General features: G+C 40.9%; 2 protein-coding genes and 1 pseudogene across 2 annotated transcripts; 2 read left to right on the forward strand and 1 right to left on the reverse strand.

Annotated features, from left to right (window-relative positions):
• The first annotated feature begins 2,700 nt into the window (after positions 1–2,700).
• LOC142840058 (uncharacterized) lies at positions 2,701–70,025 on the forward strand. The gene is made up of 9 exons (XM_075956540.1): positions 2,701–2,877; positions 26,913–27,102; positions 27,293–27,353; positions 28,590–29,689; positions 58,596–58,673; positions 60,692–60,928; positions 65,485–65,746; positions 68,406–68,555; positions 69,779–70,025. The coding sequence occupies exons 1-9, from the start codon at positions 2,701–2,703 to the stop codon at positions 70,023–70,025; spliced, it is 2,502 nt and encodes an 833-aa protein (XP_075812655.1).
• A 15,413-nt stretch (positions 70,026–85,438) lies between these two features.
• Positions 85,439–89,924, reverse strand: LOC142840059 (polyadenylate-binding protein 2 pseudogene; annotated as a pseudogene).
• A 2,670-nt stretch (positions 89,925–92,594) lies between these two features.
• Positions 92,595–95,658, forward strand: LOC142839966 (uncharacterized). Its single transcript, XM_075956412.1, has 3 exons — positions 92,595–92,628; positions 92,816–92,876; positions 94,113–95,658. The coding sequence occupies exons 1-3, from the start codon at positions 92,595–92,597 to the stop codon at positions 95,656–95,658; spliced, it is 1,641 nt and encodes a 546-aa protein (XP_075812527.1).
• The last annotated feature ends 27,579 nt before the right edge of the window (positions 95,659–123,237 follow it).

Below are 123,237 nucleotides of genomic sequence, written 5' to 3' on the forward strand. Positions count from 1 at the left end.
TTTTAGAAAGACTATTGGAGGGGTACAGGGTGTAAACCCCTTTTGATTCCATGGCAGCAGATTGCCAAGCCAATGCAGTGATGTCTTTTATAGGCCAGTCAGCATCAGATATTCGTAGCAAGTTGCAGAGAATGGAGGGACTGCAGAGATGCTCCCTCCAGGACTTAGTAAAGAAAAAAATTAGACAGATAAGGAGGCAACAGAAGATGACACCTGCAGAGACTGCACACCTCAGACAGAGCAGCCCCTGAGTGGTCGAATGTGGACTTCAGTGAGGAAAAATGGCTCTACAGGACTTTGGGCTGGAGACACTTCCCAAAGCAGCTGCTGAGCAGAAATGGGTTGGAGAACGGCACCGAGTACAGCCGGCTACTGAAGCGATGCTCTGCCCACCTGAGAGGCCTATGCAGTATCCACAGTGACAGTACTGAAATTCCCCCCCCCCCCCGATTACACTGTACACCCTGGTGTCCAATTCTGGGGTGTATGGGGGAAAAGGGGGGAGGAGTTCCCCCTCGCTATGTCTAAAGCTTTTGACTATGGACAAAAGGATGGCTGATTATTCCTGAGTGTCCCACACTATTATTACAAAAAGACCTGTTGGAGACTTTGACTTCCCCTACTGTTCTCCAGGGCTATAAAGAATAGCAGGCTGCTCTCTGCCTTTGCCATGCCCACCTCGCTGAGGAAGGCTTTGCAGCCACTGCAGGCTGAATCCTCCTCCCAGCTGCCTTGGTCACATCCCAAGCCTGAGAACTCTGCTTACAGCCACCGGCCCGGCAGGTAGCAACTGACTGAAATGAGGAGGAGCTGGGAGATGCTGGAGCCCAATTCCAAATGGCCTTCCCAAGCTGCTTGCAAGTTTCACAGAGAACAACTGCTCCCAGCTCCCAGACCTCAGCTGTGGGAAGCTTGGGGTACTGCAATGCCCAAGCAGAGCCGGTTTTGGTGATGTATGCTGGTAGGATTTGCTGAATGAGACAGGGCAGCAATGGTGAATGAGCTGAGCAGCCTACTTAAAGGGACGTCGGCCGGAAGGCAGAGAAGCTTTTTCTTACCAGGACTAAGAAGATCAAAGAGGTAATCTTCTCGAGGTTTGGCCTGCTCAAGGTAATCGAGGTTGATGGTAAAGCTGCCTTGTTGCTCAGAAAAGTCAGGGCATAGGTAAGACTGGGGAAAATGACACTGTGCATACAGACCCCAGAGTTCAGGACAGGTAAAAAGGATAAGTAAAGACCCTTACCAAATTAGCCTTTGGAATCTGGCACTAGAGACTGGGTACAGCTCCTTCCCCTAGCCCTGTTCTGTGTACGAAACACCCCGTCTCAGCTTGGACTAACCCCCTATGAGATCCAATATTGGGGACCTCCCTCTTAGTTTCCTCAGGCCCCTCATGACCCATTTGCTCACAAACCCCATCCGCAGGCGCGGTTGAAGGCTCTCCAGATCTCCGAGCCCAGGCATAGAGACCCCTGGCCACCCTGACACCTGGAAATCTCGCATTCATTCCAGAATTGACACCTGAGGTATATTTGGAGGGACATGAGGAAAGCTACAGCACCCCACAGCCAGAACAGCAGCTGCCTGCTCATACCTACAATCTATGCCTCCTCAATCCCTTGCTTTGATACCCCTGCCCTTACCCCTAATTTCTGTCAACTAGTGGCAGAGCTAGCCTCCTGGGCTATCTGAGATTCATATCCCCCACAGCTGCCCCTGGAGGCTGGCAGACTTACCCCTGGAGAAAATATTTGGGCACGGGGGTCCAGAACATAGATACTTCCCCAAAACAATGCTCCATGTGGAGCACAGGGACCTGTGACATCTCCCCCACTTGTCTCCCAGGGGCGAGCAGCAGGACTGTCACCATGGGTGTCGGGAAGGACTTGGGGCATGAGATAGTATTTAAAACCAAGTACTATCTGACCAGAGCCTGCTGCTGCCGACCAGACTAGACCCTCCCTGAAGGGGCCCTAGCTATTCCTGCTGCTGTCCGCTGGACTAAGCTATTTTCCCTGCTTCTTTGCTGGCACCTCCCACCACCAGCCCGAGCACCCGGAAATCTCACACCCGTTCGAGGTTGGCGATTCTATGTACGTTCTAAGACACCGGTCTCAGAATCTTGGACTTCGCTGGAAGGGACCCTACACCTACTGCCCTCAAAGTGGACAGTATTACAGCCTGCCTGCCTCTCACATCAAGCCTACACCTCCACAGAACGACCCAGGACTACTTAACCTGGACCCTGATTAACTTTGAGACTGGGCCAGCCTTAAGGCTAGCCACTGCAGTTCATCCCCTGGATGCCTGGTTCCCCCAGCTAACTTTTGACCTGTGTGTTTTAGCAAATTACTCTTGGGAGGATACTAAGCAAACCCCAGAAACTTTTATCCTGCATACAAATATTCTGAATGATATATTTGTCTGGGGGGGGGGGAAGCAAACTCTGCAGTATGTGGGAGGGGGGCTAAAATATTTTATTATGCTGCCTGGGGATGTAAAACCAATGTCAACATCTCCTGGTTGAGGGTTAACAAAAAGGACTTAGTCTCTTTCACCCGTACCACACCAGAAAAAACAATCATTCACTGAGAAAAAAAAAGAGCTAACCAGTTAATAGGCAATACTTTATAGTTGTATGATTCAGAAAAAAAAGACATAGGGATTCTGTTCACCCTATGAGTTGTTGTAACACCTCCAATGACCATAGTACTAGGGCCCAACCCGGTATTGCCTGACCAGGGCCAGCTAGCCCCTGCCGAAGTAGCCCCCTTTGCCAGGGCCTTAGGCCCCACTCCTAATGCTAAGAACCCTTCTGCAACCCTTGCTCCACTGCTGGCAAGCTCTAATACAGGCCAGCGACTGTATAATCTGATAGTGAGAGCCTTTTCTTTGCTAAATAGTACTGACCCCAGCTTGACACAATCTTGCTGGCTATGCTTATAAGCAGGACCTCCCTATTATGAGGGAATAGCCTCATCTGGCAGTTTCAACAATATCACCTCTCATACGTCCTATAATTGGGAACAAACCTAACTCTCCCAAGTCCCAGGACAACAGACCTGGTGCCTTCTATTGATCTATGATGGGCCTACAACACTGGTTTGTTAATCTCTGTGTATAGATCCAATTGGTCCTCCAAATTTACTAATATCTCAAGATTGAGATATTTGACCAAATAAGAGGAGGGAATGTAAGACTTTAAGACAATCCTGAAGCCATTTTTGACAATTCTGAATCCTCTCAGCCGCTGTGCCACAGTGCTTCCCCTCCTCCCCTGGGAACCAAGGACCTATCAGCTACACACGCACGTACTCAGTTCCTGAACAATTACCCATATACGTATGTTTTGATTCGGTCCCCTGGGAAACGGGGTCAAAATGACCTGTTACCTCATCTGATCTGGCAACAGCTCTCCAGTCAATTATTGGTAATAGCCCTTTCAAATAAGCCAATCAGAATAGTCAAAGAACAACCCCCCTTGCTTCTGTGTCCCCTTTAAAAGTTGACTTTACCAGCTATTCGGGGTCCCTCGGCTTCCCGAATGTTGGGGGACCCTGTCATGACAGAATTAATAAAATCCTCATGCGTTTCCATCGGCTGTGGTGTGTGAGATGGTCTCTGTGGGCGACTCCTTCTCAGTGTTTGGACGCTAAAGTCTAACAATAGCAGCCTGTGCTTGCAAGTTTTTCTTAGGTCACAGGAGATTTGAAGGTTTGGGGGTGGAGTGGGACTTGTAGCTTACAGGCTGCAATAGAGAGGGTGGTGGATTTGGAGCACACTACCTGTAGGAATCTTACCAGCTGGCTGACTAGAGAAGCTGATGCAGGTGGGAGAGGGCCCAAGGTTTTGCGTGGAGCCAAGGGCCTGGAGAGTGGGTGCCTAGTGGGGTGTGTGCTCACACACCTCTTGTTCCACTGTTCCACTGTGTGTCCTCTCAGTCTGTGCTTTAGAGTTCTTCTGAGGTCTGCAAATGAGTTTTTAATCTGTTTAGCAGCGTGGCTAGGATTAAAGCTGCATCTTTGTTGGCTGGCTGCACTGCATTCCATAGATTGCTGAGAGTCTAGCTTCACTGAGGAGGTACTGAAGAGAGACACGTTTATTATCACAACTCTGGAGTTTCTAGGTCCATGAAGACACCAAGAAGCCTGCAGCTGACTGCTTATAAATACAATTTAAATATTTCATGGTAGATCTTCCTTAAAGAACTATAAGGTTTCTGCCTTTAATGCTGAGTCAGGAACCCTCTCTTAAAGGAAACCTTCCTCTGGCTCTAGCAAACCGAGCCCACGTGATACAATGCGCTACCACCAAGAAATTATCCCATTTCTGCTTAACTACATTTTACCTCTGAGATTTTTTCTTTTGCTTTTTATATATCTCTTTCCTTCTGACTCTGTAGCTGACCAGGTGGCTGGGTAGCCTGCTCATGGACTCTTACTCTTCTTCATTTCTCATATTTTTGCAATTTTAGATATCTCTTCCTCTTTATTGTCTCTGCCCACAAGCCCTACATATTTCTTTCTCTTGTCTAGCCATTGGCTATTAAGGTCTATATTTGATTAATCAGGTGTTTTAGACAGGCACATTAACACAGCTTTATAGAGTTAAACAAATGAAAAAAATGAATGCAATACATCTTTGCATCATTAAACAAATATTCCACAGCATAAATGCATTTGACACATCTTAAAATCATATTCCATTACATGAATTAATTCATCACATACTCTAAGCAAGATCTGTGATTTATGTAAAATTTATAGTAACTGGGCTCTACCTACTAAAGATACATATGTCTTATTGTGACTTGAAAATCAGATTCTCGCCAGGCGATGGTGGTGCACGCATTTAATCCCAGCACTCGGGAGGCAGAGGCAGGTGGATCTCTGTCAGTTCGAGACCAGCCTGTTATACAGAGGTAGTTCTAGGACAGGCTCCAAAGCCACAGAGAAACCCTGTCTCGAAACACCAAAAAAAGAAAAAAAAGAAAAAAAAAAAGAAAGAAAGAAAATCAGATTCTCCAGCTGGGCGGTAGTGGCACGTGTCTTTAATTCCAACACTTGGGGGCAGAGGCAGGCAGATCTCTGTGAGTTCAAGGCCAGCCTGGTCTACAAAATCTAGTTCCAGGAGAGGCAGCAAAGCAATACAGAGAAACTACGTCTTGAAAAAGGAAAAGGAAAAAAGAAAATCAGAGTCTCTTTCCCAGCCACCCCAAAAGAAACCCTAGGGCTGGATGAGTTCAGAGAGGAATTCTACCAGAACTTCAAAGAAGAGTTAACACCTATACTGCTCAAATTGACTGGGTAGAGTGAGGAATATATCGTGGGAGGGGACAGGAGCCCACAGCATTCAATCTGAGTCTTCATGGAGACACAATCTTGCCCACTTTGGTCTGAGGATTCAGTAGACATAAAAGATCTTTGACTCCTTACTTCTCTGATCTTTCAGAATTTATTCCAAAATCCCAGTGAATTGAATTAATAGTATGTGCTTGCACATTTGAGTATATTTATTTTTGCAAATGCTTTTATGGGCAGCAGTGGCAGATATTTGGAATGAGTTTAAGAGGTAATATTGTGCCGGGCGGTGGTGGCACACGCCTTTAATCCCAGCACTTGGGAGGCAGAGGCAGGCGGACCTCTGTGAGTTTGAGACCAGCCTGGTTAACAAGAGCTAGTTCCAGGACAGGCTCCAAAACCACAGAGAAACCCTGTCGCGAAAAAAAAAAAAAGAGGTAATATTGTTCCAATTCTCCACAGGTCCTTTTTTGGATGTTATTCAGGTTTCTTGTTTTCCTGGGTTGTGGGATTTTTTTTTTGTTTGTAGACTATGTAGCAGCTGTGGCCTTCTGTGTAGTCTGTTTGTACAGAGCAAAAGCAGCTTTCACTGAGATTAATAGAAATCATCATAACTGTTTCTCCAGAAGCACTGTATAGAGGGCTGTTAGATTACTTTTCCTTGACATTTTCTGGTTTTGTGTTCTCTATCTTTTGTGTTTGTGAAAATTATGGTGTTGGTAAAGTTAACTTTTAGAATTAGCATCAGGATTGATAGTCGACTTTCCACAGTGTCATCTACTTGAATTTCAACTAAAACCTTATGGTACAATATGAACATGCCAGAGGCATTTCTTTCCGTCATTTGTGTAATTTACTTTTGTTCCTGCATGATTTTGAGGTAAGAATGTCCCTAAATATCTCTGCGTTTACATTGTGATTGTGGTTAGATGTGGATTTGCTAACTGAGCAGGCTTAACAAAGGGAGAACATTGCATGAACATGTTCAGACTCCCTACATAAAATCTCCATGTTTTATTTGTTGAGGAAAAACACTGTTAGGTAAACAATTCCCATGCTCTTTGTGGCTCCTGCAGGCAAGATTTTTTTTTATCATTTCTTCTGTCTTGGCTGTTGAAATAGCTGTTTTGGGTTGTCAAAACTGACTACCTCTAGGATCATCTGATACACAAAGAATTGATTATACCTGAGAGAGATTTTACTTTAAGGTTTTTGAAATGAGAAAATCCTCAATTAATCTGTATAATTTGAGATGATAGGACCCACCTTAAGCTGATTGGTGTTTGTGCACACTTAACCAGTGAGCCATCTCTCCCACCCATGTCTGTGAACAGTTTTAACACCATCACTCATGAGCAGAGGTAGTGGGATTTTCTACATTTGAGACCAGTCTAGGCTATAGAATGAGTTCTACAAATACACAGAAAAATCCTGTCTTGAAGTCACAAAAAAAAACAACAAACAAAAAACCAAAAAACTGAATCAAACAAAGACTATGACCCAACTTCATTTATTTATTTATTTATTTATTTATTTATTTATTTATTTATTTATTTATTTTTGTTATATACACAGTATTCTGTCTGCATGTATGTCTGCAGGCCAGAAGAGGGCACCAGACCTCATTACAGATGGTTGTGAGCCACCATGTGGTTGCTGGGAATTGAACTCAATTGGAAGAGCAGGCAATGCTCTTAACCACTGAGCCATCTCTCCAGCCCAATGACCCAACTTTAATCAGCATCTTACATTCTGGCAGCAGCAGTCATGTATAAAGTATTTTGAAGAAGAAAAATCTTTTTGTTTTTTGCTTCTGTGCTCTGGCACTGGCTACCAAACTCATCCTTTTACTAGCATTAGTCATTGTAATTTTGGTGAATACTTAAAACCAGCTGAGTCACAGATCCTTGTGGGTAGAACAACTACTGGATTCTTCTCTTTATCTTAGACAAAAGGCTGAGAAGCAAGCTATTGGATTCTTCAATTGCCATTGGTATGCAGCTGTTCATAAATTACGTGGACCACAGCTTGTGAGACATTCTAATAAGCCTACTTTTTACATCCATGGTGAGAATCATTCTACCTGTCCTGGTCATGTAGAGAATCTTAAATACTGCAGCTGTATATTTTATTCACCTGACTATAGAGGAAGAAGTGCTGGCAAACAATAGTGCTCATGAAGACATTCTTTCTAGCTCCATTATTCTCTACATATTCAAATTTCCATGAACATTGCCCTTTTTATTATTATTCATTTGCCTGGAGTTTGCTTCGAATTTCAGGAATAAAGCCCATAAACAATGGAGTCATCATCCAGCTTTCTGATGGGGGAAAGAGCAATCATCTTGATTTAGATCTGGTTCCTGCTTTTCTCTTTCCTGTTGTGTAAAATCCCTGTGAAAGCCATGTAAAAAGTACATTCAGTTCATCTGACCTCAGCATGAAGCCACAGAACAAATATTTCATTTTGTAACTTTAAAACACTGTTTAGTTGTTAGTATTCTAGGCATCCTTATATCTGTGGGACAGGAAATTGCTCCACCCGCCTAGCACAGTGCACCCTACAAGTCACGCAGTGTGCTGGAAAAAAAAGGGAAGTTCCTAGGAGTGCAAGAAGATGACATTGATTGCTTTAGTAGCCAGGGGCCAGTGCTATTAAAATGCATATGTTCTCAGATCTGGAGAAGTTCTCTGTTGGGGTGAGTGGAATGGACAGGAGCCAGTATTCTGTCTCTTTAAGCACACTGTACCCCTATGGGTGGTGCTCTAGTGACTCAGGACTCACTAGCCAATCAGCACTCCAGATGACCTGCCAGTCAGAAGCAGTGCAGGTCTCTTCCGGGCAGCCACCTTCAGTCTTGGCTTTGAAGAGTAGCTGGCACCAGTGGATTCCTGTTCTCGGGTGCAGTTGCTGTTGCAAGGAGATGATGAGCTGAGAACTTTAGCAAAATGGAGAAGCACAACATGGTGAGTGAGGGAATGCCGTCTCCTGATGGGGAGGAGCAGAGGGCGAGGTGCGGAAAACACTATGTTGTTACCTCCATGGGTCTGGGTGGGAACCCGCCGCCATATTGCCTGTATTGTGAAGTCCCTCATGGTCCCTGCTAACTCCTGGACCTAGGGGCAGGCCTCTGAATAACTTTGCTCTGTGGCTTCATCTGCTTAGAGTATTGGGAGCAGGAAGCTGCGTGTACAAACACCTTCCTAGTGAACTTCAACAGGGTTCCTGCATTCATGGAAACAAGTTGCCAAACTCAGAGAAGCCTCATTTCTTCAGTATCTTTTCAATATCGAGCACTTTGCATTTAAGCTTTAAATATAATCTGAATTTATATTTAAATTTGTGGACGTTATCAAAGGCATCTCACATGTCGTGTAGCTCTCCACTACTGTGTCATAATGTAGAAGAGTAGAATTGGTGATACAATAGATTGACCAATGCTTAAAAAATAATTAAGTCTCACAAAGTAGAATTTATCAGAGAGAGAAATGCATCTAAACAGCCAAACTGTGAGTCTAGGCTAATGAGGGCTGGTAGAGATTAGAATGCCCAGGTATACATTGTTTATCAGGATTGTCCAGATATTTGATTCCAAACCATTTCAAAGAAGCCACCACTGAGTTAAAAATAAAAAGTCACTGCTGGGTGGTTGTGGTGCACACCTTTAATTCCAATACTCTTGAGGCAGAGGCCGGTCGATTTCTGTGAGTTCAAGGCCAGCCTGATCTATAAGAGCTAGTTCCAGAACAGGCTCCAAAGCCACAGATTAACCCTGTCTTGAAAAACCAAAAAAATAAATAAATAATAAAATATCACTAGACCCACCCAAATATCAAAGAATAGACCTGTTAACAAGCTGCTCAAGGAGACTTTACAGGTCACAACCAAACTTAAGACCTGGCATGCCATAAAGTTCCAGTTTTCTTTTTGAGAGAGGCATAGTTCTGTCAGAAGAGCAATATTACCGGTCAGAAGAGCAATATTACCGGTTACGTATATTTGAAATGAAAAACACTGTTGTGTGAATGACTCACCTGATCAATCAAGGCTTTCCTTTAGGACCTCAGGCAGGGAGGAGGGACATTCTTGCTGACCTAGTAACAGCGTGGGACATAAGCCTTTGAGTTTCCCTAAGGACCTGAAGTATTGATGCTAAAAGAGAGCTTTTTCTAAAACCAGCACTGTGCATTGGAGAGCCCATAATGGTCTGGTGCCCAGGCCTTTGTGGAGGGGTTGATTCAGTTCTTGACAACTCAACATTTCCCACCATATGGGGCTATGGTTCTCAGTACCAAGGCCATTCTGGACGTAGCAAGATTTCAAAATACCCTGTATACCCTTTGTGTAGAATTGTTGGACTAGCCTCTCCCTAAATTTGTCTCATTGCATCATTTTTCTGCTGACTTCATGTAATTATTTCATTTCCCCCTAGGAAGTAACAGACCAGGCTGGCTTTGAACTCACAGAGAGGCACAGGGTTCTTCTCCCTGTGTCTTGGGTTTAAAGGTATAAACCACCACCACCTGGCAAGATGCTATTTTTCTTTTTTCTTTTTTTTTTTTTTTGGTTTTTCAAATTTCCCTGTAGCTTTTAAGCCAGTCCTGGAACAAGCTTTTATAGGCTAGGCTGGCCTTGAACTCACAGAGATCTGCTGGCGGGGATTAAAGGCACGTCCCACCATTGCTCGGCTAAGACGCTATTTTTCTTAAGAAGCTTACTAGGATGCACATATCTTCCGCAACACCTCTCCACCCTATCTTTTTTATCTTTGACTTGTCCAGTCCAGTCTTTCTCTTCCCTTCTGATCTTCACCTTAGAACCCTGTCAGTGAAGAATGACCTGCTGTAAAAGGTCACGGGCATACTTAAGAAAATATCTTGAGAATATTTTTGCCTATATATTTAGACTGGCAAGTTGCCTGTTTCTATTTCAATTGTTCAGAGTATAATCCGGACCATTATCCTGAGGGATACTTATGACTAACAGCATATAATGAATGCAAAAATCTGTTTAACCTCGGTCCCTTGAGCATTGGATAGAGATCAATGCATAATATCATTGAACATACTTTTCTTTATTAATCTCCTAAGTGTGAGATGTGATTTCTCAGAGGGAAGGCATATTAATTCTAGAAGAGCTGCATTTCTGTCCTGATAGAAATATTGCTTCTGATACAACTTCTGTTATGTTGACTCAGGTGGCCTTGGTCCCTGTTTGTTGCTTTCCTAGGCATCCCTGAGTGTCCTCTATATTACACCCTCAAAGTTCTTAAGTGACTGAATCATTTCACAGTATTAAAATTATGTATTTGCTGGGCAGTGATGATGCATGACTTTAATCCAAGCACTCAGGAGGCAGATGCATGCAGATCTCTGTGAGTTTGAAGCCAGGCTGGTCTACAAGAGCCAGTTCCAGGACAGTCACCAAAGCTACAGAGATACCTTATCTCAAAAAAAAACCAATAAAATAAAATACAATAATACATTTGAGGCATGTAGTTGACTGCCCAATGCAGTCCCAGGAAAAGGATTTGCATATGGAGCATTTCTTCTGTCCTCAGACCACAATAGGAAGAATAGATTATTGTGTGCACTGCAGGGGGCACAGCATAGGCAATCAGCTGTTGCAGCCACCACTATGAAAAAGGGCCTGACTGTGGTAGCAGGAGTGGTTTGTAATTGCCCAGCATGTGTAAATTAATGTCATGTGAATAAACACAGACCAGATTGTGTGGGTGTCCAGATTAGAAAGGTTATCTTGAGTGAAGGAACATTGAATTTGCAATTAGACAACTATCCTCTGCAGATATGATCGATTTTTTTATTGGTATTTATTGAGCTCTACAATTTTCTTTTCTTCACTCCCTGCCTCTCCACTCCCCTATTCAACCCTCTTCCGTGGTCTGCATGCACCCAGATTACTCAGGATATCTTGTCTTTTTATACTTTATACCTCCCATGTAGATTAGAGCTCTGTAAGTCTCTCTTAGCATCCTCATTTTTGTCTAAGATCTGAGATTTGTGGTCTGTAGGCTGGCTTTCTTTGCTTTGTGCTTTAAAACCATTTATGAGTGAGTACATGAGATAATTATCTTTTTGGGTTGGGTTACCTCATGCAAAATAATGTTTGCAAGTTCTATCAATTTCCCTGCAAAATTCAAGATGTCATCATTTTTTCTGCTGTGTAGCACTCCATGGTGTAAATGTACCACATTTTTCTTATCCATTCTTCAGTTGAGCAGCATTTAGGTTGTTTCCAGGTTCTGGCTAGGACAAACAAAGCTGCTATGAACATAGTTGAGCACATGTCCTTGTGGCACGATTGAGCATCCTTTGGATATATACCCCAAAATGGTATTACTGGGTCTTGAGAAAGGTAGTTTCCTAATTTTCTGAGAAATTGCCACACTGACATGTAAAGGGGCTGTACCAGCTTGCATTCATACCAGCAATGCAGAAATGTTCCCTTTTCCCCACAACCTCTCCAGCATAAGTTGTCATCAGTATTTTTGATCTTGGCCATATATTCAGGTGTCAGTTATAATCTCAGAGTTGTTTTGATTTGCATTTATCTGATGACTAAGGATATTGAATATTTCCTTAAGTGTCTTTCAGCCATTTTAGATTCCTCTGTTGAGTTCTCTGTTTAGGTCTTTACTCCATTTTTATTGAATGATGTGTTCTTTTGATGTCCAATTTCTTGAGTTCCTTGTATATTTTAAAGATTAGACCTCTGTCTGATGTGGGGTTAGTGATGATCTTTTCCTATTCTCTAGGCTGTCATTTTGTCTTGTTGACCATGTCCTTTGCTTTACAGAAGCTTTTCAGTTTCAAGAGGTCCCATTTAATTGTTTCTCTCATTGTCTGTGCTGCTGGGGTTATATTTAGTAAGTGGTTGCCTGTGCCAATGCCTTCAAGTGTACTTCCCACTTTCTCTTCTATAAGTTTCAGTATGGCTGGCTTCATGTTGAGTTCTTTGATCCATTTGGACTTGAGTTTTGTGCATGGTAATAGATATGGGTCTATTTTCATTTTTCTACATGTTGATATCGAGTTATGCCAGCACCACTTGTTAAATATGCTTTCTTTTTTTTCCATTTGATATTTTTTTGTTCCCTGTCAAAAATCAGGTGTTCGAAGATGTGTGGATTGATATCCGTGTCTTCTGTTCAATTCCATAGTTCCTCCTGTTTGTTCTTACACCAATACCAGGCTGTTTTCAGTATTGTACCTCTATAGTAATGATTGAAGTCAGGGATTGTGATGCTTCCAGAAGTTCTTTTATTGTATAGGATTGTTTTGGCTTTCCTGTTTTTTTTTGTTTTTTTTTTCATATGAATTTGAATACCATTCTTTTGAAGTCTTTGAAGAATTTTTCTGGGATTTTGATGAGCATTGTATTCAATCTGTAATTTGGTAAGAAATTCAATTTGGTTAGAAATATGATCAATCTTGCTTGACAGAGTTATGTCGACTTGGAGATTTGAGAAACAGGACATTTCCTAACTCTATGTATCAGGGTACAGATCTCAGGAGTCAACATATGTATATTGGCACCATCAACCTATCTCTTGTTAATGACATCCCCTCTCCGCGGGAAGGGTGTACTCTTTTTTAAAGTCAATATAGAAAATTTTATTTAATCTTAAAAGTGCACCTTTTTTTGGTCTTTTGAGAAAGGTTTTCCTTGTAGTTTTGAAGCCTGTCCTAGATCTAGCTCTTGTAGACCAGGTTGGCCTCACACTAACAATGATCTGCCTGCTTCTGCCTCCTGAGTGCTGGGATTAGAGGCCTGAGTCACACTGCCCATTTAAAAGTGCATTATTATCATCACTTTAAAAATCACTTTTTTGTATCAGTTTCAAATACTTTCTTTTTTCTTTTTTTCTTTTTCTTTTTCTTTTTTTTTTTTTTTGGATTTTCGAGACAGGGTTTCTCCATTATTTTTTTTTATTGGTAAAAGGAGAATAAAAAAAAACAAATTTCCACCTCCTCCCAGCCTCCCATTTCCCTCCCCCTCCTCCCACTCTTCTCCCCCTCTTCCCACCCCTATCCCCTTCCCCCCACTTCTCTCCCCCTCCCTCTCCAGTCCAAAGAGCAGTCAGGGTTCCTGCCCTGTGGTAAGTCCTAGGTCCTCCCCCCCTCCGTCCATATCTAGGAAGGTGAACATCAAAACTGGCTAGGCTCCCACCAAGCCAGCACATTGCATAGGTTCAAAACCGTGTGCCATTGTCCTTGGTGTCTCATCAGCCCTCATTGTTTGCCATGTTCAGAGAGTCCAGTTTTATCCCATGCTTTTTCGGTCACAGTCCAGCTGGCCTTGGTGAGCTCCCAGTAGATCAGCTCCACTGTCTCAGTGGGTGGGTGCACCCCTCGTGGTCCCGACTTCTTTGCTCATGTTCTCCCTCGTTCTGCTCCTCATTGGGACCTTGGGAGCTCAGTCCAGTGCTCCAGTTTGGGTCCTTGTCTCTATCTCCATCCATCACCAGATGAAGGTTCTTCTTACTTAGCTTCATTAGGTTCACCTATTGTAGACTCCGTGACCCCTATTTATGGCTATAAACCATTTATGAGTGAGTACATCCCATGTTCATCTTTTTGGGTCTGGGATACCTCACTCAGGATAGTGTTTTCTATTTCCATCCATTTGCATGCAAAATTCGAGAAGTCATTGTTTTTTACCGCAGCGTAGTACTCTAGTGTGTATATATTCCATACTTTCTTCATCAGTCAGTGTTTCGGTTTCTCAGGAAATTCGGGATCTCCGTAACTTTTGGTTCCTGTCCTGGTACTAGCTCTTGTAGACCAGGCTAGCCTTAGACTCACAGACATCCGCCTGCCTCTGCCTCCTGAATGCTGGGATTAAATGCCACCACCGCTGGATCAAATACTTTCTTTAAGTGTATTGCTGCTCTTATCTCTATTGTTTTCTGTTATCCAATGTTTCTTTCTTTCTTTTTTAAATATTTATTTATTATGTATACAATATTCTGTCTGTGTATGTCTGCAGGCCTTATTACAGATGGTTGTGAGATACCATGTGGTTGCTGGGAATTGAACTCAGGAACTTTGGAAGAGAAGGCAATGCTCTTAACTACTGAGCCATCTTCCAACCCCTATGCAATGTTTCTAAGTAATTAATAGTTTCATTTCATTCCTTTCAAGTTAAGTTGATTTCTATGTAGATCAATGTCTCCTATATTTTAGGCCTGCCTCATGCTGTGTAATTGAGAATTATTTTGCCAGGCTGTGGTGGCGCAAACCTTTAATCCCAGCCCTCGGGAGGCAGAGGCAGGTGGATCTCTGGTACTTCAAGGCCAGCCTGGTCTACAAGAGCTAGTTCCAGGACAGTTACCAAATCTACAGAAAAATCCTGTCTCGAAAAAAAAAATTGAGAATTAGTTTGAACACCTAATTCTGCCTCTGCTGCCCAGTTCTGGGACGAGAGTCCTGTAACTCCTTCCAGGTTTGTCCTTCACTAGTCAGTTAGAAAGAAAAATAGAGCAGTTAATGAGTGTCTGTTGAAATTTCTGACTTTTACTGTGTACTTAGAAATGAAGAGGGATTGGTATAATAATTGAACTCATTGACCAACTTTGAAGCTGTTGGAGACACAGTACAGGAACTGAGAGGTTCCCCTGAGGGTAAGAGCTTTCCTCCTTCAACGGAGATTACTTATGTGGAATCAGTTAGTCAGTTGTGATGCTGTATTATTATCCTGATTGACCATTGTTTTCAGTCCACAGACAATGGCAATCTGGGTATGGACTGACCTTATCTTGAAACCTAATGTGTGATATTTCAGTAGTTTCTCCAAAATAGATGATCTGGGTAAAATGTTGTGTCCCTGCTTAACAGGACCATTACTTTTCTGGAATAAGATCTTCATCTTTAGGGAAAATACATGAGAAATATATTTTGTGCTCTAATACAAATCCCTAGTCTCTGGAGCACAGGGTCATAAAGCCTGTTTCAACTTTTCAAAATAATTTTTGAAATTAAAAGCACAACATATTCACATTGTCTTTGCTCCCTCCAAGCCATAACATGATCCTGATTGTTTTCTAATTCATGGTCTGTTTTTGTCTAACAACAGTTATAAAATAAACACAGTTACACAGGAACAGTGATTACTTTATGAATGTGACCTGTGTTTGTCTGCAGGATTTCCCATCTCTGAGGCAGTGGGATGGCTGGACTGGAAAGTGAGTGTGCAATGGAATGTGCACACAGAGGACCCTGTGCTTTGGATGAGAAACAGGATGTGGTGTAGGAGAGTAGAATAAGGTGTACTAAATACAGTCTTTCTAAACTAGGTCCCTGTCTGCTGGGCTGGGAGGGCAGAACTGGAAGGACTCTTCTGTCTGAGTCATTTGATCTCTGATAGAGGAGCTGCTCATATTATGAGGCCCAGCTGGGTGGCCCTAGCCTGTGAGGAATTCTGGTAAGGGTTAGAAATCAGGAGTACTAGTGGCAAACAGTTTGTGAGTTCTTTCCATGATTCTCTTCTGCCTCTGCTGTAAGGAGTAGTAAGGAAGATCACAAGCTATACCGTGGTGAGTGTTGGGTGTTCAGATCTGTTGAACTGTCATTTCTGCTATGACTTGGACTGATCATGACAAGACTGTAGTTATGTTGGTCCATTTGGTTCATGTTGGCAGTGGCCCTTATCCTCTGAGCCTCCCTGTATATGAATTTGTTGGGGCAGTGGAGACTCTGGAAATTCAGGATATGATGCTGATTGTCCAGAGTACACACATGGACACTGTTCTAGGTGTGCAGTGGGAAGAGAGATTAGAAAACTGAAGATCTAGATTCCAGAAGTTGTCAGTGTTGCATTCCAATTTCAGATTAGTGTTATAAAGATTACAAATAGTTTAGGAACTGGTAGGAAATGATGATATTGATCTTTTAGCGATGCATGATTAGAATGCTTTTAATGTAATTCTGCCGTTAGCTGCATACATGTGATCCAGTGAAGCTTAGATCCAGGGGACAAAGGAATTTCTGATCTGCAGACATTTCTCAGGATTGCATTGTGTTGGTCAGGTAGATAGAGCATAATTCACATCTTGGACCATAATCCATGTAGGAGAAAATAAATTTTAAATCATATTTCTTTCTTTTCATAAACAAGTTTATTCATGACACAGTTTTTTAAAAAAACCCCACCCCCCCTTTTTTTTTGGTTTTTCGAGACAGGGTTTCTCTGGTTTTGGAGCCTGTACTGGAACTAGCTCTTGTACACCAGGCTGGTCTAAACTCACAGAGATCCACCTGCCTCTGCCTCCCAAGTGCTGGGATTAAAGGCGTGTGCCACCACCACCCAGCCTAAACCCCATTCCTTTTTAATGAGTTTAAAAAAATAAACAAAATCCAGCTTCCTCCTCCTTGAACAACAACAACAACAACAAAAATACACTGCAAAACTTCCCAAAACAAAGTAGTGTATTTCTCCAAGGGAAAGTGTAATTCACACTGAATCCCCTGGAGTGAGTTCTTTCTGCTACAAAAACCTGCAAAGAAAGACACTCAAGACAGAAAAAGAAACAAAAAAGCAAACAATAGTTCACCAGAAAATCTTGAGGAGCAGGAGCCCCTAGGAAAGAAAGGCAGACTTTGCCTAGACCTGAAAGGACAGGAGAAGACAGGCAGGGTCTGCGAAAGGCAGGGAGAAAATGAGGGAAGGAAACAAGCTGAACAGATTGGTGCCCTTCCAGAGCTCTGGTTGAAAAAATGCCCTCCTACCACCCATGCCCACCTTCCCTTGAGCAGGCCCAAAGAGAATGAGGTGGATCAGGCAAACAGGCTGCACGTTGCACATTTAAGAAGTGTCTATATTGAATCTCCAGAGGGAACATGTCACCACTGCCCCAGTCCCTGGGCCTGGCCTACTACACAGAGTAGGTCCCTCCTCACTTAGTTATGGGATTTTCCCCCTTCCACACTATATCTTTTTTAAAAAATATTTTTTCATCTTCTGTCTTTCTTTTCTTTTAACTTTTTTTTTATCCCAGAATCAAGACTGGGAGCTGCTGTAATTGGCAGTTCATGCACGGTATTGGGCATATTGGAAACCCATCTGTTGTGCTGATGGGAATCACCTTAATCTGTCTCCCTCTAAATGGGGAATCATCTAAAGCTAGGGAATTCCTCGCTGACTCTTTGTCTAAGAATTCTACATAGGCAAACCCTTTGGCAAGACCACTGAATTTGGCACAGACTGTAGTAACATGTTTGGCTGAACCACATCCATGAAAGTGAGCTTCCAGCTCTTCTGCTGTTGCACCATAGACCACATTGCCAACATAGATGGAACTGGCATGAGCCTCCATCTTTTCCTCATGAGATGAGATCACTGAGCCATCATTGCCTGGGGTTGTACTCTTATTTTGGGGTTGTATTTTTATTCATCTTCTTCTCTACCTCATTTTGTAGCTTGTTTAACTTCTCATCCTCTTCCTCTATCTCCCTGACTCCCAGAACCTTTGATCACATCTACGTCTGGACCCTCAATTATGCTATCCCTGGGGTTCACCTTAAGTAGTACTGGCTCTTCTTCCTGCTTCTGGCTGCCAGGGACTCCCCAGGTGTGCCCAGAACCTGGAGAGGGGGCACAGGACCAGTGCTCTTTGGGAAGGTTGTTCCCATGGTCCCCTGCACCCCTGGCTCTCTCCCTCTCAGGCTCCCCAAAGTGCCCGGGCCCACTGCTCATGCAAGAATCTCCAACCACCTGCTTCCCCCACTGCTCCTTAAATCAATTTTCTAGGTTGTTTGGGATTGGGCATCAGTGGAGCAGCATTTATCTGAAACCAGAAGAAAACACAAGGGGCTGGGGAGCCATCACAATAGATCTCCTCTGTTTGCAAAGAGATCAACTATATCATGAGGTTTCTGTCTTTGGAAGACATATCACTAATTGGAGGTCAGAAACAACAGGTTTTTTTTTTTTTTTTTTTGTTGGTTTTTCGAGACAGGGTTTCTCTGTGGCTTTGGAGCCTGTTCTGGAACAAGCTCTTTAGACCATGCTGGCCTCAAACTCACAGAGATCCGCCTATCTCTGCCTCTAGATTGCTGGGATTAAAGGCATGTGCCACCACCGCCCAGCCAGAAACAACAGTTTAAGTGTTACTTTGATATAACTTTTTGAAAGTTGTGCAGTTTGTATTTATTTAATTTCTTTTTTTTAAAGATTTATTTATTTATTATGCATACAACATTCTGCCTCCATGTATGCCCACATGCCAGAGGAGGGCACCAGATCTCATTATGGATATTTGTGAGCCACCAAGTCGTTGCTGGGAATTGAACTCATGACCTCTGGAAGAGCAGCCAGTGCTCTTAACCTCTGAGCCATCTCTCCAGCCCAGTGTTTATTTAATTTCTGTACACATACAATCAAACGTAGCTGGGTAACATTGGTCAAGATCACACTTTTCCTTGCCTAAGTTTTCTTTGGTCTTTTGATTAAAAGTTGACTATAGATTTCTGCATCTCCTTTTGCCTTTTTATATCCTTCCCCTTAATGCTTTCATAAAAGTTGTGCACATTTTTTATTTATGTTTAATTGTGGAAAGTATAGAAGTCATACATGATTTTTTACACTACTTTTTCTGTAATCAGACTGTAATCTACATATATTATTAGTTATCTTTAAAATAATGGACCTTCATCAATTTTATTCAGAAAATTTCTAATTTTATCAGGTCATTATTGTTTTTTGGAAAGTTTATGTTGAAAGACTGCTTTCATTCATCTTTTATGCCTGCTTCTTTCCATTTCCTGGCATTTCTATGTTTTCCAGTTGTTGCTATCTTCATGTTTGAATCTTTGCTACTTAAGTGTTGGTATAATCAATACATAATCCCTTGAGCTTTCTGAGTGTTTCCACTGTAAATATTGGTTTATTATCAGTTGTCCAGTTATAAATTGTTGGGCAAAGCTATTTGTATTCATTTAATGGTAAAAACTTATCGTACACAAAATCATAATTTTTATAGATCGTCTTCATAAGAGTCATCTTTTTCTTTTTTATGTTTTGTTTTTCTTGTTTTTATTAATCTGAGAAAGACTTGACTTACTGGATAAAAGCTTTTATGTGTCTGGGCAGGTGGATCCGCACATATTCTTTATGTGGATGACCTGAATTCAAATACCTACATGCTAGTTGATAGGTTACTTGTTGAAGCCCATGTGGGTCCAACACAGATAATTATTTTCCCTAACTGGACTGGAATGGATTCACGAGGAAAGATCAGACGCAATTTACAGGGTCATCCTTGTAGGGCAAGATCTCTTGAAGATCTCTTTTTGTTTATTATTGAGTGGGAAAACAACATTAGGCTATCTCCTAGGCAACCAGGTGAATGGGCTTTTAGTCAGGTCCTCACCTAAGTGTACACTAGCTGTCTAGCAGGCCATGAATTAGCATCTCTATAAGACTTCCTCCAAATTACCAAGAAATAGGCACCAAACATTACGACCAGTTTCAGCCAATACGTCTCCTCAGGAAATCTACATTTGTAACAAAAGAAGAGAGGAACTATACATTCTTGCTATTGTTATGCAGAGACAACTTGTCTGCTGAGCTATGTGATCAGCTCATACCAGGCCTATGGCTTTTATGCTTGGCTGCTACACCATACAGAAATATGGGCCTACAGTTAACAAATCTCTAATATTTCCAATTCAGCAACCTTCCTTTCTGTATGTCACCTGTTTGTGTGTGTATGTATGTATGTGTCTGTGTGTGTGTATGATATTCTCTGTCATGCACAAACACACAAAAATATCAGTAACCTTATTTTCAAAAGTGCTTGGAACTTATAGAGCAGATGGAGTAAAGCAAGTTGCTTTACATGTACACTGATTCTTTAAAAAGTTGTTCTCTTGAAATTCCATTTAAAAAAATTTCATTTCCTCACTGTGGTGCAGACTTGGATTCAATCACCAATTGTAAGAAACAACATGGTAGTGATCCTAACATACATCATTTTATTATCATAAGAGGATGAGATGCTTTCAGTAATCTAAACTATTTTCTGTAAAGTAAAAACATCAGAAGACATCAAGAGAATATTGTAAATTTGGTGAAACAGTCAACCCATTTTCTATTATTGGTAAAGGAGAGAACAGGAGCTGGGCAGTGGTGGCACACACCTTTAATCCCAGCACTCGGGAGGCAGAGGCAGGCGGATCTCTGCTAGTTCGAGACCAGCCTGGTCTACAAGAGCTAGTTCCAGGACAGGCTCCAAACCCCAGAGAAACGCTGGCTCGAAAAACCACAAAAAAAGAAACATATATATGTATATGTATATATATTTGTCTTTGTCATTTGTTTTGTCAATAGTGTCATCTATATTGCTGATTTTGTGAACTATAATTTCATCATATCATTCATTGTCTTTGAAAATGATGGACCTTCACCATTTTGTACTCAGAATATTTCTTATACTCTTTGGTGATAAACAGTTCTACATTTCTCTTCTTGATCTCATATGCTTGCTTCTAATTATTTAATTTTATTTTTTCATTTATATTTTAATAATAAAGCTTGCCTGATGATCATAATGTAAAACAGATGCCATGGCCAGCCTTACACCACAGGCAAGGCTGACACACACCTTTAATCCCAGTAGTCACACTAGTTTGTTGTAGAGTCAATGCTGGTGTCTCATATGTTTAATCCTATCACTAAGGAGTTGCAGATAGGAAGTGACATGTCTGGACAGAGAGAGGAATATAAGGTGGTACGAGAGAGGAGCTGAAAGTTGAGTCTTTGTAGAAACAGCATTCAGTCTGAGGACTTACAGAGACAGGATACCCCATTTAATCAGTCTAGCAAAATTCACCTAGGGGTTCCCTTGGAGGGGATGCCGAGGCTTAGGAAAAGTTAGATTAAGAGAAATGAAGACAGGATCATAGGTTAGACCTAGAGGAGAAAGGTCAATAGAAAACAGCCTGAGTTTATTTCTCAGCCAGCATATATACTAAATATAGCCAAATGGCAGATCAAAAAGCAGTACACCCAGCTCCCCACCTCCCTGCACTGTGCTTGGAGGCAGCTCAAACCTGTGCATTATCTGATTCAGCTAAGCAGCTTCTAATCACTAAGAAGGAGTACCCTTGGTTGGCCTGCACGAGCCCAAATCTTAATAGAAAAAATGCACTCTTTCAGCTGTGCAAAATGCTTTTTCTCTTGGCTAACGCAGATGTTATTCACAGCCCTCAAGTTTACTGGAAGAAGTATAGCAGGCATGCTTGAACTCAAAGGGCTTCCTTAAGTCTGAAATGACTCAGGATGATCATTATGATTATTAATATTATGGCAAAAGAGATATTTGTTGTTAATCTCTCCCAAGAAATTACTGCAAGCACTTTGCCAGTGTTTACTTGCTGTCCATTATGATTCAATTTTAACATTAGTAAAACAGTCTATGATTTAACTTTGGTCAGTTCTTGCTAATAGATGAATTTTAAATTTTCTTTTTAATATCAACTCAGATTTTTTCCACATAAATTTATAGCTTTTTGTCTGTTTATGTGCGAAAAATATTGATTTTAAAATAATATCTTTCGGGGGCTGGAGAGATGGCTCAGCGGTTAAGAGCACCGACTGCTCTTCCAGAGGTCCCGAGTTCGATTCCTAGCACCCATATGGTAGCTCACAACTGTCTATAATTCTAGTTCCAGGGGACCCAACACCCATGGCAAATCACCAATGCACATAAATAAATAAATATAAAGAAAAAATAAAATAAAATAATATTTTTCCTCTGCAGTAAAATTCCTATAGGGGAATGCGTAGAGGTTAAAATGCCTAAAATGAAGACCATGAGGTGGTGGCTCATGCCTTTAATCCCAGCACTTGGATGGCAGAGGCAGGTGGAGTTTGAGGCCAGCCTGGTCTACAAGAGCTACTTCCAGTACATGTTCCAAGGCTACAGAGAAACCCTGTATCAAGAAAAATGTCTTGAATGTAACCAAACTTCAGATCCAAACCATCCATATGTGCGTCCTATAATTTTATTTCCACTAATCCAATTTTTTTCCCTGCTTTAGATGATAATTCTCTTTGACTATTTAAATCTTTGTCACCCTTTATAGTTTGGTTCTAATTACTGTTTTGAAATTTTTACCCAAATAGTGGACTATAGATGGTAAATGCCTTGCAGCAATTTCAGAAAATTATTAAGATTCCACAAATAATCTCTCCTAATTTTTAAATTTAGGGCTCAAATTTTTGTAAAAGCATTTTACATGCTAAATAATTAATAGAATCTCCTTTTTGTATATTTTCAGAATATTTTGTAAATTTTTAATCCCCAAGGAGACAAAGTTTGCGTTACTTCAGCAAACATTTTCTCTAAAGTATGTTCAGTTGAATCATCTAATAAAATTCTGTATAATGTTGAAAACAAAGCTAACTTGAGTATAATTTCAATTATATTAAGTAAGAAACTACTAACCTGCAGTACTTTATATCCTAATTTGTTTATGATAAAACTTTTGAGGACTAGAAATTTTCATTGCATGTTTAAGTGAATGGTATTAGGTAAAATATCTTGAGTAAGAATATAACATCATAGACAGTATGTTGTAACAAAAATAATGTCAAGTTTGTATCAAAAGGAAGCATCCATATCTATATCAATGTAAAATGTATAAATAAGTAGTTACTTTTAAAATCAGGAAAAATTTTCACTTCTCTTAATATCTATTTTTGTGTCTATTGTACATGTCATTGAATATGTATGTCTGTATATGTCTATATAAGTAATGTTTAAGTTTTCCACGATGAACAACGTATTTTCCTGCAGTAATTTTTAAATTTCCAGGAAGAAGATGGGGCCCAACAACAAGTCAAATTGCTTGATATCATTACATCAGGATGATAATAGCACTACCATAAGATCTGTTTTGAGTACCAGATGCTCAAGATGGTTCCATCTTAGTTAGCTGAAATGGTACCCTTTTTACAATGTTCTGGATTGACCTTCTTATAGGAAGCTCAGAAAAACCTTACCAAATAGTCAGACTATTTGCAATTATACCAGACAGTAATCTTGGAACTTAACCATCATTTTACTTTCACAGGATCCTAAAGAAAGAACATCGCCCCCATGACAGCTAGAAGTAATTCTAAAAGACTTCTTCTCTTCTCCCAACAACGTTTGTCCTCAGGGTTAGGGACATCATTTAGGGGTTGGTTATAATTGGTATAGGATTTTGGGTTGGAGGGGAAATTTTATTTTTTTGGTTTTTCAAGACAGGGTTTCTCTGTGATTTTGGAGCCTATCCTGGAACTAGCTCTTGTAGACCAGGCTGGTCTCAAACTCACAGAGATCCACCTGCCTCTGCCTCCCAAGTGCTGGGAATAAAGGCGTGTGCCACCACTGCCCGACTAGAAGGGGCATTTTAAAGGCTCGGGGATCTCTTTAAAAAAAATGGGAAAATTGGATGAAATAATAGAGTAGTCTGAGCTTACACACACTAATAATAGGGAGTAATAGAGTGAATGCTTGTGAGGTATAATTTATAGGCAATTGCATTTGTATAGATTTTTTTTTTGACTTTTCAAGACAGGGTTTCTCCGTGGCTTTTGGTTCCTGTCCTGGAACTAGCTCTTCTAGAGCAGGCTGGCCTCGAACTCACAGAGATCCTCCTGACTGTGCCTCCCTAGTGCTGGGATTAAAGGAGTGCAACACCACCGCCCAGCCATTTGTATAGATCCTTATATTGATATAATGTTAAGTCATATTGAATATTATATGCATTCATGCTTCTACCTCTCCTTAAAATATTTTATACATTGATACATATTTATCATATTGCAATGCACACTTCTACCACTGATCCAGATAACTATACATTGTTTACATTTTGTGGTCATTGTTTTCATTTGTTGCAATATTGTATAATATTCTCCTATGAAATCTTAGTCTTTAATTATAGGTATTAAAAATAGCAGAACAATAGTCATCTAGGCGGGCGGTGGTGGCACACACCTTTAATCCCAGCACTCGGGAGGCAGAGGCAGGCGGATCTCTGTGAGTTCTAGACCAGCCTTGTCTACAGAGCTAGTTCCAGGACAGGCTCCAAAACCACAGAGAAACCCTGTCTCGAAAAACCAAAAAAAAAAAATAGTCATGTATGTTTGTCATACTTATAGTTAGAATAATCAGGTTCTTTAGATAAGTAGAGATTATATTCTGCATAGATAGGCAATCTTCAACCACTTGAAAGAACTGTAGAATATGGCATTTAACTAACTTAGAGTTCTTTTGAAGTGAGGCACTATTGCTCCTGGTAGCACGGATCTATTCCCCCAGAGAAATTTGAGCACCGAAAGCACTCCACTTGGAGCTTGTTTTTTTCTTGGCAAAACTGTCTTTTGGGCAAAAACATGCTCATGCCTCAACTACTGAAAAGATAGATGATGTCTGAATATGGATAAACAGGTCTGTTAAATCTTGACAAGACAGGGTAAGATGGTTTTGAAAAATTTCCTCCCTCTGAAAATGATCTTTCAGTTATTCTAGGTCTTTGCAAAAGTTGGTCCCTTCAACTTTGCAAATGAGACTTTGCATGATTGCCCAGGTAGCCAGTTATCTCTGTAATTTGTTGCACATTTTGTTTTTTTTAAAGATTTATTTATTTATTATGTATACAACATTCCTTCCGTGTATGCTTGCCAGAAGAGGGAATCAGATCTCACCATAGATGACTCTGAGCCACCATGTGGTTGCTGGCAATTGAACTCAGGACCTCTGGAAGAGCTGTCAGTGCTGTTAACCTCTGAGCCATCTCTCCAGCCCTGTTGCACATTTTGAAAAGTTGCTTGATTGCACTTCCTACTTACTCAAGTAATATTTCCCTTCTCAGATTCAATGGGGTTGAAAACTAGATAGTTGTAGTTACTTTCCTCTCATGACTTGTCCAAATTATTTATTAAACAAGAATTAAACTAGTTAGGATGGGAAAATTGTTGAATATATTGTTCTTATTGTATATAATTTTGTATTGGGCTTAGAACTCTCTTATTTATACAAAAAAGGGAGATGCTGTAGAAAGAATTACAGGCAGTGGTTTCCTGCCCATTGGGGCGTGGCATCTTATACTATACTTGCCAATGTAGAGCATGAGTTTGGCCTCTTTTCTGGCTGTGTGATTCAGATTCTGATCTCTGTTCAAACATAAGTTTCTGATTTGAGTCCATCCCTAAATAAGTATACATTTATTTCTCAATTCTGAGCTGGTGTTGTATTTCTTTAAAGCATCCTTCTTCAAGCAACCTTAAATGGGAATCATTGAAATGACTAAATGCATTTTTTTCCATTGTTGACCATGAACTAATAGTAACCGGGTTCACAATGTACCTGACTGAATGAACAACTTCCCAGAAAAGATCATGTATTTGAACAAGTTTCTCTCCATAGTGGTTTTCTTTCAATTATCTGTGGATCCTTAGTAGGAGAAGAAGCCCTTCTATATGAAATTTCTCATTGTATCCAATGAATCTCAATACCCTCAAGTAATTTCCTGACATCTAAATCTATTGTGTTAACTGGGCGATGGTGGCACACACCTTTAATCCCAGGACTCGGGAGGCAGAGGCAGGCAGATCTCTGTGAGTTTGAGACCAGCCTGGTCTACCGAGCTAGCTCCAGGACAGGCTCCAAAGCCACAGAGGAACCCTGTCTGGAAAAACCAAAAAAATAAATAAAATAAAATAAATCTACTGTGTTGTGCTTGACATTAATCAGCCAGCTTCCTACATATACTGAAATGCTTTTAACATCATTATAGGCTCGATCTCTAAATCACATACAATATAGCAGAAACAGTTGTTATTCAGTCCTCAGGTAACCTGCTGTTTTAATTGTTTCGTTTGTTTATCTGAGTAACTGTGTGGCTCTCAATTCCTGTAACTAAAGGGAGGCATCATTCCTGGCTCTATTTGTTTTTATGTTATTGGATGATGGTGCTAGAATGTAGGTATTTTTTATGTCAAGTATATACTGCTGTGCTGAGCTTCATAATTTCTTGAATTTTAAAAATTGACAGAGGGCATCACTCTGATTGCCAAGATGCCATGTATTCATAACATTAATACTGCCTGAGTATTCTGAGTCATTAACTGGAGTGAAAACAATTCTTTGTGGAAAGTTCAATAAAAGTCTTGCAGTTCTTGTATCCCATTGTTTGTTTCATTCCGGTTTTCAATGGAAACAGGGTCTCAATGTGTATTTCCACCTCTCCTGGACCTGATTGCTTAGACTTGACTGGCATTCAACTCAGAGACAAATATTCCCACCTCTGTTTTCTGAGTGTTGTGGTTAAAGGCACAATACTTCAATACACCCAGTTTGTCCATCTATTCTTCCTTTCTGTAGCCAGTAGTTTTTTTTGTACAATATTCTCATGCATACAATGTACTGTTGATCTTTTCTGTTTTTCTCTCCCTATGCATAGATATTTCTCTTATAAGGTGGTACAAAGGGTACAGAAATAAAAGAATTGACTCTCCTTTTAAATTTCATTCTAAAGTGACTGTCTATGTCATGGAATAAGAGTGGGTAACACCAGCATCATACAACTGTACTTTCAAAGAAGTATGCATTCCAATGTTGCCACTGTCATGCTTACATTGTACACACGTGTGGTATATTTTTGAAGGCAGTGACCTATGATGATGTGCATATCAACTTCAGTAAGGAAGAGTGGGATTTGCTGGATGCTTCCCAGAAGAATCTCTACAAAGATGTGATGCTCGAGACCTACAGGAACCTCACTACTATCGGTAAAAATAAATTTCTTTCATGTTTCAAAATATGGAGACAACTCTTCCTTGGTTTATGTTGTTGTTCTGTAATTTGATTTAGAAAGAAGGAGAATGAGGTGAACAACACAGTCATAGTTCTTAGGATAATAAGCTAATTATTTCACAATGTTAAATACTATAACATACATATTCTGGTACTATATTTTAGGATACATTTGGGAAGACCATAACACTGAAAAACATCGTCAATGGTGTAGAAGGCATGTAAGGTAATTTTCTTATGCAAGTTTATAACAATGTGCCTCTGATGAGTTTGTAATGTGTTATGACACTTTTAAACAAAACAACAGTGTAAATAAGCACAGCTTCAAATGAATTGATGGTTAATAAATTCTCACAAATCCATATAACTCAATTTCCTGTATATGAATTGCATTTGCAAGGCATTCATTTAAGAAAAATTCTGGGAAGCAATGACTAAACAGATTTTAGCATTAATCATGAGAGCTAGATTATACATCTGCCAGTCCATTTGTTTCTTGTTACTCATGACAGAAAATGTATACACATTTCAGTGATGATGAATATAGCTGCAAACCTTTCTACTAAATCAATAGCCCATGGTAAGTAAGTCTTGTATTACTCATATAGTTTTTGTGACTGTGTTAAGTTTAATGAAAGCAGCTGTTGGAGTCAAGGATCAAGGGGCAGGTGTTGTGGAGAAACCTTAATACCTATACCACAAGCCTCTGAGGAACAGAAAGTCAAACCGTGAGGATTCAATGTGGAAATCTTTTATTGACTATTCTTCCTTTCCTATATATATCATATGTTACTCTTGACACAAGAGTATGAGCATAGGGATATGCAAATATTTAGCATACCTCTCCTTAAGAACAATTAAGAAGATAAAATGTAGTTCCTATGTAGAGTATACTTGTTGAATTTGATACAAGAATACAAAGTTAATTCATTTTCTACCATCATTGTTAATACTTAAACATACATTATGAAAAAACCACCATGAGTTCTAGGTCTGTGCAAATACTTTTAGGTGTCTTAGTTCACTTAGCAAATGTATAATGATTCACGATATAGTAAAATTTATAAATGTAGTAAAGTTGGTAAAGCACTCAGTGTATGCAGTTCTCTTCAAAAATGTAAAAAATTTAATAGAAAAATATAGGTATAGATGAAAAGGTAAACCATGGCACAAAGGAAATTATCATCACAAATATTTTTTGAGATGCAAAATGACCCCTAATGGGTGAACAAAACATGATTTAAAACAAAGATATAGAACCATAATGTTTGATTCCTTTTTACAATTGGAAAAAATATGAAGTTAATTCCTATAGATATGAGGTTTCACAGTCCATTGAATGTGGTGAAACTTTAACATGTGTAAATTATCCTTGCAGGATTGAAAGAAATCAAACTGGAGCGGCGTTTTCCGTATATTCTCACTGTGCTAAAGCCTTGTGTTATAACACTCATCTTCTAAGGAATGAAAAAACACTTACCGGAGAAAAAGGCTCGAAAATTAAGCAATGTGATAAAACCTTTCTTCATCACAATCATCTTCAAAGGCATAAAAGAACACATACTGGAGAGAAACCCTATGAATATAATCAGTGTGGTAAAGACTTTACTCAATACAGTGTTCTTCAAAAACATAAAGGAACACATACTGGAGAGAAACCCTATGAATGTAATCAGTGTGGTAAGGCCTTTGCACATCATAGTCATCTTCAATTGCATAAGAGAAAACATACTGGAGAGAAACCCCATGAATGTAATCAGTGTGGTAAGGCCTTTGCACGTCATAGTTCCCTTCAATTGCATAAAAGAACACATACTGGAGAGAAACCCCATGAATGTAATCAGTGCGGTAAGGCATTTACACATCATAGTTCCCTTCAATTGCATAAAAGAACACATACTGGAGAGAAACCCTATGAATGTAATCAGTGTGGTAAGGCCTTTGCAAGTCATAGTCATCTTCAAGTGCATAAAAGAACACATACTGGAGAGAAACCCTATGAATGTAATCAGTGTGGTAAGGCCTTTGCAAGTCATAGTCATCTTCAAGTGCATAAAAGAACACATACTGGAGAGAAACCCTATGAATGTAATCAGTGTGGTAAGGCCTTTGCAATTCATAGTCATCTTCAAGTGCATAAAAGAACACATACTGGAGAGAAACCCCATGAATGTAATCAGTGTGGTAAGGCCTTTGCACAACGTAGTCATCTTCAAGTGCATAAAAGAACACATACTGGAGAGAAACCCTATGAATGTAATCAGTGTTCTAAGGCCTTTGCTTACAACAGTGCTTTTCAAAGACATAAAAGAACACATACTGGAGAGAAACCCTATGAATGTAATCAGTGTGGTAAGGCCTTTGCACATCATAGTTCCCTTAAATTGCATAAAAGAACACATACTGGAGAGAAACCCCATAAATGTAATCAGTGTGGTAAGGCATTTACACGTCATAGTTCTCTTCAATTGCATAAAAGAACACATACTGGAGAGAAACCCTATTGTTGCGGGAGGTCCTCCCACTCCTCCAGCCTATCACCGCTGAGATACCAGCCCCTTGGTGCGTGGTTTCTCTCCCTTTAAAAAAGCGGCCACTTCCCTCTCCTCTCTCTCTTCACTTCCTGCTCCGCCGGCGACTAGACTCCTGGTCGCGTAGAGGGCTGTTGCCTGGGACAGTGATCTGTAAGTTTTTCCCCTTTAAATAAATATCACCCTATTAATCATAATCCCAAATTGGTGTGGCATTGTTTGTGACTTACACCTTCATTTTGGCACCCAACGTTTGGTTTTAGAACCTCTCACGGCTCGCAGCCGCGAGTTCTGCTTGGCGGCCGCAAGTTCGGCTTGGCGGCCGCAAGTTTGGCTTGGCGGGAGCCCTTGCTTCCTCAGCCGCTACCTGTGCCTTGCAGTGGCGGCCTTGGCCTCCCATGGTTTGCTCTTTTCTGAGTTGTTTTTAAATCTCCCTTGCAAGCACAGCTCTTAAAGTGGCACGAACCAGAGCACGCGGTTGCTGAAAGCTGCAACCCCTCAGGGTGACTCTGTCACGTGGAGGCATAAGCAGCTTCCAGATTGCTCTTCTCTACCCCTGGATTCTGGGTTTCTGGTTCCATCTCTGGAATTGATTTAATTACATTTACTTTGTTGAGAAACTTGCGTTTTCCAGTTTTTAACATCTACTAAGGCACTGAAACAGGACCATGTTTTCATCGCGATTCTGCAACAGCACCACCTGCTGGACAATAGGTAATATGGCAATTTTCGTTTCTAACGCAAATTTTACTGCTTTGTTTTCACTAATACAATGGATTAGTAATTTTGTATTTACTAATACAATGAATTACATCATACAAGGTCTATATGATTATGGGAATACGTTAATTTGCTTGTTACTAGGCTTCAGTTTTCTTTTCCATATTCTATCATTAAGGATGAATATGGCACTCCTAAGAATGATAGAATCTTTACGAACTAATAATGAACAACTAATTGACAGGATTAAAATTATTGAAAATCAGAGGTTATCTGAACAAGTGGATACTATGACAGACAAAATTGATTCCATATCCAAGGGTATTAGAAAGTTACCTGAAAGGGTTCAGGCTATTGAATTTGACCTTCAGAGTTTATCACAAAGTTTTGATAAGGTAACAGACAGAATGTACCTCCAAGATGGGAATCTACATGATATACAAGAAAAGTCTAAGGAGGACATGTTATCTTTGAAGGAAAAAATTAAAGCTTTGGAATCACAGGTGCAGAATGGGGACCAATAAATTGATACCTCAGTGAAATCACTGGAAATATATACAGGTCAAGAGATTCAGGATTTAAGAGAGACAATGATAAAAAGATTTGAAAAGATTGGAGAAATTATTGCAGCTGGTGAACAGAGTAAGGAGGCACAAGGACAGGATACAATGCCTCCACCAGCTATTAGAACTGGCTTACCCAGGGTTCTAGCGACATACCCTATACTTGATTCTGACAAAGCGTCAACTTCTAAAGGCTCAAAGGGAGTCAGAGAAGCTAGATGGACACCAATAGCAATGAATGATCTGAAAGAAATTAAGCAAGCTGTTGTTAATTTTGGCTTGCACAATGCATATGTAAAGGAAATGATAAAGACTTGGGCTTCTAATGCTAGAGCTATCCCCCATGATTTCCATCAGTTAGTGTCTGCAGTTTTAGATAAGGGACCTTCCTTGATGTTTGGAATTTATTTCAGAGAAGAATCCAAACATATGGAACAGCAAGGAAGAGCAAAAGGTATTGAGGTGTCCCAAGATCAAATTCTTGGTGCAGGAGAATATGCTGATCCACAGGTCCAAGCTCTTTATGATGATGAAGTACTGTGTCTATGTCACCAAGCAGCTTTAAATGCTTTGAATAGGATACAAGATCCAGCAAAAAGGGTTGAATCATATACCAGAATTAGGCAGGGACAGAGAGAACCCTTTATTGACTTTTTGCAAAGATTGATTAAGGCTCTGGACATAGGGGTAACAGACCCAGAATCTAGACGAATACTTCTTGAATCTCTAGCTTTTGAGAATGCAAACATAGAATGCAAAAAGATAATTGGGCCTTTAAAGTCTAGATCAGCACCTATGGATGAATGGATTCAGCATACGATGAATGTTGAGACGTTTAGCTATAATGATGAATCTTGGGTAGGAGAAGTGATTTCCAAAGCAATGAGGAGACATCAAACTGCCAGGTGTTTTAATTGTGGTAAATTAGGACATTTACAAAGGGATTGCAGGCAAAGAATTTCTAGGAATAATATCTCTTCTGGGAATGACAAAAATAGGAGACCTCGGCCTTCAGGTATATGTAGGAGATGTGGTAAAGGCAGGCATTGGTCCAACGAATGTAGGTCAACAACAGATAGACGGGGCAATCCGATATCATCGGGAAACTCCATGGGGGGCCTCTCGCAGGCCCCCAAGCCAACAGTGGCCCAGTCATTCCCAGTCACAGTGGAGAACGTGCCTCACCAAGAAAATTAAAAGCTCCAATTTCTGCTGTAAAAAGTAATACTGGTCTAAATGATGAATTACGTGTGGAGGATGAGTCAAAAAACCCAGTAGGACAGAGTAAACGTATATTTTGGCAGACTTCTATTAATGATCAAAGACCAAAGCTAAGAGTCTGTATAAATAGCACTTTTATTGAAGGCTTATTAGACACAGGTGCGGATGTAAGTATCATTACCCCAGAATCTTGGCATCCGAATTGGCCTCTTCAAGAGGTAGATGTTCAGTTCCTAGGAATTGGAACCCTATCTCGTGTAAAACAAAGCACAAGATGGGTTGAATGCATAGGGCCCGAAGGGCAAATAGGAAGACTAAGGCCATATATAGCCAATATTGCCATAAATTTATGGGGCCGTGACCTGCTACAGCAATGGAATACCCAGATTAACATTCCTGTATTTCCAGGAATTCATAATTCGGTGAAGGATATGATGAGGTACTATGGAAAAAGGTCACCAGCCATTCAGGCTGTACAAGAACATACAGCAAATACCAAACCTTTAGAGGTACCAACAGCCCTACCTTTAAAATGGCTAACTGAGAAGCCAATATGGATCAAACAGTGGCCTCTAGCTGAAGATAAACTACAGGCATTGGAACAGCTGGTGCAAGAGCAACTAGATGCTCACCATATTGAAGAATCAACCAGCCCTTGGAATTCTCCTGTGTTTGTTGTAAAAAAGAAATCTGGTAAATGGAGAATGGTGACAGATCTAAGAGCTGTCAACAAAGTAATTCAACCTATGGGCCCACTACAGTCTGGAATTCCTTTGCCTTCTCTGTTACCAAAAGGATGGCCTCTTATAGTTATTGATTTGAAAGATTGTTTTTTCACTATACCGTTATAAGAAAAGGATAGAGAAAAATTTGCCTTCACTGTGCCTACTTATAATAATTCTCAGCCTAATAAGAGATATCAGTGGACTGTCCTCCCACAGGGTATGCTCAATAGTCCTACACTGTGCCAATATTTTGTAAGTAAGCCATTGGAAATAATTCGTAAACAATTCCCCAAGTCCATCATTTATCATTACATGGATGACATTTTGTTATCTGATTCAAATAAAGATACTTTAGAAAGGATGTTTGAAGAAGTAAAGAAAGTCTTGCCTAGGTGGGGATTACAAATTGCCCCTGAAAAGATTCAAAGAGGAAATTCTATTAATTACCTAGGTTACAGAATAGGGTTAGAGAAAATTAAAACGCAAAAGGCACAAATTAGGAGAGACCGCGTAAAGACTCTTAATGACTTCCAAAGATTGCTAGGAGACATTTCCAGTCTACGACCAGCTGTTGGGATAACACCTGATCTAATAGTTCATTTAAACAAAACCTTAGATGGTAATAAAGATTTGAATAGTCCAAGAGAACTGACAGCTGAAGCAGAAAAGGAACTGACAATGATTGAGGAAAAATTACAGGAGGCACATGTGGACAGGGTGAACCCAAATCTTAGCTGCATCCTAGTCATATTGCCTTCCAGAATTTCTCCTACAGGGATTCTAATGCAGAGGGAAGATATTATTTTAGAGTGGATATTTATACCTAATAAACCAAGTAAAAAATTAAAAACTTATGTGGAAAAAGTCTCTGAATTAATTATAAAAGGTAAGCTGAGACTTCGTCAACTAGCAGGTATAGACCCAGCAGAAATTATAGTGCCTTTTACTACTGAAGAAATAAAAAAGTTATGGGAAGACAATGAACCGTGGCAAAGAGCTTGTGCTAATTTTTTGGGAGAAATTAATAGCAACTATCCCAAAAGTGGTAGACTTAACCTCATAAAAAGAACTTCTTGGATTCTTCCTAGAATTGTACGTGATGCTCCAATAACTGGAGCCCGTACTTTCTATACTGATGCAAATAAATCAGGGAAAGCAGGTTACAAGTCAGATGAATTGGGTAAGGTGGAACAAAGCCCTTATAATTCTGTCCAGAAGGCAGAATTATATGCCATTCTTATGGTGCTAAGGGATTTTAAAGAACCTCTTAATATAGTTACAGATTCACAATATGCAGAAAGAGTTATCTTGCATATTGAGACAGCTGAATTTATACCAGATGACACAGAGTTGACTTCATTGTTTATCCAGGTACAAGACATAATCAGGAACAGACTTTGTCCGATGTACATAACACACATCCGGTCCCATACAGGTCTGCCTGGTCCTCTAGCCCAAGGCAATGCTGAGATTGATCAATTATTGATTGGAAGTGTGTTGCAGGCCTCAGAATTTCATAAGAAGCATCATGTCAATAGTAAAGGCCTAAAGAAAGAATTTTCCATTACTTGGCAACAAGCTAAGGACATTATAAAGAGATGTCCTACTTGTTCTTTCTATAATCAAACACCGTTGCCTGCAGGGAGTAACCCAAAGGGTACTAAGAGAAATGAAATCTGGCAGATGGATGTGTTCCACTTTGTGGAATTTGGTAAATTAAAATATGTACACCACACCATAGACACGTATTCAGGTTTTCAATGGGCTACTGCCCTGAGCTCAGAAAAGGCTGATTCAGTAATCACACATTTATTGGAAGTTATGGCCATCATGGGTATACCTGCACAAATAAAGACAGATAATGGTCCAGCATATGTATCTAAGAAAATGAAATGCTTTTTTGATTATTATAATATAAAACACATTACAGGTATACCAAACAATCCTACAGGTCAGGCAGTTATAGAAAGATCAAATCGTACTATAAAGGATATGCTGAACAAACAGAAAGGGACTGAAAATACCCCCAGAAATAGATTACATAATGCTTTATTAACCTTGAATTTTCTCAACGCTAATGAGAAAGGAACGACAGCAGCAGAAAGACATTGGATAATGGAAAAGTCTGCTGAACTAAATCAACCGATTTATTTCAAAGATGTGCTGACCTCTCAGTGGAAGCCAGGAGATGTGCTACGTTGGGGAAGGGGTTTTGCTCTTGTTTCCACAGGAGAAGAAAAATTGTGGATACCATCAAAATTAATAAAGTTTCGATTTGAAGAGGAGAAACCTCTTGGAAAGGAGAAATGACAACTTATCTACAATGATGATATTCATACAGATGGTAAGAAAAACATATAGAATGGGGGCAGGGTTCTGTTCTTATCTCCACAGGAAAACACTCATCTTTGAAAAATTCAAGGGACCCTGGATATTTGGATACTGACAGATGGAAAAATACCTGCCCAATAGGAAATATCAAGAAAACCGAAAGGGTTGTGTAAGTAATATTAAACCATATTTCTAAATTTATAAAGCTGGTTTTGAAGTTGGACTCTGGCTCAGTCCTTCTCCAATTCCAAGCCTGTTAGTAAGAGAAAAACCCAGAGTTTCTGGAGTTTCTGTCTCATGTCAAGAGCCATGATATGGGACAGAAAGAAATATGAGTTTAGAAAACATCTTTGCGGGGCCGGAGAGATGGCTCAGTGGTTAAGAGCATTGCCTGCTCTTCCAAAGGTCCTGAGTTCAATTCCCAGCAACCACATGGTGGCTCACAACCATCTGTAAAGAGGTCTGGCGCCCTCTTCTGGCCTTCAGGCATACACACAGACAGAATATTGTATACATAATAAATAAATATTTGAAAAAAAAAAAGAAAACATCTTTGCTTTTCTTCATATCTATCATACTTTTCATTGAATATATCTATCATGTCTTTCATTGAATATATATATATATATATGTCTATATGATTAATGCTTAAGTTTTTCATAATGAACAATGAGTTTTTCCTGAAGTGACATTTGAAGTTTCCAGGAAGAAGATGGGGCCCCATAACAACAACTCCACCTGGTTGATATGACGTCATGATACTGATAGCGCTACTACAAGACCTGCTTTGGATACCAGCTGCACAAGACAGTTCCAACTTGGTTAGCTGAAATGGTGCACATCTTATACAACATTTTGGCCAGACCTGCACAAAATACTCAGAGTCTATTGGCAATTTTAAAAGACATTGATCTTGAAATTTAACCATCATTTTACTTTCACAGGATCCCCCAGAAAGAACGTCGCCCCTATGACAGCTGGAAGTAATTTTAGAGGACGACGTCCCCTCTCCCAGTAAAGTTTGCCCTTGGGTTTAGGGGCATCATTTAGGGGTTGATTATAATTAGTATACGATTGAGGGTTGGGGGAGGAATTTTATAAGCTCAGGGATCATTTTGAAAAAAAAAAAAGAGGGATGATGGGATAATAGATTTGTAATTGTGAGTTACTGTTGTTAGACAAATATATTGATATAGATTCTTGTATATTGATACAAAGTTAAATTGTATTGACTATTGTATGCATTCATGTTTCTACCTCTGTTTAAAACATTTTTTATGTATTGACATATATTGTATTGTATATATTTACCATATTGCAGTGTACATTTCTACCTCTGATTAAGATACTTATATAATGTTTGTGTATTGATATACATTTACCTACTGCAATGTATATTTGTACATTGTTTATATTTGGAGGTCATTGTCCTCATTTGTTTCACAGTCGTTTATTGTCTTAGTCTTTTTTTTTTTTAAAAGGGAGAGCTCATTTCTTTTTTTTAATATTTATTTATTTATTATGTATACAATATTCTGTCCGTGTGTATGTCTGCAGGCCAGAAGAGGGCACCAGACCTCATTACAGATGGTTGTGAGCCACCATGTGGTTGCTGGGAATTGAACTCAAGACCTTTGGAAGACCAGGCAATGCTCTTAGCCACTGAGCCATCTCTCCAGCCCTATTGTCTTAGCCTTTAAGTTAGATAGATATTGAGAATTATATAGACTAATAGTCATCTAAGTTTGTCATTTATAATTAGACTAATCAGGTTCTTTAGATATATAGAGATTATACTCAGTATAGATAGATAATCTTCAACTTCTTCAAAGAGCTGTAGAAAATGGCCATTAATCTAACTCAGAGTTTTGTGGTAGTGAGACACAATTGCTCCTGGCAACACCACTCTATTCCCGAGAGAATGTTGAGCACCAAAGTCACTCCACCTGGAGCATTTCTTTTTGGCAGAACTGGCCTTGGGGCAAAGAAATGCCCATACCTCAACCACTGACAAAGATACAGAGCATGCATCAATGGATAAAACAGGGCTGTCTTATCCTGCCAAGACAGGGTAAGATAGTTTTGAAAGTTGCTTGCCTTTGAAAATGGTGTGTCAGTTATGTTAGGCCTTAGCCAAAGTTGGTTGCTTCAACGCTGCTAATGTGACTTTGGGTGATTGCCTAGGTAGCTAGTTGTCTCTGTGATTTGTTGCATGTTTTGGAAGTTGTTTTACTGAACTTCCTAATTACCCAGGTAACATTATTTCCCTTCTCAGATCTTTGATGGGGTTGAAGACTATATAAATGTAGTTACTTTCTCTCATGACTTGGCCAAGTTATTTATTATACAAGACCTAAGCTAGTTAGAATAGGATATTTGTACTTATTGTATATAATTTCATAGTAGGTTTAGAACTCTCTTATTTAAACAGAAGGGGGAGGTGTTGCGGGAGGTCCTCCCACTCCTCCAGCCTATCGCCGCTGAGATACCAGCCCCTTGGGGCGTGGTCTCTCTCCCTTTACAAAAGCGGCCACTTCCCTCTCCTCTCTCTCTTCACTTCCTGCTCCGCCGGCGACTAGACTCCTGGTCGCGTAGAGGGCTGTTGCATGGGACAGTGATCTGTAAGTTTTTCCCCTTTAAATAAATATCACCCTATTAATCATAATCCCAAATTGGTGTGGCATTGTTTGTGACTTACACCTTCACCCTATGAATGTAATCAGTGTGGTAAGGCCTTTGCACATCATAGTCATCTTCAATTGCATAAGAGAACACATACTGGAGAGAAACCCTATAAATGTAATCACTGTGGTAAGGCCTTTGCAAGTCATAGTTCTCTTACATTGCATAAAAGAACACATACTGGAGAGAAACCCCATGAATGTAATCAGTGCAGTAAGGCATTTACACGTCATAGTTCCCTTCAATTGCATAAAAGAACACATACTGGAGAGAAACCCTATGAATGTAATCAGTGTGGCAAGGCCTTTGCAAGTCATAGTCATCTTCAATTGCATAAAAGAACACATAACTGGAGAGAAACCCTATGAATGTAATCAGGTTGGTAAGGCATTTACCCAACTTCGTGGTCTTCAAATACATAAAACAATACACACTGAAGAGAAACCCTATGAATGCAATCAGTGTGGCAAGGCCTTTGCATATTATAGTCAACTTCAAAGGCATAAAAGATCACATACTGGATAGAAACCCTATGAATCCAATCAGTGTGTTAAGACCTTTGAATATGAAAACAGTGTTCACATTCATAAAAGAATGCATGCTAGAAAGAAACCTTAGGAGTGAAATCAGTGTGGTAAGGCCTTTACAGAACAGAACTCCTGTACTCTTGAAAGGCATAATATAGCACCTACTGTAAAGATATTAATGAATGGAATTTGTGGTAGGTGGAGGAAGGTCATTGGTTAATCAAGAAACTGCCTTGCCCAGTTGATAGGCCAGCCCTTAGGTGGCTGAAGTAGACAGAACAGAATGCCGTGAGGGAGAGGGAAGTGAAGCCGACGTCTTTTCCTCTCCTGTCCGGGGAAAATGCGATGCAGCCTGCCACCAGGGCAGACATGCTGAATCTTTCCCGGTAAGCGCACCTCTTGCTGCTACACAGATTAGAAATGGGCTAAATTAATATGTGAGATTTAGCCTAGAAGAGGCTAGATATAATGGGCCACGCAGTGTTTTCATTTATACAATTTGTGTGTTGTTATTTTGGGGCATAAGCTAGCTAGGCACCCGGGAGCTGGGTTTCAGGAAGCGGCCCGAAGGTCCTTCAACAGAATGGTGCCGATGTGGACAACTGCTTCCACAAAAAGCGTGGGAAAGAATAGAGTAAAGCATGTTTCCTTGGTAGCAGCAATTTCTCATTCTGCTCTGCTTGCTAGAGGCAAGCAAGCACTCTCATCTAAGAGAGGCTTCCTGACTGAGCTTTAGCTGCAAAACCCTGCATCTCTTAAGAGATCCTGCCAAGAAACACTTAAATGGTGTTGATAAAAGCCAACTGAATGCTTGTTTGTTTTCAGCAGTAGCAGGAATAAAGTGCCATTTTAAAATGCCCTGTTCTGAGCTGTCCTGCCAGGGCAGACTCTGACTCTTAAAGCAGGCAGTTGACTGAGTGTGGTCTGGGAGCAGAATGGTCCAGCTTGCTTGCTGGCAGGGACCTTGAAACACCTTAGACTTGTGGCAATAAACATGGCTAAAGCTGGTACCTTCACCGTGAAGCTGAAAGCTAAGGCTGGATCTAGCCGCCAATGCCGCGGCTTTAATCCTGCCCATATTGCTCAGTAGTTTAAAAGCTTGTGTGGTCAGAAAAAAAGAGGGAGATATATAGTAAAGAGAGATTCAAAAACAAAGAAAACCTTTAAATGATTTACAGTGTGTTAAGAATATATGCAGGCTAAAAGTTAAAGTTCTTAAAGTAAAAAACAAAAAGGAAAGAGAGTGTTTGGTTGTGGTAGTACACACCTTTAATCCCAACACTTGGGAGGCCTAGGGAGATTGACTTCTGTGACTTCAAGGTGTGGTAGCACACACCTTTAATCCCAATGCCTGGGAGGCAGAGACAGGCAGATCTCTGAGAGTTCAAGGACAGCCTTCTCTACAGAGTTATTCCAGGACAAAGATATACAGAGAATATAAAATAAAAGTAAAAATAAATGAAATAGAGGTTAAAGTAAAACCGCTCAAAGATGGAAAATACACAGAGAATCTTGATACTCTATGCTATTGTGCTCTTTGAATTGTTTTAATGGTGAGGAAAGACCAACATCTGCTAAAAGGTATTTGTTTATAAATGCTGCTGAACTCATCCAAGATAGATATTTTGAAAATACCTTGACTTCAGAATTTGGATCTAAGGATATGATACTTTGGAAAAGAGATTCTTCTTTTCTTTTCACAGGATTAGACCATATGGATTGCTTCTATTCTAATATGGTATAATAGACTGCGCCCTTCTGAAAGGTTGCTGTGAACACCTTCAGAAAATTACTTATCTGCAAACTGAGACAAATCTAGCACACAGGTTATACCCTCAAAGACCTGACTAACAGCACCCCTTTACAGCAGGAATCAGTTTGGAGAGAAATAACTACGTCCATATTCCCAAATATTGTTTATAAATATTCTTTTACATATAAAGGGTGATATAATATAGATATAAATAATTTGGATTGAAATGAATCTTGCTTTACTGATACTAATTTAAGGTCAATTTTGTTATGTGTGTATATATTTCTGATATTGATTAAGGTATTGTGATTGTGTAGTTTATTTAAAAATGTAATGTATATAGGTTATTAATAGATATTCATCTATAATAGTCAAGTTTGTAGTCATGTTAGATTTTTTAGATGTGCATAGATATATTTTAGATAGGCATTCTTCATATCTTTCAAAGACTGCAGCATATGGCATTTAAAATATTTTAATAACTTAGGGTTTTGCATGGCAATGAGACACATCTGCTCCTGGCAACATCAGCTGCTTCAAGAGGAAGATGGGCATCGAAGAGGTTCCTTATGGAGTTTGATAGCCATTTGGGCAAGAAACTGCTCTTGCCTGGACTACTGCATAAACTGGACACAGAAAATCCTCAGAGAGAGGACTGCTGAACTTGCCTAAAGGTGAGATGATCATTCGGAGTTCCTGATTCATGAAAGAGTCTGTGAGACATTCTGCAGGACACAGCAGATAGTGACTGAACTGCCTTTGAAATTTCCTGCTTCATTGAAATGTCTGCTGGAAACTATGGCACTGTAGGCCGAAGATGGATGCCCCAACTTTACAGAGGAACTTTGGGTGACTGTCCAGAAAGTGAGATGTCTCTGTGATTTCTAGAGTTTTCTAAGTTGCTTATTTCTCACCGTCCAGCTAATATTGTATCTTTCTGGAGTCTTTGATGGAATTGAAGAATAGTTTTAGTATTCCTTAGTTATGATAAAGATAAAATAGATGTAAATATTGTAATTCTAAATTGTAACTGTTTTGTTATATGTAATTTTACCATGTTAAAGTGAAAGCTTTTCCTACTTGTTTAAACAGATAAAGGGGAAATGATGGAGGAAGGTCATTGATTAATAGAGGATCTTCCTTGGCCCCATTTGAGGCCAGCTGTGGCCGGCAGCTCCTTGAATCATCTCCAAATACATAATATGAGCCTACCTGTGGAGAAAGTCTGAAGTTAATGTCTTTATTCTTCAAAAACATGAGAAAACATCATACTGTAGTGAAACTCTATAAACTAATTCAGTGTCATATTGTTTTGTGCTTCTTATGAGGGTAAGACTTTGTGTGTAATCAATCTGATAAAGCTTGTGCATATTATCATAATCTTTTGGACCTGAGGAAAAAGCTAGGGGCTCATTTTAAATTATTCTTTAAGATCTTAAGCCACTTACAGTCAGTTAACTAAAAGCAGCTATTGTGTAGAGAAAAATTTGATACTGTCCACAATCTGTTTAAGCATCATGATACCTCTATTTATTCTATTTTAAACCAGGATTGTATTTCATAAAACCTTTTATGAAGTATTATGGGTTACAGCAAGGGTATTCTAACATTGGGCCTGAAACCAGAGCCAAAGAAAAGCACTTTATCTCTGAATCTAGAACTAGGTAAAAAAAAAAATGTCCCTGAAGACAGCCAAAACATTAAAAAACGGCCTGTGAAAGAAACCCAATTTGGCTCTCAAACCAGAACCATAAAATCATAAAATTCAATGATGTTTTTAAGCCCAAAGGATACCATTAACTGAAATACGAGAGGCTTGAAGAGTCAAATCTCTCATACGTTTACTTGTATGTTTTGTTTAAAAGCTACCTTAGAAATTGGGGTATAATTATGTTTATCAGAAGATTGGGAATGGTCATCAGGAAGGTAGATAGAAGGTGGTTACAAGGAATATTTTTTTAAAAAGTTGGCTAGAATTAATATATTATGGAATTATCACCGTTAACCATAGGCAGAAATAATATAAAATATTATGGAATCACTTACTAAAAAAGTGAAAGTACTGTAGGAAATGAACATTAAAACTTTGAAGAAAACAACTGAAGAAGACACCAGAGAATGGGAAGATGTCCCTTGCCCCTGTTAGGTAGAAATCAAGATAGTAAAAATGAAAACCTTTCCAAAAACAATCTACAGGTTCAATGCCATTCCCATGTAAACATCAGAAAAATTCTTCACAGACCTCAAAATAAAAATACTCAACTTCATATAGTAAAGCAAAAAAAATGCAGGATATGCAAAACAACTGTATGCAAAAAATAATTTCTGGAGTCATAACATTCCCTGACTTAAATCTACTACAGAGCTACAGTACTGAAAAGAGCCTGGTATTGGCACAAAAACAGACAGGAGGACCAATGGAACTGATTCTAAGAATCGGATATCAATCCACTCACCTACAACACCTGAATTTTGTCAAAGAACAAAAAAATATATGATGGAAAAAGAAAGCATATTTAACATGATGCTGGCACAAGTGAATATCAATGTGGGGAAGAATGAAAGTAGATCCACATCTATCATCATGAATAAAACTCAAGTCCAAAAGGATCAAAGACCATAACATAAAGCCAAACAGCCTAAACCACATAAAAGACATAGGAAGTATACTTGAACACACTGGCAAAAGAGACCACTTTCAAATTATAACCCCAGCAGCACAGACACTGAGAGAAATAATTAATAAATGAGACCTTTTGAAACAAAAGTTTCTGTGAACCAAAGACATGATCAGAAATACAAAAAAGGCAGCCTATAGTATGGGAAAAGATCTTCACCTACCCCACATTGGACAGAGGACTGATCTTTAAAACATAAAGAAATAAAAGAAATAGTCATCAAAAGAATAAATAATCCAATATTAAATGGAGTACAGACATAAACAACTTTCAACTTATAAATCTAAAATTACTGAGAGATTAGTGATATTTCCAAACTCCTTAGCGATTAGAGAAATGAAAATCAGAACAACTCTAAAATTCCCTCATATCTGTAATAATAGCCAAAATCAAAAACATTGGTGACAACTTAATGTGGAGAGGATGTGGGGTTAAGGGAACACTCCTCCATTGCTGATGGGGGTGCAAACTGAGTCAGCCACTTTGATATGGTGTTTTCTCAGAAAATTAGAAAGCCAACTGCCTGGTTGTGAGGCATGCCTTTAATCCCTGCACTTGGGAGGCAGAGACAGGCCCCTCTGACTTCAAGGCCAGCCTGGTCTACAAGAGCTAGTTCCAGGACAGGCTCCAAATCTACAGAGAAACCGTGTCTTGGAAAACCAAAAATTATAAAGTAAGAAAATTAGGAAACAACCTATCTTAAAACCCAGCAATACCATTTTTGATAGGTACCTAGTGGATACTCAGGCATACTACAAGGACTAGTGGTCAACTATGTTCACAGCAATATTATTTGTTCACAGCCAGAACCTAAAAACATCCCTTCCACTGAAGAATGGACAAAGAAATTAACATGGATAAAGACAATTACATCTTCAAATTTATGGGCAAATTTTTGGATCTAGAAAAGATAAGAGTGAGTTAACCCAGACCCAGAAAGAAAAATATAAATGTACTCACTCCTAAGTGGCATTTAAATATAAAACAGAGGACAACCAGTCTACAATTCTCAAAGGACATAGACAACAAAATGGAAACAAAGAGATATACATAAATCTATTCTATATAGACTTAGACAAAGACAAGATCTTAGTAAATTGGGAACGTGTGGATCATGGGAAAGGGAAAGGGGACTGGAAGGGAGAGTAGTTGAATAAAAGATAGTTAAAAAATCCTTGGTAAACAGCAATTCATGGGTGAATTATACAAAGTACAAAATGAATAGCTGAAATATGCTTAATTTTGTAGCTGAATAAAATAATTCCTCTTTCCAAGGCAAACTGATTTGTGACATTTAAGTAAAAGCAATCCACACATATTTTCCAAAAGAAAATTGAAGGTGTATGCCATATCTCCCCATGTTTCCAAACCTATGATCACACACACATGAGAGAGAGAAGTGTTTGATTTTACTTAATATAGCTGCATTCATTCTAAATTCACCATTAAACACTGAGTTCATGTTTTTATTATGAATTTTGAAGGTTGTACAAGTCAGAGTGACAGACCCTGAACTATGTGAGTACTAATTGAATCGTTAACTTTTGAAAATACCAAGTTAGAGTATAAGAATATCTTGGGCTTTTATAGGTCAGATGAGCACCTACAGGGCAATGGATTTTTTTTTTTAAAAAAAATATTTTTATGGTTTATTTAACTTTATTTTTATGTGTGAAGGTGTCAGATCCCCTGCAACTGGATCTTCAGACAGTTGTGAGCTACCATGTGGGTGCTGGGAATTGAACCCAGGTCCTCTGGAAGAGCAGTCAGTGCTCTTAACCACTGAGCCATATCTCCAGTCCCAGGGCAACGGATGTTGTATCCAATGAATCTAGCAGCCAGAATCAAGAGCTGAATTGAAGAAAGTGACCACACAGTTTACAGATTGATTTATAATGTATGAGACCATGCCCAAGTGGAGTGGTATCTTACAGGCTATTGACTGAAGAAGCTCTCCCAGCACCTAACCCTTTTGCTTAAATAAGAAATTCCAAACTTGGCAGGGTGGTGGTGGCGCACGCCTTTAATCCCAGCACTTGGGAGGCAGAGGCAGGGGGATCTCTGTGAGTTCGAGGTCAGCCTGGTCTACAAGAGCTATTTCCAGGACAGGCTCCAAAGCTACAGAGAAACCCTGTCTCGAAAAACCAAAAAAAAAAAGAAAGAAAAAAAAAAGAAATTCCAAACTCAATACAAAACTATGTATACAAGCCGCGCGGTGTTGGCGCACGCCTTTAATCCCAGCACTCGGGAGGCAGAGGCAGAGGCAGTCGGATCTAAGTGAGTTTGAGACCAGCCTGGTCTACAGAGCTAGTTCCAGGACAGGCTCCAAAGCCACAGAGAAACCCTGTCTCAAAAAAACCAAAAAAAAAAAAAAACTATGTATACAAGAAACATATGTCAAATATAAAGTTAGAGTTATAAGCATAATCAATAGTAAGGAAGGAATATATACTAATGTTTTGATAAGCATTTTATCCTAAGGAATTCATGTCTTGTAGGAATGGCTGGGCTAGATCACAAGAGGATGATTAGTAAGTATGATTATCTTATCTTCAGCCCCATCAAAGGCCTGAGAAGAGCATTAATATTACTTGAGTAGGCAGGTAGTTAAGTCCAGCAGCCCGCAAAAAGTGTAGTAGATGACAGAGACGACTGACTGCCTGAGCAATCAACTAAAGTCTCATTACAATGTTGAAGATTAAGACTTCCTATCAGAATATAAAAAATCTTTAACCAGCTATGCAGTAAAGCAGGAAAATGATATCAAAATATAAACCATGTATAAGTATCTTGATCAGAGGTAGAATTATATAATGCAATATGATAAATATCTCATAAAATTGTGTCAATAAACAAAATGTTTTAAACAGGTAGAATCATGCATAGATACAATCTGACAAAATAACTTTGCATAGGTGTTACAAACATTCTAAACAAAAATAGAAATATTCTATATGATAAGTATAATTTGAATTTGTATCAAAGAAAAGTCTATACCAATGTAAATTATCCAAAAATAATAGTTCACAACTATTCCTTCTATTACAAACTATTATTAGTAGTGTGAGTAAGTAATCTACCTATTATCCCATTCAATTTTCCATCTTTTTTTGAGATCTCTGGGTATACATAATTTCACCCAACCCTATATGAGTAATAATCAACTCTTAAATGTTGTCCCTGACAATGAAAACAACCTTTGTTGGGAGAGGGGATGGCATCTTCTAGAATTGCTTCCAGATGTTCTTTCTATGTGATATTATAAAAGTAAAATGATTTCTAAGTATTTGATAGGGTTGTTCTGAAGTTCTAATTTGGAATTGTGGCCAGAACATTGTAAGAAGGTGCACCATATCTGCAGCTTGTACCCATAAGTCGGTCTCATAGTGCTATTAGCATCATGCTTTCATATCAATCAGGTAGAGACATTGTGGAGCGCCAATGTCTTCTTCTTGGAAGCTGTTCATTGTTGAAAATGTAAATATTATTCATGTAGACATATTTTTAGTGAAATATAAGATATAGACAAAATGGGCATGAAGGAAAGTAAAATGTTCCTTTAAAATCTATCTTCTTTCTGTCCCATAGCAGAAGGCTATTGATATGAGACAGAAGTTTAGAGTTATTCTTTTAACGTTCTGCTTGGATTTAGAGAAGGATTGACACTGTCTAATTCTAAAACCATTTCTGATTCTGAAGTAGAGATGTAAACACAAAGGAGACATCTAAACCTGTAGCCCATACAAAGAACCTAACAGATTATCTCTCTGGGGGTGGGCTCATTCACAGGCTTATAGGTCAGTAGCTGCCCCCTTCCTGAGACAGAAAGCATGTGGTGTGTGCAAACAGAACCAGAAGAGACAGATCAACTACAAGTGTAGGAAAAATGAAAATATTCCAGATAGTGAGAACAGTGCAAGCCATGGCTTAGAGGCTGCAGCAAATCCCTTCCCACTCCCCAATCTACCTCCTCCCTCCCTCTCCCTGCTTGAGAGAGGGCAGGGAACCCTGTCTTGTGGGAAGTCCAAGGCCCCCCCCCCCCGACATCCAGGCCTAGGGAGCTGTGCATCCAAATAGACTAGGGTCCCAAAAAGCCAGAATATGCCATAAAACAAGTCCCAGTGCCTTTAACAATGGCTTCTCAGTCAGCCCCCATTGTCAGCCACATTCAGAGGGTCCGGTTTGATCACGTGCTCATTCATACCCCGTCCACATGGATTTGGTGAGCTCCCATTAGAACAGGCACACTGTCTCAGTGGGTGGACCAAACCCACGAGGTCCTGACTTCTTTGCTCATGTTCTCCCTCCTTCTGCCCTTCAACTGGACCTTGGGAGCTCAGTCCGTTGTTCTGATGAGGGTCTCTGTCTCTATCTCCATCCATCGTGGCCAAAGGAAGATTCTATGGTGATATTCGAGATCAATGTGATAGTCTGATCTCACATCAGTGTGATAGTGGGGCAAGGACAGTTCAGGCACCTTTGCCTCTGCTGTCCAAGGACCTAGCTGGGGACATCCCCATGAACACCTGGGATCTCCTCTAGAGGCAAGTCTCTTGCCAACCCTAAAATGCATTCCTTAATGTAGTTATCTTCTTCCCTGCTCCTATATGGGCCCTTCCTCCATCTCCATCCTCCCCCTCCCCCAAGCTCTTGCCAGTCCTTCCCTTCTCCCTTCTCTCTTCCCCTTTCCCCTTCTGCCAACTTCACCCCCACCCCTACACCCAGCCCCATGCTCACAACTATTGCCTGGAAATCTTTTTTGCTTCCAATTTCCAGGAGGACTTATATGTGTTTTTCTTTGGGTTCACCTTGTTATTTGGCTTCTCTAGGCTTGTGAATTATAGGCTTAGTATCCTTTGTTTATGGCTAGAGTCCACAAATGAGAGAGTACGTACCAAATTCATGTTTTTGGGTCTGGGTTATCTCACTCAGGATAGTGTTTTCTATTTCCATCCATTTGCATGCAAAATTCAAGATGTCATTTTTTTCCCACTAAGTAGTACTCATATATATATATATTTCACATATTATCCATTCTTCCATTGAGGGGCATCAAGGTTATTTCCAGGTTCTAGTTATTACAAACTGTGCTGCTATAAACATAGTCGAACAAATGCTTTTGTAGCATGATTGGGCATCTCTTGGATATATTCCCAAGAGTGGTATTGCTGGATCCTGAGGTAGGTTGATTCTGAATTTCCTGAGAAACCACCACACTGATTTCCAAAATGGTGTCACACGTTTGCATTCCCACCAGCAGTGGATGAGTGAGCATTCCCCTTACTCCACATCCTTTCAAGCAAAGGCTATCATTGATGTTTTTGATTTTAGCCATTCTGACAGGTGTAAGATAGTATCTCAAAGTTTTTTGATTTGCATTTCCATGATCACTAAGGAAGTTGAACATGACCTTAAGTGTCTTTTGGCCATTTGAACTTCTTCTGTTGAGAATTCTCTGTTCAATTCAGCTCCCCATTTTTAAATTGGGTTAATTAGAATTTTAGTGTCTAGGTTTTTTTTTTTGTTGTTTTTTGGTTTTTCGAGACAGGATTTCTCTGTGGATTTGGAGCCTGTCCTGGAACTAGCTCTGTAGACCAGGCTGGTCTTGAACTCACAGAGATCTGGCTGCCTCTGCCTCCCGAGTGCTGGGATTAAAGGCATGCGCCACCATCGCCCGGCTAGTGTCTAGTATTTTGCGTTCATTATATATTTTGGAGATCAGTCCTTTGTCTAATATGGGGTTGGTGAAATCTTCTCCCATTCAGTAGGATGCCTTTTTGTCTTAATGAGAGTATCATTTGCTTTACAGAAGCTTCTCAGTTTCTGGAGGTGCCATTTATTCATTGTTGCTCTCATTGTCTGTGCTAATGGGTTTTCTAATATTTTTATGACCAAATGACATTTTTAGGAATGTATTTTTTTATTGAATTTTTTGAGTTCTACATTGCTCGTTACTCTCCTTTCTGTCTTTTCCGTACCCCCTTTAACACTCCCCCATTGTCCCTATGCTGCCAATTTAGTCAGGAGATCCTGTCTTTCTCTATTTCCCATGTACATTATATCTATGTAAGTCCCTCCTAATGTCCTCATTGTTGTCTAAGTTCTCTGGGATTGTGGTTTGTAGGCTAGTTTTCTTTGCTTTATTTTTAAAAACCACCTAGAAGTGAGTATATGTGTCAGTTTTCTTTCTGTGTCTTGGTTACCTCACTCAAAATAATATTTTCTAGCTATATCCATTTTCCTGCAATATTCAAGCTGTCATTTTTTTTGCTGTGTAGTACTCCATTGTGTAAATGTACCACATTTTCCTTATCCATTCTTTGGTCAAAGAACATTTAGGTTGTTTCCAGGTTCTGGCTATGACAAACAAAGCTGCTATGAACATAGTTGGGCACATGTCCTTGTGCATTTTTGAGCATCCTTTGGTTATATACCCAAAAGTGGTATTATTGGGTCTTGAGAAAAGTTGTTTCCTACTTTTCTGTGAAATCGCAACACTGATATCCAAAGAGGTTGTACCCCTTGAATTCCCACCAGCAATGCAGAAGTGTTCCCTTTTCCCCACAATCTCTCCAGCATAAGTTGTGATCAGTGTTTCTGATCTTGGCCATTCTTACTGGTATAAGACAGAATCTCAGAGTTGTTTTGCAATTCTCTGATGACTAAAGATGTTGAACATTTCCTTAAGTGTCTTTCAGCCCTTTTAGATTCCTCTGTTGTGAGTTCTCTGTTTAGGTATGTGCTCCATTTTTTAAAATTAGATTATTTGTTCTTTTGACGACCCATTTCTTGAGTTCTTTGTCTACTTTGGAGATCAGACCTCTGATGTGGGGTTAGTGACGATCTTTTCCCATTCTGTAGGCTGTTGTTTTGTCCTGTTGACCATCTCCTTTGCTTTACAGAAGATTTTCAGTTTCAGGAGGTCTAATTTATTAATTGTTTCTTTCAGTGTCTGTGATGCTGGGGTTATATTTAGGAAGTGGTCTCCTGTGCCCTTGTGTTCATGTGTACTTCCCACTTTCTCTTCTATAAATTTCAATGAGGCTGGCTCCATGTTGAGGTCTTTGATCCATTTGGAGTTGAGTTTTGTGCATGGTGATAGGTATGGGTCTATTTTTATTCTTCTACATGTTGATATCTAGTCATTCCAGAATCATTTGTTAAATATGCTTTCTTTTTTCCATTTGATATTTTTTGCTTTGTCAGAAATCAGGTGTTCAAAGGTGTATGGATTAATATCTGGTTCTTTGATTTGGTTCATTCATCTTCTGTCTGTTCTTTTGCCAATATCAGGCTGTTTTCAGTATTGTAGCTCTGTAGTAAAGTTTGAAGTCAGGAATTGTGATGCCTCCCCAAGTTCTTTTATTGCACAGGATTGTTTTGGCTATCCTGGGATATTTTCTTTTCCATGTGAAATAGAGTACCGTTCTTTCGAGGTCTGTGAAGAATTTTTCTGGGATTTTGATGGGCAGTGCATTGAATCTGTAGAGTGCTTTTGTAGTAAGATTGCCATTTTTACTATGTTTATTTTGCCTAGCATAAAGTATGGGAGATCTTTCCACTTTCTGTTTTCTTCTTAATTTCTTTCTTCAAAGATTCAAAGTTCTTGTTATACAAGTCTTCCACTTGTTTGGTTAGAGTTACTTCGAAATATTTTATTCTACTCTTGGTTATTGTGAAGGGTGTTGCTTCTCTGATTTCTTTTCCAGCCCTTTTATTATCTTTGTATAGGAGGGATATTGTTTTTTTTTTCTGATCCGGGATCATGCTACATTGCTGAAAATGTTTATGAGTTGTAGAACTTCCTTGGTAGAATTTTGGGATCGCTTATGTGAACTATCATGCCATCAACAAACAGTGAGCATTTGGCTTTTTCTTTTCTGATTTGTAGTCCCTTGATCTCCTTATGGTGTCTTATTGCCCTACCTAAAACCTCAAGAACTATATTGAATAGATATGAAGAGAGTGGACAATCTTGTCTTGTTCTTGATTTCAATGGAATTGCTGGGTGTTTCTCTACATTTAGTTTGATGTTGGCTGTTGGCTTGCTGAGTATTGCATTTATTATGTTTAGGTATATTCCTTATATCATGAAGGGATGTTGTATTTTATCTAATGCTTTTTCGTTATCTAATGAGATGATCATGTGGTTTTTATTTTTCAGTTAGTTTATATGGTGGATTATGCTGAGAGATTTTTGTATGTTGAACCATTCTTGCATCTCTTGGATGTAGCCAACTTGATCACAGTGGATGAATGATCTGATGTGTTCTTGGACTTGATTTGCCAGTTTTTTTGTTTTTTTTTCATTTGTATTTTTGGATCAATGTTCACGAGTGAGATTGGTCTGTAATTTTCTTTATAATGTCTTTCTGTGGTTTGAGTGTCAGGGTAATTGTAGCCTCAAAAAAGGGGTTTGGCATTGTTCCTTCTGTTTCTATTATGTGAAATAACTCAAGGAGTATTGGTATTAGTTCTTCTGTGAAAGTCTTGTAGAATTCTGAGATGAAACCATATGGTCCTGGGCTTTTTTTGGTTGGGAGTCTTTTGATGGCTGTTTCTATTTATTCAGCAGTTATAGGTGTGTTAAATTTGTTTATCTGGTCTTGATTTAATTTTGGTAAGTGATATTTATCCAGAAAGTTGTCCATTCCTTTAAGTTTTCCAATTTTGTGGAGTTTTCAAAATATGACCTGATGATTCTCTGTATTTCCTCCATGTCTGTTGTTCTGCCCCCCTTTTCATTTCTGATTTTGTTCATTTGCATATTTTCTCTCTGCCTTTTGGTTAATTTGGATAAAGTTTTGTCTATTTTGCTGATTTTCTATAAGAACCTACTCTTTGTTTCAGTGATTCTTTGTATTGTTTTTTCTGTTTCTATTTTGTTGATTTCAGCTCTTAATTTGATTTTTCCTGCTGTCTTAATTTCTTAGGTGAGTTTACTACTTTTTGTTCAAAAGTTTTCAAAGGTTTTGTTAATTCACTAATGTGGGATTTTTCTGTCCTCTATATGTAGGCATTTAGTGCTATGAACTTTTCTCTTAACACTACTTTCATTGTGTCCCATAAATTTGGATATGTTGTGTGGTCATTTTCATTGAATTTTAGAAATTCTTTAATTTCTTCTTTTTTTTCTTCCTTGACCCATTGATGATTCTGGTTAGCATTGTTTAATTTCCATGTTTGTGGATTTGATGAAATTAGTATTGCTGTTGACTTCTAGTTTTTAACCATGATGATCTGATAAAGTACATAGGGGTATTCTGATTTTTTTTTGTATTTGTTGAGGTTTGTTTTGTTACTGAGTATGTGGTTGATTTTTGAGTAAGTTCCAGCAGGTATGGAGAAGAAAATATATTCTTTTCTGTTTAAAAGGAATATTCTATAAAAGTCTGTTAAGTACATTTGAGTCATAACATCTGTTAGATACCTTATTTCTCTGTTACTTTTTTGTCTGAATGACCTGTCCAGTGGTGAGAGGGGAACATTGAAGTTTCCACTATTAGTATGTGGGGTTTTATGTATGTTTTAAGCTTTAGAAGTGTTTCTTTTACATATGAGCGTGGCCTTATATTTGGGACATTGATGTTCAGTAATGAGATTTCTCTTGATAGATTTTTCTTATGACTAATATGAAATGACCTTCTTGTCTCTTCTGATCAATTTTAGCTTGAAGTCTATCTTGTTAGATATTAGGATATCTACAGCCACTTGTTTCTTAGGTCAATTTGATTGAATACTTTTTCCAACCCTTTACTCTGAGACAATGTCTGTCTTTGAGGTTGAGATGTGTTTCTTTTATGCAGGAGGAGAATGGATTCTGAATTTGTATCCATTGTGTTTGCCTCTGTCTTTATATAGGTGTGTTGATTCCATTTATATTAAGAGTTATTAATGACCAGTGATTGCTATCTCCTATTAATTTAGTATTCATTGTTGGTGATGTTAATTCGTGCCTTTTTCCCTTCTTTTGGATTTACTGCTATGAGACCATCAATTTTCTGTGCTTTTGTTGGTTAACCTAACTTTCTTCAGTTTTCCTTTTAGTATTTTGTGTATGGCTGAGTTTGTGGCTAGGTACTGGTTAAATCTAGTTTTGTCCTGGAATATCTTGTTTTGTCCTTCTATGGTTATTGAAAGTTTTACTGGGTATAGTAGTCTGGGCTGGCATCTGTGGTCTCTTAATGTCTGCATAAATCTTGACAGTGACCTTCTGGCTTTTATTGTTTTCAATGAGAAGTCAGGTGTAATTCTGATAGGTCTGCCTTAAGTGGTACATGGCCTTTTTCCTTTACAGCTCTTTTTTTTTTAAAAAAAAAAAACTATTTATTTATTATGTATACAATATTCTGCCTGTATGCCTGAAGGCCAGAAGAGGGTGCCAGACCTCTTTACAGATGGTTCTGAGCCACCATGTATTTGCTGGGAATTGAACTCAGGACCTTTGGAAGAGCAGGCCATGCTCTTAACCACTGAGCCATCTCTCCACCCCCCTCCTTTACAGCTCTTAATATTCTTTCTTTACTCTGTATGTTTAGTGTTTTGATTATTATGTGGTGAGAGGACCCAAAAAGATGAATATGGTATGTACTACCTCATTAGTGGATTCTAGTCATGAACAAAGGTCATTGAGCCTATAGTTCATGATCCTAGAGAAGCTAAATAACACGGTGAACCCAAAGAAAAACATATAGATTTTCCTAATAATTGGAAGCAGACAAGATCCCGAGGCAAAAGTTGGGAGCATGGGGAAGGGGTTGGAGTTGATGGATGGGGAGAGGGGAAGAATGAAGGGAAAAGGGGAGTATGGAGAGATTTTGGGGGACTGGGAGGGTTTAGATGGAGGAAGGGTGGATATTGGATCAGGGAAGAAGATATCTTAATTAAGGGAGCCATTTTAGGGTTGGCAAGAGACTTGGCTCTAGAGGGCTTCCCAGGTGTCCAAGGGAATGTCCGTAGCTACGTCCTTGATTAGTAGAGGAAAGGGTGCCTGAACTGGCCTTGTCCTATAGCCACACTGATGAATATCTTGAATATCATCATAGAACCTTCATCGGGTGATGGATGGAGATAGAGCCAGAGACCCACATTGGAGCACTGGACTGAGCCGCCAAAGCACAGATGAAGAGCAGAAGGAGGGAGAATATAAGAAAGGAAGGCAGGACCATGAGGGGTGCGTCCACCCACGGAGACTCTGGAACCAATCAAGTGGGAGCTCACCAAGGCCAGCTGGACTGGGTCTGGACAAGCATGTTATCAAACCAGACTCTCTGGATGTGGCTGACAATGACGGTGGATTGAGAAGCCAATGATGACACTGGATTTTGATTCTACTGCATGTACTGGCTTTTTGTGAGCCTAGTCTATTTGGATGCACACCTTCCTAGAATGGAGAGGGGGGCCTTGGTCTTCCCACAAGAAAGGGCATCCTGACTTCTCTTAGGACTGGAGAGAGAGGGGGAGAGGGAGTGGGAGGGAAATGGGAGGATGGGAGGCGGTAGAAAATTTAAATCAATCAATCAATAAATATAAAAAAATAAAAAATACAATGCTCTATCAATCTTTAAAAAAAACAAAACACAACAAAATTTAGTTAATTACTTAAGAACAGCACATCCCCATACAGGTTTGTTTTGGGCAGACCATCAAGGAACATAGAGCTTGCAGACAGCAGTGAGCCATGAGATTACAGAACAAAGCTTGTGTCAGGCATTTGCTGATCTAAAATGCAAGCTGGAGAAGCCCCTCCTCCCAGAGTCAGAGCTCAGCCTAATCAGAGTAGGGTTGGCAGAAGCCAGAGAAGCTGGAAGCTGCAGAGGAGTTTCAGCCAAAAGCCACAAGCAGCAGTAAGTCAGCCACTTAGTAGGAAGGACTAAGCCACTTGGGAATAGGAGGAAGGAAATTGTGAAGTTGTCTTCTAGGAGGCCAACACAATGGTGTGCAGCTGTGTGCCAGAGGGGAGGTGGTTAAGTTGCAGAGAGGTAGTTCAGCTGTGTGTGGTGGGGGAAGGCTGCAGGAGAGACCCAGCAATAGTGAGGATTCCGGCCATATGGTCACCAATTTGTTGTTGTACAAAGAGTTCCTAAATAGTCCAGAACAGAGATAACAAAGGTTTACTCATCTGGAAATAAACTAACAGAAAGAATACTAGTCCAGAGCCTTCTGTGAGCAATGGGAATGGGAACCAAATCCAACAGCCAAGAGGCTTTGTCTGCATTTATCGTACATGAGATGATGCCCAAGGTGGGCAGGTATCTTAAAGGCTATTGACTGCAGGAGTTCCCCAGCACAGGCTACCTGTGTTGCACATATTTTTTTGCAGTACAGTAGACGGCGGTAGCATCTCTACCCATCCAAGAAATCTCCTGAAGCCCACAGTCTTCCCTCTTCCTCACCCTTTTCTAGGATGGCAAATAGTATAGGTAAATCCCATATTCTATCCCACATATGTCCTTCTCCCAACTATTTTATTCATCCCTGTCAGTATTTCCTACTTTTATTTTTGACCCTCTCTGTCTGTCTTCCCACATGGCTGAGCTTGCATCACCATCTCCATCACTTACACCCTCATGGAGCCCATCTGTTTGGAACAAGGTGTCCCCTGCCTTCTTAAAAAGAATACCATCATTTTTTTGGTTCAAGGTCATATTTATTTAGAAATATCTAACATTACTAAAAGGGTGAAAAGAAGAGTAGTTATCTGTAACCACATTGCCCAGAAAGGAAGCAACTATTAGTATCTCAGCACAATTTTCCAGAATTTTCTAGACCTAAACATATATCCATAGGACAATAATTAAAAAAAAATAAGATTCGTCAGAAGTTAATGCAATATTTTATGCTCTGCATATTTCCCCTCCCATTGATTACATCATGATAATTTCCTATAATCCAATATTTCTTTAAAAATGTTTTCTATATTTTGCATTTCACCATTTTACTCCACAGAAATTTATTTAAACATTTCTGTTCTACTTGAGCATCAAGTTTGCAATTTTTTTCTAACTTGGATTAATGTATTTTGTCCTGTAAGTAGAATTTGTACATATTAATCATAACTGTACCAGATTTTTCTTTTTCTTTTGGTTTTTCAGGACAGGGTTTCTCTGTAGCTTTGGAGTCTGTCCTGGAACTAGCTCTTGTAGCCCAGGCTGTTCTCGAACTCACAGACATCTGCCTGCCTCTGCCTCTCGAGTGCTGCATATTTTTCTTTTATTCTTGTGTGTGTGAATGTGCACCTGCGCGTGTATGTGCGTGTGAATGTGTCTCATGTTTCCCTGGCTGATCTTAAGCTTGTTTTGTGTTTGAGGAGTGCCTTTAACTTCTGATCTCCCTGTTTCTGTCTCCTAAGTGCTAGGATTATAGGTAGGCACCATCATGATATAGCTGTGCCCTTCAATTTTTCTTAAACTAGATTCCTAGTGCTGCCAGTGAAGGATTAACCGATCTGATGTTTAAGGACCCTGTTTTCCAATTACTGTGTAAGAGGTTCATATTGATTTATTACCCCTCCAACTCTTTATTTAACAATATGCACAAGATCAAGAAAAGCTGATACACTAAGTTTTTAAGGGAAGATAATATCCTGTCAGAGATTGAATTAAAACTAGCCTAGCCAGACTGATGCCAGCCCTGACTCATGCATGCTCAGAAGATGTCTCTGAGCCCTGGTAACTTCCCTTTCACCTCTGTATCAACTTCAGTGGCAGATCCAGTCCAGAATTGCTACAAATGCCTTGGGAAGAGCCCTATTTAGGAACCACGACTTGGGTAATATTGAATCCTTGGTTACACTACAGGAAAATATTTCAGCAAAAGCCAAAGAGACATTGAGGGGGAGGTGTGTACACAGAAGATTAGGTACTAAATAGAGAGAGACACTGTGCTTAGGTGTCTTTACAAAAGATACAGAAATATTTGCCACATATCTTAAAGGATGTAATTCATAGCTGAGTATAGTGGCATAAGGCTTTAATACCACCGCTTGGTGGTGTCTTTCTCCTGTGGTGGCTACAAGGCTTCTCTTCTGATTATGCCTACTTTCTCTATATAGCTTTTCCAGTCTGGCTACATTCTGTTAAGTCATTGGCTGAAAGCAGCTTCTTTATTCATTAACCATCATAAGCAACACATATACAAAGGGACTTCCCATACCAAAGAGGCACACTGACCTAGTGAGTTCCAGACCAGGCAAAGCATAAGACCTTGTCTCAAAAAAGAATAAATAAAACAAATAATGTAATTTATAATGTAAGACTTTAAGACAATCCTGAAGCCATTTTACCCATACCACACCAGAAAAAACAATCACTTTCACTGAGAAAAAAAAAAGAGCTAACCAGTTAATAGGCAATAATTGGGGTTTATAGTTGTATGATCCAGAAAAAAAAGACATAGGGATTCTGTTTACCCTATGAGTTGTTGTAACACCTCCAATGACCATAGTACTAGGGCCCAACCTGGTATTGCCTGACCAGGGCCAGCTAGCCCCTGCCGAAGTAGCCCCCCTTGCCAGGGCCTTAGGCCCCACTCCTAATGCTAAGAACCCTTCTGCAACCCTTGCTCCACTGCTGGCAAGCTCTAATACAGGCCAGCGACTGTATAATCTGATAGTGAGAGCCTTTTCTTTGCTAAATAGTACTGACCCCAGCTTGACACAATCTTGCTGGCTATGCTTATAAGCAGGACCTCCCTATTATGAGGGAATAGCCTCATCTGGCAGTTTCAACAATATCACCTCTCATACGTCCTATAATTGGGAACAAACCTAACTCTCCCAAGTCCCAGGACAACAGACCTGGTGCCTTCTATTGATCTATGATGGGCCTACAACACTGGTTTGTTAATCTCTGTGTATAGATCCAATTGGTCCTCCAAATTTACTAATATCTCAAGATTGAGATATTTGACCAAATAAGAGGAGGGAATGTAAGACTTTAAGACAATCCTGAAGCCATTTTTGACAATTCTGAATCCTCTCAGCCTCTGTGCCATAGTGCTTCCCCTCCTCCCCTGAGAACCAAGGACCTAACAGCTACCCTCGCATGTACTCAGTTCCTGAACAATTACCCATATATGTAAGTTTTGGTTCGGTCCCTCTGCTTCCCGAATGCTGGGGGACTCTGTCATGACAGAATTAATAAAATCCTCATGCTTTTGCATTGGCTGTGGTATGTGAGATGGTCTCTGGGGGCGACTCCTTCTCGGTGTTTGGATGCTAGAGTCCAACGTTTGGTTCCCTGACCGGGAATCAAGTCGCTGCCAGACACACTCTAAACCCAGTTGGAGGTATAAAGCAATGAGCTCATTTTTATGTCTGTCTGTTTGTGTATTGTGTTTCTGTTTCTGTGTAATTGTGAATTAGTACCTTGAGAATTGTACCTGTGCAGGGCTAGTATTTGAAGGGGACCAGGCTTTGGGACAGACGTGTCCGGGAACATTCCCTGGCCCAGCCGTGGAGGACGCTTCACTGGCAATTTGTGAAACTAGGAGCCACCAGGTCATCTTAGTTTCTAGGGAGTGTGGCCCTTATCGCCCACTCCCTTCCAGGTTAATATCAGTTTGTTGCCGCGCTGCTTCTGATTTTGAGTCTATGTCTGTCTTTTTGTTCTTGTGTTTTTTCAGTTCTCCACCAGAGTGGTGGTGAGAGCACCAACTTCTGGTTTTGAGTTTATGTCTGTCTCATTGTATTTTTTATTTTTGTATGTCAGTTTGTCTTTGTTAAAATCCACCTGCAGGAATTCAGAACCTGGCACCGGGCCCCCTAGCCATCATCAGTTTCCCTGATTCCGAAAGCAGCCGCACCACTGGAAGAGGTGATGGCTGCCCCTCCCCAAGCCCTTTGTCTTCTCTCTTTCCTGTACTGGAGCAAAAGAAACCCAGAATCCAGGCACCTCTGGTTCTTCCTGATATCCAGCAGAACAGGACAGACTTCTTCCTCCTCCTCCCCCAGAGGAAGCACTTCGTTCCTGAGGAGCCCAGCTGGTCGGGCCCTAGCCCTGAAAACTTCAGTACTCAGCATCTATGCTGGGACAGGGGAAAGATGAAAATGACTTCCCAAGCATTTCCCCTTCGCTCAGTTGCAGGCCTGTAGTGCCCTGGTCTCCCTTATTTCTGTGCTGCATTCGTGGGGACAGTTTATGATCAACTAACTAAGCTTCCTGTGTGTTTCTGCGCTATGCCTGCCCCATCTGGTGGTTAGCTGCAGGGCATTCACTCCATTGTTAATATGGTAATTTCCCACCTGCCTGGGTGGAGATCCTTGTGCTGCAGTTAGGTAGATAAGGACTTCCCAAAGGCTGAATAAAGTGGTACTCAGCTGCTCACCTTTCAAATGACCCTGGTCTCTACGTGTCTTCTTTTCAACCTCCCGGCCCTTGCCCGACTCACATTCGGTACAGTGGCGCGCGAACTGTACCGAGGGTGTAACACCAAATTGGATGTTACAATTGGAGGCCCCGCTGGGATGATCATCGGCAACTAGACCCATCTGCGAGATCGAGAAGTAGAGATCCCTGAGAGGTCGCCCTCGGGAAGGCTGGCCAGCAGGTAAGAAATTGTGCCGCGAGGGTGAATTGGTTATGGGTGCAAGTTATTCTGTTCCATTGTTAAAGGGCCGGTTAACAGGCCAGTTGTTAGGTCTTTTGGAAAATAAAGGCACCGGTATTAAAGTTGAGAAAGCACAAGAGATTATTAAGACAGTTAGAGTTTAGTCCCTGGTTCCTACATCAGGGGGTTTTAATATTACTGATTGGGAGCAGGTAAAGGCTGATCTTCAAAATGCACTGAAAGAGCGAGGGCCACAAGAATTCCCCGTGGCGATATTTTCACTAAGGCTCTTGGTCAGAGATGCTCTTCTCAGTGATGATGTTAAAGTGAAAGAGCAATTAGAGAGTGTAAACAAAACCCTTGAGGAGATTCGGGGAGTAGAATCTGTGAGTTCTATTAAGAGTTTTGAGGAACAGGAAGTTATAGGAACAGGAAGTAATAGAAAGGATATAGAAGAAGAAGAAGAAGAAATTTTAGAAAAGGAGATCGCACTGATAAAAAAGAAGTTAGAAAAAGAGGAAAGGAAGGAAGCAAACGGAGATGTCTCCATGAGACCTCCTCCGCAAAATCCTTGCACTACTGCTTCTGCCCCTATGGACTTAGAGGCAGAAACCCGAGAGATCCGGGACAGGTTAAATAATCTAAGTGGAGAGAAGCAGATTTATCCTGTTGTGGAAAACATTGATCAGCAGGGACAGAGGGCCAGGCAGCATAACCCTCTGGCCTTTAAGGATATTAAGCAGTTAAAAGAAACAGTTGTGGACTATGGAGTTCATGCTCCTTTCACTGTAGCTTTATTGGAATCCTTTGCAGAACTCAACCTTATACCCAGTGACTGGATGCAGCTTTGCAGGGATTGTCTTTCAGGGGAAGATTACTTGTTATGGAGAGGTAAAATATAGGAAAATTGCAAAAAAGACAGCAGGCAAAAATGCTGAAGCAGGTTTTCCCCAGAATAACCTTGTACGAGGCACCTCAGGAAGTGCAGGACTAGATCTCTGTACCTCCGCCTGAGCACTATTGACCCCACAAATGGGTGTGCAGGCCTTGGGCACTGGAGTATTTGGACCTATCCCAGAGTGTTCAGTAGGTATAATTTTGGGTAGAAGTAGTTCTGCGCTCAAAGGAATCAAAATTTTACCAGGAATTATAGACTGTGATTATACTGGAGAAATTAAGATTATGATTGAAGCTGGTATGGGAGTCCTTGTCATCCCTCAAGGAGCGAGAATAGCTCAATTAGTGCTTTTGCCCATGTTTCGCTCTACTAATCCTTTCTTTAAAGAAGAACGAGGAGACAAGGGATTTGGCTTCACTGGATCCCCTGGAGCTTTTTGGGTTTCTAGTTTAGAGAACCGCCCCGCCCTCACTTTAACAGTCAATGGGAAAAGGTTCCAAGGCCTTCCTGATACAGGGGCTGATTCTTCAGTGATTGCTAAAAAGCACTGGCCTGCAGCCTGGCCTCTACAGCCAGCCTCAACGACCTTGAAGGGAGTAGGAACGGCCAGTTCTCCAGAGTGCAGTACTCAATATTTAGATTGGGAGGACGAAGAAGGCCATAAGGGCATTTTTAAACCATTTGTCCCGGAACACCTTCCTCTTAATTTGTGGGGAAGAGATGTTTTGCAAGCTATGGGAGCAGTTCTGACCACAGAACCTGTGCAGCGTATGCTATCGAAGCAGGGCTTTGTCCCTGGTCAGGGTTTGGGCCAAAATCTGCAGGGGGATGTGCAGATTTTAGCAGACAAGAAAATAATACAACAGTCACCTGAACAGAGTGCAGGGTTAGGAAACTTTTCCTAGGGGCCATTGCAGAGCAGCCAGAAAGCATTCCTATAAAATGGAAAACTGAAAAGCCTGTTTGGATAGAACAATGGCCCCTGAGTAAGGAGAAATTACAGGCTGCTCGTACTCTAGTCCAGGAACAGCTAGAAGCAGGACACATAGTGCCATCCACTTCTCCCTGGAATACCCCTATCTTTAGTATTAAGAAAAAGTCTGGTAAATGGAGGTTATTGCAAGATCTTAGAGCAGTAAATGATTGCATGGAAATTATGGGGGCAACTCAACCTGGGTTGCCTCAGCCTGTAGGTATTCCTGCAGGATATCATCTTTTAGTTATTGACCTGAAGGATTGTTTTTTCACCATTCCCTTGCATCCAAAAGACTCTGATAAATTTGCTTTCAGTGTACCGTCTATAAATTTCAAAGAACCATACAAGCGCTACCAATGGGTAACATTGCCCCAGGGTATGGCCAATAGTTCTGTAATTTGCCAAATGTTTGTGGTACAGGTTATTGCCCCTATAAGGTATATTCTCAACTGTATATAAGTCATTATTTGGATGACATCCTATTAGCTGGACAGGACCCAGAAATAGTCCTTGAGACTTTTGCTGACTTGCAAGAATGCCTAGCACATGCTGGGTTAGTTATTGCTTCTGAAAAAGTACAACAACAGTTTCCATATCAATACTTGGGGCATCAGCTGTTGCAGACAGGAGTAAAACCACAGAAAGTTACTCTTCGCCTAGATAAACTACAAACTTTGAATTATTTTTAAAAGTTGCTTGGGGACCTGACTTGGGTCCGGCCCAGTCTGGGAATTCCTACTGGAGACTTAAAACCACTTTTTTGACATTCTGTAGGGGAATCCAGACCCAACCTCCTTTAGTGAGTTAACACCTCAAGCAAGGCAATGTATTACTTTAATTGAAGAAAAGCTTGCCTCTGCTCATATTAATTATATTGACTATAGTCAGCCACTGCTGTTGATAATTTCCCCCTCCAAGCATAGTCCTACTGGAGTTTTTTTGGCAGCAAGGACACATCCTGTGGGTGCATGAACATGTGTCACCTGTAAAAATTGTTATCTCATATCCATCAGCTGTGCTACGTGTTATTCAGAAAGGATATAAGCTTAGTTTGCAAACTTTTGGAATTTTACCTGATGAGGTTATTACACCATATGCCCAGGCAGCATTTGGTTGCAAAATTTTGCTGAAGATTGGACTTTACTTTTATGCACTAATCCCTGCATGTTAGACAGTCATTATCCTTTTGATGAGTTAGTCACCTTCTTTAAAAATTATCCGGTATGTTTCCCTAAAATTATTTCTTTGCAGCCTCTGGCAGGGGCACGAAATGTGTTTACTGATGGATCTTCCACCGGGAGAGCTGTGGTAGCCTCCCCTCCTGATTTTGACATTCAGTCTGTTAATACTAACTCTTCTCAGGTGGCTGAATTGGTTGCTGTCCAGATGGCCCTAGAGAAATATGCTGATATTCCATTTAACCTTTTTACTGACAGTCAGTATATAAGCAAAATTCTTGCACCACTGGAAACTGCAGCTTATGTTGCCTCTGTATCTCGAGTCCAGATGCAGTTATTGGCTATTCAAACTTTGCTTTGGGCACGATCTGTACCCATTTACGTAGGGCATTTGCGGGCTCATACTGACCTCCCTGGTCCTTTGAGTGAGGGAAACGCTTTGGCTGATCAGCTTACTCGTCAAATTTATGTAGTGAGTCAGGAATCTTATGAAGCTGCAGAAAAAGCTCATAATCATTTTCATCTCAATGCTGGATCTTTAAGATTTCATTTTAAGATATCTCGAGAGCAAGTAACTAATATTGTTAAAAAGTGCTCTCTGTGTACAGAACTTTTAACTGTTCCCCATTTGGGAGTTAATCCTTGTGGGCTTGCCCCTAATCATTTATGGCAAATGAATGTCACCCATGTTCCTTCTTTTGGGTGCATGCAATATGTTCATGTAACCATGGATACATATTCTCATCTCATTTTTGCCTCAGCTCACACAGGAGAAAGATTACGGGATGTTAAAAGTCATTGTCTCCAGGCATTTGCCTACATGGGAGTTCCTAAAACTGTTAAGACTGATAATGGACCAGCCTATACTAGCTTTGCTAAATTTTGCTCTGAGTTTTCTATTTCGCACAAAACGGGAATACCTGATAATCCTCAAGGACAAGCTGTGGTGGAGCGAGTGCATCATACGCTCAAAGCCTATTTTCATAAAACAAAAAAGGGGGTATATGGTTCCACCCCCAGAGATCATTTATCTTTTATTTTATACATTTTAAATTTTTTGACTGTTGATGCTCAATCTCATACCGCCGCTGACAGGCATTGGCGGCAAGATTCTTCCGGGATGCCTCATGTCAAATGGAAGAATCTATCAGATGCCACCTGGCATGGTCCAGATCCTGTACTGGTGTGGGGAAGAGGGGCTGTTTGTGTTTTCCCGCAGGATGCTGACAATCCAATATGGGTACCTGAGCGGCTAGTGCGTGCTGTGGATTTTCCTGTCCAGAAGCCTGAAGACAGGACGGAGCCGAGAGATCAAAGAGATTCTGGCTTGTCAACTGAAGAGTTTCTGGTTTCCTGAGGAGCTGGCTGCGGTGGTCTGAGTGCCAAGGATTGTTCCTCTACTCGTCTACCCATCTACCCATCCCATGATATCGGCAGCCACAGCTGTTGCTGCCACAGCAGCTAAAGCTGCTGGATTTTTTAGTCAGTCAGTTGCTTCCTGCTAGCACAAAGGATACCTTCTCAGGGCAGGTTGCAAAGGCCATAGCCATTCAAATTGAGCTAAATTTACAAATGAATATTGCAGTTAATTTTGCTCTTGGTTGTGGTTAAAGACCACTGCTAGTTGTTACAGTAATAAGCTTATTGATGTTATTCACGGACCCTGAGGTGTACAATTTACAAATTGGCTCTTAAAATTATTCTAGTTAGCTATACCAGGGTTATTTTCACCAGCGCTGAGACCTTACTTACAGGGCTCCAATTTGGGCAAAATTATTAAGAATTGAGCAGGCACAGTCTCCTTAAGGGATGCTTGTTAAATAAATAAAATCCTGGGTTGGCTGTAATGTAAAAGCGGAGGCAGTTACGCGAGGAAAAGACACAGACACGCGGCGGTCCCACGTGGGTGCACTTTAATGGGGGAGGGGCAACAGGCAGGTACAGGTGTGCAAAACACTAGGAGAACAAGGGGGGAAGGGAAAAGAGAAGAGGGGAAGAGGGAGAAGAGAGGGAATTCGTAAAGACCTTCGCTTTTAACGGGGAATGCAAAGGCTTCTGGGAAATGTCCGTATCCAGGAGAATGCTGGGAACTGTAGTTCGGCAAAGGAATAACATTACACCCTTTTGGTTTGATTAAAAAAGAAAAAAAAAATTGGGGGACCTTGAAGGGTAGGGAGTAGGGGCGTAGTCCGATCTCTAACTGCTTCCTGCTGGCTTTGGGCGTCGAGGGGTCCAGGGAATGTTCCATTGGCCTTTGATCGCTGGTGTAGCTGCTGGTTGTTTGAATCGCTGAAGAAATCGCTGTCATCTGAGGTAGCTTCTGTCTGGCTCTCCTGAGTAGCTGGGTCATCATTAAGACGCTGGAAGGCAAAATTTCATTAGTAAAGGAAAAAGATTAAAAAGGTAAAAAGGAGGTTAAAAAATTTGGGGGAGATACTTATCCTTAGTGGTCCGCTTGTGCTTGATTTGTTTGGATAGGTTGGGCTGGCATCCTGGAGCTTAAAGGAACTGTCTTAAAAGAAATAGATTCTAACCATACATTTCTTAACATTTCAGGGGCCACTGCTGCATTGGGGGAGATACTTATCCTTAGTGGTCCGCTTGTGCTTGATTTGTTTGGATAGGTTGGGCTGGCATCCTGGAGCTTAAAGGAACTGTCTTAAAAGAAATAGATTCTAACCATACATTTCTTAACATTTCAGGGGCCACTGCTGCAGTCAGTGGCTGGCCTGTTATGTTAAAGAATTTGTAGAGGAGAATCTGCTTACCACTTGACTCCGTGTTTAGTGAGGGTACCTGCAAACGACAGCTAGATTATTTATGGATTTAACACAGCGACGGATGGGGACCAGTGTTCTCTTCAGCCTGTGGTAGGGGGACTGGATCAGGTGTTCTCTGGAACTTAAGAGAACAGGCTCCAGTTTGAGTTACCGTATATGAAGGATTATCTTGAGCTGTGGAGATAAACGGTTTAAGATGTGACAGGTGAATCCAATGAGGAATTCCTTCAAGCTTGGCGGCTGTAGGAGTTAAAAGAATTACTCTGAAAAGGCGCAAAAGAGCAGAGCTGGGGAGCGGAGAGCGGCCTGCGGAGAGGATCGCGTTGCACCTGCGATCCCGGGAACACGCGTACCCAGACGCTCCGCCCCTGTCCCCCCTGCTCGCGATGGTGCAACCCAACAGGGAAAGGCGAGCAGGGTCCACTGCTGGAGCAGGGGTGGGGGGGGCGCGGCCGGCGGCTTGCGAGCCGCAGCCGAGCGAGACCGGGCTTCTCCGGGAGCAGAAAAGGTGCAGGCGAGCAAACCTTGGGAGGAGGAGGAATGTGTGAGCCAATCGCTATCGCTCGACTGGGCGGAGCGAGAGCGAGTGGCCCCTCCAGGAGCGGTGGGGGGGGAGCTTGAGGTTTTAGAAGCTGCCCGAGTGGGGAGGATGGAGGGATTGGCTTTGAGTGCTCGAGCCCATGGCTAAAGCGAAGGTCATCCACGAAAAGGTACCCGAAAAGTACCGCGAACACGGCAGGCCAAAAACACAGGCGTCCGAGTGTTCTTGGGGCGTGCTAAGGCTTAATTGGCCCGAACCCAACAACCGTACGGGGTAGAAAAGCCCCGGTTGGGAGGAGACAATTAAGCTGTTTGGGGCGTGTTGCCCGAGAAGCACCGCAACGTAGCGGGGCCGGAGACAGAAAAGTTTAGAAAAAAAGGAGAAAAAAGCCGGAAGCACCGAACTCCCGGTTGTGGGTGACGCAGGCCTAGGCCAAGGGCAAGAAGCAAGGGGGGGGGGAAAGGAGGTTGGCGACCCAGTCCGGGACACAGCAGAGAAAGCCAGCCGGACAGTCTCTGAGCGCCCCGGGGGAAGGGAAGCCAATTAAGGTTGACTCACGGTTGAGGATGAAGCCGTGGCAAACAGGTGAAGTTGGCCGCAGGTAATCGGTCGAGATGAGTCAAACGGCACCAAATGTTAAATAAATAAAATTTTGGGTTGGCTGTAATGTAAAAGCGGAGGCGGTTACGCGAGGAAAAGACACAGACACGCGGCGGTCCCACGTGGGTGCACTTTAATGGGGGAGGGGCAACAGGCAGGTACAGGTGTGCAAAACACTAGGAGAACAAGGGGGGAAGGGAAAAGAGAAGAGGGGAAGAGGGAGAAGAGAGGGAACTCGTAAAGACCTTCGCTTTTAACGGGGAATGCAAAGGCTTCTGGGAAATGTCCGTATCCAGGAGAATGCTGGGAACTGTAGTTCGGCAAAGGAATAACAATGCTTACATGTGCTGGAGCATCATCTTCATGGTTGTGATGCCAGAGCCAAAGGCAAGCTCAGGTCAATGTTGCCACGTGGCAAGTCCTCTTAGCTATTGCCCCAGACAATCTTTCAACACAAATCTGGCTGAACTCGGTGATGGATGACTAGTGAGCCACAGACCGGAAAGGCTTTTGGGGGGCTGCCTCAACCTAAGACAGGAAATGTGTTTTGACCTGGATGCTTTCCCATGACTGGTAAGGGGTATTGCCTGACGTCCAATGCCACCCAAGACAGGCCTAGCCATAATTTATACAAAAGGGGGACCTGTAATGCCCTGGTCTCCCTTATTCCTGTGGTGCATTCGCGGGGATAGTTAATGATCAACTTACTAAGCTTCCTGTGTGTTTCTGTGCTAACCCTGCCCCATCTGGTGGTTAGCTGTAGGGCATTCACTCCATTGTTAATATGGTAATTTCCCACCTGCCTGGGGGGAAATCCTTGTGCTGCAATTAGGTAGATAAGGACTTCCCAAAGGCTGAATAAAGTGGCATTCAGCTAATCTCCTTTTGAATGACCCTGGTCTTTCTGTGTCTTCTTTTCAACCTCCAGGCCTTGCCCGACTAGCATTTGGTACAGTGGCGAGGGAACTGTACCAAGGGTGTAATACCAAATTGGGTGTTACACAGGCCAATTACAATACTGCCCTTTTCTGCCTCTAATCTTTACTTATAACCCTTCCTTTTCTTGAAACTCTCAGGCTGTGACCAGGCTTATAGAATCTCTTCTGGTTATTCATAACCCCACTTGGGATGATTGCCAACAGCTCTTACAGGTGCTCCTAACCACAGAGGAAAAACAATATCCCAGGAGCTGACAGCAGGCCAAGCCAATCACCGGACAAGATAGAGGATGGGACTTCAATACTCCAGCTGGTAGGGAGCAGCTCCGTCTTTATTGCCAGAGTCCAATTGGCAGGTCTAAAGAAAGGGGGGGTTGCAAAGCACCCCACTAATTTGCTAATTTGGCTAAGGTAAGAGCAATAGTACAAAGGTCTGATAGTACTCCTAGAGGATTTTTAGAAAGACTATTGGAGGGGTACAGGGTGTAAACCCCTTTTGATTCCATGGCAGCAGATTGCCAAGCCAATGCAGTGATGTCTTTTATAGGCCAGTCAGCATCAGATATTCGTAGCAAGTTGCAGAGAATGGAGGGACTGCAGAGATGCTCCCTCCAGGACTTAGTAAAGAAAAAAATTAGACAGATAAGGAGGCAACAGAAGATGACACCTGCAGAGACTGCACACCTCAGACAGAGCAGCCCCTGAGTGGTCGAATGTGGACTTCAGTGAGGAAAAATGGCTCTACAGGACTTTGGGCTGGAGACACTTCCCAAAGCAGCTGCTGAGCAGAAATGGGTTGGAGAACGGCACCGAGTACAGCCGGCTACTGAAGCGATGCTCTGCCCACCTGAGAGGCCTATGCAGTATCCACAGTGACAGTACTGAAATTCCCCCCCCCCCCCCGATTACACTGTACACCCTGGTGTCCAATTCTGGGGTGTATGGGGGAAAAGGGGGGAGGAGTTCCCCCTCGCTATGTCTAAAGCTTTTGACTATGGACAAAAGGATGGCTGATTATTCCTGAGTGTCCCACACTATTATTACAAAAAGACCTGTTGGAGACTTTGACTTCCCCTACTGTTCTCCAGGGCTATAAAGAATAGCAGGCTGCTCTCTGCCTTTGCCATGCCCACCTCGCTGAGGAAGGCTTTGCAGCCACTGCAGGCTGAATCCTCCTCCCAGCTGCCTTGGTCACATCCCAAGCCTGAGAACTCTGCTTACAGCCACCGGCCCGGCAGGTAGCAACTGACTGAAATGAGGAGGAGCTGGGAGATGCTGGAGCCCAATTCCAAATGGCCTTCCCAAGCTGCTTGCAAGTTTCACAGAGAACAACTGCTCCCAGCTCCCAGACCTCAGCTGTGGGAAGCTTGGGGTACTGCAATGCCCAAGCAGAGCCGGTTTTGGTGATGTATGCTGGTAGGATTTGCTGAATGAGACAGGGCAGCAATGGTGAATGAGCTGAGCAGCCTACTTAAAGGGACGTCGGCCGGAAGGCAGAGAAGCTTTTTCTTACCAGGACTAAGAAGATCAAAGAGGTAATCTTCTCGAGGTTTGGCCTGCTCAAGGTAATCGAGGTTGATGGTAAAGCTGCCTTGTTGCTCAGAAAAGTCAGGGCATAGGTAAGACTGGGGAAAATGACACTGTGCATACAGACCCCAGAGTTCAGGACAGGTAAAAAGGATAAGTAAAGACCCTTACCAAATTAGCCTTTGGAATCTGGCACTAGAGACTGGGTACAGCTCCTTCCCCTAGCCCTGTTCTGTGTACGAAACACCCCGTCTCAGCTTGGACTAACCCCCTATGAGATCCAATATTGGGGACCTCCCTCTTAGTTTCCTCAGGCCCCTCATGACCCATTTGCTCACAAACCCCATCCGCAGGCGCGGTTGAAGGCTCTCCAGATCTCCGAGCCCAGGCATAGAGACCCCTGGCCACCCTGACACCTGGAAATCTCGCATTCATTCCAGAATTGACACCTGAGGTATATTTGGAGGGACATGAGGAAAGCTACAGCACCCCACAGCCAGAACAGCAGCTGCCTGCTCATACCTACAATCTATGCCTCCTCAATCCCTTGCTTTGATACCCCTGCCCTTACCCCTAATTTCTGTCAACTAGTGGCAGAGCTAGCCTCCTGGGCTATCTGAGATTCATATCCCCCACAGCTGCCCCTGGAGGCTGGCAGACTTACCCCTGGAGAAAATATTTGGGCACGGGGGTCCAGAACATAGATACTTCCCCAAAACAATGCTCCATGTGGAGCACAGGGACCTGTGACATCTCCCCCACTTGTCTCCCAGGGGCGAGCAGCAGGACTGTCACCATGGGTGTCGGGAAGGACTTGGGGCATGAGATAGTATTTAAAACCAAGTACTATCTGACCAGAGCCTGCTGCTGCCGACCAGACTAGACCCTCCCTGAAGGGGCCCTAGCTATTCCTGCTGCTGTCCGCTGGACTAAGCTATTTTCCCTGCTTCTTTGCTGGCACCTCCCACCACCAGCCCGAGCACCCGGAAATCTCACACCCGTTCGAGGTTGGCGATTCTATGTACGTTCTAAGACACCGGTCTCAGAATCTTGGACTTCGCTGGAAGGGACCCTACACCTACTGCCCTCAAAGTGGACAGTATTACAGCCTGCCTGCCTCTCACATCAAGCCTACACCTCCACAGAACGACCCAGGACTACTTAACCTGGACCCTGATTAACTTTGAGACTGGGCCAGCCTTAAGGCTAGCCACTGCAGTTCATCCCCTGGATGCCTGGTTCCCCCAGCTAACTTTTGACCTGTGTGTTTTAGCAAATTACTCTTGGGAGGATACTAAGCAAACCCCAGAAACTTTTATCCTGCATACAAATATTCTGAATGATATATTTGTCTGGGGGGGGGGAAGCAAACTCTGCAGTATGTGGGAGGGGGGCTAAAATATTTTATTATGCTGCCTGGGGATGTAAAACCAATGTCAACATCTCCTGGTTGAGGGTTAACAAAAAGGACTTAGTCTCTTTCACCCGTACCACACCAGAAAAAACAATCATTCACTGAGAAAAAAAAAGAGCTAACCAGTTAATAGGCAATACTTTATAGTTGTATGATTCAGAAAAAAAAGACATAGGGATTCTGTTCACCCTATGAGTTGTTGTAACACCTCCAATGACCATAGTACTAGGGCCCAACCCGGTATTGCCTGACCAGGGCCAGCTAGCCCCTGCCGAAGTAGCCCCCTTTGCCAGGGCCTTAGGCCCCACTCCTAATGCTAAGAACCCTTCTGCAACCCTTGCTCCACTGCTGGCAAGCTCTAATACAGGCCAGCGACTGTATAATCTGATAGTGAGAGCCTTTTCTTTGCTAAATAGTACTGACCCCAGCTTGACACAATCTTGCTGGCTATGCTTATAAGCAGGACCTCCCTATTATGAGGGAATAGCCTCATCTGGCAGTTTCAACAATATCACCTCTCATACGTCCTATAATTGGGAACAAACCTAACTCTCCCAAGTCCCAGGACAACAGACCTGGTGCCTTCTATTGATCTATGATGGGCCTACAACACTGGTTTGTTAATCTCTGTGTATAGATCCAATTGGTCCTCCAAATTTACTAATATCTCAAGATTGAGATATTTGACCAAATAAGAGGAGGGAATGTAAGACTTTAAGACAATCCTGAAGCCATTTTTGACAATTCTGAATCCTCTCAGCCGCTGTGCCACAGTGCTTCCCCTCCTCCCCTGGGAACCAAGGACCTATCAGCTACACACGCACGTACTCAGTTCCTGAACAATTACCCATATACGTATGTTTTGATTCGGTCCCCTGGGAAACGGGGTCAAAATGACCTGTTACCTCATCTGATCTGGCAACAGCTCTCCAGTCAATTATTGGTAATAGCCCTTTCAAATAAGCCAATCAGAATAGTCAAAGAACAACCCCCCTTGCTTCTGTGTCCCCTTTAAAAGTTGACTTTACCAGCTATTCGGGGTCCCTCGGCTTCCCGAATGTTGGGGGACCCTGTCATGACAGAATTAATAAAATCCTCATGCGTTTCCATCGGCTGTGGTGTGTGAGATGGTCTCTGTGGGCGACTCCTTCTCAGTGTTTGGACGCTAAAGTCTAACAATAGCAGCCTGTGCTTGCAAGTTTTTCTTAGGTCACAGGAGATTTGAAGGTTTGGGGGTGGAGTGGGACTTGTAGCTTACAGGCTGCAATAGAGAGGGTGGTGGATTTGGAGCACACTACCTGTAGGAATCTTACCAGCTGGCTGACTAGAGAAGCTGATGCAGGTGGGAGAGGGCCCAAGGTTTTGCGTGGAGCCAAGGGCCTGGAGAGTGGGTGCCTAGTGGGGTGTGTGCTCACACACCTCTTGTTCCACTGTTCCACTGTGTGTCCTCTCAGTCTGTGCTTTAGAGTTCTTCTGAGGTCTGCAAATGAGTTTTTAATCTGTTTAGCAGCGTGGCTAGGATTAAAGCTGCATCTTTGTTGGCTGGCTGCACTGCATTCCATAGATTGCTGAGAGTCTAGCTTCACTGAGGAGGTACTGAAGAGAGACACGTTTATTATCACAACTCTGGAGTTTCTAGGTCCATGAAGACACCAAGAAGCCTGCAGCTGACTGCTTATAAATACAATTTAAATATTTCATGGTAGATCTTCCTTAAAGAACTATAAGGTTTCTGCCTTTAATGCTGAGTCAGGAACCCTCTCTTAAAGGAAACCTTCCTCTGGCTCTAGCAAACCGAGCCCACGTGATACAATGCGCTACCACCAAGAAATTATCCCATTTCTGCTTAACTACATTTTACCTCTGAGATTTTTTCTTTTGCTTTTTATATATCTCTTTCCTTCTGACTCTGTAGCTGACCAGGTGGCTGGGTAGCCTGCTCATGGACTCTTACTCTTCTTCATTTCTCATATTTTTGCAATTTTAGATATCTCTTCCTCTTTATTGTCTCTGCCCACAAGCCCTACATATTTCTTTCTCTTGTCTAGCCATTGGCTATTAAGGTCTATATTTGATTAATCAGGTGTTTTAGACAGGCACATTAACACAGCTTTATAGAGTTAAACAAATGAAAAAAATGAATGCAATACATCTTTGCATCATTAAACAAATATTCCACAGCATAAATGCATTTGACACATCTTAAAATCATATTCCATTACATGAATTAATTCATCACATACTCTAAGCAAGATCTGTGATTTATGTAAAATTTATAGTAACTGGGCTCTACCTACTAAAGATACATATGTCTTATTGTGACTTGAAAATCAGATTCTCGCCAGGCGATGGTGGTGCACGCATTTAATCCCAGCACTCGGGAGGCAGAGGCAGGTGGATCTCTGTCAGTTCGAGACCAGCCTGTTATACAGAGGTAGTTCTAGGACAGGCTCCAAAGCCACAGAGAAACCCTGTCTCGAAACACCAAAAAAAGAAAAAAAAGAAAAAAAAAAGAAAGAAAGAAAATCAGATTCTCCAGCTGGGCGGTAGTGGCACGTGTCTTTAATTCCAACACTTGGGGGCAGAGGCAGGCAGATCTCTGTGAGTTCAAGGCCAGCCTGGTCTACAAAATCTAGTTCCAGGAGAGGCAGCAAAGCAATACAGAGAAACTACGTCTTGAAAAAGGAAAAGGAAAAAAGAAAATCAGAGTCTCTTTCCCAGCCACCCCAAAAGAAACCCTAGGGCTGGATGAGTTCAGAGAGGAATTCTACCAGAACTTCAAAGAAGAGTTAACACCTATACTGCTCAAATTGACTGGGTAGAGTGAGGAATATATCGTGGGAGGGGACAGGAGCCCACAGCATTCAATCTGAGTCTTCATGGAGACACAATCTTGCCCACTTTGGTCTGAGGATTCAGTAGACATAAAAGATCTTTGACTCCTTACTTCTCTGATCTTTCAGAATTTATTCCAAAATCCCAGTGAATTGAATTAATAGTATGTGCTTGCACATTTGAGTATATTTATTTTTGCAAATGCTTTTATGGGCAGCAGTGGCAGATATTTGGAATGAGTTTAAGAGGTAATATTGTGCCGGGCGGTGGTGGCACACGCCTTTAATCCCAGCACTTGGGAGGCAGAGGCAGGCGGACCTCTGTGAGTTTGAGACCAGCCTGGTTAACAAGAGCTAGTTCCAGGACAGGCTCCAAAACCACAGAGAAACCCTGTCGCGAAAAAAAAAAAAAGAGGTAATATTGTTCCAATTCTCCACAGGTCCTTTTTTGGATGTTATTCAGGTTTCTTGTTTTCCTGGGTTGTGGGATTTTTTTTTTGTTTGTAGACTATGTAGCAGCTGTGGCCTTCTGTGTAGTCTGTTTGTACAGAGCAAAAGCAGCTTTCACTGAGATTAATAGAAATCATCATAACTGTTTCTCCAGAAGCACTGTATAGAGGGCTGTTAGATTACTTTTCCTTGACATTTTCTGGTTTTGTGTTCTCTATCTTTTGTGTTTGTGAAAATTATGGTTTTGGTAAAGTTATCTTTTAGAATTAGCATCAGGATTGATAGTCGACTTTCCACAGTGTCATCTACTTGAATTTCAACTAAAACCTTATGGTACAGTATGAACATGCCAGAGGCATTTCTTTCCGTCATTTGTCTAATTTACTTTTGTTCCTACATGATTTTGAGGTAAGAATGTCCCTAAATGTCTCTGCATTTACATTGTGATTGTGGTTAGATGTGGATTTGCTAACTGAGCATGCTTAACAAAGGGAGAACATTGCATGAGCATGTTCAGACTCCCTATGTAAAATCTCCATGTTTTATTTGTTGAGGAAAAACACTGTTAGGTAAACAATTCTCATGATCTTTGTGGCTCCTGCAGGCAAGATTTTTTTTTTTATCATTTCTTCTGTCTTGGCTGTTGAAATAGCTGTTTTGGGTTGTCAAAACTGACTACCTCTAGGATCATCTGATACACAAAGAATTGATTATATCTGAGAGAGATTTTACTTTAAGGTTTTTGAAATGAGAAAATCCTCCATTAATCTGTATAATTTGAGATGATAGGACCCACCTTAAGCTGATTGGTGTTTGTGCACACTTAACCAGTGAGCCATCTCTCCCACCCATGTCTGTGAACAGTTTTAACACCATCACTCATGAGCAGAGGTAGTGGGATTTTCTACATTTGAGACCAGTCTAGGCTATAGAATGAGTTCTACAAATACACAGAAAAATCCTGTCTTGAAGTCACAAAAAAAACAACAAACAAAAAACCAAAAAACTGAATCAAACAAAGACTATGACCCAACTTCATTTATTTATTTATTTATTTATTTATTTATTTTTGTTATGTACACAGTATTCTGTCTGCATGTATGTCTGCAGGCCAGAACAGGGCACCAGACCTCATTACAGATGGTTGTGAGCCACCATGTGCTTGCTGGGAATTGAACTCAATTGGAAGAGCAGGCAATGCTCTTAACCACTGAGCCATCTCTCCAGCCCAATGACCCAACTTTAATCAGCATCTTACATTCTGGCAGCAGCAGTCATGTATAAAGTATTTTGAAGAAGAAATATCTTTTTTTTTGGCTTCTGTGCTCTGGCACTGGCTACCAAACTCATCCTTTTACTAGCATTAGTCATTGTAATTTTGGTGAATACTTAAAACCAGCTGAGTCACAGATCCTTGTGGGCAGAACAACTACTGGATTCTTCTCTTTATCTTAGACAAAAGGCTGAGAAGCAAGCTATTGGATTCTTCAATTGCCATTGGTATGCAGCTGTTCATAAATTACGTGGACCACAGCTTGTGAGACATTCTAATAAGCCTACTTTTTACATCCATGGTGAGAATCATTCTACCTGTCCTGGTCATGTAGAGAATCTTAAATACTGCAGCTGTATATTTTATTCACCTGACTATAGAGGAAGAAGTGCTGGCAAACAATAGTGCTCATGAAGACATTCTTTCTAGCTCCATTTTTCTCTACATATTCAAATTTCCATGAACACTACCCTTTTTATTATTATTCATTTCCCTGGAGTTTGCTTTGAATTTCAGGAATAAAGCCCATAAAAAATGGAGTCATCATCCAGCTTTCTGATGGGGAAAAGACCAATCATCTTGATTTAGATCTGGTTCCTGCTTTTCTCTTTCCTGTTGTGTAAAATCCCTGTGAAAGCCATGTAAAAAGTACATTCAGTTCATCTGACCTCAGCATGAGGCACAGAACAAATATTTCATTTTGTAACTTTAAAACACTGTTTAGTTGTTAGTATTCTAGGCATCCTTATATCTGTGGGACAGGAAATTCCTCCATCCGCCTAGCACAGTGCACCCTACAAGTCACGCAGTGTGCTGGAAAAAAAAGGGAAGTTCCTAGGAGTGCAAGACGATGACATTGATTGCTTTAGTAGCCAGGGGCCAGTGCTATTAAAATACATGTATTCTCAGATCTGGAGAAGTTCTCTGTTGGGGTGAGTGGAATGGACAGGAGCCAGTATTCTGTCTCTTTAAGCACACTGTACCCCTATGGGCGGTGCTCTAGTGACTCAGGACTCACTAGCCAATCAGCACTCCAGATGACCTGCCAGTCAGAAGCAGTGCAGGTCTCTTCCTGCCAGCCGCCTTCAGTCTTGGCTTTGAAGAGGAGCTGGCACCAGTGGATTCCTGTTCTCGGGTGCAGTTGCTGTTGCAAGGAGATGATGAGCTGAAAACTTTGGGAAAATGAAGAAGCACAACATGGTGAGTGAGGGAACGCTGTCTCCTGATGGGGAGGAGCAGAGGGCGAGGTGCGGAAAACACTATGTTGTTACATCCATGGGTCTGGGTGGGAACCCGCCGCCATATTGCCTGTATTGTGAAGTCCCTCATGGTCCCTGCTAACTCCTGGACCTAGGGGCAGGTCTCTGAATAACTTTGCTCTGTGGCTTCATCTGCTTAGAGTATTGGGAGCAGGAAGCTGTGTGTACAAACACCTTCCTAGTCAACTTCAACAGGGTTCCTGCATTCACGGAAACAAGTTGCCGAACTCAGAGAAGCCTCGTTTCTCCAGTATCTTCTCAATATCGAGCACTTTGCATTTAAGCTTTAAATATAATCTGAATTTATATTTAAATATGTGGAGGTTATCAAAGGCATCTCACATGTCATGTAGCTCTCCACTACTGGGTCATAATGTAGAAGAGTAAAATTGGTGATACAATAGATTGACCAATGCTTAAAAAATAATTAAGTCTCACAAAGTAGAATTTATCAGAGGGAGAAATGCGTCTAAACAGCCAAACTGTGAGTCTAGGCTAATGAGGGCTGGTAGAGATTAGAATGCCCAGGTATACATTGTTTATCAGGATTGTCCAGATATTTGACTCCAAACCATTTCAAAGAAGCCAACACTGAGTTAAAAATAAAAAGTCACTGCTGGGTGGTTGTGGTGCACACCTTTAATTCCAATACTCTTGAGGCAGAGGCCGGTCGATTTCTGTGAGTTCAAGGCCAGCCTGATCTATAAGAGCTAGTTCCAGAACAGGCTCCAAAGCCACAGAGAAACCCTGTCTTGAAAAACCAAAAAAAAATAAAAAAATATCACTAGACCCACCCAAATATCAAAGAATAGACCTGTTAACAAGCTGCTCAAGGAGACATTACAGGTCACAACCAACCTTAAGACCTGGCATGCCATAAAGTTCCAGTTTTCTTTTTGAGAGAGGCATAGTTCTGTCAGAAGAGCAATATTACCGGTTACGTATATTTGAAATGTAAAACACTGTTGTGTGAATGACTCGCCTGATCAATCAAGGCTTTCCTTTAGGACCTCAGGCAGGGACGAGAGACATTCTTGCTGTCCTAGTAACAGCCTGGGACATAAGCCTGTGAGTTTCCGTAAGGACCTGAAGTATTGATGCTAAAAGAGAGCTTTTTCTAAAACCAGCACTGTGCATTGGAGAGCCCATAATGGTCTGGTGCCCAGGCCTTTGTGGAGGGGTTGATTCAGTTCTTGACAACTCAACCTTTCCCACCATATGGAGCTATGGTTCTCAGTACCAAGGCCATTCTGGACATAGCAAAGATTTCAAAATACCCTGTATACCCTTTGTGTAGAATTGTTGGACTAGCCTCTCCCTAAATTTGTCTCATTGCATCATAGTTTCTGCTGACTTCATGTAATTATTTCATTTCCCCCTAGGAAGTAACAGACCAGGCTGGCTTTGAACTCACAGAGAGGCACAGGGTTCTTCTCCCTGTGTCTTGGGTTTAAAGGTATAAACCACCACCACCTGGCAAGATGCTATTTTTCTTTTTTCTTTTTTTTTTTTTTGGTTTTTCAAATTTCCCTGTAGCTTTTAAGCCAGTCCTGGAACAAGCTATTATAGGCTAGGCTGGCCTTGAACTCACAGAGATCTGCTGGCGGAGATTAAACGCACGTCCCACCATTGCTCAGCTAAGATGCTATTTTTCTTAAGAAGCTTACTTGGCTGCACATATCTTCCGCAACACCTCTCCACCCTATCTTTTTTATCTTTGACTTGTCCAGTCCAGTCTTTCTCTTCCCTTCTGATCTTCACCTTAGAACCTTGTCAGTGAAGAATGACCTGCTGTAAAAGGTCACGGGCATACTTAAGAAAATATCTTGAGAATATTTTTGCCTATATATTTATACTGGCAAGTTGCCTGTTTCTATTTCAATTGTTCAGAGTATACTCTGGACCACTATCCTAAAGGATACTTATGACTAACAGCATATAATGAATGCAAAAATCTATCTAACCTCGGTCCCTTGAGCATTGGATAGAGATCAATGCATAACATCATTAAACATACTTTTCTTTATTAATCTCCTAAGTGTGTGATGTGATTTCTCAGTGGGAAGGCATATTAATTCTAGAAGAGCTGCATTTCTGTCCTGATAGAAATATTGCTTCTGAGACAACTTCTGTTATGTTGACTCAGGTGGCCTTGGTCCCTGTTTGTTGCTTTCCTAGGCATCCCTGAGTGTCCTCTATGTTACACCCTCAAAGTTCTTAAGTGACTGTATCATTTCACAGTATTAAAATTATGTATTTGCTGGGCAGTGATGATGCATGACTTTAATCCAAGCACTCAGGAGGCAGATGCATGCAGATCTCTGTGAGTTTGAAGCCAGGCTGGTCTACAAGAGCTAGTTCCAGGACAGACACCAAAGCTACAGAGATACCTTGTCTCAAAAAAAAAAAAAAAACCAATGAAATAAAATACAATAATACATTTGAGCCATGTAGTTGACTGCCCAATGCAGTCCCAGGAAAAGGATTTGCATATGGAGCATTTCTTCTGTCCTCAGACCACAATAGGAAGAATAGATTATTGTGTGCACTGCAGGGGGCACAGCATAGGCAATCAGCTGTTGCAGCCACCACCATGAAAAAGTGCCTGACTGTGGTAGCAGGAGTGGTTTGTAGTTGCCCAGCATGTGTAAATTAATGTCATGTGAATGAACACAGAGCAGATTGTGTGGGTGTCCAGATTAGGAAGGTTATCTTGACTGAAGGAACATTGAATTTGCAATTAGACAACTATCCCCTGCAGATATGATCGATTTTTTTATTGGTATTTATTGAGCTCTACAATTTTCTTTTCTTCACTCCCTGCCTCTCCACTCCCCTATTCAACCCTCTCCCATGGTCTGCATGCACCCAGATTACTCAGGATATCTTGTCTTTTTATACTTTATACTTCCCATGTAGATTAGAGCTCTGTAAGTCTCTCTTAGCATCCTCATTTTTGTCTAAGATCTGGGATTTGTGGTCTGTAGGGTGGCTTTCTTTGCTTTGTGCTTTAAAACCACTTATGAGTGAGTACATGAGATAATTGTCTTTTTGGGTCTGTGTTACCTCATGCAAAATAATGTTTGCAAGTTCTATCAATTTCCCTGCAAATTTCAAGATGTCATCATTTTTTCTGCTGTGTAGCACTCCATGGTGTAAATGTACCACATTTTTCTTATCCATTCTTCAGTTGAGCAGCATTTAGGTTGTTTCCAGGTTGTGGCTAGGACAAACAAAGCTGCTATGAACATAGTTGAGCACATGTCCTTGTGGCACGATTGAGCATCCTTTGGATATATACCCCAAAATGGTATTACTGGGTCTTGAGAAAGGTAGTTTCCTAATTTTCTGAGAAATTGCCACACTGACATCTAAAGGGGCTTTATCAGCTTGCATTCATACCAGCAATGCAGAAATGTTCCCTTTTCCCCACAACCTCTCCAGCATAAGTTGTCATCAGTATTTTTGATCTTGCCCATATATTCAGGTGTCAGTTATAATCTCAGAGTTGTTTAGATTTGCATTTATCTGATGACTAAGGATATTGAATATTTCCTTAAGTGTCTTTCAGCCATTTTAGATTCCTCTGTTGAGTTCTCTGTTTAGGTCTTTACTCCATTTTTATTGAATGATGTGTTCTTTTGATGTCCAATTTCTTGAGTTCCTTGTGTATTTTAAAGATCAGACCTCTGTCTGATGTGGGGTTAGTGATGATCTTTTCCCTTCTGTAGGCTCTCATTTTGTCTTGTTGACCATGTCCTTTGCTTTACAGAAGCTTTTCAGTTTCAAGAGGTCCCATTTAATTGTTTCTCTCAGTGTCTGTGCTGCTGGGGTTATATTTAGGAAGTGGTTGCCTGTGCCAATGCCTTCAAGTGTACTTCCCACTTTCTCTTCTATAAGTTTCAGTATGGCTGGCTTCATGTTGAGTTCTTTGATCCATTTGGACTTGAGTTTTGTGCATGGTGATAGATATGGGTCTATTTTCATTTTTCTACATGTTGATATCGAGTTATGCCAGCACCACTTGTTAAATATGCTTTCTTTTTTTTCCATTTGATATTTTTTTGGTTCCCTGTCAAAAATCAGGTGTTCGAAGATGTGTGGATCGATATCCGTGTCTTCTGTTCAATTCCATTGTTCCTCCTGTTTGTTCTTACGCCAATACCAGGCTGTTTTCAGTATTGTAGCTCTATAGTAATGATTGAAGTCAGGGATTGTGATGCTTCCAGAAGTTCTTTTATTGTATAGGATTGTTTTGGCTTTCCTGTTTTTTTTGTTTTTTTCATATGAATTTGAATACCATTCTTTTGAAGTCTTTGAAGAATATTTCTAAGATTTTGATGAGCATTGTATTCAATCTGTAATTTGGTAAGAAATCCAATTTGGTTAGAAATATGATCAATCTTGCTTGACAGAGTTATGTCGACTTGGAGATTTGAGAAACAGGACATTTCCTAATTCTATGTATCAGGTTACAGATCTCAGGAGTCAACATATGTATATTGGCACCATCAACCTATCTCTTGTTAATGACATCCCTTCTCCGTGGGAAGGGCGTACTCTTTTTTAAAGTCAATATAGAAAATTTTATTTAATCTTAAAAGTGCACCTTTTTTTGGTCTTTTGAGAAAGGTTTTCCTTGTAGTTTTGGAGCCTGTCCTAGATCTAGCTCTTATAGACCAGGTTGGCCTCAAACTAACAATGATCTGCCTGCTTATGCCTCCTGAGTGCTGGGATTAGAGGCCTGACTCACACTGCCCATTTAAAAGTGCATTATTATCATCACTTTAAAAATCACTTTTTTGTATCAGTTTCAAATACTTTCTTTTTTCTTTTTCTTTTTCTTTTTTTTTTTTTTTTTTTGGATTTTCGAGACAGGGTTTCTCCGTAACTTTTTTTTTTATTGGTAAAAGGAGAATAAAAAAAAAAAACAAATTTCCACCTCCTCCCAGCCTCCCATTTCCCTCCCCCTCCTCCCACTCTTCTCCCCCTCCTCCCACCCCTCTCCCCTTCCCCCCACTCCTCTCCCCCTCCCTCTCCAGTCCAAAGAGCAGTCAGGGTTCCCTGCTCTGTGGTAAGTCCTAGGTCCTCCCCCCCTTCCATCCTTATCTAGGAAGGTGAACATCCAAACTGGCTAGGCTCCCACCAAGCCAGCACATTGCATAGGTTCAAAACCGTGTGCCATTGTCCTTGGCGTCTCATCAGCCCTCATTGTTCGCCATGTTCAGAGAGTCCAGTTTTATCCCATGCTTTTTCGGTCACAGTCCAGCTGGCCTTGGTGAGCTCCCAGTAGATCAGCTCCACTGTCTCAGTGGGTGGGTGCACCCCTCGTGGTCCCGACTTCTTTGCTCATGTTCTCCCTCCTTCTGCTCCTCATTGGGACCTTGGGAGCTCAGTCCAGTGCTCCAGTTTGGGTCCTTGTCTCTATCTCCATCCATCACCAGATGAAGGTTCTTCTTACTTAGCTTCATTAGGTACACCTATTGTAGACTCCGTGACCCCTATTTATGGCTAGAAACCATTTATGAGTGAGTACATCCCATGTTCATCTTTTTGGGTCTGGGATACCTCACTCAGGATAGTGTCTTCTATTTCCATCCATTTGCATGCAAAATTCGAGAAGTCATTGTTTTTTACTGCAGCGTAGTACTCTAGTGTGTATATATTCCACACTTTCTTCACCAGTCAGTGTTTCGGTTTCTCAGGAAATTCGGGATCTCCGTAACTTTTGGTTCCTGTCCTGGTACTAGCTCTTGTAGACCAGGCTAGCCTTAGACTCACAGACATCCGCCTGCCTCTGCCTCCTGAATGCTGGGATTAAAGGCCACCACCGCTGGTTCAAATACTTTCTTTAAGTGTATTGCTGCTCTTATCTCTATTGTTTTCTGTTATCCAATGTTTCTTTCTTTCTTTTTTAAATATTTATTTATTATGTATACAATATTCTGTCTGTGTATGTCTGCAGGCCTTATTACAGATGGTTGTGAGACACCATGTGGTTGCTGGGAATTGAACTCAGGACCTTTGGAAGAGAAGGCAATGCTCTTAACCACTGAGCCATCTCTCCAACACCTATGCAATGTTTCTAAGTAATTAATAGTTTCATTTCATTCCTTTAAAGTTAAGTTGATTTCTATGTAGATCAATGTCTCCTATACTTTAGGCCTGCCTCATGCTGTGTAATTGAGAATTATTTTGCCGGGCTGTGGTGGCGCAAACCTTTAATCCCAGCCCTCGGGAGGCAGAGGCACATGGATCTCTGGTACTTCAAGGCCAGCCTGGTCTACAAGAGCTAGTTCCAGGACAGTCACCAAATATACAGAAAAACCCTGTCTCGAAAAAAAAATTGAGAATTATTTTGAACACCTAATTCTGCCTCTGCTGCCCAGTTCTGGGACGACAGTCCTGCAACTCCTTCCAGGTTTGTCCTTCACTAGTCAGTTAGAAAGAAAAATAGAGCAGTTAATGAGTGTCTGTTGAACTTTCTGACTTTTACTGTGTACTTAGAAATGAAGAGGGATTGGTATAATAATTGAACTCATTGACCAACTTTGAAGCTGTTGGAGATAGAGTACAGGAACTGAGAGGTTCCCCTGAGGGTAAGAGCTTTCCTCCTTCAATGGAGATTACTTATGTGGAATCAGTTAGTCAGTTGTGATGCTGTATTATTATCCTGATTGACCATTGTTTGCAGTCCACAGACAATGGCAATCTGGGTATGGACTGACCTTATCTTGAAACCTAATGTGTGATATTTTAGTAGATTCTGCAAAATAGATGATCTGGGTAAAATGTTGTGTCCCTGCTTAACAGGACCATTACTTTTCTGGAATAAGATCTTCATCTTTAGGGAAAATACATGAGATATATATATTGTGCTCTAATACAAATCCCTAGTCTCTGGAGCACAGGGTCATAAAGCCTGTTTCAACTTTTCAAAATAATTTTTGAAATTAAAAGCACAACATATTCACATTGTCTTTGCTCCCTCCAAGCCATAACATGATCCTGATTGTTTTCTAATACATGGTCTGTTTTTGTCTAACAACAGTTATAAAATAAACACAGTTACACAAGAACAGTGATTACTTTATGAATGTGACCTGTGTTTGTCTGCAGAATTTGCCATCTCTGAGGCAGTGGGATGGTTGCACTGGAAAGTGAGTGTACAATGGAATGTGCACAGAAAGGACCCTGTGCTTTGGATGAGAAACAGGATGTGGTGTAGGAGAGTAGAATAAGGTGTACTAAATACAGTCTTTCTAAACTAGGTCCCTGTCTGCTGGGCTGGGAGGGCAGAACTGGAAGGACTGTTCTGTCTGAGTCATTTGACCTCTGATAGAGGAGCTGCTCATATTATGAGGCCCAGCTGGGTGGCCCTAGCCTGTGAGGAATTCTGGTAAGGGTTAGAAATCAGGAGTACTAGTGGCAGACAGTTTGTGGGTTCTTTCCATGATTCTCTTCTGCCTCTGCTGTAAGGAGTAGTAAGGAAGATCACAAGCTATACCGTGGTGAGTGTTGGGTGTTCAGATCTGTTGAACTGTCATTTCTGCTATGACTTGGACTGATCATGACAAGACTGTAGTTATGTTGGTCCATGTGGTTCATGTTGGCAGTGGCCCTTATCCTCTGAGCCTCCCTGTATATGAATTTGTTGGGGCAGGGGAGACTCTGGAAATTCAGGATATGATGCTGATTGTCTAGAGTACACACATGGACACTGCTCTTGGTGTGCAGTGGGAAGAGAGATTAGAAAACTGAAGATCTAGATTCCAGAAGTTGTCAGTATTGCATTCCAATTTCAGATTTGTGTTATAAAGATTACAAATAGTTTAGGAACTGGTAAGAAATGATGATATTGATCTTTTAGCGATGCATGATTAGAATGCTTTTAATGTAATCCTGCCGTTAGCTGCAAACATGTGATCCAGTGAAGCTTAGTTCCAGGGGACAAAGGAGTTTGTGATCTGCAGACATTTCTCAGGATTGCATTGTGTTGGTCAGGTAGATAGAGCATAATTCACATCTTGGACCATAATCCATGTAGGAGAAAATAAATTTTAAATCATATTTCTTTCTTTTCATAAACAAGTTTATTCATGACACAGTTTTTAAAAAAACCCCATCCCCCCCCTTTTTTTTTTGGTTTTTTGAGACAGGGTTTCTCTGGTTTTGGAGCCTGTACTGGAACTAGCTCTTGTACACCAGGCTGGTCTAAACTCACAGAGATCCACCTGCCTCTGCCTCCCAAGTGCTGGGATTAAAGGCGTGTGCCACCACCACCCAGCCTAAACCCCATTCCTTTTTAATGAGTTTAAAAAAATAAACAAAATTCAGCTTCCTCCTCCTTGAACAACAACAACAACAACAAAAATACACTGCAAAACTTCCCAAAACAAAGTAGTGTATTTCTCCAAGGGAAAGTGTAATTCACACTGAATCCTCTGGAGTGAGTTCTTTCTGCTACAAAAACCTGCAAAGAAAGACACTCAAGACAGAAAAAGAATCAAAAAAGCAAACAATAGTTCACCAGAAAATCTTGAGTAGCAGGAGCCCCTAGGAAAGAAAGGCAGACTTTGACTAGACCTGAAAGGACAGGAGAAGGCAGGCAGGGTCTGCGAAAGGCAGGGAGAAAATGAGGGAAGGAAACAAGCTGAACAGATTGGTGCCCTTCCAGAGCTCTGGTTGAAAAAATGCCCTCCAACCACCCATGCCCACCTACCCTTGAGCAGGCCCAAAGAGAATGAGTTGGATCACGCAAACAGGGAGCAGGTTGCACATTTAAGAAGTGTCTATATTAGAAAAGAGAAAAAAGAGAAAAAAAAATAAAGAAAAAAGATAACAAAAAAATAAAAAAAAATAAGAAAAAAGGAAAATAAAAAAAGGAAAGAAAGAGGAAAAAAAGGAAAAAAGGAAAAGAAAAACAAAACAAAGAAAAAAAAGGAGACGAAAAAAAATAAAAAAATAAAAATAAAAGTAAAAACAAAAACAAAAACAAAAAAGCAAAGAAGAAGTGTCTATATTGAATCTCCAGAGGGAACGTGTCACCACTGCCCCAGTCCCTGGGCCTGGCCTACTACACAGAGTAGGTCCCTCCTCAGTTAGTTATGGGATTCTCCCCCTTCCACAGTATATCTTTTTTAAAAAATATTTTTCCATCTTCTGTCTTTCTTTTTTTTTTTTTTTTTTTTGGTTTTTTGGTTTTTCGAGACAGGGTTTCTCTGTGGTTTTGGAGCCTGTCCTGGAACTAGCTCTTGTAGACCAGGCTGGTCTCGAACTCACAGAGATCCGCCTGCCTCTGCCTCCCGAGTGCTGGGATTAAAGGCGTGCGCCACCACCGCCCGGCCTCTGTCTTTCTTTTCTTTTAACTTTTTTTTTTATCCCAGAATGAAGACTGGGAGCTGCTGTAATTGGCAGTTCATGTACGGTATTGGGCACATTGGAAACCCATCTGTTGTGCTGATGGGAATCACCTTAATCTGTCTCCCTCTAAATGGGGAATCATCTAAAGCTAGGGAATTCCTCGCTGACTCTTTGTCTAAGAATTCTACATAGGCAAACCCTTTGGCAAGACCACTGAATTTGGCACAGACTGTAGTAACATGTTTGGCTGAACCACATCCATGAAAGTGAGCTTCCAGCTCTTCTGCTGTTGCACCATGGTCCACATTGCCAACATAGATGGAACTGGTATCAGCCTCCATCTTCTCCTCAAGAGATGAGATCACTGAGCCAGCATTGCCTGGGGTTGTACTCTTATTTTGGGGTTGTATTCTTATTCATCTTCTTCTCTACCTCATTTTGTAGCTTGTTTAACTTCTCATCCTCTTCCTCTATCTCCCTGACTCCCGGAAGCTTTGATCACATCTACGTCTGGACCTTCAATTATGCTATCCCTGGGGTTCACCTTAAGTAGTACTGGCTCTTCTTCCTGCTTCTGGCTGCCAGGGAGTCCCCAGGTGTGCCCAGAACCTGGAGAGGGGGCACAGGATCAGTGCTCTTTGGGAAGGTTGTTCCCATGGTCCCCTGCACCCCTGGCTCTCTCCCTCTCAGGCTCCCCAAAGTCCCCGGGCCCACTGCTCATGCAAGTATCTCCAACCACCTGCTTCCCCCACTGCCCCTTAAATCATTTTTCTAGGTTGTTTGGGATTGGGCATCAGTGGAGCAGCATTTATCTGAAACCAGAAGAAAACACAAGGGGCTGGGGAGCCATCACAATAGATCTCCTCTGTTTGCAAAGAGAGCAACTATATCATGAGGTTTCTGTCTTTGGAAGACATATCAATAATTGGAGGTCAGAAACAACAGTTTTGTTGTTTTTTTGGTTTCTTTTTTTTTGTTGGTTTTTCGAGACAGGGTTTCTCTGTGGCTTTGGAGCCTGTTCTGGAACAAGCTCTTTAGACCATGCTGGCCTCAAATTCACAGAGATTCGCCTGTCTCTGCCTCTAGATTGCTGGGATTAAAGGCATGTGCCACCACCGCCCAGCCAGAAACAACAGTTTAAGTGTTACTTTGATATAACTTTTTGAAAGTTGTGCAGTTTGTATTTGTTTAATTTCTTTTTTTTAAAGATTTATTTATTTATTATGCATACAACATTCTGCCTCCATGTATGCCCACATGCCAGAGGAGGGCACCAGATCTCATTATGGATATTTGTGAGCCACCAAGTCGTTGCTGGGAATTGAACTCATGACCTCTGGAAGAGCAGCCAGTGCTCTTAACCTCTGAGCCATCTCTCCAGCCCAGTGTTTATTTAATTTCTGTACACATACAATCAAACGTAGCTGGGTAACATTGTTCAAGATCACACTTTTCCTTGCCTAAGTTTTCTTTGGTCTTTTGATTAAAAGTTGACTATAGATTTCTGCATCTGCTTTTGCCTTTTTATATCCTTCCCCTTAATGCTTTCACAAAAATTGTGCACATTTTTTATTTATGTTTAATTGTGGAAAGTATAGAAGTCATACATGATTTTTTACACTACTTTTTCTGTAATCTGACTATAATCTAAATATATTATTAGTTATCTTTAAAATAATGGACCTTCATCAATTTTATTCAGAAAATTTCTAATTTTATCAGGTCTTTATTGTTTTTTGGAAAGTTTATGTTAAAAGACTGCTTTTATTCATCTTTGATGCCTGCTTCTTTCCATTTCCTGGCATTTCTATGTTTTCCAGTTGTTGATATCTTCATGTTTGAATCTTTGCTACTTAAGTGTTGGTATAATCAATACATAATCCCTTGAGCTTTCTGAGTGTTTCCACTGTGAATATTGGTTTATTATAAGTTGTCCAGTTATAAATTGTTGGGCAAAGCTATTTGTATTCATTTAATGGTAAAAACTTATCATACACAAAATCATAATTTTTATAGATCGTCTTCATAAGAGTCATCTTTTTCTTTTTTATGTTTTGTTTTTCTTGTTTTTATTAATCTGAGAAAGACTTGACTTACTGGATAAAAGCTTTTATGTGTCTGGGCAGGTCGATCCGCACATATTCTTTATGTGGATGACCTGAATTCAAATACCTACATGCTAGTTGATAGGTTAATTGTTGAAGCCCATGTGGGTCCAACACAGATAATTATTTTCCCTAACTGGACTGGAATGGAGTCACGAGGAAAGATCAGACGCAATTTACAGGCTCATCCTTGTAGGGCCAGATCCCTCGAAGATCTCTTTTTGTTTATTATTGAGTGGGAAAACAACATTAGGCTATCTCCTAGGCAACCAGGTGAATGGGCTTTTAGTCAGGTCCTCACCTAAGTGTATGCTAGCTGTCTAGCAGGCCATGAATTAGCATCTCTATAAGACTTCCTCCAAATTACCAAGAAATAGGCACCAAACATTATGACCAGTTTCAGCCAATAACTCTCCTCAGGAAATCTACATTTGTAACAAAAGAAGAGAGGAACTATACATTCTTGCTATTGTTATGCAGAGACAACTTGTCTGCTGAGCTACGTGATCAGCTCTTACCAGGCCTATGGCTTTTATGCTTGGCTGCTACACCATACAGAAATATGGGCCTACAGTTAACAAATCTCTAATATTCCCAATTCAGCAACCTTCCTTTCTGTATGTCACCTGTTTGTGTGTGTATGTATGGATGTGTCTGTGTGTGTGTATGATATTCTCTGTCATGCACAAACACACAAAAATATCAGTAACCTTATTTTCAAAAGTGCTTGGAACTTATAGAGCAGTTGGAGTAAAGCAAGTTGCTTTACATGTACACTGATTCTTTAAAAAGTTGTTCTCTTGAAATTCCATTTAAAAAAATTTCATTTCCTCACTGTGGTGCAGACTTGGATTCAATCACCAATTGTAAGAAACAACATGGTAGTGATCCTAACATACATCATTTTATTATCATAAGAGAATGAGATGCTTTCAGTAATCAAAACTATTTTCTGTAAAGTAAAAACATCAGAAGACATCAAGAGAATATTGTGAATTTTGGTGAAACAGTCAACCCATTTTCTATTATTGGTAAGGAGAGAACAGGAGCTGGGCATTGGTGGCACACACCTTTAATCCCAGCACTCGGGGGGCAGAGGCAGGCGGATCTCTGCTAGTTGGAGACCAGCCTGGTCTACAACAGTTAGTTCCAGGACAGGCTCCAAACCCCAGAGAAACGCTGGCTAGAAAAACCACAAAAAAAGAAACATATATATGTATATATATATTTGTCTTTGTCATTTGTTTTGACAATAGTGTCATCTATATTGCTGATTTTGTGAACTATATTTTCATCATATCATTCATTGTCTTTGAAAATGATGGACCTTCACCATTTTGTACTCAGAATATTTCTTTCTTTCTTTCTTTCTTTCTTTCTTTCTTTCTTTCTTTATTATGTATACATTATTCTGTCTGTGTGCATGTCTGCAGGCCAGAAGAGGGAACCAGACCTCTTTACAGATAGTTGTGAGCCACCATGTGGTTGCCGGGAATTGAACTCAGGACCGTTGGAAGAGCAGGCAGTGCTCTTAACCACTGAGCCATCTCTCCAGCCACTCAGAATATTTCTTATACTCTTTGGTGATAAACAGTTTTACATTTCTCTTCTTGATCTCATATGCTTGCTTCTAATTATTTAATTTTATTTTTTCATTTATATTTTAATAATAAAGCTTGCCTGATGATCATAATGTAAAACAGATGCCATGGCCAGCCTTACACCACAGGCAAGTCTGACACACACCTTTAATCCCAGTAGTCACACTAGTTTGTTGTAGAGTCAAATGCTGGTGTCTCACATCTTTAATCCCATCACTAAGGAGTTGCAGATAGGAAGTGACATGTCTGGACAGAGAGAGGAATATAAGGTGGTACGAGAGAGGAGCTGAGGGTTGAGTCTTTGTAGAAACAGCATTCAGTCTGAGGACTTACAGAGACAGGATACCCCATTTAATCAGTCTAGCAAAATTCACCTAGGGGTTCCCTTGGAGGGGATGCCGAGGCTTAGGAAAAGTTAGATTAAGAGAAATGAAGACAGGATCATAGGTTAGACCTAGAGGAGAAAGGTCAATAGAAAACAGCCTGAGTTTATTTCTCAGCCAGCATATATACTAAATATAGCCAAATGGCAGATCAAAAAGCAGTACACCCAGCTCCCCATCTCCCTGCACTGTGCTTGGAGGCAGCTCAAACCTGTGCATTATCTGATTCAGCTAAGCAGCTTCTAATCACTAACAAGGAGTACCCTTGGCTGGCCTGCACGAGCCCAAATCTTAATAGAAAAAATGCACTCTTTCAGCTGTGCAAAATGCTTTTTCTCTTGGCTAACGCAGATGTTATTCACATCCCTCAAGTTTACTGGAAGAAGTACAGCAGGCATGCTTGAACTCAAAAGGCTTCCTTAAGTCTGAAATGACTCAGAATGATCATTATGATTATTAATATTATGGCAAAAGAGATATTTGTTGTTAATCTCTCCCAAGAAATTACTGCAAGCACTTTGCCAGTGTTTACTTGCTGTCCATTATGATTCAATTTTAACATTAGTAAAACAGTCTATGATTTAACTTTGGTCAATTCTTGCTAGTAGATGAATTTTAAATTTTCTTTTTAATATCAACTCAGATTTTTTCCACATAAATTTATAGCTTTTTGTTGTTTATGTGTGAAAAATATTGATTTTAAAATAATATCTTTCGGGGGCTGGAGAGATGGCTCAGCGGTTAAGAGCACCGACTGCTCTTCCAGAGGTCCCGAGTTCGCTTCCTAGCACCCATATGGTAGCTCACAACTGTCTATAATTCTAGTTCCAGGGGACCCAACACCCATGGCAAATCACCAATGCACATAAATAAATAAATATAAAGAAAAAATAAAATAATATTTTTCCTCTGCAGTAAAATTCCTATAGGGGAATGCATAGAGGTTAAAATGCCTAAAATGAAGATCGTGAGGTGGTGGCTCATGCCTTTAATCCAAGCACTTGGATGGCAGAGGCAGGTGGAGTTTGAGGCCAGCCTGGTCTACAAGAGCTACTTCCAGTACATGTTCCAAGGCTACAGAGAAACACTGTATCAAGAAAAATGTCTTGAATGTAACCAAACTTCAGATCCAAACCATCCATATGTGCATCCTATAATTTTATTTCCACTAATCCAATTTTTTTCCCTGCTTTAGATGATAATTCTCTTTGACTATTTAAATCTTTGTCACCCTTTATAGTTTGGTTCTAATTACTGTTTTGAAATTTTTACCCAAATAGTGGACTATACATGGTAAATGCCTTGCAGCAACTTCAGAAAAGTATTAAGATTCCACAAATAATCTCTCCTAATTTTTAAATTTAGGGCTCAAATTTGTGTAAAAGCATTTTACATGCTAAATAATTAACAGAATCTCCTTTTTGTATATTTTCAGAATATTTTGTAAATTTTTAATCCCCAAGGAGACAAAGTTTGCGTTACTTCAGCAAACATTTTCTCTAAAGTATGTTCAGTTGAATAATCTAATAAAATTCTGTATAATGTTGAAAACAAAGCTAACTTGAGTATAATTCCAATTATATTAAGTAAGAAACTACTAACCTGCAGTACTTTATATCCTAATTTGTTTATGATAAAACTTTTGAGGACTAGAAATTTTCATTGCATGTTTAAGTGAATGGTATTAGGTAAAATATCTTGAGTAAGAATATAACATCATAGACAGTATGTTGTAACAAAAATAATGTCAAGTTTGTATCAAAAGGAAGCATCCATATCTATATCAATGTTAAATGTATAAATAAGTATTTACTTTTAAAATCAGGAAAAATTTTCACTTCTCTTAATATCTATTTTTGTGTCTATTGTACATGTCATGGAATATGTATGTCTGTATATGTCTATATAAGTAATGTTTAAGTTTTCCACGATGAACAATGTATTTTCCTGCAGTAATTTTTAAATTTCCAGGAAGAAGATGGGGCCCCACAACAAGTCAAATTGCTTGATATCATTACATCAGGATGATAAAAGCACTACCATAAGATCTGTTTTGAGTACCAGATGCTCAAGATGGTTCCATCTTAGCTGAAATGATACTCTTTTTACAATGTTCTGGATTGACCTTCTTATAGGAAGCTCAGAAAAACCTTACCAAATACTCAGACTATTTGCAATTATACCAGACAGTAATCTTGGAACTTAACCATCATTTTACTTTCACAGGATCCTAAAGAAAGAACATCGCCCCCATGACAGCTAGAAGTAATTCTAAAAGACTTCCTCTCCTCTCCCAACAAAGTTTGTCCACAGGGTTAGGGACATCATTTAGGGGTTGGTTATAATTGGTATAGGATTTTGGGTTGGAGGGGAAATTTTATTTTTTTGGTTTTTCAAGACAGGGTTTCTCTGTGATTTTGGAGCCTGTCCTGGAACTAGCTCTTGTAGACCAGGCTGGTCTTGAACTCACAGAGATCCGCCTGCCTCTGCATCCTGAGTGCTGGGATTAATCATTCCGGTTTTCAATGGAAACAGGGTCTTAATGGGTATTTCCACCTCTCCTAGATCTGATTGCTTAGACTTGACTGGCATTCAACTCAGAGACAAATATTGCCACGTCTGTTTTCTGAGTGTTGTGGTTAAAGGCACAATACTTCAATACACCCACTTTGTCCATCTTTTCTTCCTTTCTGTAGTCAGTAGTTTTTTTGTACAATATTCTCATGCGTACAATGTACCGTTGATCTTTTCTGTTTTTCTCTCTCTATGAATAGATATTTCTCTTGTAAGGTGGTACAAAGGGTACAGAAATAAAAGAATTGACTCTCCTTTTAAATTTCATTCTAAAGTGACTGTCTATGTCATGGAATAAGAGTGGATAACACCAGCATCATACAACTGTACTTTCAAAGAAGTATGCATTCCGATGTTGCCACTGTCATGCTTACATTGTACACATGTGTGGTATATTTTTGAAGGCAGTGACCTATGATGATGTGCATATCAACTTCAGTAAGGAAGAGTGGGATTTGCTGGGTGCTTCCCAGAAGAATCTCTACAAAGATGTGATGCTCGAGACCTACAGGAACCTCACTACTATCGGTAAAAATAAATTTCTTTCATGTTTCAAAATATGGAGACAACTCTTCCTTGGTTTATGTTGTTGTTCTGTAATTTGATTTAGAAAGGACAATGAGGTGAACAACACAGTCATAGTTCTTAGGATAATAAGCTAATTATTTCACAATGTTAAATAATATAACATACATATTCTGGTACTATATTTTAGGATACATTTGGGAAGACCATAACACTGAAAAACATCATCAATGGTGTAGAAGGCATGTAAGGTAATTTTCTTATACAAGTTTATAACAATGTGCCTCTGATGAGTTTGTAATGTGTTATGACACTTTTAAACAAAACAACAGTGTAAATAAGCACAGCTTTAAATGCATTGATGGTTAATAAATTCTCACAAATCCATATAGCTCAATTTCCTGTATATGAATTGCATTTGCAAGGCATTCATTTAAGAAAAATTCTGGGAAGCAATGACTAAACAGATATTAGCATTAATCATGAGAGCTAGATTATACATCTGCCAGTCCATTTGTTTCTTGTTACTCATGACAGAAAATGTATACACATTTCAGTGATGATGAATATAGCTGCAAACCTTTCTACTAAATCAATAGCCCATGGTAAGTAAGTCTTGTATTACTCATATAGTTTTTGTGACTGTGTTAAGTTTAATGAAAGCAGCTGTTGGAGTCAAGGATCAAGGGGCAGGTGTTGTGGAGAAACCTTAATACCTATACCACAAGCCTCTGAGGAACAGAAAGTCAAACTGTGAGGATTCAATGTGGAAATCTTTTATTGATTATTCTTCCTTTCCTATATATATCATATGTTACTTTTGACACAAAAGTATGAGCATAGGGATATGCAAAGATTTAGCATACCTCTCCTTAAGAACAATTAAGAAGATAAAATGTAGTTCCTATGTAGAGTATACTTGTTGAATTTGATACAAGAATACAAAGTTAATTCATTTTCTACCATCATTGTTAATACTTAAACATACATTATGAAAAAACCACGATGAGTTCTAGGTCTGTGCAAATACTTTTAGGTGTCTTAGTTCACTTAGCAAATGTATAATGATTCACGATATAGTAAAATTTATAAATGTAGTAAAGTTGGTAAAGCACTCAGTGTATGCAGATCTCTTCAAAAATGTAAAAAATTTAATAGAAAAATATAGGTATAGATGAAAAGGTAAACCATGGCACAAAGGAAATTATCATCACAAATATTTTTTGAGATGCAAAATGACCCCTAATGGGTGAACAAAACATGATTTAAAACAAAGATATAAAACCATAATGTTTGATTCCTTTTTACAATTGGAAAAAATATGAAGTTAATTCCTATAGATATGAGGTCTCACAGTCCATTGAATGTGGTGAAACTTTTACATGCGTAAATTATCCTTGCAGGATTGAAAGAAATCAAACTGGAGCGGCGTTTTCCGTATATTCTCACTGTGCTAAAGCCTTGTGTTATAACACTCATCTTCTAAGGAATGAAAAAACACATACCGGTGAAAAATGCTCGAAAATTAAGCAATGTGATAAAACCTTTCTTCCTCACAATCATCTTCAAAGGCATAAAAGAACACATACTGGAGAGAAACCCTATGAATATAATCAGTGTGGTAAAGACTTTACTCAATACAGTGTTCTTCAAACTCATAAAGGAACACATACTGGAGAGAAACCCTATGAATGTAATCAGTGTGCTAAGGCCTTTGCTGAGAACAGTGCTCTTCAAAAACATAAAAGAACACATACTGGAGAGAAACCCTATGAATGTAATCAGTGTGGTAAGGCCTTTGCACATCAAAGTCATCTTCAATTGCATAAGAGAAAACATACTGGAGAGAAACCCCATGAATGTAATCAGTGTGGTAAGGCCTTTGCACAGCGTAGTCATCTTCAAGTGCATAAAAGAACACATACTGGAGAGAAAACCCATGAATGTAATCAGTGTGGTAAGGCCTTTGCACATCATAGTCATCTTCAATTGCATAAGAGAACACATACTGGAGAGAAACCCTATGAATGTAATCAGTGTTGCAAGGCCTTTGCACGTCATAGTTGCCTTAAATTGCATAAAAGAACACATACTGGAGAGAAAACCCATGAATGTAATCAGTGCGGTAAGGCATTTACACGTCATAGTTCCCTTCAATTGCATAAAAGAACACATACTGGAGAGAAACCCTATGAATGTAATCAGTGTGGTAAGGCCTTTGCAAGTCATAGTCATCTTCAAGTGCATAAAAGAACACATACTGGGGAGAAACCCTATGAATGTAATCACTGTGCTAAGGCCTTTGCTGAGAACAGTGCTCTTCAAAAACATAAAAGAACACATACTGGAGAGAAACCCTATGAATGTAATCAGTGTGGTAAGGCCTTTGCACGTCATAGTTCCCTTAAATTGCATAAAAGAACACATACTGGAGAGAAACCCTATGAATGTAATCAGTGTGGTAAGGCCTTTGCAAGTCATAGTCATCTTCAATTGCATAAAAGAACACATACTGGAGAGAAACCCTATGAATGTAATCAGTGTGGTAAGGCCTTTGCACAACGTAGTCATCTTCAAGTGCATAAAAGAACACATACTGGAGAGAAACCCTATGAATGTAATCAGTGTGGTAAGGCCTTTGCACAACGTAGTCATCTTCAAGTGCATAAAAGAACACATACTGGAGAGAAACCCTATGAATGTAATCAGTGTTTTAAGGCCTTTACTGACAACAGTGCTTTTCAAAAACATAAAAGAACACATACTGGAGAGAAACCCTATGAATGTAATCAGTGTGGTAAGGCCTTTGCACATTATAGTCATCTTCAATTGCATAAAAGAACACATACTGGAGAGAAACCCTATGAATGTAATCAGTGTGGTAAGGCCTTTGCAAGTCATAGTCATCTTCAAGTGCATAAAAGAACACATACTGGAGAGAAACCCTATGAATGTAATCAGTGTGGTAAGGCCTTTGAATATGAAAACAGTCTTCAGAGTCATAAAAGAATGCATGCTAGAAAGAAACCTTAGGAGTGAAATCAGTGTGGTAAGGCCTTTACAGAACAGAACTCCTGTACTCTTGAAAGGCATAATATAGCACCTACTGTAGAGATATTAATGAATGGAATTCGTGGTAGGTGGAGGAAGGTCATTGGTTAATCAAGAAACTGCCTTGGCCCATTTTATAGGCCAGCCCTTAGGTGGCTGAAGTAGACAGAACAGAATGCCGGGAGGGAGAGGGAAGTGAAGCAGATGTCATTTCCTCTCCTGTCCGGGGGAATATGCGATGCAGCCTGCCACCAGTGCAGACATGCTGAATCTTTCCTGGTAAGCGCACCTCTTGCTGCTACACAGATTAGAAATGGGCTAAATTAATATGTGAGAATTAGCCTAGAAGAGGGTAGATGTAATGGGCCAAGCAGTGTTTTAATTTATCTCTGAGAGTTCAAGGACAGCCTGGTCTACAGAGTTATTCCAGGACAAAGATATACAGAGAATATAAAATAAAAGTAAAAATAAACGAAATAGAGGTTAAAGTAAAACCGCACAAAGATAGAAAATACACAGAGAATCATGATACTGTATGCTATTGTCTTCTCTGAATTGATTTAATGGTGAGGAAAGAGCAACATCTGCTAAAAGATATTTGTTTATAAATGCTCCTGAACTAATCCAAGAAAGATATTTTGAAAATACCTTGACTTCAGAATTTGGATCTAAGGATATAATACTTTGGAAAAGAGATTCTTCTTTTGTTTTCACAGGATAAGACCCTATGGATTGCTTCTATTGTAATATGGTACAATAGACCACGCCCTCCTGAAATTTTGCTGTGAACACCTTCAGAAAATTACTTATCTGCTAACTGAGACAAATCTAGCACACAGGTTATACCCTCAAAGACCTGATTAACAGCGCCCCTATACAGCAGGAAGCAGTTTGGAGAGAAATAACTACGTCCATCTTCCCAAATATTGTTTATAAATGTTCTTTTACATTTAAAGGGTGATATAATATAGATATAAATAATTTGTTTTTTTATTATTTATTTATTTATTTATTTATTATGTATACAATATTCTGTCTGTGTGTATGCCTGCAGTCCAATCTACCTCCCTCCCTCTCCCTGCTTGAGAGAGTTATTTCCAGGTTCTAGTTATTACAAACAGTGCTGCTATAAACATAGTCGAACTAATGCTTTTGTAGCATGACTGGGCATCTCTTGGATATATTCCCAAGAGTGGTATTGCTGGATCCTGTGGTAGGTTGATTCTGAATTTCCTGAAAAACCACCACACTGATTTCCAAATCGGTTGCACAAGTTTGCATTCCCACCAGCAGTGGATGAGTGAGCGTTCCCCTTACTCCACATCCTTTCAAGCAAAGGCTATCATTGGTGTTTTTTATTTTAGCCATTCTGACAGGTGTAAGATGGTATCTCAACGTTGTTTTGATTTAAATTTCCATGATCACTAAGGAAGTTGAACATGACCTTAAGTGTCTTTTGGCCATTTGAACTTCTTCTGTTGAGAATTCTCTGTTCAGTTCAGCTCCCCATCCATTTTTAAATTGGGTTAATTAGAATTTTAGTGTCTAGTTTTTTTTTTATTTGTTTGTTTGTTTTGTTTTGTTTTTCGAGACAGGGTTTCTTGTGGCTTTGGAGCCTGTCTTGGAACTAGCTCTGTAGACCAGGCTGGTCTTGAACTCACAGAGATCCGCCTGCCTCTGCCTCCCGAGTGCTGGGATTAAAGGCATATGCCACCATCGCCCGGCTAGTGTCTAGTTTCTTGAGTTCATTATATATTTTGGAGATAAGTCTTTGTCTGATGAACATCTTCTCCCATTCAGTAGGATGACTTTTTGTCTTAATGAGAGTATCATCTGCTTTACAGAAGCTTCTCAGTTTCTGGAGGTTCCATTTATTCATTGTTGCTCTCATTGTCTGTGCTACTGGGGGTTCTAATATTTTTATGACCAGATGATATTTTTAGGAATGTATTTTTTATTGATTTTTTTGGCTTCTACATTGCTCTTTACTCCCCTTCCTGTCTTTTCCCTACTCCCTTTAACACTCCCCCATTGTCCCTATGCTGCCAATTTAGTCAGGAGATCCTGTCTTTCTCTACATCCCATGTACATTATATCTATGTAAGTCCCTGCTAATGTCCTCATTGTTGTCTAAGTTCTCTGGGATTGTGGTTTGTAGGCTAGCTTTCTTTGCTTTACGTTTAAAAACCACCGATGAGTGAGGATATGTGTCAGTTTTCTTTCTGTGTCTTGGTTACCTCACTCAAAATAATGTTTTCTAGCTATATCCATTTTCCTGCAATATTCAACCTGCCATTATTTTTTTTGCTGTGTAGTACTCCATTTTGTAAATGTACCACATTTTCCTTATCCATTCTTCGCTCAAAGAACATTTAGGTTGTTTCCAGGTTCTGGCTATGACAAACAAAGCTGCTATGAAAATAGTTGAGCACATGTCCTTGTGCATTTTTGAGCATCCTTTGTTTATATACCCAAAAGTGGTATTATTGGGTCTTGAGGAAAGTTCTTTCCTAATTTTCTGTGAAATCGCAACACTGATATCCAAAGAGGTTGTACCCCTTGAATTCCCACCAGCAATGCAGAAGTGTTTCCTTTTCCCCACAAACTCTCCAGCATAAGTTGTGATCAGTGTTTCTGATCTTGGCCATTCTTACTGGTGTAAGACAGAATCTCAGAGTTGTTTTGCAATTCTCTGATGTCTAAAGATGTTGAACATTTCCTTAAGTATCTTTCAGCCCTTTTAGATTCCTCTGTTGAGAGTTCTCTATTTGGGTCTGTGCTCCATTTTTTAAAATTAGATTATTTGTTTTTTTGATGACCAATTTCGTGAGTTCTTTGTCTACTTTGGAGATCAGACCTGTGATGTGAGGTTTGTGATGATCTTTATCCATTCTGTAGACTGTTGTTTTGTCCTGTTGACCATCTCCTTTGCTTTACAGAAGATTTTCAGTTTCAGGAGGTCTAATTTATTAATTGTTTCTTTCAGTGTCTGTGATGCTGGGATTATATTTAGGAAGTGGTCTCCTGTGTCCTTGTGTTCATGTGTACTTCCCACTTTCTCTTCTATAAATTTCAGTGAGGCTGGCTCCATGTTGAGGTCTTTGATCCATTTAGAGTTGAGTTTTGTGCATGGTGATAGATATGGGTCTATTTTTATTCTTCTACATGTTGATATCCAGTCATTCCAGCATCATTTGTTAAATATGCTTTCTTTTTTCCATTTGATAGTTTTTGCTTTGTCAGAAATCAGGTGTTCAAAGGTGTATGGATTATTATCTGGTTCTTTGATTTGGTTCATTCATCTTCTGTCTGTTCTTTTGCCAATACCAGGCTGTTTTCAGTATTGTAGCTCTGTAGTAAAGTTTGAAGTCAGGAATTGTGATGCCTTCCCAAGTTCTTTTTTTTTTTTGTTAAATTATTTATTATGTTAACACATGTTCTGTCTGCATGTACACCTACAGGCCAGAAGAGGGCACCAGATCTCATTTCAGATGGTTGTGAGCCACCAAGTGGTTGCTGGGAATTGAACTCAGGACCTCTGGAAGAGCAGTCAGTGCTCTTAACCCCTGAGCCATCACTACAGGCCCAAAGTTCTTTTATTGTACAGGATTGTTTTGTCTATCCTGGGATATTTTCTTTTCCATATGAAGTTGAGTACTGTTCTTTCAAGGTCTGTGAAGAATTTTTCTGAGATTTTGATGGGCAGTGCATTGAATCTGTAGAGTGCTTTTGTAGTAAGATTGCCATTTTTACTATGTTTATTCTGCCTAGCAAAAAGTATTGGAGATCTTTCCACTTTCTGTTTTCTTCTTAATTTCTTTCTTCAAAGTTCTTGTTATACAAGCCTTCCACTTGTTTGGTTAGAGTTACTTTGAAATATTTTATGCTACTTTTGGTTATTGTGAAGGGTGTTGTTCCTCTGATTTCTTTTCCAGCCCTTTTATTATCTTTGTATAGGAGGGATATTGTTTTTTTTCCTGATCCAGTATTGTGCTACATTACTGAAAGTGTTTATGAGTTGTAGAAGTTCCTTGGTAGAATTTTGGGATCGCTTATGTAAACTATCATGCCATCAACAAACAGTGAGCATTTGGCTTTTTCTTTTCTGATTTGTAGTCTCTTGATCTCCTTTTGATGTCTTATTGCCCTACCAAGGGCCTCAAGACCTATATTGAATAGATTTGAAGAGAGTGGACAATCTTGTCTTGTTCTTGATTTCAGTGGAATTGCTGGGTGTTTCTCTACAGTTAGTTTGATGTTGGCTGTTGGCTTGCTGAGTATTGCATTTATTATGTTTAGGTATATTCCTTTTATCATGAAGGGATGTTGTATTTTATCTAATGCTTTTTCGTTATCTAATGAAATGATCATGTGGTTTTTATTTTTCAGTTTGTTTATATGGTAGATTATGCTGACTGATTTTTGTATGTTGAACCATTCTTGCATCTCTTGGATGTAGCCAACTTGATCATGGTGGACGAATGATCTGATGTGTTCTTGGAAATGATTTGCCAGTATTTTTTTTTTGTATTTTTGTATTTTGCTCATGAGTTAGATTGGTCTGTAATTTTCTTTATAATGTTTTTCTGTGGTTTGAGTATCAGGGTAATTGTAGCCTCAAAAAAGGGGTTTGCCATTGTTCCTTCTGTTTCTATCATGTGAATAACTCGAGGAGTATTGGTATTAGTTCTTCTTTGAAAGTCTTGTATAATTCTGAGCTGAAACCATCTGGTCCTGGGCTTTTTTTGGTTGGGAGTCTTTTGGTGGCTGTTTCTATTTATTCAGCAGTTATAGGTGTGTTTAATTTGTTTATCTGGTCTTGATTTAATTTTGGTAAGTGATATTTATCCAGAAAGTTGTCTATTTCTTTAAGTTTTCCAATTTTGTGGAGTTTTTGAAATATGACCTGATGATTCTTTGTATTTCCTCCATGTCTGTTGTTATGCCCCCCTTTTCATTTCTGATTTTATTCATTTGCATATTTTCTCTCTGCCTTTTGCTTAATTTGGATAAAGTTTTGTCTATTTTGCTGATTTTCTATAAGAACCTATTCTTTGTTTCAGTGATTCTTTGTATTGTTTTTTTCTGTTTCTATTTTGTTGATTTCAGCGCTTAATTTGATTTTTCCTGGAGTCTTGAATCTTTGGTGAATTTACTACTTTTTGTTCAAAAGTTTTCAAAGGTTTTAATTCACTAATGTGGGATTTTTCTGTCTTCTATATGTAGGCATTTAGTGCTATGAACTTTTCTCTTAACAATACTTTCATTGTGTCCCATAAATTTGGATATGTTGTGTGGTCATTTTCATTGAATTTTACAGATTCTTTAATTTCTTTTTTTTCCTTTACCCATTGATGATTCAGGTTAGCATTGTTTAATTTCCATGTTTGTGGATTTGATAAAATTAGTATTGCTGTTTACTTCTAGTTTTTAACCATGATGATCTGATAAAATACATAGGGGTATTCCGATTTTTTTTTGTATTTGTTGAGGTTTGTTTTGTTACTGAGTATGTGGTTGATTTTTGAGTAAGTTCCATCAGGTATGGAGAAGAATATATATTGTTTTCTGTTCGAAAGGAATATTGTATAAAACTCTTAAGTACATTTGAGTCATAACATCTGTTAGATACCTTATTTCTCTGTTAATTTTTTGTGTGAATGACCTGTCCAGTGGTGAGAGGGGAACATTGAAGTTTACACTATTAGTATGTGGGGTTTTATGTATGTTAAAGTCCAGATAGTCAACCATAGATATCTTGTCTGGCTCAACCGCCCTTGTCCTAAGTTGACCAATGCCCTTATCTCTAAATTGAACTCCCCTGTCCTAGCTTTCAGTTATGTTGCTCAAAAATTCAAGCCATGTAAATTGCGTTATTGCTGCTGCTAACTTAATGCTGCTAGGTGGGGGTCTTTCATAAGTTGGGCACATGTGCTGACTATAGGCATCCTGTTTCCCTAAGCAAACGGGATGTTCTCATGATAGCAGGTCAGCTGCGGGTTCTGGGAGGGGGTACCAGAGGGTCTTTCATTACCCCCTTTTTCTTTTTCATGGATTTAATCATAAATCCATATGTTCAAAAACCTCTACGTCATTCTGCTTTAATATCTGATATTGCTGGGAGAGTACCATGGTTTGGATAACTGAAAGTCTGTCTTTTATAAATTGCACCAGGCGATTTAAAATGGAAGAGTCGATTGTAAAGATAAGAAGTAAAATAAATAGGGGCCCAGCTATGGTTTTTTAACCATGGCGATTTATTAAACCATCCTTTAAACTATCCTTGTTGAGAAGATAGTGGAACATCTCTAGGGTGTGCAGAATATCTCTTAGCAAAGTTATCTGAATGAGGCTTGAAAGTAACTACATGATAGACATTGTGAACCACTGTATACCAGAGAATAGCACCCAACACTCTGGCAATAATAGTCTATTGACTACAAAGAGCTTAACTCAGCCTTAAGAAACACATGGATGCCTTCTCATAAGAGACAAGTTCCAGTATTATGAAGACAAATCTCTTTTACTGTAGACACCGGGAGTGTTGATCCTCAACTCCAGAGAATGTGCCGGAGAGGTCAGTTTCGGTCCAGCTGGCAACACATGGCATTTACGGGTTTCCATTGCATCCTGTAACATCAGCTTTATCCAAATGTACAGGGTTGTGTCCATTGTGAGAACTTTAACAAACAATGAGAGAAAATGCAATACAGGATGACAAATGTTCAAAATAAACAAAAAGCCCTAAAGCCAGAGGACAGCCAATGAGGACATAAATACCCAGGCTTTAGGAAAAAAAAAACCTGTCAAGAGATAAGGAGGCTTTAGGTGTGTTTGCTTCTCTCTGCAGTTATCTGCACAAAATGGTCTGATCTGGAAAAGTCTCAAACTGTACAAAATAATTCCTGTCAATAGGTCCCAGACACACAGAGGAGGAACAGAACAGAATTGCCTTTTGCTTCCGCTGTCTGATATTGTGCTTTAAAAGACATTAAAAAAATGAGCAGAGCCCTGTGGGTTTCTGACTTTAGGAAAGAAGAGCCTTAAAGGTGATGTAAGCCCATCTTATAGCAGATGTGTCTGCCCTGTGCAAGCCTTGAGCTCAGGATGTCATCATCGATGTCAGCCATTGTCAGCAGATACATGAGCGGCAGCTAACTAGCCAGGCAACAGAACTAGTGGCAACGATGCCGGGGTGTTTTGAACCCAGAACAGGACAGGAGGGAGGGAGGTCTGTCCAGTCATTTTTGCTGGTCTCCAGGGCCAATTATGTCAATTTGTTCTTTTAGAATTTTATTTATCCTATCTATCTGACCTGAGCTTTGGGGTTGGTAAGCTTAATTTCCAATTGATCCCCAATATCTTGGCCACACCCTAACTTACCTGGGCAACAAAGGCAGGTCTATTATGGGACACGATCATCTTGGGCATCCCCAATCTTAGGATGATTTTTTTTTATGATCTTCTTAGCCATTATATTGGGTGTCTCAATCTTGGTCAATGTATGATGGCTATCTTCTTTGGCAAATGTGTGGCCTCCTGGAGGCTCAAAATTTCTGCAGATGTATATTGCTTTGTGTATATAGGTGAGGGTAAAAGCATACCTGCTGTTAGTATAGACGTTCCCTCTGCCATCTGTAGAGCTTGTATCAAAGCCACAAGTTCAGCGTTCTGGTCGGGCCGCCATCCCTGAAGGGAGGGTACTGGCCTAGATCATTTCCTTCCTGTCCAACAATGCTGCCCCTGTCTTCTGCTTACCTTCGGTCTTGTGTGTCTGCTCAGCTTGGACCACCAGCCTTGTGCCCCAGGCAAGCTTCACCCTCATTTTCAGCTCTGCCTGGCACAGCTTAGTCTGCCATTTTGCCATTCACCTGTCCTTTATGCAGATGCTGGCAGGATCCATAGTCCATCGACGTCAGCCCAGCACAGGAGCAGTAGTCTGGCACAGGAGAGCATCTGTGGTAGCATTGTTACTGCTGTATCGCGGTCTGACATGTGTGAGGGGAGCAAGACTGTAGAGTGAGCAGTCAGGGCTCATGCAGGCTTTAGAGCAAGCACAGCATCAAGGCAGTTGCTAGGAGGTGAGGATTTCTTCAGCGGTGACGGCAGGGAGAGGTGGTCATCCTGGTGAGGAGGGCGTGGTAGAAGCAGAGGCAGACAAGCAGCCTGCGTCTCCTGCAGAACTGAAAACAGCATCGAAAGCAAAAGTCCCTCGTTTGGTCAACAAAAGGCTTTGGTCATACATTCACAAGTGACCAGGGAGGAACAAGTCATTTATTTGTCTTTTTACTCAGTTCCAGTGTCCCTCTTTATTTGTCTTTGATCTTCTGTTGCCCAGGCTCCTTATCTGTCTGAGTCCTGTCTTTCTTTCTCTGTCCCCTGTTTAACATTTTTTCCTCCAAATTTTACTAAGTACAATCTTTTAACCCATCTACTTGCTGTATCTTTTTTTATATCTGATGTTGCCTGTCCTATGTAGGCCATGGCTACTGCTGTCTGCTGACCTTCAGAGGTTGGGTAAAATGCCTGTAAACTTTATTAATCATTTAAGGAACACAGATTTTAACTGGCCCCTGGAGAACCTCTCTTACCTTGGCCGAATTAGTGGGGTGCCTTGCAGCCCCCCCCCCCGAGATTTGCCATGAGCCCAACATTTTGACTGTCAGTTTCTCCCTTTAAGAATTAATTAGACATTATCATGTAGAAGAATGAAAATAGATCCATATTCATCTCTATGTACAAAACTGAAATCCAAACAAATTAAAGACATTAGCATAAGGGCAACAATATAAATTGAATTTTGAACATAGCCTCAGTAGCGAGCAGGGCAGTTCAGCAGCACAGCCTAGAGAAGTGAAGGAGGGGCAGGCTGTCAGCGTTCCTTTTGGATTTTCACAGAGTTAGGGTCAAAGAGATGGTTACTTACTGCCCATGGTACCAGATTTAGATTTGAGTACAAACAGATGTACAAAACAGAACATATTAAGCACAAAAATACACAGACAATATAGATGCGTGGCGCGGCTTCGGCGTAAAACCAAAAGCAAGTGTTCAGACGGAGACAGCGAGAGTCCGGATCTCTCGTCTCCCAGAAGAATCACATGCCCTTCAGACAGCGGGGGTGCCCCCCCGAACAGTCCTATCTTGGTAGGATTCATAGAATATGGACGGGCCACAAATTTGGCCCCAGACACTTCTGGGACGTCTCCCAGAGTTGCAGTCGGGAGTACGAGCTCCTCAGCTCCTCCGCGAACTTGCCAAATACAGATTCTAGCTAGCTAACTAGTACAGATACGGTCGCAGGCGCAAACACAGAAACACAGAAGCACAGATATTCACAGAGAACGATTGCTGGCCAGCTTACCTCCCGTTGGTGGGTCAATGATCCCTGGGCGGGGGTCTCCTATTCCCGGCCAATGCACCAAGATGAAAGACCCCCAAGGTGGGCTGCCTTTCAGTCTGGGGAGACCCTCCCAAAGAACAGCGAGGCCACTTGTGTGGATGCAAACAGCAAGAGGTTTATTAAGTAAACATAGGTACCTGCGGGCAGCAAGTCTTTCGGAGGACTTGCGCGCCTTCAGGTTGGAGCAGTGGGTTTTTTATAGGGTAGGGAAGCAGAAGCGCGATTACAGAAGCGAGAGGCATAGTTACAGGGTTCTGATTGGGCAATTTGAATAAGGCTTGGGTTCAAACTGAGTACAGTTCTGTGGTTTCCAAGAAATCAGATATGCATGCTGACTTAGCCCATCTAGGGTACAAACTGTTCTTATGGACCCCAAGTCCCCTGCTGGCAGTCCAGATGGTCGACCATAGATATCTTGTCTGGCTCAATGGCCCTTGCCCCTAACTTGACCAACGCCCTTATCTCTAAATTGAACTCCCCTGTCCTAGCTTTCAGTTATGTTGCTCAAAAATTCAAGCCTTGTAAAATAGCGTTATTGCTGCTGCTAACTTAATGCTGCTAGGTGGGGGTCTTTCATCAGTTGGGCACATGTGCTGACTATAGGCATCCTGTTTCCCTAAGCAAACGGGATGTTCTCATGAGAGCAGGCCAGCTGTGGATTCTGGGAGGGGGTGTCCAGTGGGTCTTTCAGTCAAATGGAAGAATCTATCAGATGGCACCTCCATGGTCCAGATCCTGTACTGGTGTGGGGAAGAGGGGCTGTTTGTGTTTTCCCACAGGATGCAGACAATCCAATATGGGTACCTGAGCAGCTGCTGCATGCTGTGGATTTTCCTGTCCAGAAGCCTGAAGACAGGACAGAGCCAAGAGATCAAAGAGATTTTGGCTTGTCAACTGAAGAGTTTCTGGTTTCCCGAGGAGCTGGCTGCGGTGGTCTGAGTGCCAAGGATTGTTCCTCTACTCGTCTACCCATCTACCCATCCCATGGTATCGGCAGCCACAGCTGTTGCTGCCACAGCAGCTAAAGCTGCTGGATTTTTTAGTCAGTCAGTTGCTTCCTGCTAGCACAAAGGATACCTTCTCAGGGCAGGTTGCAAATGCCATAGCCATTCAAATTGAGCTAAATTTACAAATGAATATTGCAGTTAATTTTGCTCTTGGTTGTGGTTAAAGACCACTGCTAGTGGTTACAGTCATAAGCTTATTGCTTTTATTCATGGACCCTGAGGTGTACAATTTACAAATTGGCTCTTAAAAATATTCTAGTTAGCTATACCAGGGTTATTTTCACCAGCACTGAGATCTTACTTAAAGGGCTCCAATTTGGGCAGAATTATTAAGGATTGAGCAGGCACAGTCTCCTTAAGGGACGCTTACATGTGCTGGAGCATCATCTTCATGGTTGTGATGCCAGAGCCAAAGGCAAGCTCAGGTCAATGTTGCCACGTGGCAAGTCCTCTTAGCTATTTCCCCAGAGAATCTTTCAGCACAAATCTGGCTGAACTCGGTGATGGATGACTAATGAGCCAAAGACGGGAAAGGCTTTTGGGGGGCTGCCTCAACCTAAGACAGGAAATGTGTTTTGACCTGGATGCTTTCCCATGACTGGTAAGGGGTATTGCCTGAAGTCCAATGCCACCCAAGACAGGCCTAGCCATAATTTATACAAAAGGGGGACCTGTAATACCCTGGTCTCCCTTATTCCTGTGGTGCATTTGCAGGGACAGTTTATGATCAACTAACTAAGCTTCCTGTGTGTTTCTGTGCTAACCCTGCCCCATCTGGTGGTTAGCTGCAGGGCATTCACTCCATTGTTAATATGGTAATTTCCCACCTGCCTGGGGGGAAATCCTTGTGCTGCAGTTAGGTAGATAAGGACTTCCCAAAGGCTGAATAAAGTGGCATGCAGCTGATCTCCTTTTGAATGACCCTGGTCTCTCTGTGTCTTCTTTTCAACCTCCAGGCCTTTGCCCGACTAGCATTTGGTACAGTGGTGAGGGAACTGTACCAAGGGTGTAATACCAAATCGGGTGTTACACAGGCCAATTACAATACTGCTCTTTTCTGCCTCTAATCTTTACTTATAACCCCCTTTTCTTGAAACTCTCAGGCTGTGACCAGGCTTATAGAATCTCTTCTGGTTATTCATAACCCCACTTGGGATGATTGCCAACAGCTCTTACAGGTGCTCCTAACCACAGAGGAAAAAAAAATATCCCAGGAGCTGACAGCAGGCCAACCCAATCACCGGACAAGATAGAGGATGGGACTTCAATACTCCAGCTGGTAGGGAGCAGCTCCGTCTTTATTGCCAGAGTCCAATTGGCAGGTCTAAAGAAAGGGGGGGGGGTTGCAAAGCACCCCACTAATTTGCTAATTTGGCTAAGGTAAGAGCAATAGTACAAAGGTCTGATAGTACTCCTAGAGGATTTTTAGAAAGACTATTGGAGGGGTACAGGGTGTAAACCCCTTTTGATCCCATGGCAGCAGATTGCCAAGCCAATGCAGTGATGTCTTTTATAGGCCAGTCAGCATCAGATATTCGTAGCAAGTTGCAGAGAATGGAGGGACTGCAGAGATGCTCCCTCCAGGACTTAGTAAAGAAAAAAATTAGACAGATAAGGAGGCAACAGAAGATGACACCTGCAGAGACTGCACACCTCAGACAGAGCAGCCCCTGAGTGGTCGAATGTGGACTTCAGTGAGGAAAAATGGCCCTACAGGACTTTGGGCTCGATACACTTCCCAAAGCAGCTGCTGAGCAGAAGTGGGTCGGAGAACGGCACCGAGTACAGCCGGCTACTGAAGCGATGCTCTGCCCACCTGAGAGGCCTACGCAGTATCCACAGTGACAGTACTGAAATCCCCCCCCCCTTGTTTACACTGTACACCCTGGTGTCCAGTTCTGGGGTGTATGGGGGAAAAAGGGGGAGGAGTTCCCCCTCGCTATGTCTAAAGCATTTGACTATGGACAAAAGGATGGCTGATTATTCCTGAGTGTCCCACACTATTATTACAAAAAGACCTGTTGGAGACTTTGACTTCCCCTACTGTTCTCCAGGGCTATAAAGAATAGCAGGCTGCTCTCTGCCTTTGCCATGCCCACCTCGCTGAGGAAGGCTTTGCAGCCACTGCCAGCTGAATCCTCCTCCCAGCTGCCTTGGTCACAGCCCAAGCCTGGGAACTCTGCTTACAGCCACCGGCCCGGCAGGTAGCGACTGACTGAAATGAGGAGGGGCTGGGAGATGCTGGAGCCCAATTCCAAATGGCCTTCCCAAGCTGCTTGCAAGTTTCACAGAGAACAACTGCTCCCAGCTCCCAGACCTCAGCTGTGGGAAGCTTGGGGTACTGCGATGCCCAAGCAGAGCCGGTTTTGGTGACGTATTCTGGTAGGATTTGCTGAAGAAGACAGGGCAGCAATGGTGAATGAGCTGAGCAGCCTACTTAAAGGGACGTCGGCCGGAAGGCAGAGAAGCTTTTTCTTACCAGGACTAAGAAGATCAAAGAGGTAATCTTCTCGAGGTTTGGCCTGCTCAAGGTAATCGAGGTTGATGGTAAAGCTGCCTTGTTGCTCAGAAAAGTCAGGGCATAGGTAAGACTGGGGAAAATGACACTGTGCATACAGACCCCAGAGTTCAGGACAGGTAAAAAGGATAAGTAAAGACCCTTACCAAATTAGCCTTTGGAATCTGGCACTAGAGACTGGGTACAGCTCCTTCCCCTAGCCCTGTTCTGTGTACGAAACACCCCGTCTCAGCTTGGACTAACCCCCTATGAGATCCAATATTGGGGACCTCCCTCTTAGTTTCCTCAGGCCCCTCATGACCCATTTGCTCACAAACCCCATCCGCAGGCGCGGTTGAAGGCTCTCCAGATCTCCGAGCCCAGGCATAGAGACCCCTGGCCACCCTGACACCTGGAAATCTCGCATTCATTCCAGAATTGACACCTGAAGTATATTTGGAGGGACATGAGGAAAGCTACAGCACCCCACAGCCAGAACAGCAGCTGCCCGCTCATGCCTGCAATCCGTGCCTCCTCAAGCCCTTGCTTTGATACCCCTGCCCTTACCCCTAATTTCTGTCAACTAGTGGCAGAGCTAGCCTCCTGGGCTATCTGAGATTCATATCCCCCACAGCTGCCCCTGGAGGCTGGCAGACTTACCCCTGGAGAAAATATTTGGGCACGGGGGTCCAGAACATAGATACTTCCCCAAAACAATGCTCCATGTGGAGCACAGGGACCTGTGACATCTCCCCCACTTGTCTCCCAGGGGCGAGCAGCAGGACTGTCTCCATGGGTGTGGGGAAGGACTTGGGGCATGAGATAGTATTTAAAACCAAGTACTATCTGACCAGAGCCTGCTGCTGCCGGCCAGACTAGACCCTCCCTAAAGGGGCCCTAGCTATTCCTGCTGCTGTCCGCTGGACTAAGCTATTTTCCCTGCTTCTTTGCTGGCACCTCCCACCACCAGCCCGAGCACCCGGAAATCTCACACCCGTTCGAGGTTGGCGATTCTATGTACGTTCTAAGACACCGGTCTCAGAATCTTGGACTTCGCTGGAAGGGACCCTACACCTACTGCCCTCAAAGTGGACAGTATTACAGCCTGCCTGCCTCTCACATCAAGCCTGCACCTCCACAGAACGACCCAGGACTACTTAACCTGGACCCTGATTAACTTTGAGACTGGGCCACCCTTAAGGCTAGCCACTGCAGTTCATCCCCTGGATGCCTGGTTCCCCCAGCTAACTTTTGACCTGTGTGTTTTAGCAAATTACTCTTGGGAGGATACTAAGCAAACCCCAGAAACTTTTATCCTGCATACAAATATTCTGAATGATATATTTGTCTGGGGGGGGGGAAGCAAACTCTGCAGTATGTGGGAGGGGGGCTAAAATATTTTATTATGCTGCCTGGGGATGTAAAACCAATGTCAATATCTCCTGGTTGAGGGTTAACAAAAAGGACTTAGTCTCTTTCACCCGTACCACACTAGAAAAAACAATCACTTTCACTGAGAAAAAAAAAGAGCTAACCAGATAATAGGCAATACTTTATAGTTGTATGATTCAGAAAAAAAAGACATAGGGATTCTGTTCACCCTATGAGTTGTTTTAACACCTCCAATGACCATAGTACTAGGGCCCAACCCGGTATTGCCTGACCAGGGCCAGCTAGCCCCTGCCGAAGTAGCCCCCCTTGCCAGGGCCTTAGGCCCCACTCCTAATGCTAAGAACCCTTCTGCAACCCTTGCTCCACTGCTGGCAAGCTCTAATACAGGCCAGTGACTGTATAATCTGATAGTGAGAGCCTTTTCTTTGCTAAATAGTACTGACCCCAGCTTGACACAATCTTGCTGGCTATGCTTGTAAGCAGGACCTCCCTATTATGAGGGAATAGCCTCATCTGGCAGTTTCAACAATATCACCTCTCATACGTCCTATAATTATGAACAAACCTAACTCTCCCAAGTCCTAGGACAAGAGACCTGGTGCCTTCTATTGATCTATGATGGGCCTACAACACTGGTTTGTTAATCTCTGTGTATAGATCCAATTGGTCCTCCAAATTTACTAATATCTCAAGATTGAGATATTTGACCAAATAAGAGGAGGGAATGGAAGACTTTAAGACAATCCTGAAGCCATTTTTGACAATTCTGAATCCTCTCAGCCGCTGTGCCATAGTGGTTCCCCTCCTCCCCTGGGAACCAAGGACCTATCAGCTACACACGCACGTACTCAGTTCCTGAACAATTACCCATATACGTATGTTTTGATTCGGTCCCCTGGGAAACGGGGTCAAAATGACCTGTTACCTCATCTGATCTGGCAACAGCTCTCCAGTCAATTATTGGTAATAGCCCTTTCAAATAAGCCAATCAGAATAGTCAAAGAACAACCCCCCTTGCTTCTGTGGCCCCTTTAAAAGTTGACTTTACCAGCTATTCGGGGTCCCTCGGCTTCCCGAATGTTGGGGGACCCTGTCATGACAGAATTAATAAAATCCTCATGCGTTTGCATCGGCTGTGGTGTGTGAGATGGTCTCTGGGGGCGACTCCTTCTCAGTGTTTGGACGCTAGAGTCTAACAGTAGCAGCCTGTGCTTGCAAGTTTTTCTTAGGTCACAGGAGATTTGAAGGTTTGGGGGTGGAGTGGGACTTGTAGCTTACAGGCTGCAATAGAGAGGGTGGTGGATTTGGAGCACACTACCTGTAGGAATCTTACCAGCTGGCTGACTAGAGAAGCTGATGCAGGTGGGAGAGGGCCCAAGGTTTTGCGTGGAGCCAAGGGCCTGGAGAGTGGGTGCCTAGTGGGGTGTGTGCTCACACACCTCTTGTTCCACTGTTCCACTGTGTGTCCTCTCAGTCTGTGCTTTAGAGTTCTTCTGAGGTCTGCAAATGAGTTTTTAATCTGTTTAGCAGCGTGGCTAGGATTAAAGCTGCATCTTTGTTGGCTGGCTGCACTGCATTCCATAGATTGCTGAGAGTCTAGCTTCACTGAGGAGGTACTGAAGAGAGACAGGTTTATTATCACAACTCTGGAGTTTCTAGGTCCATGAAGACACCAAGAAGCCTGCAGCTGACTGCTTATAAATACAATTTAAATATTTCATGGTAGATCTTCCTTAAAGAACTATAAGGTTTTTGCCTTTAATGCTGAGTCAGGAACCCTCTCTTAAAGGAAACCTTCCTCTGCCTCTAGCAAACAGAGCCCACGTGATACAATGCGCTACCACCAAGAAATTATCCCATTTCTGCTTAACTACATTTTACCTCTGAGATTTTTTCTTTTGCTTTTTATATATCTCTTTCCTTCTGACTCTGTAGCTGACCAGGTGGCTGAGTAGCTTGCTCATGGACTCTTACTCTTCTTCATTTCTCATATTTTTGCAATTTTAGATATCTCTTCCTCTTTATTGTCTCTGCCCACAAGCCCTACATATTTCTTTCTCTTGTCTAGCCATTGGCTATTAAGGTCTATATTTGATTAATCAGGTGTTTTAGACAGGCACATTAACACAGCTTTATAGAGTTAAACAAATGAAAAAAATGAATGCAATACATCTTTGCATCATTAAACAAATATTCCACAGCATAAATGCATTTGACACATCTTAAAATCATATTCCATTACATGAATTAATTCATCACATACTCTAAGCAAGATCTGTGATTTATGTAAAATCTATAGTAACTGGGCTCTACCTACTAAAGATACATATGTCTTATTGTGACTTGAAAATCAGATTCTCGCCAGGCGATGGTGGTACACGCATTTAATCCCAGCACTCGGGAGGCAGAGGCAGGTGGATCTCTGTCAGTTCGAGACCAGCCTGTTATACAGAGGTAGTTCTAGGACAGGCTCCAAAGCCACAGAGAAACCCTGTCTCGAAACACCAAAAAACGAAAACAAAAAGAAAAAAAAAGAAAGAAAGAAAATCAGATTCTCCAGCTGGGCGGTAGTGGCACGTGTCTTTAATTCCAACACTTGGGGGCAGAGGCAGGCAGATCTCTGTGAGTTCAAGGCCAGCCTGGTCTACAAAATCTAGTTCGAGGACAGGCAGCAAAGCAATACAGAGAAACTATGTCTTGAAAAAGGAAAAGGAAAAAAGAAAATCAGAGTCTCTTTCCCAGCCACCCCAAAAGAAACCCTAGGGCTGGATGAGTTCAGAGAGGAATTCTACCAGAACTTCAAAGAAGAGTTAACACCTATACTGCTCAAATTGACTGGGTAGAGTGAGGAATATATCGTGGGAGGGGACAGGAGCCCACAGCATTCAATCTGAGTCTTCATGGAGACACAATCTTGCCCACTTTGGTCTGAGGATTCAGTAGACATAAAAGATCTTTGACTCCTTACTTCTCTGATCTTTCAGAATTTATTCCAAAATCCCAGTGAATTGAATTAATAGTATGTGCTTGCACATTTGAGTATATTTATTTTTGCAAATGCTTTTATGGGCAGCAGTGGCAGATATTTGGAATGAGTTTAAGAGGTAATATTGTGCCGGGCGGTGGTGGCGCACACCTTTAATCCCAGCACTTGGGAGGCAGAGGCAGGCGGATCTCTGTGAGTTTGAGACCAGCCTGGTTAACTAGAGCTAGTTCCAGGACAGGCTCCAAAACCACAGAGAAACCCCGTCGCGAAAAAAAAAAAAAGAGGTAATATTGTTCCAATTCTCCACAGGTCCTTTTTTGGATGTTATTCAGGTTTCTTGTTTTCCTGGGTTGTGGGATTTTTTTTTTTGTTTGTAGACTATGTAGCAGCTGTGGCCTTCTGCGTAGTCTGTTTATACAGAGCAAAAGCAGCTTTCACTGAGATTAATAGAAATCATCATAACTGTTTCTCCAGAAGCACTGTATAGAGGGCTGTTAGATTACTTTTCCTTGACATTTTCTGGTTTTGTGTTCTCTATCTTTTGTGTTTGTGAAAATTATGGTGTTGGTAAAGTTAACTTTTAGAATTAGCATCAGGATTGATAGTCGACTTTCCACAGTGTCATCTACTTGAATTTCAACTAAGACCTTATGGTACAGTATGAACATGCCAGAGGCATTTCTTTCCGTCATTTGTCTAATTTACTTTTGTTCCTACATGATTTTGAGGTAAGAATGTCCCTAAATATCTCTGCATTTACATTGTGATTGTGGTTAGATGTGGATTTGCTAACTGAGCATGCTTAACAAAGGGAGAACATTGCATGAGCATGTTCAGACTCCCTACATAAAATCTCCATGTTTTATTTGTTGAGGAAAAACACTGTTAGGTAAACAATTCTCATGATCTTTGTGGCTCCTGCAGGCAAGATTTTTTTTTTTATCATTTCTTCTGTCTTGGCTGTTGAAATAGCTGTTTTGGGTTGTCAAAACTGACTACCTCTAGGATCATCTGATACACAAAGAATTGATTATATCTGAGAGAGATTTTACTTTAAGGTTTTTTAAATGAGAAAATCCTCAATTAATCTGTATAATTTGAGATGATAGGACCCACCTTAAGCTGCTTAGTGTTTGTGCACACTTAACCAGTGAGCCATCTCTCCCACCCATGTCTGTGAACAGTTTTAACACCATCACTCATGAGCAGAGGTAGTGGGATTTTCTACATTTGAGACCAGTCTAGGCTATAGAATGAGTTCTACAAATACACAGAAAAATCCTGTCTTGAAGTCACAAAAAAAACAACAAACAAAAAGCCAAAAAACTGAATCAAACAAAGAATATGACCCAACTTCATGTATGTATTTATTTATTTATTTATTTTTGTTATATACACAGTATTCTGTCTGCATGTAGGTCTGCAGGCCAGAAGAGGGCACCAGACCTCATTACAGATGGTTGTGAGCCACCATGTGGTTGCTGGGAATTGAACTCAATTGGAAGAGCAGGCAATGCTCTTAACCACTGAGCCATCTCTCCAGCCCAATGACCCAACTTTAATCAGCATCTTACATTCTGGCAGCAGCAGTCATGTATAAAGTATTTTGAAGAAGAAATATCTTTTTGTTTTTTGCTTCTGTGCTCTGGCACTGGCTACCAAACTCATCCTTTTACTAGCATTAGTCATTGTAATTTTGGTGAATACTTAAAACCAGCTGAGTCACAGATCCTTGTGGGTAGAACAACTACTGGATTCTTCTCTTTATCTTAGACAAAAGGCTGAGAAGCAAGCTATTGGATTCTTCAATTGCCATTGGTATGCACCTGTTCATAAATTACGTGGACCACAGCTTGTGAGACATTCTAATAAGCCTACTTTTTACATCCATGGTGAGAATCATTCTACCTGTCCTGGTCATGTAGAGAATCTTAAATACTGCAGCTGTATATTTTATTCACCTGACTATAGAGGAAGAAGTGCTGGCTAACAATAGTGCTCATGAAGACATTCTTTCTAGCTCCATTATTCTCTACATATTCAAATTTCCATGAACATTACCCTTTTTATTATGATTCATTTGCCTGGAGTTTGCTTCGAATTTCAGGAATAAAGCCCATAAACAATGGAGTCATCATCCAGCTTTCTGATGGGGGAAAGACCAATCATCTTGATTTAGATCTGGTTCCTGCTTTTCTCTTTCCTGTTGTGTAAAATCCCTGTGAAAGCCATGTAAAAAGTACATTCAGTTCATCTGACCTCAGCATGAAGCCACAGAACAAATATTTCATTTTGTAACTTTAAAACACTGTTTAGTTGTTAGTATTCTAGGCATCCTTACATCTGTGAGACAGGAAATTTCTCCACCCGCCTAGCACAGTGCACCCTACAAGTCACGCAGTGTGCTGGAAAAAAAAGGGAAGTTCCTAGGAGTGCAAGAAGATGACATTGATTGCTTTAGTAGCCAGGGGCCAGTGCTATTAAAATGCATGTATTCTCAGATCTGGAGAAGTTCTCTGTTGGGGTGAATGGAATGGACAGGAACCAGTATTCTGTCTCTTTAAGCACACTGTACCCCTATGGGCGGTGCTCTAGCCACTCAGGACTCACTAGCCAATCAGCACTCCAGATGACCTGCCAGTCAGAAGCAGTGCAGGTCTCTTCCTGGCAGCCGCCTTCAGTCTTGGCTTTGAAGAGGAGCTGGCGCCAGTGGATTCCTGTTCTCGGGTGCAGTTGCTGTTGCAGGGAGATGATGAGCTGAGAACTTTAGCAAAATGGAGAAGCACAACATGGTGAGTGAGGGAACGCTGTCTCCTGATGGGGAGGAGCAGAGGACGAGGTGCGGAAAACACTATGGTGTTACCTCCATGGGTCTGGGTGGGAACCCGCCGCCATATTGCGTGTATTGTGAAGTCCCTCATGGTCCCTGCTAACTCCTGGACCTAGGGGCAGGCCTCTGAATAACTTTGCTCTGTGGCTTAATCTGCTTAGAGTATTGGGGGCAGGAAGCTGCGTGTACAAACACCTTCCTAGTCAACTTCAACAGGGTTCCTGCATTCATGGAAACAAGTTGACAAACTCAGAGAAGAATAGTTTCTCCAGTATCTTCTCAATATCGAGCACTTTGCATTTAAGCTTTAAATATAATCTGAATTTATATTTAAATTTGTGGACGTTAACAACGGCATCTCACATGTCGTGTAGCTCTCCACTACTGTGTCATAATGTAGAAGAGTGGAATTGGTGTTAAAACAGATTGACCAATGCTTAAAAAATAATTAAGTCTCACAAAGTAGAATTTATCAGAGGGAGAAATGCATCTAAACAGCCAAACTGTGAGTCTATGCTAATGAGGGCTGGTAGAGATTAGAATGCCCAGGTATACATTGTTTATCAGGATTGTCCAGATATTTGACTCCAAACCGTTTCAAAGAAGTGATCACTGACTTAAAAATAAAAAGTCACTGCTGGGTGGTGGTGGTGCACACCTTTAATTTTAATACTCTTGAGGCAGAGGACGGTGGATTTCTATGACTTCAAGGCCAGCCTGATCTACAATAGTGAGTTCCAGGACAGGCCCCAAAACTACATAGAAACCCTGTCTTGAAAAATAAAAAAAAAATCAGTAGACCCATCCAAATATCAAAAAATAGACCTGTTAGCAAACTGCTCAAGGAGACATTACAGGTCACAACCAACCTTAAGACCTGGCATGCCATAAAGTTCCAGTTTTCTTTTTGAGAGAGGCATAGTTCTGTCAGAAGAGCAATATTACTGGTCAGAAGAGCAATATTACCGGTGACGTATATTTGAAATGTAAAACACTGTTGTGTGAATGACTCGCCTGATCAATCAAGGCTTTCCTTTAGGACCTCAGGCAGGGAGGAGGGACATTCTTGCTGACCTAGTAACAGCCTGGGACATAAGCCTGTTAGTTTCTCTAAGGACCTGATGTATTGATACTAAAACAGAGCTCTTTCTCTAAAACCAGCACTGTGCATTGGAGAGCCCATAATGGTCTGGTGCCCAGGCCTTTGTGGAGGGGTTACTTCAGATCTTGACAACTCAACATTTCCCACCATATGGAGCTATGGTTCTCAGTACCAAGGCCATTCTGGAAGTAGCAAAGAGTTCAAAAAATACCCGGTATACCCTTTGTGTAGAATTGTTGGACTAGCCTCTCCCTAAATTTGTCACATTGTATCATAGTTTCTGCTGACATCATGTAATTCTTTCATTTCCCTCTAGGAAGTAATAGACCAGGCTGGCTTTGAACTCACAGAGAGGCACAGGGTTCTTCTCCCTGTGTCTTGGGATTAAAGGTATAAGCCACCACCACGTGGCAAGATGCTATTTTTCTTTTTTCATTTTTTTTTTTTTTTGGTTTTTCAAGTTTCTCTGAAGCTTTTGAGCCCATCCTGGAATGAGCTTTTAGAACCCTGTCAGTGAAGAATGACCTGCTGTAAAAGATCACGGGCATACTTAGGAAAATATTTTGAGAATATTTTTGCCTATATATTTTGACTGGCAAGTTTCTTGTTTCTATTTCAATTGTTCAGAGTATAATCCGGACCATTATTCTAAGGGATACTTATGAATAACAGCATATATTGAATGCACAATCTATCTAACCTCTGTCCCTTGAGCATTGGACAGAGATCAATGCATAACATCGTTAAAGATACTTTTCTTTTTAATCTCCTAAGTGTGTGATGTGATTTCTCAGTGGGAAGGCATATTAATTCTAGAAGAGCTGCATTTTTGTACTGATAGAAATATTGCTTCTAGGTCAACTTCTGTTATGTTGACTCAGGTCGCTTTGGTCCCTCTTTGTTGCTTTCCTAGGCAACCTTGAGTGTCCTCTATATTACACCCTCAAAGTTCTTAAGTGACTGTACCAATTCACAGTATTAAAATTATGTATTTGCTGGGCAGTGGTGATGCATGCCTTTAATCCAAGCACTCGGGAGGCAGATGTATGCAGATCTCTGTGAGTCTGAAGCCAGGCTGGTCTACAAGAGCTAGTTCCAGGACAGTCATCAAAGCTACAGAGATACCTTGTCTCAAAAAAAAAAACAGTAAATAAATAATGCATTTGAGGCATGTAGTTGACTGCCCAATGCTGTCTCAGGAAAAGGATTTGCATATGGAGCAGTACTTCTCTCCTCAGACCACAATAGGAAGAATAGATTATTGTGTGCACTGCGGGGGGCACAGCATAGGCAATCAGCTGTTGGAGCCACCACTATGAAAAAGGGCCTGACTGTGGTAGCAGGAGTGGTTTGTAATTGCCCAGCATGTGTAAATTAATGTCATGTGAATGAACACAGACCAGATTGTGTGGGTGTCCAGATTAGGAAGGTTATTTTCAGTGAAGGAACATTGAATTTGCAATTAGACAACTATCTCCTGCAGATATGATCGATCTTTGTTTATTGGTATTTATTGAGCTCTACAATTTTCTTTGCTTCATTCCCTGCCTCTCCACTCCCCACTTCAACCCTCTCCCACGGTCTGCATGCACCCAGTTTACTCAGGAGATCTTGTCTTTTTATACTTTATACTTCCCATGTAGATTAGAGCTCTGTAAGTCTTTCTTAGCATCCTCATTTTTGTCAAAGATCTGGGATTTGTGGTCTGTAGGCTGGCTTTCTTTGCTTTGTGTTTTAAAACCACTTATGAGTGAGTACATGTGATAATTGTCTTTTTGGGTCTGGGTTACCTCATGAAAAATAATGTTTGCAAGTTGCATCCATTTCCCTGCAAAATTCAAGATGTCATTATTTTTTCTGCTGTGTAGCACTCCATGGTGTAAATGTATCACATTTTTCTCATACAATCTTCAGTTGAGCAGCATTTATGTTGTTTCCAGGTTCTAGCTAGGACAAACAAAGCTGCTATGAACATAGTTGAGCACATGTCCTTGTGGCACAATTGAGCATCCTTTGGATATATACCCCAAAGTGGTGTTACTGGGTCTTGAGAAAGGTAGTTTCCTAATTTTCTGAGAAATTGCCACACTGACATGTAAAGGGGCTGTATCAGCTTGCATTCATACCAGCAATGCAGAAATGTTCCCTTTTCCCCACAACCTCTCCAGCATAAGTTGTCATCAGTATTTTTGATCTTGCCCATATATTCAGGTGTCAGTTATAATCTCAGAGTTGTTTTGATTTGCATTTCTCTGATGACTAAGGATATTGAATATTTCCTCAAGTGTCTTTCAGCCATTTTTGATTCCTCTGTTGAGTTCTCTGTTTAGGTCTTTACTCCATTTTTTATTGAATGATGTGTTCTTTTGATGTCCAATTTCTTGAGTTCCTTGTATATTTTAAAGATCAGACCTCTGACTGATGTGGGGTTAGTGATGATCTTTTCCTATTCTGTAGGCTGTCATTTTGTCTTGTTGACCATGTCCTTTGCTTTACAGAAGCTTTTCAGTTTCAGGAGGTCCCATTTAATTGTTTCTCTCATTGTCTGTGCTGCTGGGGTTATATTTAGGAAGTGGTTCCCTGTGCCATTGCCTTCAAGTGTACTTCTCACTTTCTCTTCTATAAGTTTCAGTGTGGCTGGCTTCATGTTGAGTTCTTTGATCCATTTGGACTTGAGTTTTGTGAATGGTGATAGATATGGTTTTATTTTCATTTTTCTACATGTTGATATCCAGTTATGCCAGCACCACTTGTTAAATATGCTTTCTTTTTTGCCATTTGATATTTTTTTGGTTCTCTGTCAAAAATCAGGTGTTCGAAGATGTGTGGGGTTGATATCAGGGTCTTTTGTTCGGTTCCATTGTTCCTCCTGTCTGTTCTTACACCAATACCAGGCTGTTTTCAGTATTGTAGCTCTGTAGTCAAGATTGAAGTCAGGGATTGTGATGCTTCCAGAAGTTCGTTTTTTGTAAAGGATTGTTGGCTTTCCTGTTTTTTTTGTTTTTTTTTTTCATATGAATTTGAATACCATTCTTTTGAAGTCTTTGAAGAATTTTTCTGGGATTTTGATGAGCATTGTATTCAATCTGTAGATTGCTTTTGGTAAGAAATTGGATCAATCTTGCTTGACAGAGTTATGTCTACTTGGAGATTTGCAAAACAGGCCATTTCCTAACTCTGTGTGTCAGGTTACAGATCTCAGATGTCAACATGTGTATTTCGGCACCATCAATCTATTTCTTGTTAATGACATCCGCTCTCCTAGGGAAGAGGCTACTCTTTTTTAAAGTCAATATAGAAAATTTTATTTAATCTTAAAAGTGTACTTTTTTTGGTTTTTTGAGAAAGGATTTCTTTGTAGTTTTGGAGCCTGTCCTAGAACTAGATCTTGTAGACCAGGTTGGCCTCAAACTAACAATGATCTGCCTGCTTCTGCCTCCTGAGTGCTGGGATTAAAGGCCTGAGTCACACTGCCCATCTAAAAGTGCATTATTATCATCACTTTAAAAATCCCTTTTTGGTATCAGTTTCAAATACTTTCTTTTTTTCTTTTTCTTTTTCTTCTTTTTTTTTTTTTGGATTTTCCAGACAGGGTTTCTACATAGCTTTTGGTTCCTGCCCTGGTACTAGTTCTTGTAGACCAGGCAAGCCTCAGACTCACAGAGATCCGCCTGCCTCTGCCTCCCGAGTACTGGGATTAAAGGTATACGACACTACCGCCTGGCTCAAATACTTTCCTTAAGTGTATTGCTGCTTTTATCTCTATTTGTTTCTGTTATCCAAAGTTTCTAAGTCATTAATAGTTTCATTTCATTTCTTCTAGTTATGTTGATTTCTATGTAGATCAATGTCTCCTATACTTTAAGCTTGCCTCATGCTGTGTAATTGACAATTATTTTGCCGGGCAGTGGTGGCGCACACCTTTAATCCCAGCCCTTGGGAGGCAGAGGCAGGCAGATCTCTGGGAGTTCGAGGCCAGCCTGGTCTACAAGAGCTAGTTCCAGGATAGTCACCAAATCTACAGAGAAACGCTATCTCGAAAAAAAATTGAGAATTATTTTGAACACCTAATTCTGCCTCTGCTGCCCAGTTCTGGGAGAACTGTCCTGCAACTCCTTCCAGGTTTGTCCTTCACTAGTCCGTTGGAATGAAAAATAGAGCAGTTAATGAGTGTCTGTTGATCTTTCTGACTTTTACTGGGAACATTGAAATCTAGAGGGATTGTTATAAGAATTGAACTCATTGAAAACTTTGTAGCTGGTGGAGACACAGTACAGGAAGTGAGAGGTTAGCCTGAGGGTGAGAGCTTTCCCCTTTCCACTGAGATTACTTATGTGGAATCAGGTAGTCAATTGTGATGCTGTATTGTTATCCTGATTGACCATTGTTAGCAGTCCACAGACAATGGCAATCTGTGTATGGACTGACCTTATCTTGAAACCTAATGTGTGATATTTACAGTAGTTTATCCAAAATAGATGATCTGGGTAAAATGTTGTGTCCCTGCTTAAGAGGACCATTACTTTTCTGGAATAAGATCTTTATCTTTAGGGAAAATACATGAGAAATATATATTGTGCTCTAATACAAATCCCTAGTCTCTGGAGCACAGGGTCATAAAGCCTGTTTCAACTTTTCAAAATAATTTTTTGAGATTAAAAGTACAACATATTCACATTGTCTTTGCTCCCTCCAAGCCCCAACATGATCCTGATTGTTTTCTAATTCATGGTCTGTTTTTGTCTAACAACAGTTACAAAATAAACACAGTTACACAGGAACAGTGGTTACTTTATGAATGTGACCTGTGTTTGTCTGGAGGATTTGCCATCTCTGAGGCAGTGGGATGGCTGCACTGGAAAGTTAGTGTACAATGGAATGTGCACAGAAAGGACCCTGTGCTTTGGATGAGAAACAGGATGTGGTGTAGGAGAGTGGAATAAGGTGTACTAAATACAGTCTTTCTAAACTAGGTCCCTGTCTGCTGGGCTGGGAGGGCAGAACTGGAAGGACTGTTCTGTCTGAGTCATTTGATCTCTGATAGAGGAGCTGCTCATATTGTGAGGCCCAGCTGGGTGGCCATAGCCTGTGAGGAATTTTGGGAAGGGTTAGAAATCAGGAGTACTAGTGGCAGACAGTTTGTGGGTTCTTTCCATGATTTTCTTCTGCCTCTGCTGTAAGGAGTAGTAAGGAAGATCACAAGCTATACCGTGGTGAGTGTTGGGTGTTCAGGTCTGTTGAACTGTCATTTCTGCTATAACATGGACTGATCATGACAAGACTGTAGTTATGTTGGTCCATGTGGTTCATGTTGGCAGTGGCCCTTATCCTCTGAGCCTCCCTGTATATGAATTTATTGGGGCAGGGGAGTCTCTGGAAATTCAGGATATGATGCTGATTGTCCAGAGTATACCCATGGACACTGTTCTAGGTGTGCAGTGGGAAGAGAGATTAGAAAACTAAAGATCTAGATTCCAGAAGTTGTCAGTATTGCATTGCAATTTCAGATTTGTGTTATAAAGATTACAAATAGTTTAGGAACTGGTAGGAAATGATGATATTGATCTTCTAGTGATGCATGATTAGAATGCTTTTAATGTAATCCTGCCACTAGCTGCAAAGGTGTGATCCAGTGAAGCTTAGGTCAAGGGGACAAAGGAGTTTCTGATCTGCAGACATTTCTCAGGAGTGCATTGTGTTGGGCAGGTAGATAGAGCATAATTCACATCTTGGACCATAATCCATGTAGGAGAAAATAAATTTTAAATCATATTTCTTTCTTTACATAAACAAGTTTATTCATGACACAGTTTTTTAAAAAAAAACCATCCCTTTTTTTTTTTTGGTTTTTCAAGACAGGGTTTCTCTGGTTTTGGAGCCTTTCCTGGAACTAGCTCTTGTAGACCAGGCTGGTCTCGAACTCACAGAAATCGGTCTGCCTCTGCCTCCTGAGTGCTGGGATTAAAGGCATGCACCAACAACGCCCAGCCTAAACCCTTTACTTTTAAATGAGTTTAAAAAAATAAACAAAATCCAGCTTCCTCCTCCTTGAACAACAACAACAACAACAAAAATACACTGCAAAACTTCCCGAAACAAAGTAGTGTATTTCTCCAAGGGAAAGTGTAATTCACACTGAATCCCCTGGAGTGAGTTCTTTCTGCTACAAAAACCTGCAAAGAAAGACACTCAAGACAGAAAAATAAAAAAGCAAACAATAGTTCACCAGACAATCTTGGAGCAGGAGCCCCTCGGAAAGAAAAGCAGACTTTGCCTAGACCTGAAAGGACAGTAGAAGGCAGGCAGGGTCTGCAAAAGGCAGGGAGAAGATGAGGGAAGGAAAC

The sequence above is a fragment of the Microtus pennsylvanicus genome, chromosome 22 (assembly GCF_037038515.1).
Source record: "Microtus pennsylvanicus isolate mMicPen1 chromosome 22, mMicPen1.hap1, whole genome shotgun sequence".
Lineage (NCBI taxonomy): Eukaryota > Metazoa > Chordata > Mammalia > Rodentia > Cricetidae > Microtus > Microtus pennsylvanicus.

Excerpts from the sequence above, each read along its gene's own strand:
- LOC142839966 (XM_075956412.1), top strand. The coding sequence starts at position 92,595 with ATGCTCGAGACCTACAGGAACCTCACTACTATCG. Across the intron at positions 92,629-92,815 it reads CAGGAACCTCACTACTATCG|GATACATTTGGGAAGACCAT; the intron begins GTAAAAATAAAT and ends ACTATATTTTAG. Across the intron at positions 92,877-94,112 it reads TGGTGTAGAAGGCATGTAAG|GAATGAAAAAACACATACCG; the intron begins GTAATTTTCTTA and ends TCATCTTCTAAG.
- LOC142840058 (XM_075956540.1), top strand. The coding sequence starts at position 2,701 with ATGACCATAGTACTAGGGCCCAACCCGGTATTGCCTGACCAGGGCCAG. Across the intron at positions 60,929-65,484 it reads GGCCAGTTCTCCAGAGTGCA|GAGTTAAAAGAATTACTCTG; the intron begins GTACTCAATATT and ends TGGCGGCTGTAG. Across the intron at positions 65,747-68,405 it reads CTTCTCCGGGAGCAGAAAAG|GGCTATAAAGAATAGCAGGC; the intron begins GTGCAGGCGAGC and ends ACTGTTCTCCAG.